The 142,910-nt window shown below is 41.9% G+C and overlaps 9 protein-coding genes, 1 non-coding gene and 1 pseudogene across 11 annotated transcripts in view; 6 read left to right on the plus strand and 5 right to left on the minus strand.

The window, feature by feature from the left end:
- The first annotated feature begins 1,241 nt into the window (after nt 1–1,241).
- On the plus strand, nt 1,242–52,294 carry disp1 (dispatched homolog 1 (Drosophila)). Of its 2 annotated transcripts, none has more exons than XM_070849565.1 (10): nt 1,242–1,322; nt 29,246–29,969; nt 44,328–44,357; nt 45,054–45,177; nt 45,513–45,640; nt 46,953–47,047; nt 47,455–47,552; nt 47,669–49,258; nt 49,497–49,760; nt 49,911–52,294. In XM_070849565.1, the coding sequence occupies exons 2-10, from the start codon at nt 29,287–29,289 to the stop codon at nt 51,753–51,755; spliced, it is 4,857 nt and encodes a 1,618-aa protein (XP_070705666.1). In that variant the 5' UTR covers nt 1,242–1,322; nt 29,246–29,286; the 3' UTR covers nt 51,756–52,294. The 2 variants fall into 2 exon arrangements, with proteins under 2 accessions (XP_070705666.1, XP_070705667.1); XM_070849566.1 differs by lacking the exon at nt 1,242–1,322 and adding an exon at nt 23,658–23,872.
- Nucleotides 52,295–57,644: 5,350 nt separating this feature from the next.
- On the minus strand, nt 57,645–60,885 carry LOC139218339 (toll-like receptor 5; annotated as a pseudogene).
- LOC139217870 (thrombomodulin-like) lies at nt 60,685–62,787 on the minus strand. Its single transcript, XM_070849353.1, has one exon. The coding sequence runs from the start codon at nt 62,673–62,675 to the stop codon at nt 61,041–61,043; it is 1,635 nt and encodes a 544-aa protein (XP_070705454.1). The 5' UTR covers nt 62,676–62,787; the 3' UTR covers nt 60,685–61,040.
- Nucleotides 62,788–65,235: 2,448 nt separating this feature from the next.
- Nucleotides 65,236–66,860, minus strand: LOC139218156 (thrombomodulin-like). The gene has a single exon (XM_070849713.1). The coding sequence runs from the start codon at nt 66,858–66,860 to the stop codon at nt 65,337–65,339; it is 1,524 nt and encodes a 507-aa protein (XP_070705814.1). The 3' UTR covers nt 65,236–65,336.
- A 34,510-nt stretch (nt 66,861–101,370) lies between these two features.
- LOC139217925 (alpha-1,6-mannosyl-glycoprotein 2-beta-N-acetylglucosaminyltransferase) lies at nt 101,371–103,422 on the plus strand. Its single transcript, XM_070849428.1, has 2 exons — nt 101,371–101,452; nt 101,582–103,422. The coding sequence occupies exon 2, from the start codon at nt 101,813–101,815 to the stop codon at nt 103,070–103,072; it is 1,260 nt and encodes a 419-aa protein (XP_070705529.1). The 5' UTR covers nt 101,371–101,452; nt 101,582–101,812; the 3' UTR covers nt 103,073–103,422.
- Nucleotides 103,423–105,594: 2,172 nt separating this feature from the next.
- On the plus strand, nt 105,595–114,267 carry brox (BRO1 domain and CAAX motif containing). Its single transcript, XM_070849697.1, has 13 exons — nt 105,595–105,667; nt 106,170–106,289; nt 107,140–107,246; nt 107,677–107,773; nt 108,245–108,340; nt 108,476–108,548; nt 109,866–109,971; nt 110,462–110,551; nt 111,183–111,268; nt 111,395–111,476; nt 112,019–112,169; nt 112,364–112,523; nt 112,675–114,267. The coding sequence occupies exons 2-13, from the start codon at nt 106,189–106,191 to the stop codon at nt 112,756–112,758; spliced, it is 1,233 nt and encodes a 410-aa protein (XP_070705798.1). The 5' UTR covers nt 105,595–105,667; nt 106,170–106,188; the 3' UTR covers nt 112,759–114,267.
- Nucleotides 114,268–115,770: 1,503 nt separating this feature from the next.
- LOC139218121 (protein FAM177B) lies at nt 115,771–117,691 on the plus strand. The gene is made up of 5 exons (XM_070849671.1): nt 115,771–115,971; nt 116,774–116,950; nt 117,038–117,092; nt 117,188–117,282; nt 117,366–117,691. Exons 1-5 carry the CDS (start codon nt 115,951–115,953, stop codon nt 117,552–117,554), a joined length of 537 nt encoding a protein of 178 aa, XP_070705772.1. The 5' UTR covers nt 115,771–115,950; the 3' UTR covers nt 117,555–117,691.
- Nucleotides 117,692–117,853: 162 nt separating this feature from the next.
- On the minus strand, nt 117,854–117,935 carry trnas-gcu (transfer RNA serine (anticodon GCU)). The gene has a single exon. It is a non-coding gene; the product is annotated as a tRNA-Ser (tRNA).
- A 1,083-nt stretch (nt 117,936–119,018) lies between these two features.
- On the plus strand, nt 119,019–123,813 carry mep1a.1 (meprin A, alpha (PABA peptide hydrolase), tandem duplicate 1). The gene is made up of 14 exons (XM_070849586.1): nt 119,019–119,111; nt 119,205–119,229; nt 119,319–119,363; nt 119,476–119,516; nt 119,672–119,747; nt 119,826–119,943; nt 120,450–120,625; nt 120,801–121,022; nt 121,211–121,357; nt 121,486–121,701; nt 122,089–122,553; nt 122,733–122,906; nt 122,987–123,070; nt 123,169–123,813. Exons 1-13 carry the CDS (start codon nt 119,058–119,060, stop codon nt 123,034–123,036), a joined length of 1,809 nt encoding a protein of 602 aa, XP_070705687.1. The 5' UTR covers nt 119,019–119,057; the 3' UTR covers nt 123,037–123,070; nt 123,169–123,813.
- Nucleotides 123,814–125,621: 1,808 nt separating this feature from the next.
- On the plus strand, nt 125,622–132,127 carry mep1a.2 (meprin A, alpha (PABA peptide hydrolase), tandem duplicate 2). Its single transcript, XM_070848857.1, has 14 exons — nt 125,622–125,733; nt 125,835–125,859; nt 125,948–126,001; nt 126,096–126,133; nt 126,218–126,293; nt 126,383–126,500; nt 126,694–126,869; nt 127,137–127,358; nt 127,483–127,629; nt 128,258–128,455; nt 128,663–129,109; nt 129,605–129,778; nt 129,896–130,103; nt 131,463–132,127. The coding sequence occupies exons 1-14, from the start codon at nt 125,671–125,673 to the stop codon at nt 131,611–131,613; spliced, it is 2,097 nt and encodes a 698-aa protein (XP_070704958.1). The 5' UTR covers nt 125,622–125,670; the 3' UTR covers nt 131,614–132,127.
- Nucleotides 132,128–132,133: 6 nt separating this feature from the next.
- Nucleotides 132,134–142,910, minus strand: part of adgrf3b (adhesion G protein-coupled receptor F3b) — an 11,597-nt gene continuing 820 nt past the window's right edge. The window contains exons 3-16 of the mRNA XM_070849903.1: nt 142,166–142,318; nt 141,903–141,964; nt 141,741–141,799; nt 140,537–140,661; nt 139,521–139,751; nt 138,750–138,992; nt 138,416–138,553; nt 138,062–138,261; nt 137,036–137,221; nt 134,757–136,052; nt 134,220–134,261; nt 133,941–133,970; nt 133,782–133,854; nt 132,134–132,566 (exon numbers count right to left, since the gene is read on the minus strand). Of these exons, the coding sequence (XP_070706004.1) occupies nt 133,786–133,854; nt 133,941–133,970; nt 134,220–134,261; nt 134,757–136,052; nt 137,036–137,221; nt 138,062–138,261; nt 138,416–138,553; nt 138,750–138,992; nt 139,521–139,751; nt 140,537–140,661; nt 141,741–141,799; nt 141,903–141,964; nt 142,166–142,318 (2,834 nt within the window). The 3' untranslated portion in view covers nt 132,134–132,566; nt 133,782–133,785. The remainder of the gene's footprint in view (nt 132,567–133,781; nt 133,855–133,940; nt 133,971–134,219; nt 134,262–134,756; nt 136,053–137,035; nt 137,222–138,061; nt 138,262–138,415; nt 138,554–138,749; nt 138,993–139,520; nt 139,752–140,536; nt 140,662–141,740; nt 141,800–141,902; nt 141,965–142,165; nt 142,319–142,910) is intronic.

Genomic DNA, 142,910 nt, shown 5'->3' on the forward strand with positions numbered 1-142,910 from the left:
GGACACTGGCTGACCCGAAGTCAGAGGCGCAGGAATGAAGCAGACTTCAGTGCTGTCTTGTCTGTCTGGAGATGGCTCTCATTCAGAGGAAATGAGTCTACGATACACAGGCATTACTCACATTCCTCCCCTTGTGTCATCGCCGCTAAAGCAAATAGCAGCTTAGGGGAAAGGATTCTGCCACTGAATCAACAGATTGTTTGTGTCTTCACAGGCTCAAAGGGAACATTTTCAGAATTGTGGAAAGGTAGGAATTTGGGGAGCAGTTCCTTTTTAAGCCCTAAGCCTATTACTGAGAAACCAGTGACTTGAGTTTTTGATCAGCCCCGTCCATGGAATAGTGCTATTTTCTAAGCTTTGTATCTCTGTCTTTACATTTAAAGTTGTATTCATGGGGAGAATTCTGGACTTGAATCCACATAATATGAGGGACTCTTTTGTAAATTAGAGAAGACTGTGACTTGAGCCATTGGATTAATTGGTGCACGCATGCTTGACCTGGGTCTACCAGTGACCTGGGGTAGATGGGAATTGTCTGCGAGGTGGTTGTGTGCAAATTAATTAGGGTCAATCTGGTTCTTCCTGGGACTAAATCAGCATGGGCCCGGGCCTTTCCACTCTAACACACTATTGTCACATGTTTGTAGTTGGCAACTCTGCAGAAGTTGGGGGCATAATGAAAAATGACCACTTCCTCTATTATTCTAAATCTGATAAGCAAGTTTCATTGTTCTGCTTTTGATTTTAGTTGTCCTCTGATATTTCTTTTTTATTTAGCTACATCCTATTTTACTGTAATGCACTTATTACCTCCCTTAACTTTTGAGTGCGAGTGTGACTTTTGAATGTGTACATTGCAGCCACAAGGACCTCCTTGTGAGCACATTCTCAGTCTTTCTCCTCTTCTCTGCCAATTAAAACAGTTTTGCTTCAATCCCTTGCTTTGCACACTAGTGTCTGCAGCTTGAACGCTTTTAATTGCTTGTTTCCAAAGGATTTGTAATGGAAAATTATCAATAAGTTTTTATTCATATTTAAGACACAGATGCGCCCATTGTAGAAGTCTGGGTTTCTACATTCTTACTACGGTACAGTTGATTTCTTCTTTTTTTTTTTTTTTGGCCAGCGGAATTAATTTTTTTCAAAGTTGCTCTATACCCCACTCTTAGTCCACAATGTGATTCTAATGTAATGTATGCTAAAAAGAATGACTAGTGACTAAATACCATCGTGTTTCTTCACAGGTTTACCTGCGTCTGTGAGGATTCTGAGAGTCTGAGCGCATGAATAGATGCAGAGCATGGTCTGTTGTCATCCCACAGGTAAGACATTATCAAATCAAATATCTAGTCATGGTTGGCATTTGCTTCTCGACTTTTTACTTGTTACATGATGGCCTGAAGAAGTCTCTCACAGGCTGACATTACAACGCAGTGTTAGTGATCAGGGAAATTACCGCCATGTCTGTGGAAATGTTTTTGATGCTCTTTTGAAGACCATTTCAAGGAGTAGGTTTGGAGGGAAATGGCTGTGGTGATCAATTTGAGCTGTGCTATGCTACTCTTTGTTGATTTGCAGTTAAATGACTATTAGATAGATTACGCCCCATCTACAATTTCAATAAGCTCGCTGGTTAATTGTTCACACAGAGAGCAAAAGTATTTCTGTTATTTTGACAGCTGGCGGTTTTGATTTATTCACTTGATGTATGCTGAATCATCTAGGAACTGTGTATGACTTGCCACTCTATACATGACACAGGCCATTATGCTGAATTTCGCTTTTTGTGGCACATCCTTGGAGATTTAACCCAAAGGCTAAAATATGCCTTCTAATTTGTTTTTTTTTTTATTTACCACAATTTTTTTCCCCCAAAACAGCAAACTCATTAGATCCTGATTTTGATGTTGCTGTCTGATGTTGTCATGTCAAAAACCTTAAGGGGCAGAAGGGAGCATCCATTTGTCAGTGTCTCCTTTATCACAAGCAGCCTAGTAAAGATAACATGCAAGAGAGTTAAGAACCAGAAGAAGCAGTTTCTCCTGGTCCTCTCACTTTACCCCCGTGCCTCTGTCTGGCAAGTCCAGACAAGCCACCGGTAAAAGGTGAGGATGTTTGTTCTTTACCTCGCTACAACTGGGTCAACGAGCAAGGTAAATGTGTTTACCTACAGTTCACAGCTCACAGCACCCTCACAGACCTTTTAGATAGATTGAGACTCCAGGAAGAAGTAGCTCGAGTCTGGAAAACATGCATGTCTCAACCGCTTCGTAATGATGGTATGTTTGACACAGTTTATTGAAATTCTGTCTGTTCAGATGTGTGAATTAAGGGTAATTTTACTCTCAGACATGGTTACCAGACGATTTGGGGTCACAGCAGTGTGTGATGGTGTATGTCTATTTTCAAATTATCCCCACCAAGAAATGTAGTATCAACAGCTCAGGTTCAACTGTGTCCCTTCCTTTACCTCATCCAACACATGACTTCATGTTGAAGTATAAATCTAAACTCAGGCAGCAGTGCAGCCTTGCATGCTCAGTTAATCACCAGCACACTCAAACACTTGCTCTTGGTTTCTCTGACACACACACACAAAGACACATTTCTCTCTCTCTCACTCACTCACTCAATCTGTCTCTCTGGTTCGCTCTGCCCTGACCTGCTGAAAGGCTTTCAAGGCCATGTCAGTCAGCTAACAACTCTCTCTGTTCAGAGGCTTAGCAGGTTCAAGTTGGACGCCAGTCTGTCCTCCCTCCTCATTCCTTCACATTGGCTGCCTTGTCATGTTAAGATGCAGGGAACGTGTGTGTATGTGTGTATGTGTGTACGTGTGTGTGTACGTGTGTGTGTTCATAGAATAAACCTATTCAGTGTATGTGAATATGTTTGTATATGTACAGATTCATGTATTCATGTATGTGTAAAGGCTTGCCTCAGTGATGCATGTGTGTCTGGATTCGTTTATTGTGCGGCCTTTGTGTGTGTGTGTGTGTGTGTGTGTGTGTGTGGATAATCACGGGTGAATTTCGAGAACAGCTAGAAAGGAGCAGCTGTAGCTGCTTTGTAACATAGACAGTGTCTGTTGTTGATTCTGCTTGACTAAAGGCTTCAGCGCTACTCCTGCGTGCAGCTGCTTAGACTCCCCCTAATCGACTTCATGGCCTTTGAACAGCTTTTTAGAGTCCTAGAGGATGTTACCACTGACCTTAGTCCAGGGCTGACTCCATTCAAGCCCGGTTATACAGTGGAAATCTGCAAATGATAATTGCAAATTATTACATTTTTTGGTGCTCAGCAGTTTTTACCTACATTTCAAATCAACTTGAATGATTTTCCTTTGCGTGTGTTCGCTCTTTGAGTGTCATCATTTCCTGTAGGAAGTTGTGGTATTAATCAAACAGACCAAAATTACAGTGGTTGCACGACAGAAGAGCTAAAAATAGGTATAATCAACACTGATATTAGTAGAATCTTTAACTTTACTCCATGTAATGTAATGTCCATGCTCCTCATCAGTCTCAATGATTTATTCAGTGAGCTGGACAGAACCTACAGTAAATGTGATTGTCTCAGGAAGGCCTTGAGGGATTTTCTTTAAATTTGGCACAGATGTGTTTTGGACTCAAGGCCTTTGGACTCAATTCAAGTGTTGCCTACAACATATTCAAGTAAAAAGTAAAGTGTTGGATTGAGTTTAATCTTAACTTCTGAAGTTTTTAGATCCCTTCCTTAAAAAGTCTTTTGACTTGGCTCAGAGGTAAAATGGGTCGTCCACCAATCAAAGGTAAAAGACTAGAAAAAGCGATTCACAAGTACCGTCAATTTACAATTTACAGTCTATTGGCACTCGCCTATTAACATTCTGAACATCATGCAAATCTACATCCACAAAAGTTCCACAATTGCAGTTGAGTTTACAGCAGCCGCTTTTCAAAAATCTTCCTGCAGAGTTGTGAACTTGCAGGTTACCTGATTTCTGGCAGTGTTGTCTCACAGCTCTGGCCTCAAACTTCTAAGATAAAAAAAAAAAAAAAAGCTGGGATCCTGAATGCAGGCGCATTTTGCTCTTACCCCGTTTGCTCCCTGCTGAAGTGCAGTCCAATCACACGTCGCATTTGCCAGGTGAGGTGGGATTGACGACGGCTCTTCACCCTAAAGTGTCTAAGCTTACAGACTCAAACAAGTCTGCCAGTAACCAGCACCTGATCCTCCCTCCCTGCTCTCAGCTAGCAGCTGTGTTGACAGTCTCGTGCATGGGAACCCTTGATTACTAGGTTGACTGTACATTTGGGCTGAGCCTGGCAGCCAGCTCATTGTGCCTCTCCATCTAACACTCGCACAAACACATGCACACACAAAACACAGCCTGCTTAACTTTGATCATGGAGAGTTGCAAATGACTGCTGCTCCACCCTCCAATGCCTCAGGTTATTCACCAACCATTATTAGCCTAATGAATAGTTTGGGGATGTTTATCTATACTACAGTACGTCTGTCTAAAGACGCCTCTGGCAGCCGTTTCATGCCCAATAACCTCATTTTGGCAGACAATTGCATGTTTTTTGCTTCATTAAAAGCTTCAGCTGCAATGGGTCGGGATGATGTCTTCATTAAAGTTTATGTTTTGTTGATTTTAATAATCTGTTGTGTTTCTTGATGTGATAGGAAGGCATTAGGAAAACACCACTCCTCAGTATAACAAGACACAGGTGTAGTGAAATGACATCAGTGCATAAGCTCAGTTGGAGGCCGGTCTGCTGCCAAAATATGATTTAACTAGAAATATGGCCACAGTATGATTTATGATTAACCTTGCATGGTGTAATGAAACCCCATATTAATATCAAGGGACGATGAATGTGATGAAAGTTTGCTAATGTTGAAACTTTTTCGAATATTTCAATAGAGTTTTGTTTAGTAATCAATAACAGATGGTTTTTAAAAATCTCAGACTTGGTTTTCCAAATGTTTTGAACTCGCGTTGTAAGCACATTACTACCATTAGTCAATTCTGCCAGTGAACCTATGGCCAATGCACTACATTTAGCTGATGTAAGTTACCAAAATGCATATCAGAGTGTTTCCTGCACATCATATGATAATGATTTTTTTAAAAGTTAGACATAATCCATCTGGGTTGCCCTAACCCTAAGGAGGAAAATATACATTATGCTCATTGAATGAAAGTTTAATGAAGGGGATGGAATTGTCAGTGTCTCCACTACGGACTCAGTGTCATTGTATTTAATAGCTCCCATATGAGCAATCTTTTCAGCCGCCATTCCTTAACCCCCAGCTTAAATGACGGCCATGTTGGTCGGTTTTTGGTTCAGACATTCACGGTGCCCAGAGGATGAATCTTAGTGATTCTGGTGATCTCCTGATTATGAATTGTAGCATTCTAACCCACTAAATGGTACTGTGTACCACGCTGATGGTCGGCATTTAGCTCAAAAACACCGAGCACAACCTCACATAGCTTCTAGCGTGACTGTAGAATCTTGTTTCAATACTTTCATCTAACAAAACATGGGGCCTGCTCAATACAACTGTGATCGAAAAAGAAGTTTGCATAAATAACATTTAGTCTTATATTAGATAAGATTTCTGATTTATATCTGGACATCTGATCAAAAAGATTAAACAAGCCTAACGTTTTGGTGGCACTCTTTAATGCCTTAACCCCTCAATGTGTGTATAAAAATGGTCCAAGTCAAAACCACCAGATTCATTGTGAAATAACGTTTTTGTGTTTTAAAAAAAAATCAAGAAGGTCCAGAGCTGAAATGCTTAATCACTCATGTTTCTCAAGCAAAATGCTTCATGTGCTTTTTTCCCTGAATAATAAAATTGATTATTAAAATAAAAACACGGTGTGCTTATTCAGATATGAGACAGACTGAAATTGCCAGATTAACGTAGAAGGGTGAATGTCCAAAAGGGGCTTTAAGTCCTTTGACTACAATATTACTGTGTTAATGAAAGAACTTTGATAGAGTAGCTCACAAACGTACTCCACCTGAGGGCACCCAAAAGTCTAAAGGTATCTCTGTATGGTGTCGCATCTGCTGCGCTGTCCTCGCTCATAGATTCACAGAATATAGTTTTGCCAGTCTCATGTATAATTCAAGTCCAGTCTGAGAAATGTTTGCTTTGAATTCACCGACTCCGTGTTAGTTTCCAAGCCTTTCCCAGACAGGACGCAGATCTTAGAACCAGGGAATGGGAGAGGAAATGATAAATGAAGGAAAGGCTTCAGATCAATGCAAATCGAGGCTCTATTTATTGTTGTAGGTGCTGAGGTTTTGTTAAAGGATGACTGACCTTGATCACACTTGTAGAAAGCCCAACCCATACATCTGTGTTTGACACATAGCTCACCTCCTCTATGTGTATGTGTGGGCTTGTACATGAAAGCTTATTATTTCAGTAACAGATATCCAAACGTGGATTTTCTTTTCTTTTTTTTTTTTTAAATGTCCTTTTTCTCCTCATTTGATTTTGATAGGGAACTTCATTCACTTCCATTGCTCTATTGGGGACAGTGAAGACGCTGATTTAGGTCTAGAAGCTTGACCCTAAAGCTCAGGCTAGTGAGGACCTCCATAAGTTCTTTCTCACTGGATTTCTCACACAACACTCCTGGCAACAATCCCTTTTTTCATTTCGTAAAGAAGTGTAACTAAACAAATATCGTTGCTGTGACATAGGCAATTTAAAATTGGCTGCCGTCGGAAAAGCAATGTTTTGTTATGCTTCGGAAAAATGACTATTGGGTTTCTTTTGTGGAGAAGTGGGTAAGTGGGAAGTTGAAGCCCGGAGGGACATGTGTATTCATAACACCAGAGCCTCTTTTCTTTCAGTCTCCATTGTCTGGTGTTGTGGATCCTCTTTGCTCTATTGTCTTGTGAGTTCCGCTGGTGGTCTGTCATGTAAACAGCTCTCAAAGGGGAGCCTTCTCCACTCTCCTTTTCAAAAGCTTTCTCTTTTTTCTGGGGCCTGTGTCTCTTTCTGTGGTTGTCTTCTTGTCCGTCTGCCTGTCTCTTTTACCCATCCCCTCTCTTTCTGTTTCTCTATCTCACACACACACCGACAGACATCATCCCACCTCGAACCACTGCTCGCAGTGGATCTGTCCCAGTGCAGGGCCAATAGTGTATTGGGGTTTTAGGTGGCAGTGGGGAAGGAAGGACCCTGCTGGCTTGTCAGCGTCTCTGACCCCTCTGTCACAATGGGTCCCTCTCCCCTCCCACTCATTTCCCTGCCAAGCTGGGAAGAGTAAATATTTATCAGCCCCCACAACAATGGCCAGCTTGGAGGAAAAAGAGACTTTGACCAGAGCTCATGCATGGCCTGCAGACAACACTGGTGTCAGTTGGGGCCTTAAGATGGGTTGCAGGAAGATTAAGATGGAGTCCCTGAACATTGTGGAGAAATACATTCACTAAGTTAGTTATTACATTAGATCACCAGAATAGGTCTGTGTCCTGACACTTTAAGTATCCAAGAGTGGTGCTGTGTTCACACTATGAGGAACAAAGTCATGTCATACCCATCATTTTCAAAGGAAGCCGGCAACATGAAGCCACAAACTGATGCCTAACACTTGTGCTGCGTGATAGATGCGAGGCACTACAGATTAAAGTTAAGCTGGCCTCAACTTTTTTCAGCACTCCAATTAAAGGGTCAACCAATCATATGTTTCACCTTTACGCTCCCCATCTCTCTCCACACAGCTCCTTTTCCGTTATGGAAGAAAAGCTGATCCTTGCCATGAGCCACTTCCTTGTGCCATTTAACCCTACCTTTTCCATTTCCCGAGACAAAAAAAAAAAAAAAATGCAGCTTGGTGGATGGTGGCAGCTATTGCGGGTACACCAGTTCAAGATCATTGTAAATTGATATGGTGCAAAAGCCCATGACAAGATCACCATGTCAACAAGCACTTGGCCAACAGAATCAGAATCAGAATCAGAATCAGAATCAGAATCAGAATTCTTTTATTGTCATTGTGCAAGAAGCACAACGAAATTGAAATGAGAAACAGCAGCTCTCATGGACAGTGCAAAATACAGAATAGTGCAAAATACAGAATAGTGCAAAATACAGAATAGTGCAAAAGAACAACAGAATAAACTTTAGTGCAAAAACTGTACTGGGGGGGTATTAACATTGGATTTTGAAGAAAAAAAGGTATGTACAAAGAATATATATAAGAAAATATATACAAAAATATAAATAGGTTCACATTTCTTTGGTTGGTTGTATTTTGGTGTTTTGTATTGTTCAGGTTGTGTTGTTGTTATTTAGGGCAATGACAGCTCTGGGGTAGAAGCTGTTCTTTAGTCTGTTGGTGCTAGACTTTATTGCCCTGAAACGTCTGCCTGAGGGAAGGAGTTGGAAGAGGTAGTGTCTGGGGTGTGAGGAGTCCCTGATGATGCTGCGGGCTCTCCTGAGGCAGTGGGTGCTGTAGATGTCCTCCAGAGATGGAAGAGGGCAGCCAGTCAGTCTCTGGGTAGTGTGTCAGTGTAGCAGGCCACACTTGGCTGTTTGAAGCTTTGTCACTCGGTGTGTGCAAAACAAGACACGTAAGACTGCAAATTTAGTTTTGGTTGAATGTCAATACAAACCAGAGTTAAAAAAAAAAAGTTTATGCTATTAAGAATTGCATTGTGATTTTAATTACGTCAAATTACATATTTGAACTCTTTTCTGGACTCTATATTTGAACCATAATGATGGTGTGGTTCTAGGAATGGCAGTGGTGGTTGGTTGGTCAGTCCACCCTGTGCTCAACTTCTATTGCATGCAAGGATAATAGAAAACTTTCCAAAGGTTTTTGTATTATGGACTATAATGGACTTTTCCCTGCCCTTTGGACACATTCAGTTTCTTTCTCTTCCCTTCTCTCCTCTATTCTGTAAGTAAAATGAGTGTCTATTAAACGCTGCCACTTTGTTGAGAGGACAGCTGTAAGGAAACTAGCAGTGCTGAGGAGGGTCCCTGCATCCCGTGCCACCACTCTCCAAGAGACATTAATGGTGAGCAGCTCTGAGGTGACCGTACATTGTTGTTAAGTACATATGTACAGAAAAAAGATTTAGGCAGGTTTGGAGAAAGACAAAAAGATGGCTGAATGATACTTCAAAATCTGGACATGTTTCTGACCTGTGTTTCATATGTAAAGACATTGCTTAGACTAACTTAATAACATAACATATGGTTAGCTCATCATAGCACAGGCAACAGGACCTGTCGTTCACTGCAAGATTTACCCCCCCCCCCCCCTCTCTCTCTCGACTGTGCTTCAGTTCTACCTCCAAAGCCCCTACCCACAGAGGAGGCTGTCATGCATGCGCAGGCTAACCACGGCAAATGAGGAGGCCAGGTACACAATGGCATCGACAACAGCACACACTGGTAAGAATGCAGTGGCACCAAACTGCAGTTAGCGGACATTCAGGAAATAGTGAGTTTCAGCAAATATGACATCAAGTTATATTTCTTAACGCCACCAACTGCTGCTATAAGCACTACTGGGATAGCTGTAGGGAGATGGAGCAGAAATATCTTTACTATATTTAGCACTGTTCAGTACGTCACGTAATGTACAGTCAAGGAAACACCTGCTTATATGACTAACGCAGAGTATATTACATGCAGGTGCTTGCACACATGTTCAGTTTGAGGGGTAATTAGGTAGTTAAAAATTCCTTATGGTCATGTACAGAAATGTTTGCCTCACATTTTGTGGCCTAGTCGCTGGCCTTTGTCTTGCCCTCTGATGTTCTAGTAGGAACAAAGGCCAGGGTCATGTTGCCATTTAACTTCAGGGGGCTAAATCCAATTCAAATTTCATCCAGAACTATCAAGAAGAAAGAGACACTGTGATCAGGCCGCTATGCATAATCCTTTTACCACAGTAAAAAATGCTCTCTTGCAAGTGAAGATTTGCAGCAGAATGATGAGAGGAAACTGATGGGAACTGACACTTGAAGTACAAGTCGATGTAACGCCACGCTTCTGAATTATTTAGAGATGTGGGCCCATTACCTTTGGTTTGTCTGCTCTTTGTTAACCCTTATCTTTGATGCTCCAATCTTAACAACGTATTCTTATTTTCTTAGCCAATGAGAAAAGGTTTTTTACAAAAGCAGCAAGCAAATTAAATCAAGGACATCAGCTTGTTGGCATGCTCTGCCTCTTCACAGGTCCATTAATTGGGCCAATAAGATTAGTTTTGGCTGAGTTCCATGCCAAGACGCTAATATGTCAGATATGGTGAGAAATGGCAGGGGGCGCAGGGTTGGCACAGATGAGGCTGGTGCCTGCCAGAAACCTGCATGTTTATGAGACACTTGACTTAAACTCTGTGGTTTTTCGGCCCGCTTTGTTGGAAACGTGACGTATGTGCATATTTCAGATATAGGTGGAATGATTCTGGTACATGCAAAGTTATACACGTATGTGAAGCCTGTAAGTGTAAACGCTGAGATGCACTGACACTAGTTTCACATTGCCAGGAGTCCTCTAGTCTTGGCAGTAACTCTGACAAAGGATGATAATGAAACAGAAAACTGGCTGCTTATGCTAGGGAATACATTCCTCATTCTTTTTTTTTTTTTGCTGCACTGATCAACCAGCTTATTTGGTGGATTTTTGAAAGGATCAAATTTAAAGGGCGCCCTTGAGAGACCCCTTTTCCATGATAAGTTAATAAAACACGTGTAACTAAAGCACTTACACAGAAAGAAAGTAAAAGGGCTCCACCATAATCAATTTGATAGTGATTCTGGTGTGTTTTCAAAGGCTGTCAAACACTCACTGTTTCGGGTATTTTATCCAGTGCAAACCGAAACAAAAACATAAGTGAGGGCTCATCAAAAATGTAAAACCTAATAAGTTAGCAGGAAGAAGAAATCAAAAGATGAACGGAGAGATTATGCTCTGCTAGCCACAGATGTGGAATATGAATGGTGAGCTGGTTTGATCTTCCACAACTAGCGACTCAATTCATTTAAAAATCTTCTTCCGTCAAACTATTTCTCTTTATGTGATCTAGGCCGCCTAAAAGATCCAACAGGTACTGACCAGGTGCTTTTAGAAGATTATCTATTTTAACTGCAGTTTAGCATGAATGGAAAAGTGCAATTACAGCATGCATTAGTATAAGGTTTTTGGCACATTGGGAACGAAGTTGAAGCTTTACAAAGTATGAAACAACAACAGTTTTCGGAGGATGCATTTCTTTTCAAGGCCTCTGGAATTTTTTTCATCTGGGTTTACCTAATGTAGAAATACATTTGAGAACAGGGAAAGCTGGAGACATGATCCTAAAGCCCTGATGTAAAAAAACAAAACCAAAAATGGTCACATGATGTGGAGGAAACGCTGCGATGAGTGTGTTGCTCTGACTGGAGACCTGTCCCCACTGTAGTGATTGCAGCCCAGTGCCACACTCATTTTTGGTGCCAAACGTGTCATATTGCCTGAGAAAACAGAGCCATTTCAACTTCAGTTGTGCTGTACAACCAACTTTAGACTTTGTGGTTCCAGATCGGCACCAAACCCAAAGCTGCAGACATCATTGGTGTTTCTCTGGTCCTCCCTTTATTATTCCTTTTGGGGAGCCCCATTGACCCAAAGCATGATGTAATTCCGTAAGCCTGTCACTAATAATTTCCCCCTCATTTTTAATGACTCCGAGATTAATGCCAGACTGAGCCTGGGCCAGCGTCATTTTTCAGGGTGTGGAGTGTTTTTCCCCCCCTTGTCTGTTTTTACAGCAATTTTACACTGTTTATAAATATTTATGGACATATACAGACAGCCTTGGCAAAAGGACAACTGGGCAACTTTCCACGTATTTTCATTTTTGGAGCATTACTGTTTCTCTCTGCCGCCCGTTTCCTGGTGCCAAAAAGCTGTACCCACCATTTAAGCCATGATAATAACTTGTTTTCCCACATAAGGAAGGAGCAGACCCTTGGTCCAATAAGTATGTACATGCATGCCCGGCGGAGACAAACATACCCTCATATGTCCACAGTTAATGTGCGCCGTGCAAGTGGCAGCGTGGATGGACGGGGGCTGAGGGATGTCATGCAGGCAGATAAGCACATCTGTGCGGGCCTGCATGCTTTCACACAGCCTCACCCATGATGCACGCCGCGTCACACACACACCTGTGCACACACAGACACCTGTAAACCCTCTCCTCCCTCGTGGTGCTGCATCGGTGTTCCGTTTGATGTGAAGTTTGTTTTTGGTCGTCGAGGCTCAGTGGCCGCAGAGGATTCAGATGTGGTGTGAAGTGGACAAGCTGTCAAGAGGAGAGATGGGCGCCGGTATTGTTTCAGAACAGTTTGTTTATCCTTGAAAATGGCATCCTTTGATAATCAAAAAGGTTTCGTACAGTTGGGTTCAGGAATGAGAAAACATCCACCACTCTCATTTTCCCACACATATTTACTACACTCCATCCACAGTGTTAGAGCCAACCGTGTGTGTATATTTGCACTGTGTGTGTGTGTGTGTGAGAGAGAGAGAGAGAGAGAAAGAGAGAGAGAGAAACAGGAGTACTTATATGGGATTATTTCTAGGGTCCATTTGTCAAAGAGCACATTTATCATTGAGCTCACTGGTGTCAGACCTGCTGCTTTCCCACCACATCTCTATTACGCTCTGTTGATACTGTCTTTGACACTCAACACCTGACCCGACACACACAGATGCACACTTTTGCGCAGATAAAGCAGGCACACACGCATGTGCACACAATAACTAGGTTTCCAGTATGTGAGACCCAGACACAAGAGATAAATCAGTTCAGAGAGTGAGAGACAGTTTACAGGTCTACCTTGAAAGCCAAGACGAATTCTCTCTACATTCTTTTTAAAGTCATTTTCAAACGGCCTCTGGACCCTAAATACACTACAGGCTTGTTTGTATTCAGTCCCTACAGTATATTTGAGTAATGGGACTAGATTCCCCAATGCTTATTTTTTTACCATTCACATTGTGCTTGAATGATCATAACCTTGAACCACGAACCTTCAGCTGCTTATCCAACCAGATGGACTGGGCTCAAGCCGTCTTGACAGAAAGCATCCGCTCTATTAAAGCGACCTTGAACAAGACATTGTCCCTGCAGTACTATAAACAGATCACGTCTCTCACCTGATTGTTGAAATATTCTGTTGTGTTGCTGGCTGTTAGGAGTTCGTCCTTCTTTTCAGCTTAAGGAGCAGTACTCATCTGCATTATTTGAAAACTCTCTTGTCTTTATTCCCAACAGTTTGTCGGCATGAATAATCTTAGCAAATGAGTGCAAAGTGGAGCTACTTGAACCTACAAGAGAATCTGTTTATTTAGACAAAGATGTTAAGCAAGTGTAGATGATGGTTTCTAATAGCCGTCAAAGGCAGAGTGGATCCCCATCTCCTCCAAGTCCATATGCTGAAGTTGCCCCTGTGTGAATGTGTGTGATTCTTCCTGTATGAATGATGTGTGAATAAGGGATCTGAACTACCCCCCTGCGCACAAACACGCACACACACGCCAGCGGATGCGGCGGGAGTAGCTCATTCAAAGTTCACTGCATTGCTGTTGTTACTTATCAGCAAATTTCTTCGCCTTTATTGCAGAAACAGGTCTTACTTGTGGTAGAATGACATGTTTGAATTAGTTCGATCACTGCCCACAACATCTCCTGTCCCTCCCGGACCGAGCGCTGCAGCAGGAGGGCTCATCGTCCTGGGCGGAGAGGAGAAAGAGCAGGAATCAGAGCACTTTGAAAAACGGTTGCAATTAGTCTTCTCTTGATCAACTAATTTGTTCCTTCGTTCATTCACGGTTGCAGTTTGTTGCTGCAGCTTGTCCGGCGCTTTCTTTTGTCTCAAAGTTGACCCGTAGCACTTCGCCTCTTTCCTTTGGTTTTTATCTCACCAGCTCGAGGCAGACGGTATGAGACGGAGGGAGGGATCGGGGCAATGAGAAAGATGTGAAATGAACATTGTGTTAGACTGTCAAGTCTGTGTGTGTGTGTCTGTAAGGGGGAGAGCAGCTGCAGAGGCCCTGGTTGCCATCTCACTGGCACACACCTCTCCGCAGGGAGCAGGAAGGGCTCCAAGTGCCTCCAACCCTCCCTCCCTCCCTCCCTCACACACTCACACACACACAACCTTAAAAGAGCCCTTTGAAGTTGTGAGGACTGGCCAAAATGTCCTCACTTCCGATAAATGTCCTCACTCTGCTAGTAAAATGTGTCCCGGTCCTCACTCTGTAGCAAACACAAGAACACACACACACTGCCTGACGTCCCTTCTACCTCAGTGTTTTGAATAGGCTCATAGCGTGCAGTCATTGTTGGTGCTGTAGAAGTTACATCTGTCTATCTAACATGCGCAAGGACCAGCTACCCCAAGCCAGAAAGCCTTTTTAGTGAGTCTCATTCATCTCCTTTACCCAACCCTGTAACCCTCCAACCCCGAGAGGGCCCTCCAAGAGCTCACTTGTCCTTCAGTGAGATGACCCAGGATGAAGTCACTCCATTTGCCTTGGCACCAGTATCTTTGTTTCAGGAACTGCGTTGATGTGCCAAGGGCGATGTTCTCTCAGCAGAGCGTTGTGCCCAGTCCTCTGTGAGGGACATAAAAAGTGAAGTATCCTCTGTGTAGCACAACAAATTGCAGTGTAGGACAGAGCGTGCCAAAGTCAAGCAGGGCAGGAAAACATTTTTTTTTTTGGTCTGTCGTCCACTGCGGCTAGTACATTGCACAATTCAACTATATTGCTACTTTACTAGCCAACTGCATTTGAACAGAATAGAGTATGACTTACAACTGACGGGTGATTACTTGAAAGGATAAAATCTCTGGCTTTAGGGTTTAATTCTGATGGCTTATTCCATTTGTTGATCCAGTTCCAAGTTGATAAAATAGTGGGATTCATTCTAACAAAGTTCTCAATTGAGGTTGTAGTTCAGATCTGATAAGCTAATGTATTACAGGATTTAGATTTGATAAAATGTTGTAAAACTGGAGCACTAGGCAGATGACTTGTTTAACTTAAGTACCATGAAATCTATGGTTGGATTGTGGCCAGTCCATGAGATATTGCTAAGGAATCCCTTAGCTAGCATCCAACCTATCTTGGTGGTGATTTACTAATATTTGTTTTGATAAAAGCTGGAAGCTAACAGCGCCCCCGACACTGTTAGACAAGCTCTTTTGGTACATTTTGTTAGCTCCATACTATTGTTTCTACTAAACAGTTTTTTGCACTGTTTGGGAATTGTGTGATCCTTCGCAGTGACACTTCTCAGAAGTGTAGTAGTGACTTCAGTCATTTGTGGCTGTTGCAGCTGGGGATTTGCGGGCATACCAATAGCTGCAAAGCAAATACTTTGTATCATAAATGTGTGTTGTGGTGACCTGTGTGATATTCTTGTGGCCACGCAAAAAAACACAATTTACTGCTAAAAAACACTGCAGTGGATAAGATCAGAATATTTAAAGTCTAACACAAAACAGCAGAGAATAGAGTGTGATGAATGCCTTGCAAAATAAAGTTTGGCTGATATATTAAGCTCATCTGTCAGCGATATGGTCAACAACATGGACATCCTCAAAGAGCACATGATTATTGAGATGTAGAAAGTGCTTTGAAGTGGCCAGGAAGTGAAAAAGACTTGCTCCACCGGCCTTGTCTGCATTCCAGCTGCTGACTGCGGTGACTCTTCAGCGACACTTCAGCTTCAATATTTCTAGTGTGTCTGGAGTTTGTAATTGGAGAAAAAAGGGCGAGTGTTTTACCTCTTCACCCCCATCTCCCTCTCCGTCCCTCTCACCCTCTCACCTTAGCGCCCTTTCAATCCCTCTCTCTCACAGCCTGCTGCCTTTAACTCTCCTTTCCAATATCTCACTATTTCTTACTGTCAAACGGTTTATGACAGCAGGATGTGATCTCACACCTCCTCCAACATTTTCAACCACGCAAAAAAGTTTTGTTCCCAAACTTTTCTCTCCTTGCAGCCATCCAGTCCCCCACCCACAGAGGCCCCTGGAGGACCCCAGAGAAATTTGACACACAGATGCAATCTTTCAAATGTTATCAGTTTTTCTCCAGAGCCATGCTAGCCCATCTCTGTCTGCCTCTCCCAATATTCACTGTACGACTCTCTACTGTGCACAATCGCCAAAAAGCAAAAATGCTGAAAAATGAATCCTTAAAAAGAATCTTAAAAAGTGTTTGCAGCCATTGCCTTTGATTGATACTTATTTTCAGTGTCTCTTTATCAGCAAAAATAAATACAACTTTCTGTAGTTTCTTGAGAGGTTCTTTTTGGGCTATGAATGGCTGTCACAAGCTCCACCAATTTAGGCTCAAGGTGGATTTCTAGGTTTGTGTGAAGGGGTTATGCTGTTTCCAAAGCACATAGCACATAGCTGCTGTAGCTACTAGGGCCGCAACTAACGATTGTTTTCATTATCGATTAATCTGCCGATTATTTTCTCATTTAATCACTTATCCTTTTTGGATGCCTCCAAAAGTCTTGTTTTGGTCAATCAACAATCCGATAGAAGATACTCAATTTACAGTGATACAGTCCAGAGAAAAGCTGAACAAAAACATGATGGCAAAGCAGTAGGCTACACTCAGTTGAAGTTTGGAAGTTTCCCCGCTGGTATGTAATGTGCATAATAAAAAAAAAACACCGTAAACACAGTTACTGCTGGGTAGTTCCATCAAGCAGTGAAATCTGATTTTGATCTAGAAGTCAAATTTTTTTTCTTTAGGTATTTATCAACCCCTTGCGTAATGTTTGAAACCAGCTTAGGGGCCACCCGCACATAGTCTGAAAGAGAAAACCCTGGGAAAAAAGTCCTTAAAATACTTGACACCGCTCACAATGTTCAAGAGGAAACAAAAGATTTTAGCACTCAAACTGCAACAAGAATGTGGTGGACATCCATGGAAGCGATGGAGGAAATTAACGCGTTAGCATCAACAAACGGACACAATTGTGCAAAAATAGTCCCGCTCTCTCCACGGAGGATTGGTGACACAAACAAAGTGTTTGTTGAGTAGGGGCTGGGGGATGCCGGGTGTAAAAAGACTTCTGGCTTTGTGTATGTTTGGGCAGTTCCTCAAAGGCTGTTCTCCTCCTTATGAGCAAACACTAACTTTGGTCCCCTCAAAGAGGAACTCTTCCATTAATTCACACACAAACATCTGTCCACCAAATTTCTTCTAAACAGCCCCGTGTGTTCGTCTGTCGCACTCTTCCGTGTACGTCTGTGCATCTGCCTCCCATCCCTCCCTCCTTCTGACTTTCCCCTCTTTCCATTCTGCATAACTCCCCCTGTCACCCTGTTTGTTTCCAAGATCAAACCAGGACTGTTCAAACAAACTAAGATCCCTCTTGTGCCTCTTTACTCTGTGGTTTGCAGACACTCCTCGTTTGCTGGACTCTTCTTCTACTTGATAAGAACCCTGTGTTTGTACACCACCAAACTCCCCTTCTTTACTCTGTCCTCTGTTGGTCTCCCTCCCTCCCTCCCTCCCTCTCCACCCCCCTCTCTCAGAAAGACAACAGAAGACTTTTGATTGAACTTTTCCCAGATTAGGAAGTTGCTCAGGCACTTTAGAAATGGGATAGGGAGAGGTGGAGTGCAGGGGAAAGATAGATGGGGGTGATCTGAGTTTAAGAAGAACAAAGGCTGCTCCAAAATCCCTGACACCATGTGAAATCCTTAGTAAAAACAGCCGTCATTAGATTTGATAAAGACATGTTAGTGAAACAACTGTTTCTAATTTTTGTTCCCCTGCCAAATAATTGGACCTTGCCAGTATTGATTCTGCATGCAATTTAAAAACTTGATGATACGGTTTGGTCTTTGGCTCGTGGCAACGAAATAATAAAACTCATCCTAAAAGCAAGCTGTACACAGAATCTGGTTTTATCCATCTATGATATGATGAATCTTTGTGACTCTGGTAATCCCCTGACTTTTTCTGCAGTGCCACAGAAGGTTGAGTTTATTTTTACGGGCGTCGCCATCTTGGTTTCACTGGCATTGCCATCTTTTTTTTTGGACCACAAATGGCGTTCACCACGAAGACCGCCTCACAGTGTACTCCCACCCTAAATCATATCCTGCTTTTTGGTCTGTTTTCCTCTAAATGGGACTATCATTTATGAAACATCATGCTGTATTGAAGAAGACTTGAAATTACTGATTGAGACCATAAACTCATTAGGAAAATGTTTACTAAGGTAGTAAATCAAGTCATTTTACCATAAGTCTTTTTGCAGCCAGCATAGTCGCACCCTGCTAGCTATTTGAAAGAATGCAGGTTTAACGCACTTCTGCATCAGCTTCACTTCAGCCAAATGTTCCCTCAGAATACATTTCACTAATCTTAGTAATGAATTTTCTGTAAACATCAGGTCAAAACTTTAATTTGTCTGATACTAAAACTTGAAAAGTAATGACATTCTCAGTTGCACTTTGTGTTTTGTACTATTAGCAAATATTAAGATGCTAGCACGCTAAACCAAGATGCCTCCTAAACATCAGAGCTGCTAGCTCTCTTATCCTTTTAATTGTCATATGATGCCTCAGTTTTACCTTGTGACCACTTGGGGACCTTCCCAACCCTCATGTTGGTTCACAAGAATATTTTTTTTCCTTTTTAATCATAATAATTTCAGCTCTTGTCAGCTCTGGGCTGTAAACTGGCTAAGGGGCAGCATTTTGGCTCCACTTTGGTTTCTTCTCGTAAACTGTTTCGAAATCACAGCACATTAAAATAATTTCATCATCGACAAATCAGCAAGTATCCTTGTCTTTTGGTTTTGCACCTGCCAACCGCTGGGAATCAAACATCTGCATGTGATGTCATTCACACCTTTGAGCTGCCAGTCAACACCTCAGGGAAGAATGTTGACTAGAAGTGCAGCTAAACCTCTCTGCCAGTCTCTGATAGTTTGAGCCAACCGTTTTCACTGCTTTCTTTTTTCCCTCTCACTCTTGAGTCTGTAATTTTTTTTTTTTTTATCTCTGTGTTGTGTATGAAAGGAAATGATAAGTCATCTGGATACAGCATGTCTCTGCGCAACCACAGCTGCGGCGGCTGCTTAACTCCTTCAAATCTGCAGAGAGGATAATATCAGGCATAATTCAGTACCTACGTTGTCCGTTTGTTGCAAAGTCAAATGTTAACTCGCAGAATGCACAGCATGGTAAATGGTCTGGATTTGTATAGCGCCTTTCACTCAAAGCACTTTTTTACATCACATCCTCATTCACCCGTTCACACATCACGCATACAGGAGGAATCTAAGTTCGCACAATGAAGTTGGGTTTCAGTGTCTTGCTTGGAGGCGACCCGCTCTACCTCTTAGCCACAGCCGCTCCCAGCATGGCCACTCCAGTGAGATGCAACTCTTTTTCCTTTTAATCATCACAAACCTTTAACAGGCTTTCCATGTCTCCTTAAAAATACTGAATGGTCTTAAGATATTTGCTGATGGTGCGGTTAAGGCTGATGGGGAAAAATTGTCCGTTTTATTTATGCCAAAAGACGTTCACATCAGGAACCATGGGAGTGAAAGTGCAGTGGCAACCAGTTGGGCTACACTAATGCTATGTGCATTGTTTGCACATGGCACACATGTAGCAGCCGGACGGCCATCAATAAATCAAGTGTGCTGTTGATGAACTGCAAACCGCCTTGACAGTGCTGACCTTTTGAGGGAATGGATAACCTCTGGGTCCAATTTTATATTTACTATAATTCTGCTTTGTCAGAATAAAACAGCTGCACACATGCATCATAGTTTACAGACAGTGGCGAAAGAGCAGAAGATGCAGAGGGTGCAAATACAGTCTCTTAAATGAACATCCTCTCTAGTTCTATAGTCACTATGTCACCATGCATCCAGCACCATCTAACTCATGAGGATGCGTGAATGAATTTCGTTGTGCCACCGGGCAAAAAGGATGGGATTTGTCCCATTTTCAGGAACATGTAAACTGTCATAATCTCTTCTAAAAGAACAGAAAAACACTTTGTTCAGGCCTGGACAGACGGGCCCAGTCACACCATAAAGTCACATAAAGAGGCCAACTAGCCAGGAACATGCTAATGCTCATCCATCATCATGGTTCTGCTACTTTCTCTCTCTATCTTGTCTGCACTAGGCCAAGTACTCCCCCTGCAAGTTTTGTTCTTAGGATTCTACATTACTTGATTCAATAAAGAGGTCTTGAAGAGGGGGGAAAAAAGCTCTCTGAGATTTCTTAGTTCAGCCACTAATGGGGGAATAAATGTATACAGGTCATTCAAAATATGCAGCCTATTCGTATCACCGACGCCTGTCCTCCTCATAATGGTCTAAAAATCATTCCTCTTATGGAACAACAGAGGAGGGTGAAATAAAAGTGGATGGTAGAACACAGCTAATGAGCTATGGCAGCTTCCTCCATTTTAGACTCTCAACTACATATTGTGACAATAGGTGCCAAACTAGACCAACCACAGATCCTCGTGGCATTAACGCACAGTGCAATAGTAACCCAACCACCTCCTTACAACAAACTAAGACATGTGCACATGTGTAAGACATATGGTTCCTCATGAGTGCGTTCCTCATCTATTTTACGTATAATAAACTGTTGTTTTATCAGATTTACAGTGTGTAGCACATGGGCAGAAATGAAAAGGAACCATGCACAAGGCCTCCTGCTCCTAAAAAGAGTGACATGGACATTAGCTCTCATTCAGGCTTCAGCCATTCCTCAGCCCCCTTGGGTCCCTGTGAGCAGACAACAGTGGGCTTAGTGCTAATCGGGTGGGAGATGTCTGTCTTCACTGCCAAGGTGCCGAAGAGATAGGGTTTCCCCGGTTTCCGCATCTCAGACCTACAGAAGCCAGGGACCACTGTGAGCAGCACTGCCACATAACTGACTCAATCAATAAGAGACATCCCTTTTTCAGTTATTCACATAGAGTCAAGGACTCTTCCAGTATTCCACCTTTTTTACCCATTCACTCAGTTCACACTTTTTATTTCATTCTCTCTCACTATCCTTCTCTTTCTCGTTAGCCACACATTCTCTCATGCAGGGGTAGCTGCAGTGCTATGAGGGCTTCTAGAATTACCTGCTGCCTTCCTGCATTTACGTCGAGGTGCATTATGATCTGAAGCATCTGAAGGCTCTGCTATTAGATCACTGTTAATGTGCTCTCCAATCATACAAGTTGGATCACGTTTAAATGTCTCACAGGACGAAGCCTTTTGTGGAGAGTTCCTTTTTTTTCCCTCCCCTGAGTTCTTCTTTTGTGTTTGTCACTGTGTTGGGCATTGAGAGAAAACAACAGTTTGCTGTTTGGGCTGCATATCTGTGCTGTTTACAACAATGGCTCCAGTTTTTAATTGGCAATGAAAGGGAATGACAGTAACTGTAACCTCTAACTTTGGAATTAGAAAAGTGTTTGAAGAAGTATTAAAAACTGTTTAAAGATTGTTGCCATGCCAGAGCCTTAGATGCTTTACAATCATCTTGGCCTGCAGTATTCTTCTCTCCCTCCTTCTTTTACTGCCCCCCCTCCTTTTTTTGTTGTCCGCTAAACCTGTCATTTTCATGAGTTGTGTGCAATCATCCCAGGGGCTGTTGGGCTTTCACCAGGGCCTCTGTCCTTCCTGGTACAGTGCAGCCTTTGATGTGGTTCCTTCATGAACCTTGGTTCAGACTAGCTAAACCCTAACTTGAGTGGAAAGCTGGACAGCGGCGGTATTGCTGACAGGCCTGTGTGCCGTTATTTCAGAGGCTGGCATTATTGTCCTGAGCTGACTAGCCGCATGGCCACCATCAGCGGGTCGTTGATGGGCTTCAATAATTCACTGGCAGCTCCCCGACTGTTGCACCCATGGGGAGCTGCCCCTGAGCCTCAGCAGCTTGTTCTGAAGCATGTTTGAGTCCTGAAAACAACAGCGCTGAGATGTTTTTTTTTTTTTTTTTTTTTTAGAGGCTGCGTTCTGAAGACAAGGCTACTTTGGTGTGTCGTTGATTCTTGCACAACAGCAGTGAAGTCCAGAGTCAGAAAATGTTTTTAGCACCAAATTGCAATAAATGCAAAAATACTTTACCCGATTAGAGTGGAAACGCATCACAGTTCACAATGTAAAGGACAAAATTAGAACTCAATGTCTGTCATGTCTAAAAGAAAAGCACACTACAATACAATGAGCTCTCCACAACTTATTAGTACCAGGTTATTATTATTAGAGACTACTACAAAGCACTAAATGGCTTAGGCCTTAACTGTCCTCGGGGCCAGCTGTGAAAGAGCGCCTCACTACTGCACATGATTACAGCTTGCAACATGAACTGTGTCCTAATCCTGGTGGACAGCTGAAATTAAAGCCAGGTATGGCCCTCTGCCTTCCCAGCATTCCCTGTGATATAAACTGTGTCCCCTGCTGAGAAGAATCAGTTGTTTGTGAAGCAACGCATTTTTCAGAGGAGTCTCTAAAGATAGGGCGTTTCTTTTAGCAAATCAGGAACCACTGACAAAACTGACAGTGACCGAAAAGCGACGTCTGCATTGTGCCCAGCATGGGCTTCCGATTTGTGCACGACAATCTTGGCAAAAAAAGCATAAAAGCACACAAGAAAACTCTGCTATTTATGACCTCATTATTTTTCAGCCGTATTTTAAATAATTATGCAGTTGCCTAATTGCTCATGAAAGGGCACGAGTTGGACACGAGCGGTTAAAAGAGGCAGTTGCATATTGTAAACTGGAAATAACGAAGGGCCTTTGTTGTCTTGCGTGGGGAGGTAGAGAGGAAGGAGAGCGTTTTTTAAAGTAGCTATTAAAACCTAGAAGAGATGCCACCACATCAGAACAGTAATCTATAATTTAAGGAAGTGATGAGTTAAGAACGGGTGCGGCCTTATCGGGGAATTATGTGGTAGAATTTCAGATGATTAAAGGCTGTTTACTATCTCTCTAAGAGGGGCTGTTGAAAGCCTACTTTGGTTTCTTAATGTAAAAACGTAATATAATGAATGTTGTGCCAAAGCTCTTAACCACTGTTTGATCTCTATATTGTAGTGTTTGATACCTAAACATAAAATAATGCTATTTTGAGATGAGCTAGATGAGAAGAGTATCCAAAACTGAGGGCATCAGCAAACGGGTTCAGCTGTTCTGTCCACTAGATCTTTGACCCTCAATGATTATTTAGTTTGTTAACCCCTCTTTCTAGTTTTTTTCCAGTGTAAGCTGGGCTGGTAGCACATCTGTAACTATTTCATAAAGTTTCTTTGGCAGCAGTGCGTATCAGATGACTCAGTGACTCAACATGTGGTACTAGAGTGTGTTCTGAAACAACACTGACCCATCATCACAGACTTTACTAACCTTTAGCTACCTTCACGCAGGGCTGCTTTTAATTGTTATTCGTCATGGTTGTGTCGGTTGAGCGGTGCCTCAGTGCCGCCGGTGTGGCAGTGAGCGGGTTAAAGCGGATGGAGTGACCGTCCTATCAGCGCTCTACGGAGCCTCCCAGCCCACCGCCCCCTGCCTGCCTGCCTGCCTGCCGCGTCCCTCCGGAGAGAGCAGGGAGCCGGGGTTTGTTTGTCATCCTGGCAGGACCCATTTCCAGGAGAAACAGCCTGCTCCCGTCGAGACTCGGCACTGCCTTTGTCGGGGTGACCCGTGTGGTTCACGGCGCTTGTGGATATTTCAAGTGAAACCGGAGGATTCTTTCTTTTTCTCGGCGGCAGCGAAGCGAAGCGCGGCGCGCAGCCGAGCGATAAGCAGCACAAAGCACCGGGAGCCACAAACCACGGTACGATACTTTGGAAACTGGCTGCTCCTCACACTGGGTTTGTCTCTAGACATTTTCTGCCGACCATCTCTAGACGAGAAAGTCGACGAGTTGCAATCGCCGTTTGTGTGATTTGAGTAAATTCAGCTTCTGTTATTGTGATCAGTTTGGGTTCACGCGTCTCCGTGTGTCTGTCCTGTGGCTGTGGCTGGGAGCGAGCACACGGATGTCAAAATCACTTTTTCCTGTCCGCTTAGAGCTGATGTTACACCGCTGTTAACTAGCATTCAGTATTAGTAGTAGTAGACTTGTTAAAAACTGATTTGTATCATATTGAGACAATCAGCCACCGATACACTTTTGAAAAACTTTTTAAAAAATGAACCTAACTGTCCTAACCTTTTCTTCCTGGCTAATCTTTGTAAAGTGGAAAAACCCAGCCCTTATATTAACTTACTATGATGTATAGCTTCACCATCATTAAGATTTATGCCAGCCATTAAAAAGCAGCCAGCCAAAGATCAGTGAAATAAATCTGCTTATAGTCGTACTTTCCCAATTCAGTGTATCATCTTAAACATTGTGTTGGACACTTGGGTTGACTCTCTGTGTTCTCCTAATTTACCTCGAGATTGAGCGTTGCAGCCACGAGCCAGCACCGTCAGCCTGGTATGTTTTACAGCTCAGCTGTGAAAAAGTCCCCTGAAGAAGTCAAATATGTCTGAAATCTCTCCAGACAACTGGAAACATGGCCAAAGAATCTATCCTAAAGCAACATCTGGCATGTGAGCACCTAGCCTGTAGATGTTATTATTAGAAGCATCGTGGTTATTAACCATCTTATGACTGATAGCTGGTAATTACTGCCTGTTAGCTTGAATTAAAGGGAAGCACGATGCTCTGCCCCGTGTTGTGTGGCTGCTTGTCGCCCAGCGTATCTCCATCTCTGTCAGGCTCCATAATCATGAAGTTCACATGAAAGATGGCAGAAGAGGCGCGTCATCACCAGCGTTCCACATCGTTTGCCTGGGGATTATTGCGCATGTTGGTTTTGTTGGTCGACCGTCTGTCATTTAAAAGTTAGAGGCACTAAATAATTCTTAACAACTTGATTTGAGAGGGGAGTGGTGTAGCTTCCCCTCAGGCACGAGTAATCCCTCAAAGCTGCAGATTTTATAGTGAAATCTTGAGGTGAGAATGACACTTCATCACATTTTGAGGTGTAGACGGAGTTTGACCCGTTGGTTTAGGGGGAGGGATTGTTTAGGATTCAAGGTCTTCTGATTTCATGCTTCCTGTTGTTAAAAGTTCAGGTTCAATCAGAGCAACTGTGCTTAAGTCAACCAAAGACTCCCAGTCTGCACCCATTATAATGTGAGGGTGAATTTTGGCATCAATCCAATCAAATGCTGATGACTAGGGATGTGCATTTCAAGCAAAAATACTATTTGATAGTCACAGTGAACTATTCGGAGGTTATTCAAATAGTTCATCCCACACACACACACACAACGCTTTCAAACTTTGTTTTTATTAACAGCCAATTTTTTGCGTTTTTATTGCTGAAACACCGGTTACTTGTGGCAGAGTTACACATTGGACATCAGTGTTTGGATTAAAGCAGATGTTTATTCGATGGCTGCCCACAGCATCCTCTGTCCACCCGGACCAAGCGGGGAGAGGAGAGAGCTGGGCTAAGAGCTAAGATAGCTAATACCTAATGCTACTTCTAGGTGATGTACCATTTGGTTGGATGAAATGGGACTGCGACTGTTCGAGCCCACATTTATAGAGAGCTGGCTTCATCTCGGCGCCGCAGATCAATCTACTGCTCCCGACGGGAGGACTACCAAGCACCAGTAAAAAGGAGGGAAAATATACTTCCTAAAACAAAACGATGTCGTCATGTTTGATTCTTTATATTTTAACGAATATTCAAAATCATGATCCATCCCTACGAATGACGCATGTTTTTCTGTAAGTTAATTTCTGCACAATCAAAGTGTGGTAATCCATATGTGATACATTATAGACAGATGAGAGAATGAGGTAAAGAAATCAGGAAGTTCCGCTCCTTCATACACAAGTCCTGTATCCCTACTTGGTCGCTAGCATTACTGCCCTCTATTACTGTCTTGTCTGTTCAGGTTAATTATTACCAGGTTACACTTGCTACAGTGTTAATGTACTTTAGTTATTCTGGTGTCTCTTCGATCAAGAACACCAGCTAAATTTCCCTCATAAATGGAGGTATGGCAGAAGCATTTCGGAGCCTTAGTTCTAGTTCATTCGTGGAACAGGTCGGTGCAGCTGTCAGCCTTTATTTTGAAGAGACACAGAAGGACCCTGCTTGTGTCCACACAGTCTGCCCTAGATGTCTCACTTGCCTGTCAGTGCTCTGCGTTGGGCAACACACACACACACACACTCACACACTCCTTTAGGCACAAACAGCAGAAAACACACTTGGTTGCACATGCTATAACATAGCATTAAACTACATTCTCTACTTGTTATGTTTCTCATGCCTGATCTCCATTAAACCTTCCATCTCGCCTCTTTAAGTCATTACAGGCTCTTGACAGCTGTGGGAGCCAGACTAATGACTTCATCTGGGTTTCCCTCCGTACTCTTGCTATTCTGAGCTCTTCAGGCTCCAGATTTATTCTGCCTTCTCCTCCTCTTTCCCCAACCTCGTCCTCCCAGCGATCCCTGACCCATGGGGGCAGCCATGCTCACGTTTCGCCACCCACTCATGCGCATTGGTCACATACGCAGAGAGTCTTTTGCTCAGTGTCTGAAAAACAGGCTAGTGTGATGCGATGTTTGGCACTCAAATGCGAGCACTTCAATTTTGTGGTTAAACATTTTTTATCATTGGGCAGCTGTGGCTCAGAGGTAGAGTGGGTCGTCCATGAATCGGAAGGTTGGCGGTTTGATCCCCCGCTCCTCTAAGTCCACATGTTGAAGTTTTCCTTTAGCAAGATACTGAACCCCGAATTTGCTCCTGAAACATAGCATCAGTGTGTGAATGTGTGTACCATTACAAATTATTTTTTCTGTAATGTAATTTTCTAGCAGTTTTAGAAATGATGTGACATCAGAGTTGATTTGAAGTGGCTTCAGTGACAAAGACTGTGAGTGGGCATTATAACAGTACAAAGGAATCATGTTTTAAGGTCAGTGGGTGCATCATTAAAGCACCACAGTAATCAGGTTAGGTCTGCAGCATCTGCAACATTTTCCATGTCGTCAGCCTCCTGTTTGGGGTTCATTTCTTGAGTCTTGGCTCTGTTTTCATGCACCAAGAAGGAGTTATTTTTGATGCTGATGCAAACTCGAAGATGATGTGACATTTAAAAGTTCTATGCAGTGGAACTAGAAATGCAGTAAAAGTTATTATTATTATAATTGTCTACACTGGCCTTAAACATATTGACATGTCTGCTTGAGTCTGCTTTGAGTTGCAGAAAACTGCTACTGCTCGGCTCTGTGTGCCCTAAAACTCTGAGACATGGTGCACCCAGAGGTCAAGGCACTTGCCTTTACACTTGCTTAAATAGGTGGTGGTGCGGTGGTCAGCACTGCGGCCTCACAGGAAGAAGGTTCAAATCCAGGTTTGAAGTTTGCATGTTCTCCACGTGCTTGTGTGGGTTCTCTCTGTGTACTCCGGCTTCCTCCCACAGTCCAAAGACATGCTGGTTAGATTAATTGGTGACTCTAAATTGCCTGTAGGTGTGAGTGTGAGCATGAATGGTTGTCTGTTTCTGACTTGCCTAAATATGTAGTTCTCATGTAATACCCAATTGTCCTGCTCAGAATAGACAAAAAGTAGAAGAATATTGTTTTTTGATATACTCCAGCTTCCTCCCACAGTCCAAAGACATGCTGGTTAGATTAACTGGAGATTCTCAATTACCTAAATTGGTTTGAGTGTGAATGCTTGTCTGTCTCTGTGTGTCGGCCCAGTGTACCCTGCTTCTCACCCAAAGTCAGCTGGGATTGGCTCCAGCCCCCCCACGACCCTGACAGATAAGCGGCATAGATAATGGATGGATGGATGATAGTGACGACAGAAACATGAAACATGGGGACTGAGATGGGGGAAGGACATTCAACAAAGGCCCCTGGCTGGAATCAAACCAGAAAATATTCACATTTGTAGAGCAAAGTTATTATTATATTATTACAAAATTATTACTAAATCATTTTCAAATGATAGTTTTAACCCACTAATAAATCATTTTAACAGCAGGCTGTATGTGGCAGTTACCACACTTGACAACCTTACAGCTGGCTGTCTTAAACACGCCTGTCATGACTTCAGTGAGAAGACAGAAAATTAGTTCAATTTGCCAAATATTTGAGTGGTGATTCAGTGGCTCATCAAAAAACTCCTCCCTATCTAACTTTATTGGGCAGGCGCCTGTATTTCTGTTTTGTGAGACAACCTTGTTTTTTTTGTCTGATTGCAGTATCTGCATTGATTTTGATATACACTTTAACCATTTAACCGACTTTATGTCTAAAGCTTTTAAATTCACAGTACTTGTTTAAAAATTACAACCAAAAGCTGATGAGAAAAGTGCTCAGATGGGTCTTATCCTCACCTAGCTTCTCCCAAAAGTCACTCTGTTCTTCACTTTGGGCAACTGCAAAGAAAAAATGCATATTTTTGACCCTTGAAAACAGAAGCTGCACACAAATATTAAACACTAATTGATGTGTGTAATGAATGTATTTGCATGTGTATCGTCATTAGTGTGTTTCTTCAGTCAGCAAAACAACTTAATTTTCTTTTTTTCACAGTTTTCAGTCCTTTTATTCTCTCGCTTGGCGCTGCTTGTTCTGCAAGGAAGCATCTCCCCTGCTCACTCTCTGAGCTCTTGTTGTTTGGGCTTTGTATGACACTGGCCAGTCTAAAGAAAACAGAGGCCCCTGTTGTATTAGATTGAATCTCTGCTGTTTATTTTACTGAGATACCAGATGAATATTACCAACATTTTACCTGGGTGTAGTCCAGTCGTGCTCTCTCAGAGAACCCAGCTGAACTGAACTGAGCTGAACTCCTCTCCGGTGGTGTAACCTACTAGCCATGTGACATACTGGGCGCTGCTAGTTCGGGTCACGCCGTTTACGGGATGTCTGTCACAGCCGCCGCTGAGGACGGACTGTCTTTTGGGGAGAACTGAACTGTTGTGCTGGCTCTCTGTACAAACACTTATCTTGTGCACACAAAGTGATCAGGAAGTGGCTGTGAATATGAGCTGGGAAGATGATGTTATGTTAGTGACAACACGCTGCCATTTTAAGTTGGGAACACCTAAACACTGCTGCTGCTCTTAAACAGAGCCTAAACTCCTTTCTCTGTCTGTCTGTTTTCTTCTTCCTCAGAGGAGTGACGGTGTCCTTGCCAGGCCCGCTGGGAGAGAATCATGGCCCTGACCGACGCAAGCGGTGACCCTCTGGCCCTGAGCAATGGAAGACACCACTCTCTCGGTGCCAATGGAAATGCCCCTTCAGACAACAGCATACAAGTCGGCAACGGCCAGGACCCCCTCGCAGCCGCCTCCAGTGGTGACTGTCTTACATCAGACGGAGATGAAGAGGTTATAGTGAAGGCTGAAGCATCCAAAGTTCAGCAGAAGCAGCAGAGATCGCATGTCGGCCAGAGAACAGTCAGGCCCAGCCAAAACGGCAGTGTGGTCAAACAGAATGGTTCCCTGAGGAACCTTCCCGCATCCTCCACCGCCTCTTCCTCCCCCGCTGTCATAGACTCCCAGAGGCTGGCCAAACACTACCTTCCCTCCACCCTCTCCCCGTCCTCTTCCTCCCCTCCTCTCCAGCCCATGCCACTCTGCTGCCAGCACTGTCACTTCCACTCCACCCTGTGCTGCCCCTGTGGGCAGCAGGAGTGCCCGTTGTTCCAGAGTCTAGGCACAGGCCCAGGGCCCCGCTCTGTCCCCCACCCCGGAGCCGCTTCATCCTGCCCATGCTGCCTCTCTGCCTGTACATACTCCCATCCCCATTCTCCTCACCCATCCTCCCCTCTCTGTCTCCATCACCACCATCACCAGCGCTGGCAGGAGCACCTCCAGAACCAGACACCTGGAATCCGGTATGGGGGAGGGAAGGGTTTTGTGTTAATCTTTTCTTCCTAATAGATTGTATCTCAGTTTCTCCAAAAGGATTCATTATCTACATTGAGTGCCTTGGTTTAGGATTCTGGCGTCTCCCTGATATTAGAAAGCTAATTTGGCAGAGTAATAGTCTGAGACATCATTAGTGTGTCTTGTAGGACAGGTATTTAACTTCTTGCATACTTCCAGAGTATATATTTAGCCGCACCAAGCATACAAATCAGTTGTATGACTGCGGGTTTGCTTATGTGCTTTCATAATTGTGCATTTGTTGATCCCTAACGTTACCTGGCTTTGTGCAACCAGAGGATCCATCATATTCCTGAAGGCCCCCATAACCTCCTTCCTGTGCCCACATGCTTGACAACATGTCACATCCATGTTTAGGGATCATGTTAGGCCTGGAATGCAGTAGGAGGTGGTCACGCCTGCAAGAGACCATCATATGGGCAGCCTTCTCCACATAGAGGCTCTAAACGTATCGTTTCATGTAGGTTTTCCTTGACAAAATAGAACCAGAAGCCATGAGATTTATGCTTAAAATAGCAACAATTGTTTTTCCTTTTTTATTATGTAATGGATATGGGTGGAATGGGGTAAACTGCATGAAAGAAATCCGAAGAGGCAAAAAATACATCAACAAAACCTCTATCTACAAAAGTACTAAGCACTTCAAACATTGTGTGACAGAGCCTTTTACAAAGTACACGTCTGAAGCAGATTCATGTCACACAGTAGCTCAGGTTTTGGCCTGAAGTTGACATCCTTGTTGTAAAGTCAGTTTGTGGTAACATTAAGAATAATGATGATGTCATTTTTTTACACTTCAAATGGCTCGTGTTTGTTCGACCCTTCTTGCTGCTGGGGTGCACACAGCCAAAGTAAAGTGTACTAGTTTCACAAGATGAGAGGGGAATGTGTGCTTAAAGGGGACATTTTATGCAAAATGCACTCTCTAATTTCTTGTCAACATAAACATGCATTCCAACATGGTGTCACCAGAGACCCTCAAACTATGAAAAAAGACCCTCCTCACTCTCTTCCGTGTTCCATCTTTCAGTAAATGTGTGTAAAAATGCTCATCCCTGATCCCTGAGCACATCACACTCAGGGATCTGTTCACCATGTGACCTCCTCCAAGCAAAATGCGTTGTTGGCCGCAAAATCCGATTTACCCGTCTTCATGTCCTCCCACAATCCGTCGAAGTGAAGGGCTGTTAATGACCAAGGGTCATTGGTGTTTTGCTGTTTATTTGGCAGGTTAGTTTGTTGAACTTGGTGTTAACTAATGTGGCTCCCCTTCAGAGCAGAGACTGAGCTTTGAGACGCCAGAGCTGATGCACCCACATCGACTTGTGGGAGCTGACCAATCAGAGCAGACTGGTCTTTTCAAGGAGCGGTGGCTTAAAGAGACAGGTGCTAAAATGGAGCATTCAGTAAAATAGCAGTATGCACAGTATAAGAAAAATAATGTTTTTTTACACATTACATTACATGTAAACATTATTATTATATATTATATAGTAGGACATTTACCATCTCCACAGAGAACGGTAGGCATGTCAGCTGCTTTTTATGGGAGCAGCGTATTGTGGGGAATCTGATTTGGCTGAGACTTTATTTCTTCTTACTTCTTAAAACGTGGGGTTTTTTTTCTCACTGGAACAAAGTTGGATCTCCCCTCATAATTTTCATTAGAAAGAGGGACGTTGCGGGTGGTACTGAAAGATGAGCAAGAACGTACACCAAACAAATCTACTGTGGGTGGGCACAGAGGGGCAAAACAGGATTGTGTTGCAGGCTTTTAGATGCACTCGCCAGCATCTGTGTTGTTTCTCCTCCTTACTCTCTTTTACTTTCATTTATTTTCATTTTCAGTTTTTCTCTCACTCAATTAACTCTCTCTCTCTGTCTCTCTCTCTCTCTCTCTCTCTCTCCCCCCACCTCCGTCTCTTGTTCCACATCAGAATGGAGAGCAGATGTGGCGTTGGACATAGGCGTCTCTAATGTTTAACCACTCTCTTATTTACCAAACAGGTCCCTCTTGTTCAGTGATGACAGGTTTGAATTACACGACTGGGGTTTGCTCCAAGACTGCATCCCCTGCCCCCCCCCCCTTTTCTTTACAGTGATGCTTTGTGTGCTTGTGTCTGTGTCCGATGGTGAGATTAGACGTAGGAAACGGTATACCTGTCTCAGCTGTGCAGTTTTACACTGAACCCAGACATTATCAAAAACCCTCAGACCTTGCCTCCTTTTTATTCCAGTCCTCCACCCTTGTATTTAAGGCGGCTGGAGTTTGGTTTTAGTTAAGTATATCTTACACATGTTCACACATGGACATAAACCACGATACTTTATATACCTAATGCCTTCGATAATTTGAGGGTATGAAGTCAGGCAAGATGGTATCAGATATCAGTTTGATCTGCCTCAGAGCTGTGATCTGTCAGATTAGCCGAGGGATTACATCTGTAATCACTGCACACTTAACGTCTCTCTCTCTCTTACACACACACACACACACACACACACTGATAAGTTATAACATTAGCTCTTTGGGGAGACCTTTTTATGTGCGTTTCACAACAGGAGATTTTTATGCCCCTGTTCTCAGCTTCACAAAAAATTAATCCATTTAAGATTAGCCCATACTTGGTTTCTTAACGTTTCTATTTTGAGAACGATCAAAAGCCTTTGGCTCTTTATCCATGTATGAAGTAAACCAATCTTTGGGAAAGGTGAAGCAACAACACAGTTTCTGTAAAGTGGCTAAAAAAAAAACCCAGATTCAGCCATCCCAGTTAATCTGTCTCCTTTTTCCTCTGTGGGTCTGTTAAAAGTATTAAGTCCACGTCTGCGTCTCCGTTGTAAGATTATCTCTCACAGCCATTTTATGTGTGTAATTTAAGATCAGACGGAAATGTAAAAGGGAAAAGTGTGTCCTTGGGATGTCGAGTGTTTGGCCCGGGCCGGCTCAGTGTGTGCCAGCAGGTTTAAAGGCTTCAGGTGAAAGCCTTTAAGCCACAGCACTTGGGTAAATGTTGGACCCCATTTCCCCTGTGCTGTGTCTGCATCTTTTGAGATGTCGATTTTAGATGTGATCATAGCTTGTATGTTCTTCTGTTTTACACTTGGGTTTGTGCGTTAAAGGCAGGATGGTTGGTAAAACAACAACTTTAGTTTTTTCTGTGCTCAAAGTTTTGACTTTTTAAAAGCCGACCAGTCTTTTGAGCTGTTGCTGTTGAGCAACGTACTCGGGGTGCCTTAAGTGCACACTTTTTGATAGGTGCAGTCCAGAGTGAGAAGAATAAGGACGACACAGAGCATGCGTAGCTTCAGGGCACCTGAGGGTACGCTAACCTGCTTCTACCCACACCAGTGACCCTCCAAACAGCTCACTGTCACTCAGCCCTCCGGGGTCACGTTGCGTATTTAACCTCCCCTGCTCCTACAGCTCTCCCGGAGCTAAATGTTCCTGCCCTCTTCACAGATGTCTCTTGCAACAGCTCTTGTTGTTTATGGCAACCGCGAGTTTGGTTTAGATTCATGCCTTGTCAGATAGCGAGAATTCCTGTCTCACTCCCTCCGACGCTCTCCCTCTCAGAAAGGTCAGCTTTTATTATCTTGAGCAAGTTTGAATTTTGTAGTAGTTGCATGCGCCAGGTGGTTTGGTTGCTATGACACATGGGAAAAACTTTATGCAAACACGACAACTCCAAAGTCCAACACTTTGTCATGTGTAATTCAGCAACCTTTTTATCAGTTGGATGTGTCTGAACATTTTTGGTGGACCATATGTCTGTGCAATGCATTGCCTTTACTGTCATTTCTTTTCACTTTGTGCCAAAATATCATATTCCACAGATTTTATTCTCTCTTTTTGTCTGAGCCCCTTTTTTTTGTGTTTCATTGCCTTTTGTCCCACCTGTCTGTCTGACAGCTGCAAGCCTCAACCAGCTAGGGCTTATATAAAAATGATGTGTTGGCTGTGTAGTTCAGGGTGTTAGCTTGATAAAGCTTTTTATTATCAAGGATAACAACTGTTTGCGAGGCCTTTGAGACAGGAACATTGGCTGGTTTCTCAATCATCTGACCCAAATAAGGTCTGCGGCTCCTTTTTGGAGATCTGTATTGCTTCAAGAGCTTCAAGCTATTTCACCTCTCCCCAGCATAAGCCAAGTTATTTCTTTTTTTTTTTTTTTATTCAATAGTTATCTGTTGAAAAAATCTGAATCTGTTTGAAGTAATAGAAAGTGCACATCGTACAGTCGCTTTCAGTGATGAAATGAAGACTAAATGAACTGATGATGAACCACACATACGTTCCTCTCCAGGAAGAAGGAGGGAAAACCTCACTCATCTTGTACAAAAGATCATAACCCTAACCCAGGGTCACACAAATTGGAGATGCTTATTATTTATTATTTGAGAAAGTCACGTGTCTATTTTGCAGCCACCTCATGCCCAACTTTACACAGGACCAAGAGAAGCAGGCCAAAACAGGCCTTTAGTCAAGCCATGAACAGCGTCTCTGTGAGAAGCCCTTCTTTTTTTCTTTTTCTTTTTTTAATACACGAAACATATTTGGTTAATAGCCCAACTTGCCCTTTGTTTAACTGAATTGAGAAGATTGCGTCTGAGAGTGTGTGCATATCTGTGTGTTTCTTTTGTGGCTCCTTGTGTGAAGCCTCTGTGATGGATTTACCGACACCCTGCTTGTCTAATCCACACGGAGCTGCAATGTTAGCCCAGGATAAATGTGTGATGTACGCTGACACAACATTTTCAACACAAAGCCATGATGCACATGCATGACTCTTACTGCTTTGTTTGCTCCTCTTCGGCCCTGCCTTTGCTGACACACTTACAACATCTCTTCACACATTACTTATGCCATTTTTTTAACATAAGATATTCCTTTATTTGTCCCTCGACAGGGAAATTTACTTTATTTAATACATGGAACAGAGAGAAACCATTGGCAAGCAGCAAACGGAACAAGTACCCACTCTTAAAAACATTACTCCATAGAACTGCTAGCGGTCTAAAAATCCTAAGTGTGCATTTAACCTTGAGGCTTTGAGTAAGTGGTAAATATCCAGAGACTGAGAACTGTCCTGTCACCACACAAACTGTCCCTCTTTACTGAACTTTTACAAACTGTAGCTCCTGTTCTTCCCTGTACCTTTCCCCAACAAAAAGAAACTCCACCCTCTGCTTTCCCCGTCTTTACTGTACTCCGCTAATCTGCTGTCTGTCTCTCTTGCAGCCATTTCCATTTCTCTCTTTACCCCTCCTGTATCACGTCCCCCCCCCCCCCGTCAGTGTAACGGTATAGTTCCTGAGTATGAGGCAAAGCCCATAAAGATAGCCATCCCAGATCAAAGGCCCATGCTTTCCCATAAAGCGGGATCAAAGCCTGATGTTTGAGTGCGACATTGGCATAACTTCTCATAAGCTGGCAGAGCATCTAACCAGACCTCAGCTGGACAAAGATGTTTTTACTCATCTTTTTACCCCACTTCACAATGTGCAATACTTTCTGATATCTCCCCCTTCTTTGTTTACATTCCCCCTATGCATATTATATTGTTTCTATCTTTACACTTCCTCTGTTTTAACTGTACATACTTTTTTATATCTCCTCCTGTCTGCTGCGTCGATGTACATTTCCCCGTCATGGGACTTTAAAAGGGAATATCTTATCTTATCTTATGGCTTGCTGCTGCTGGCTGGTTAAGATTATCATAGCACTTTGAAGGGGATGAGCCACTACATGTGTTGCGACTGTGGCAAAATATATTTGGAGGGCTTTATTTTCTTTGATCAGTTTGTGGTATACTTTATAGACTAGCTAAAAAATAATGATTCTGTTGATTTAGAGTGCAAACATGACTTTTTCACAAATTAAACCACTGGACATGTTGCAAGCAGCTACAAAACACGGAATCAATGGTTGCAAGGGAAAAAACAATTACAGAACCGAACTTTTTTGTAGTCGATGCCCAAAATAACATTCCAATTCTAGAAAATGGAGTATAGGTCTGCTCTGCATTTAAGAGAGGCGAGGCTCAGTGTGTTCTTCCAAACCAGGAGCTGTTTGTTGTTGCAGCTTGCAGATTTTACTCTTCTTCCAAATAAAATGAGTGAAAATGTCATCACCAGACTAGAATAACTTACCCAGCTCTACCACATGTAAATCAGTTAGTGAGTGCAACAGCACCGGTGTGGGAATCCCCAGACGTCCCCAGAGTCTCGTGAAGGGTGTTTCTGTATTTTTTACTAGGTAGTTCATCAAGAGAATTAACTTATTTCTTTGTTGATTTTGCAGTTTCTTTTGCTTTGGTATGACCGTGTATACACAGTAGAAACTGTGGCAGACAGTCTGCATGCTTAGGACAGCATCCACATGGCCTCATTTGGATTGCATGGGAATGCATCTGTAGCATATTCTCTAGATCAGTATTTTTCATAGCGTATTCACATTAGAAGGCAACAGCCTTGGCCACAGGGCAGCTGTGGCTCAGAGGCAGAGTGGCTCAGAGTGGTTGGTAGATCAGCGGTTCGATCCCCAGCTCCTCCAAGTCCGCATGGCGAAGTGTCCTCGGGCAAGAACCCCAACTGTGTGAACATGGAATGAATGTGTGTGAAGGAATATCTCCTCCAACATAGATTCCTCCTGTATAAATGACGTGCCAATGGGTGAATGAGCTTTGAGTGGTCAAAATGACCAGAAAGGCACTGTACAAATATGGACCATTTACCATTTTGTTGTTCTTCTGAACCACTTATTTTCTGTGCTTCTATTTCCTCTTTGTGCACTTTGTGAATCTCCACGTGGAATTTTCCAGACCCCTCCACCCCCAGCACTCTCCCTTTTTATCACACACACACACAGAGAAGGGAGGACAAGTTTTGACTCAGCCATCATCATGAAGGCTCCTAGCCTCAAGGCCTCAACTGGGGCCAGATTTCCCCAAATCATCTTGGCCAAAATGGCATTTAATATCATCTGTGTACCGTGTCTTCTGTATTAGACTCACTTCATCTCTCCTTACAGTTGATTTTCATTTCAGTTGATAAATGAGGCTGCAGCAACTGTTGGCTACTCTGAGTCTCTTTACGTCTCTCGACAGAGTGCCCGAGTAAGTGAAAGGGAACACATAGTGATCCCACAGCTACCGTGTCCTTGGACAGAGCTGACACAAAGCGTTGACAACAAAAGCAGCAAGGAAAACAGAAAGATGAGCTAATAATGGAGTTGGAGGAAAGTGTTGCAGAGTGAAAAGTGAATTCTTTCTCTACCTTTTCTACTGATGAATAAGATCAACAACAAAGATTTCTAATACATCTGTATCTGTTCCCCTACAGCATGATCAGTAGCTTCAGTGTCTCTCAAATGAGAAATGCTGCTTTAGCCTAGACATGCATCCTCTCTTTTAAAACACAGTGAAGCACATATTTACACAGACCTTTTTTGTTAAGCGGCAAAGTTACTCATCATGTTTCAATAATGTGTTTTTACTTTAAAAGGATAATTCAGTGTGGCGGAGCGACTTCCAAGTTTTTCCTCCCAGTCTAAAATAAATGTGCCTTGTATTTAGAGAGGAGGGGTTCTGTTTTGCCAAATGTCTCCGTGGACTGTAGCTTGTGTACTTTTTTAGTTTTGAATTCTTTCACAGTGACAATGTTTCATCATAATTCCTGCTCCATGGTCGCTGTCTTTGTGTCTGTTGGACTTCTTTAGTAAGCAGTATTACCAGATGTTGATGGGTTTTTTTGAGCAGCATCAGGTGACAACCATTAGGTCCACCTCTGTAGGTCCTCTAGGAAACTCTGCTGTTCTCACTGGCCACACATACCCACTTACAGTTGGCTTGCTTACATTTGCACTCAACCGTGCAGTGTAAGGTCGGCAGGTTAAGAAGGATTTCTGGATCCTTGCTGGCTCCCCCCACAAGTTACAATCTACATTTTGCCTCGTAGTTCAAAGTTGATCACATGAATGGCTATTGATAGCACAGGATCCTAAAGGAGTTTTTTCTTACCCTGGACCACTGAAAAAGGAAACATCTTGGTATGTGAAGATGTTTCAGGAGGTTCCTGTACAAGCTGCCCTGTAGACAGTTCTGGGTTAGGGTCTTAAAGATGAGCCGAAGAGTAGCCTATTGGCCAGAGTGCTGAAATCCTGCCTGTATGCCTGGAATTTGGGCATGCCAGTATTTTACCTCCAAGAATTCAGGAGACTGGTCAGTGTAGCCAGAGAAGGGCATGCTTTACCAGTGGATACACACATAATGACATGCTGACTTCGCTTTTCACTGAAAGAACTGATGAAGCACTCGGCAGAAAATAAGGATACATATTATATAGATGACAAAAAAAGTAGATAACACGAAAGGTGAAATGTTGTTACTGTAAGTAACAAGCAACAAGGTTTTCAGGTGCTGTTTGGGATCTCTGACCTATAAACCAGTTACATGTTTGAGAACATTTTGTTGTCTGATGTACAGCAGGCGGAGGAAATGCTAATCTCACCAAAATGTACACTCGCAAGTAATGAAAATGGACAGACACGGGAAAAGTAGAAAAATTCTTTACAAATTCATCACAATTAGGGATTTTTAAAAACTTTGTCAGCCAAACAAAACGCTGATAAATGTGGGGTGATGTTGCTATGACGTGCCATGCCTCTGGTTCTCTGGTTCCCCCATGTGATAATGAGAGAAGAGTGTCCCCAGTTGAACTTCATTTAAACTTTAAACAGCATGTGCCTGTTCCAGTGTTTAATGGAGGCCTGTTAGAAACATGATGCCATGTGAATTTCACTGTATTACTGCTGAAGCTAATATACTTTAGAACATGTAGCTCTCCTCAAATTTGGTATCAACACTGATCTCTACTTTTAATAAAACATTGGCCTTTAGATTTGGTTTCCTCTTAAATTGATCTTTTGTTACGTCTGGTCAGTCCTGTTTTTGAGGATAGACCTGTTAGAAGCGTGATGAAGAAAACATTTGCAGACACAAAGTTTCCACTGTATAGCACTTCTTTTCACATTCTTATTACATATTTCTCTCATGTATCGAATTACAGATAGAAAAGTGTTAACACTGTTACTTACTTACTAATTTCATCCCAATTCATTTTCTGGCCTTTTTTACTTGTCACTTGCTTCTTTTGTCTGCATATACTTAAACAGTTTACATTCAAACATTAGAATTGTTTATTAAACTGTTTCTACTTCACAAACCATTGACACTGATATAGTTTTATTACCTACCCTCTATAGGCCTATTTGATATTTATAGTCTTGTTAAGTCATCCTAGCATACACTTAGGCTCACTTTGGGGGATTGTTAATATCCCTCTCAGTATTCTGCTTTAGCCATGAGAGTCTTTGTATAAATATACTCACACAGGCCTACTTATCAGGCACAGTGCCGTGTTATTTTGCCTAACTAGGCTGTTGATGTCATTTGGGAGTGCTGCAAGGCAAGGACCTATTTCATGGCTAGGTCGAACCACTAATTATGTGCAGCGTTCCAGCAAGGCACTACTCAGAATGAGGCGGGCCCAGTACCCTGATGGTTGACACTAATTGCTCTTGTTCCAACTTGAAGGCCTTGCTCATGAAATATTTACCCGCCTGTCTGTTGACAGTTAGCCCCCCTGCCTCTGAACCCTCACCCTTAAGCCCCCCAGCACATATACACACTCCTCTAGAATAGCACACATATACAAACACTCATGCTCATTCATCTGTGAATATGGTCATCTTTACTCAAAAAAATATCCATCTCAATATCTTCCCTGGTGTAAGTATTCTATTCTATTTTAATGACTATTGCAGTCTCAAAATTATTCAACCCCTTCTCGACAAGTATCTTTAGTAGTTAGTGCAGCACCCTTTTGCTGTTATCACCTGTTGCAAACGTGATACATACCCAAACACCAGGTTCTGACAGCATTCCTGAGGAATCTTGGCACATTCCTCATGGGCAACAGCCTCCAGCTCTCTAATATTCTTGGGTATGCATACTGCAACCACCGTCTTCAAATCCCACCAGAGATCTTCTATAGGATTCAGGACTGAGGCGACTGTGACGGCCACTCTAGCATCTTCCACGACTTTATCTGAAGCCAAGCCTCGGTGGTCTTTGAGGTACGCTTGGGATCATTGTTCTGTTGGAAGGTCCAATGACATTCAAGCTTCAGCTTCCTCACGTCGTTTCCCCGATGCTTTCTCCTAGGCTTCCTGATATTTTATTGAATCCATCTTGCCCTCCGAACGCTGCAGGTTTCCAGTGCCAGAAGAAGCAAAGCAGCCCCAGAGCATCACCGAGCCACCGCCATGCTTCACTGTAGGCAGAGTGTTCTTTTCAGCATCTGCCTCATTCTTCCTCTTCCAGACACACCTCTGATCCATAGACCTGAAAAGTTCCAGTTTTGTTTCATCACTCCACAGAACAGAATCCCAAAACAACTGTGGCTTATTTATATGGTTTTGAGCACTGGAGCCGGCTTGTCTTGTGCTTTTGGGTCATTAGTGGTGTTTGTCTTGGATTTCAGAAATCTGTTAACAGCTTCCTCTTTCTGCCATGTTCAGGTAGTGTAGCCAGTGCTCCTTTAGCTTTGAACTTGCAAACTATGCTTCCAACAGTATCTCTAGGAACATTCAGTGCCTTTGCTATCTTTTTTTGTATCCTTTCCCTTGTTTGTGCAAGGCAATGATCTCCTCTCTTCAATTCTACAATTTCTCTTTTACAGTTCTTTTGACTTACCCAGATGTCTAACATGCAGCCAAATGTCACTGTGAACAAACCCCTAGCCAGTCTGGGTATTTGATGTGTTCTATCTCAAGCACACCTGATGCAACTAATGAGGCCCTTGTTTCATTGAATCAGATGTGCTTGTGTTGAATTTGGAGAAACAGCCTGTTATATTAGTTTTGTTGAGCTATTTCAATTGTTCTTGTTTGAGTTATTCATCGAATGAACCTCAAAGGTTGAATATTTTTGAGCGCAGTGTATCTTAGTTTCTGCAATGAAAGCCTGGTTAATCATAGCACTATGTAAATAGACAAAAAAAATGCAAGTAGCCCATACTTTGAAAATGTAAAAAATCGTATTTAGCCAAAATCCTATAGCACCAACATTGAATACCCAAAGTACCCAAAGTTAGCTTTTGTCCCTAAAACCATGTGTATGCTTCGAAGTAGGTGCTTGTCGTGTCACACACAGTACAGTGCCTGAAAGCCCTTCCACCCACACCATCCCAACACTGGACCTGGGAGACTGCTTCCAATTTGGAAACTGACAATGTGAAAATCATGCCCACTTTACACCCTGATCAGCCAGTGTACATACAAGTGCAACACTATGAGTGCCTTTGAGGAGACACTGTCCAAAAACGTCCATGTCTCCGTAGAATGAACATTTTGGATCACTTCCCACCAATTTCGTCACATTTCTCTTGTGAACATGAACTTTCATCCAGGATGTCCCAAAATTGCGCAGCGGGACCAGTAGGGCCTGCAAGGAAACACATACATATACACAGCTTGCCCTCACACACACTTGGTGTGCTTCACCGCTCTGTCAGCACAGTGCTGAGTGAGCGGCTGGCGGTCTGTGTTTACCTTATTAATTAGCCCAGTGATCCAGAAACACTCTCCCTCTGGTAAATAGAATAACACTGAAAGGTTACTCAGGGCCAGGGGAGAGGTAAGGAAAATAAGAGGGAAGACAGAGGCTTAGGGAAAGAGAGAGAGAGTGAGTGAGGAGATAGAAAGTTAGATGTAGGGAGCAAGAGAGTTTGCATTTTCGGTTTGTTTTAGAAGTGTCATGAGTAGAAGTTCACAGAGTCGGGGAATAAACCCAATGCGGTGGGTTTTTATCCTGCAGAATCTGGAGCTATGTAGCTAACCAACAACCACCCCTCTCTGGCATTTTCTTTGCCTTCATTTATTTTCATGTGCCATGGTCTGATGGTGTTGTATTCCTGGTTTCTTTTTTGTCTTTGTGGACAGTTTGAGCCCCAAATAAAAGGAACACAAGTTGTTCTCAGCTCGCCAAATATTTAATTCATAGCCATGAAATTGCCTTGAAAGGTCACCTGAGTTTTATGAGGACTGGATGAATTATTGCTATTGACATGATGCATTCTTGATCTTTATCGTTGGAAATTCTGGGGCCAAGTGGCTGGCTCAGGTATGCTGCGCATCCTTCCAATTGGCTGAAATGAGTTCAGATTGAAGCATTGCTGAGCAAAATTCAAAACAGACCTTCAGTAGACAAATAATTATGCCTGAAAGCGCTTTTATGAATCCATTCCAACTATTTTCAATAACATGTCTCCTCCATTCTGAGGTCTGCAGTTCAAGGCCATACATGGAAAATCAAGAGACAGAGCACAGTAGAAGAATTACATTAGCAATACAGAACTTTTCCTTAACTCCTAGTTCAAAGAAGAGCAGGGAAAATGTGGTTTTCATTAGGCGTTGCTGGTTTGAACCAGGCTAGTGGTCACTTTGCAAGTTGAAGCGCAAGTCCACCTTTTGGAAGTCAGTCATATTATTAAAATCAAAAATAATTTAAGTCTCCTAGAGCTAGAATACAAAACCAGGTTAGAATCTATAACTGTATCAAGTAACATCATCATATCACGCATGTATCTCTAGAAGAGCAAAAAATGATTCCCTGTTTGTGTCTTTATGTACTTGTGTTTGGAGACTGTGATCTAAGCCTTTGCCACTTGACATCTGGCTGTCATATTAATGTGTCCAGTGAAACTTTAAAAGGGATTCACAGCGTTCCTACAACTCACCCCTGTGGAGTAAAATTCCTCGGCAATAGCTCTAGTTCATTTGTGCTTCCCATTACCACTAATTATAACATTCCGCATATTTTACTGTGACGGCAAAACGGACAAAAGCATTGCAACATCTTCTTCTGCCCCTCTGGCCAAATTGCTTAAATCACAGCACTTATATCCCATGTACTAATAACATAATTGGCTGCAGCAGAGGCCGACCTCAGAACTCTGTACCATTTGAGGGTGTACATTGAGGCCACTTTTGTAAAGTTGGGAAGTGAATACAATCTGTGGAATATTGAGAAATGTATTGGCTTTTAGTCAGGGCTTTTACAGCAGACCATTCATCCATACAAATGTGTTGTTTGGCAGAGTTTGTCTAAAAATGTCTACAGATCTAATCCAGGGAGTAGCCATCTGCTCTCTCTGCCCTTCATCTGAGGGGGAGTTATCTGGGTGGATATTAATGCCATCACAATGAAGACTACTCTCTTCTGCTTTGTCGACTTTGCAACCTCTGCCACTGAATATAGCCGTACTGAGCATCAAGGTGCAAGTTCCCACCATGAAAATTGTTCAATGTCCAGCCCCCCAGATCATGGCGCACTAGATGACAAACTAAATAATGGCCATACTTGTTAAATAAATGGTCCCTTCCTTGGCAATAGAAAAAGAAGTAGTGCTCATACAGCAGCATTGACCTCGAATATGTTTGTTGACAAGTTGGTCAGCTCCACCAACTAATAACTAATTTGCATGTAGACATCTGATCACAATGTGGGCACAAGAGAGGAAGACAATGGTCAGCGAAATCTGTTGTTGCAAGGCCTGTGCACAATTCAGGACATCACAGTATCCGCCTCTATGTTCTTTCTACATACACTACTTCTCATATCCCCCTGACCTCTTTAGCCCACGTCGTTTATCTTCTTCAGCCCTGCTGTGATCAGGTGGCCGTATCTGATTCTCCCACTTCCTCTTCTTCCCTCCTGTCACCCTCCACCCGGGGCGTTAACTGCTCCCGGCATACCGGATGCTCCCCCACCGCTCCCAGGAGGAACTGACGAGAAGTCCAGATAGACCCTCTGTGTGTGTGTGTGTGTGTGTGTGTGTGTGTTGTTGGGTAACTGCGTCCATGCAGGAATTTTCAGCTTTGTGTCAATCTGCTGCATAAATGTTTATATCTTCTGAAAGTTATCTGTGTGTTGCACATGTATATTGGAAACACAGGTACTCAAAGCATGTCTGTCACATCTGAAAGGGATTTGAAAAAGGATCCATTAGAAGTTATGATAAGTTCACTGGAAAGTGGTTTTTACAGCCATGTCAGTCTTAATCGTATCAGTGGCCCAGTAACCAAGGTGTGTGTTACTTCTGCTTGAAAAATAAAACTTAGAAGATTCGGAAGGAAAGATGTCCACTCTTGCTCAGAAATCTCTGCAAATCTGTTTTTGATTGGCTGCAGCTCTGACTTCAAAATTTAAATCCGATTTATTTCTCTTTTTTTGGTTTTTCAGCCCAGTAAGGCCCTTTCGATTCCCCAAAAGGTAAGACCTGCCAAAAGAGGCTTCTCCTGTGTTGATGCTCTGGATTGCAAAGCTTTCTTATCCATCTTCTCCTCCTCCTCCTCCTCCTCCTCCTCCCCCTTTAATTTGTGTAATCCATCCATCACTGCTCCCGTGGAGCCATCATTCCTCAGCAGTGAGTCATGAGAGTTATCGATGGGAGTTGTGCATCTCTCTCTGTACCTGGCCTCTGTTAACCAGCAGCTTGGATCGCCTCATCTCTCCATTACACTGCAGGGAACTCTGCTGTCTCAAACCTAATCCACGAGACTGTTTAAAAGAGGATTAAGGCTTTTTCAGGGCTTTCAGAAAGGTTTAGAGGCCAAATCTCAATATACACAGGAAGACCTGAGATCGCTACTAACACAGTTTCTGATCAAGCAAATGCCTTAAGCAAAGCCAAGATGGAGTGGGCTACATCTAATATCTTCTATTTCTGTCCCATGTCCACTTTAGTCATTCAAGTATAGAACTTTGTACAAGTTCATCCTTTTCTCACTGATTTGAATTACTTTTGAGCCAAACGATGATCTATTCTTCCATCCATCTAATTGGAGGCATGTACTGCATGGAATTAACTACCCTATCAATCTCAAATCCCTTTGAGTAAGCTGTTGTCACAGGTTCTATATCGTCATCACTGTGTTCACTAACTTAAAGTCTCTTTCTTGTTTCTAGCTATGCTGAGCTGATAGCTGATTGGCCAGTGGTAGTGCTGGGGGTGTGCACAGTGCTCATCGTGGTGTGTGCCCTTGTGGGCATCCTGGTGCCTGACCTGCCTGATTTCTCTGACCCACTGATGGTGAGTACAGACACCCGATGCTCTTCTCTCTGGGTAAATATCATTAACCCTCCTACAACATGTAATTTCCATGTAACTGGCTTCATCCCAGACCTTAATGTGTGACGCCTGCAGACTTAACAAGGGTGCCAAAATGACTTCAATACAGAAGCTGTTTAAAAATATTAAATATATCTTATGCAAAGCGCTGCATTTATAAAGAGTAGCAGCACTTAAAGATACAAACTCTTTGTAAACTGAATGGATAGCTACTGTATGAAAACTAAAATGGTAACTTAAACTTGCTTACATTATCAAAACTTGTTGCTCATCGTCGCTTTCTTTCTTCCCAAAAGGGGTTTGAGCCACGGGGAACAGCCATCGGCCAACGACTGGTCACCTGGAACAACATGGTGAAGAACACAGGCTACAAAGCAACACTGGCTAACTACCCTTTCAAATACGCTGATGAGCAGGCCAAAAAGTAACTTCAGACACACCTCCTACACCATCCACACATGCTGGTTTCTTACATTGTTTTAACGGCATTGACTTTTTTCATCTCATTAATGGGTTAAGAGGGAGCCAGGGTTGGAGACTGAGGCAGTGATGGGTGAGGGTGGGGGCAGAGCTGAAGAAGGATACTGTTGACAGTAATGCTGAACATTTTGAATCCCCTCCTGAAAGAAAAGGGGAGCGAAGCAGAGATCTATCCATCCACAAGGTCATCTGGCGGGGGGAGGGGGGTCTGTTCAGTTGTCAAGAGCAGGTCTTTGCATGTTTATGTCTGTCTGGTGTCCGGCTCTATTTCTGACTGCTCACTCTTCAGGCATTTGTGCTCCATATCAAATCGCTGCCTTTATCTGATTAGGTTTTCTGGCTTCTGTCAATGCAAGAAGGCCAGTAGTGATGACAGCATTTTTGGCTATATTTGCTTTAGTTTAAACTGAATTTGGGCATCTCCCAAACTTGTTTGTTCTTCTTCTTCACCTTGTTTCTAGTTTCCCTTGTGCTCTGCTGCTGTTGTTACTTTAGCGCTCTTCTGGTGCTTGGAAAGTGCAAATTTCAGGCTACAAAATGATTATTCCAAGGACTAATCATGGAATAGTCCAGGAATGAATTTTACATTTGGCATAGAGTTGAATCCCTTTAATTGTTGGTTTGTCTACTTTGACACCAAAAGCATGACAGTTGTCTCTCCTGAATGACATCACTGTTGGGTCACATCCGTCTGAATCAGATTTTCTCTCCTATAACCATGTGGTTAAGAGTAGAATTTCAGAAAATTGCAGCTCCACTCTGCTGATTAGAAAATTGATTCTTTCAGCTCCAGCCTGTACCTTCCTCTCTGTCTCCAGTTCTTTGTCTCGTGCTGTGTCTGCCGTCGTCTTCCTTTCTGTCTTGGTCCATGCATCTCTGCAGATGTAATTGTGTAGTTATATGCGCACGGTGTCCCAAGAGGCCTCTTCCCTGCCTCATCCCCTCTGTCTGTCAACCCCTCAGTCTCTCTGTCTGCCATTCTTGTTTGCTCACTGACGTGGGAGACAGTGGGATCCTTGGATAGGTCTCATTATCAATGGTACCCTTTCTTTGTCCAGGGGTGCAGTATTATTACTGTGTTTATTACAGTACAGAATAAACACAGTCATGGTATTTTAAGTTCAAAATGAATTCCTTTCTTTTTTTAAAGTTGCCATTTGGGCTGAGTAATTAGACAGACATACATACTACACATACATGTAGGTCATGAAGACAGTGCTCAATTTATGCTAATTTTATTTTTTATTGTTTTGTAGTCATCAAGAGCCTCGATGGCCTGAGGACCACTTCGACAGAGACAAACGGCAAGCAGAGTGGGATTTCAGTAAAGAGTTCTTCTGTGACGTTCCAGGTAAGATTCTGAATACAGAAAGAGATGGAACAGAAATGAGACGAGTCCAGCATAGACCAGATGATGAATTAAAACAAAAAGCTCTCTGAAATGAACACTCACAAAGCCCCCAAAGGATCTTGGGTAAACTCCTCTCTTACTCCTGCTCTTAGACAATGTTACAATGAGAAAACACGTAGACAATAGTGTTTACCAATACGAGTGGATTTTGAGTGGAATTAAAATAAAAAGTCAAAAAGACATGTGTTGCTTACCCAAAAGAGCACAGGATATAGCACTGGTAAAACTTTCAGCCACATGGTCTTTGTCAGTCAGATGGTAAAATTATCTTTATCTCATACTTCCTAACTTTTATTAATTCTGGAAAAATGGTTTTCCCATTGGAAAAATAAAACTCTTTTTTTCAGGCGACAGTTACTCTAGACTGGTGTTCACATCAGCTGAGGGGAAAAACCTGTGGAGTATTCAGGCCATCAAATCCATGTGCAATCTGGACAACACAAGGGTATGTATATAGGCACAGTCCTCTGCCATTATAACTCATGATAACTCATGAGTGCTTCACATAACTTTGTGTCTTTTTTATGTGTATTTATTATTTATCACTGTTTTATCACCCAGGTGCGTTCCCATCGTGACTACTGGAGTCTTTGTCAGCGCACCAATGATGCCTCCTGTTGCCCCAGCTGGACACTTGGTAATTACATTGCTGTCCTCACCAATAGATCGTCCTGCCAGAAGATCACCGAGCGCGATGTTTCGCACACGCTCAAGATCCTGCGCTCGTGTGCCAAGTATTACCACAATGGCACACTGGGGCCAGACTGCTGGGACATGGCCCTGCGGCGGAAAGACCAGCTCAAGTGTGCCAGCGTGCCCCGGAAGTGCACCAAGTACAACGCTGTCTACCAAGTCCTTCACTTCCTGGTGGACAAAGACTTCCTTAGTCCCAAGAGCCTGGAATATCCTCCACCTGTGCTTAAATACAGCATGCTCTTCTCCCCCACGGAGAAAGGAGAGTCTATGATGAACATTTACTTGGACAATTTTGAGAACTGGAACTCCTCAGACGGCATCACAACAGTCACAGGGATCGAATTTGGCATCAAACACGACCTCTTTCAGGACTACCTCCTCACGGACACAGTGTATCCTGCCATAGCCATAGTGATTGTCCTGCTGGTCATGTGCGTTTACACACGCTCAGTTTTCATCACTCTAATGACAATAATAGCAATTATCAGCTCGCTTATTGTGTCTTACTTTCTCTACCGAATGGTCTTCAACTTTGAGTTCTTCCCCTTCATGAACCTCACGGCCCTCATCATCCTGGTAGGCATCGGTGCAGACGACGCCTTCGTTCTTTGTGATGTGTGGAACTACACCAAGTTTGACAAGCCCCATGCTGAGCTAGCAGAGACTGTCAGTGTGACACTACAACATGCTGCCCTGTCTATGTTTGTCACCAGCTTCACAACTGCTGCTGCTTTTTATGCCAATTATGTTAGCAACATCACCGCCATACGCTGTTTTGGTGTCTACGCAGGTACTGCCATTTTGGTGAACTATATTCTCATGGTGACATGGCTTCCAGCAGTGGTGGTACTACATGAACGCTACCTGCCAAATGTGTTCCCGTGTGCCAAGCCTCCACACCCGGAAAGAGTTTACTGCACCCGAATGTTCTGGGCAGGTCTTTGTCAGAAGGCCAACAAATGCCTGTTTACTGTTTCTGAGGCGTCTAGAATCTTCTTTGAGAAGGTGCTTCCCTGCATCGTCATCAAACTGCGCTACCTCTGGCTCTTCTGGTTCCTTGCCATCACTGTGGGTGGGGCCTATGTTGTGTGCATTAACCCAAAGATGAAGCTCCCATCTCTGGAGCTGGCGGAATTTCAAGTGTTCCGATCCTCGCACCCATTTGAGCGCTACGACGCAGAGTACAAGAAACTTTTCATGTTCGAGAGGGTTCACCATGGAGAGGACCTCCACATGCCCATCACCATCATCTGGGGCGTGACACCTCTGGATAATGGAGACCCCCTGAACCCCAAAAACAAGGGAAAGCTAATGCTAGATAGCAGCTTCAACATTGCCAGTCCAGCATCTCAGCTGTGGATCCTCAACTTCTGCCATAAGCTAAGAAATCAGAGCTTCATCTTTCAGTCAGAGGAGCAGGACTTCACCAGCTGCTTCATCGAGACATTCAAACAGGTTAGTGCTGCACATGTAATAAGAATACCAGTATACAAGTATTAAAGTAAAGATGTTTATGTTGGTAAACCTTGAAGGACATCTTTCTGACACTACCCAGTATAAAACCAGGTGAGAAATTGAACGTGTCCTAATGGAAATTCATTTTACATCCTAGTTAAACGTCTGAGGATGCGGAAAAGCATTTGAGAAGTATCACTGAATATAATCTAAGTCAACCTCAATCTTATTCCAACAGTGGATGGAGAACCGGGACTGTGAGGAGGCCTCTGTCTACCCCTGCTGTAGTCAGTCAACCTTCCCCTACAAGCAGGAGGTCTTTGAGTTGTGCATCAAGAGAGCCATCATGGAGCTGGATCGGAGTACTAACTACCATCTAGACAGCAAGACCCCCGGACCTCGATTTGACATCAATGACACCATCAGAGCCATAGTGTTTGAGTTCAAGAGTACCTACCTCTTCACATTGGCGTATGAGAAAATGTTCCAGTTCTACCGTGAGGTAGGGGTTGAAGTATTTCACGTTTCATATTAAATAGTACACACTGTTCCATTAGCACTTGAACGCAATCTCAAATGGTACTAACTTATTATTTTAGGTTCCGTTCCTGCTTCAACTCTCCTGACATCAAGTGTTGTGCTTCTGTTGTAGGTGGACGCCTGGATCACTGAGGAGTTACGTTACGCCCCAGCAGGCCTCAGCCACGGCTGGTTTGTTAGCAACCTTGAGTTCTACGACCTCCAAGACAGTCTGTCAGACGGCACCCTGGTTGCCATGGCGCTGTCAGTGGCTGTGGCTTTCAGTGTCATGCTCCTAACCACCTGGAATGTCATCATCAGTCTGTACGCCATCCTGTCGATTGCCGGGACCATATTTGTCACAGTTGGCTCCCTGGTGCTGTTAGGCTGGGAGCTGAATGTCTTGGAGTCTGTTACCATTTCTGTCGCCGTGGGCCTGTCTGTGGACTTCGCTGTCCACTACGGCGTGGCCTACCGGCTCGCCCCTGGGCCTGACCGCGAGGGGAAGGTGATTTTCTCCCTCAGCCGTATGGGCTCTGCTATCGCTATGGCAGCACTGACCACCTTTGTTGCTGGGGCCATGATGATGCCCTCAACTGTATTAGCCTACACGCAGCTGGGCACATTCATGATGCTGATCATGTGCATCAGCTGGGCCTTTGCCACCTTCTTCTTTCAGTGCATGTGTCGCTGCCTGGGACCCCAGGGGACCTGTGGCCAGATCCCACTGCCCAAAAAACTGCAGTGTCAGATGTTTTCTGAGGTCACATCCACAAGCTCCTCGCCTCAAGGGAAAGGCTCTGGCCTGGGGAAGTACCAGCTAGACAGCAGGGGTGGGGATGTGGAGCATTATGAGTTAGAGCCATTGGCATCCACTGATAAAACTGAAGATAAACCCAGAGAGGAGCAGGAGGTGAGTGCTCAGCTTTTTAATAGAATCCCTCCTCACCACCACACTGCCCCTTATTCACACATCCATTATAAGAGCAAAAGTGAGGCAGGCAGAAGTGGCCCTGAGAACGGGCTCGTTGCCACACTGAGGACACCGTCCAGGTGCCAGTACTCTCAAAACACCAACTGCACATGTGGGGACCCTCCTCCTGCTAACCTGACTCAGCAGTGGACCCCCCACTCCTGTGCTCAGCCTCTTCAGGACTCCCCCTCCTGCCCTTCCACCCCTCAGCTCTTCCCCCTCTCAGGAAACTCCCCAAGCAAACAAAATGCAGCCCTGTTACCTACAAACCTGGACCCAGTCTACACACACATGCAATGCCGTACGCATTATCCCCACTGTTCCCCTGCACATTTCCAGCACTGCTCCCAGGGAAGAGTAGCTGCCCCCAGACCAGGGCCTGCCTACAGCTGCCATCTCAGGAAGTACTGTGTCCACACTGCAAGCCTGCAGGCTGGTTCAGCCAGAGAGCAGAGGGCCTCGGCTACAGCTTTGAACCAGGAAACGGGCCCAGCTCCTGGTCCGTTCACCGGGTCAGAGCCTGCCAGACAAGAGGATGATGCTAAACATGAAACGACGCCCCCAAGCCCCGACAGTAGCCAAAATATCAGCACCCAAGCCGCAATACAACCTCAGACTCAATGCCCCTCCCCCTCACTGAGCTCACCACACACAACCAGTTATCAAAGACAGACAGCAAGGGACGGTGACCATTGTTGCAGTGATAACCATGTGTCCAGCACAACCACGGATGCAACAGTGCAAATGGATGCTTGTTGTAAAGTCCCCGGCAACCAGGAGAAGCTTGACAGTATTCCCATCACATGGAAGGAAAATGTGAAAAAGTGCAAGCGGAACTCCAAAAGACAGCGGGCGTCCTCCGCATCGCCAAAGAAACTCTACTGTTTTAACAGGACGTTGAAAGTGAAGTGCAATTCAGTTTCAGAGTTTAACGTGCCAAAAACTGAAACCAGCGTGCCTCCTATAGCAATAAACACTAATCCCTCTTCTGAAAGCTTATGCTGATGATAAATTCATATCTGGAACAAATATCAAACGCCCAAAAAGGTGTGACACATTTAATGACTGCAATCAAACAAGATTTGTGACGTGTTTGTTGAACAAGTGCCTCAATATGTTTCAAAAAAACCGCTTGGAACCACTTAATATATTCTGTTTACATGGTTTCTTTTGTACTCACCAAATCTTCACGTGTCAGTTGTTTGATTTTACAGTGAAACATGCACTAATGTCAAAGCTATATCATTGTGGGAAATGAATCTCTTGACAAAGACCCTTCCATGAAATTTCGCTAACTAAAGTGTCGAATATACTCTTAACAGCAGCCATTTGCACCGACATGAAATCGTACAGTATCTATTATTGTGACGGTGTGCAGTTATCAATACACACCGTCAGATATAATCACATCAATCGTAACAAAAATGTGCCACATTTTCTAAGATGATAAAAAGTTGTTGCCTGACTTTTTGTATGTGTGGGAGCTCGTGTGAAATTCTCTGTGTGCTCTTTCGTTCAAGTCGCCACACGCTTCAGATGTACTGTATGATTAAAATGTCTTTTTTTTTTTATCGCTATTGTCCCGCAGTCTCTGATTGCCTACTCTTCCCATCTTTAGTACACACACACAAGCTTAGGCCATAAAATGAGATGAGACTCTGTTCAAAGAAGACTATATATCTTGTCATCTGTTTCATTCATCATGTACACCTGTTTCATTGTCTCGTAACTGCTCCCTGCTACATCTAGCCCGGAGTCATTGGCTGGATTTAAACTGGGTTGGGCTGCCTGCTCTTCATGCACATGTAGACTTGGTTTACACAAGAATAATAATAATCAGATTGTTTTACCGGTTGTGGTACAGACGCGATCTTCTCAAGTCCATCTACTCAGAAACTGTTTGGGGAATTGCCCAAAGCAATAAAACTGTAACCATAAAATCATTTTAGGAACGGGTTAGCGATGGGTTTAAAAGCAAAAACCTTTGTGTTGTGTGCTTCGTTTCAAGCATTACCTCAACTGAAGGAAGCACTCAAACCCTGCTGACTATTCTGCCTCAGGTTTATGTATTTTATTGTAATGTATTAAAGAGGCACAGCATGAAAGCAGCAATTTACAGTTAAATCAAATGACCTCCACAAAAAGTACGTTTGTTTAAGTGTTAGTAACTTTTGTATGATTAATTGAGATATTGTCAGGAATCGGAGGCTCTTTTTAGAAGGACGCTGCTACTTTGTCTCCTTGTCTCTAAGAAAGCCTGTATGCCATTAACGTTTTTCACAAGTTCATATGTTATATCATAAATCATATTTAAAAAATCTAATCATAAAGGTACGTGTGTAATGTAATCAGGGTTCATTATAGTTATTTGTTGTAATCTGATTGCATAATCCTGATTTCATGTAATAATGTAGCACCCAGTCCTGATGGTGTGTGCCCAGTGCTGCATGACGGACCGGTAACGTTAGCTTCTAGTGGCTAGAGAAGCAGCTATCTCCAGCTCTGCTCACTATCTACTTGACAGGCTGCCAGTGGTCATTCCCTTTCCTGCTTTTCACACAAACACATGGCTAAAAGAAGTGCACGTTTCAAAGCTGGAAGTCAAAACTGTCTCAATAGAAAGATGTAGACAAAATATCTCTCCTTCCTTCTATGTCCCTCTTCAACCCAACTCTCTCCCTTTTTTTTTCTGCTACCAAAGTGCAGAAAACACCTATTTCCTCAGAGGTCTTCCCCTCTCAAAGTCTTTCTGGCCCCCCGTGTCTCCACCAGTGTGGGTCCTGGTTGTGTTTTGACATGCTGAAGCACCAAACTAAAGTCAGTCCGATATTTCTGGCTCGACAGGAGTCTCATTCACTCTGTGGATCAAAATCCAGTCGAGCGGTTGCATCGCGTGTTCCAGCGCATCTCTTTTGATGTGGTGTTAGAGAGCCGATCTTCTCGCTATGTTAAAGGGCTGCTTTGAAATGCACTGTTTCATCTCTGCGTCCAGGACCCTTCACCGTGTGGCGGCACATGGGTGCGCGGGGCGTTAGTTGCCATGCGAAATGCAGCTTTCCACCGCAAACTTGGCTCAGGACAGCAGCTGGAAAATGAATGGATGATGCACCAGTGCTCCTCTGGCTTGAAAACATTTCATTGAAGACCGGAGAGAAGGGAGGAAAAATCCCTTGCTTTTGCTGGCGCTCTCTCATCTCCGTCACGCCCCTTAACCCCAGAACAAACTTCCACAAACAAACAAGTCCCAATAAAACACATTACGTAAGTAAACCACCCACACAGGGCCCGCTTGATACTTCTGTGTTGAAGGAAAGATCTTAGTTTGGATCACACAGAGCAGTCTGTGTCCCCCCCCCTCGGCATCACACCCCACATGGCTGCCTTCGTTCTCTCCCTCCTCTCTATCACTGCACTGAAGATGGTCCACTTCCCTCAGAGGATCCCTACTCAAGCTTGCGTGAGCATCCCTGTAATTATATTTGTTTAAACGGGGGTCAAATATTAGCTGTGGCCACGGGGCAGGGTTTATTACATTTCCCTGCGAGGGAGAATCTCAGAAGCATGTGTGTCTGTTGTAAGTATATTATGCAGGCTTGAAATAACTGTGAGGAGGCCATGGAGCTGGAGAGCTTGTTTACAAGGTAAACATTTGCTTCCACTTTTTAAATTAGATTTTGGTGGAGCTGCTGGTCTGGTCCACATTTATGGAAGCGAAACAGGTTTTCCTTCTTTCTTGTTTGATCAGAGGAGGGGCAGATATTTATTTATTTATCTTTTAAATAAATGTAATTTAATCTCTCTTTTCTCATAATGTCAACTAAACTAAACTAAATAACCTAAACTAACGAAAGCACTAAATAGCATGCAGTACAATGTGTGTATAATAAAATATTTTATTTTTATGAGAGACACAGTACACTTCATTCAATTTGTAGCATTAAGTTTAATGATTTATCCAAGAGTATCATGTATTATTGTATTATCATTATGATTATTACATTATTATAGTATATGTCCAGTCATATTTCCTTTATCTATTTCCACCGGGTCAGACAGCTGCTGTCTAGCTATTCATGCCTGGTCTGGTCACACACTATAAAGAACAATAAGTCCCTCAAATGGTGCGGTAGCTGAGTAATTAATTACAGAGAAACTAGCGGCACGATAGGTTACTTTATTGTCAGACTTAGACGGGCCTGTCTCAGTTTTCAGTCATAGTTTGGTTAGATTTAGGCACTAAAGCTACTTGGTTGGGTCGGGAGAAGACCACGGTTTTGGTTGAAATGATGAGTCACTAACAAATATCAAAGGCATGAAACGCTCTTTCCTACATCCACCTTACAACTTTACACCCAGTTGATAATAGTATTGTTGGCCACTGACACCCAGTGTCAGAAATAAAGGCCTTAAACATTTGGAACTCTAACTTAGCCTCTTAAGACCTGAGCTCTTGTTTGATATGCATTTTTTATTGCTCCTCGCTATTTGGGCTTATTGGACCCTGATAAGTATAAAACCTAAGCATCATCTTTTTACATGGTGTAGTTTTAGAGAAACATTATCTCCACATATGTGGACAATCGGTCTTAATTTCCAGAAAACACAATAAAGTCACCTTTGTGCAAAACTCTTTATTTCCACCCTGAACATAGCAGGTTTTTTTCCTGACTGCTTTTGCATGTATTTATAACATATACAAAACATATTTTGACCATGTTTTGAAAATCACGGTGCAAAAAACAATCAACAATCAACAATTTTGCCCACATACATGTCCATACGGCCCCAGCTGAGCAGAATGAACTACTATGGTGATATAACCCAGAATGTGATGTCCACGCATGTGTACGCCAGGTCTTTAGAGGTTAAGAATTACTGTCCTGGCCTTCATATAGCAAGAGAACCTACATTCTAATGATATCCACCACATTTTTGGGGGTGAGAACAACATTTTCAAGTCCAACGATGGTAAAAATCCCACAAAACACAAACAACTGGACAATAAATGCAGGGCGGACAGATGTTAATGTTGCACTGTGTTCAGATTAATAGACTGTCCACAGTGTATAGACGGCAGGAGCCTGTAATGTTTGGAGCAGCTGGCTCATGAGGGCCGGGGGGGGGTGGATGCAGGCGGCCCGGGCCAACAGGACGGAAGCTTTCCTCTGCCCAGTAGCTTCCTGTTTTCAGACACACAGCTCAAGAGAAAGGAAACCAGTTGACCTCAGATTCTCTCTCATCTTACAGTCCAGCAGACCCCACTGCTCAGAGACCATTGTGTGCTGTTAAAATGAAACGGTGCCATTTAAAGCGGTCCCTGCTGAATGTGACGCACCCAGTGAATGAACACTGTTCACTGGTCACTTAAGGCTGACAGGAGGAGCCGGTAGAAGCAGCTAACATTTGTCCTCTAGTGGTGTCAGAAGTCCTTCAAAATGTCTCTCAATCACTCACTTCATACGTTAGGCGTTCACCAGCATCCACTGCCTTCTTCTCTGCAAGTGCAGACTGTTTCTGGAAAGTGTTTCTTTTTTTTTTTTTTTTATCATTTTGTGTGAGACTTTGCTTTAAATGTGCTAACGTGGATTTGCTGCTTGTCTGTTTCATAAATAGGACACCTTCGGGTTTTTAACTGTGAACAATCTGAAAAAAAAAAGATCAATACTTTGAGGTGTGAGTTTGGACAAATTGGACAAAAATGAAACAATTCTGCAAAACAGATGACTTCATGTGCCGTAAGAATCACACGATCAGCAGCAGCTCTTCACAGACTGACAAACCAAACCAGCCGGTCACTGTTTTAACATCTATCAGTGCGTCTTGTGTTCAGGTCTGCTTGCAGCTGCAGTCACTTAAACACCTTTGCTTCTCCCTTCCAGATTTCAAAGCTTTTGCTTGGGATTTGCTTCCTCCTGCTGGCTACTGGGCCAACGACCAACATGTGATATTACTGAGAACAAGCACCAAGCAAATTCTCACCAAACACTGCTGTTGCACTTCATTAATCGGACGCATTAGTTACACGTAGTTAGTGTTTATTAATCCTAATGAAATTATAACAATCAGTTTCTTTGTACTGTGCGTGTCATAGAGTGCTGTGAATAATGACGAAAGAGTGTTTTTCAAGGAGAACTTCTTCTTTGTCCTGCTGAAAATTGCGAGAACTCACTTTATTTGTTAAATTAAGTACAAACTGCACAGCAGCAGTTTTCTGCACCTTGCAAAGCGATGTTGAATCTTCACGTTAAACCTGTGTGAAGCCTGACATCTTCTGGTGAAAAGTGGCCACTGAACTGTCCATAATCACGGTGACGTGTGAGGCACTACTTGCTTTCTACGTAGAGTCACTCAACTGGCACCCAAGTCAAGGAAAAAACTAGGTTTGGGGTTTGATTTCACTTTTAAGTATCTATGATTAATGATCAAAGTGACTTCCTGGAGTCTCTGGAGGTTGCCTGCCACAAAGGCAAGGCGACACCATTTCATATTTTGCTCACATTAAATAAATGAGATATAAAGTGATAAGTGGGGAACCTCAGGGATCCTGGTAGGCAGATTTTTCTTTTAATTTTTGGACAGAGCAGTAAATTCCCATTTCCAGTCTTTACGCAAAGCGAAGCTAACCAGTGGCTGGCTGTGGTTTCATGTCTTAAGAGTCATTTAACACCAGACTATCAGTATCTCTGCTGCATTCTGCTTGAAAGCTTCCAGGCTGATGGTCTCTGTGTGCTTTGCTGCACCTTCAACCACACCCAAGTTTGATACGCCCTTACATCAGTACACCAGCAGCAAAGTTCAACCACTGGAGACTTTCAGAGGGTATAAGAGTTGTATGGATCTTCTAATCTAACTCATGGTATGAAAGGGAATGCGTATTTTTCCCACAATGTGAAACTATTCTGAAAGAAAGACGTCGAAGTATTTTAAGGCCAAAACTTTTGCAGACATTGTGTTAACTTCCACCTGTTACACTTCAGATGAGAAGTCCAAAAAACTGTACCTTTAAGAAACTCCTTGGAGACAATGCACAGCATCTCTGATGTCGGAAAAGTGATCCTCACCTGGTAGGAAGATGTTCTCTTCTGAAAACTCTCAAACTTCTCCAGCAAAGCGGGAGACGGGCGTGAAACAACCCCACTGAGTATGAAAGTGATGACGAGGAGAGCAGAGAAGATGAAGAGAGGAATCTTAAGGTCTTGGACTATCTTTTCATCGTCTTCCTCGCGTGGTTGTACGATTGTGGAGTAGTCCAGCAGAGGAAGGCTATAGAGGGAAGCTGGAAACATCACATGTGTGCTCCTAAACAGGGGTCAGGAGGGTTACATTCGTCACATTCATCCACTTCAGGAGGCTCTCCAGATTACAATCGCAGTGAAACCGATTTGCTGCTAGGCTTAGGAAGCTGAGGGACCGGAAAGTTAGAGAGATTATTGTAACATGTCGGGACACATACCCTGCATCTAAATGATCTGCAGGGAACTGGCACGAAGATCCAGCGCTTGCAAACTATCATTATGAGGTACTATAACATTTGGACTTTCTGGAGACTCACAATGAGTCACCTCCAAGTTTGTTGGTCTGTTGTCTGCAGCGTCCACGTGGATACTGTTCACACTCAAGTGACACCCAACGCTTAGCGATTCCAACTTATTCATTCAAAGATTCAAGATTCAAAGTTTATTGTCAAGTGTACAGTGCAGAAACAGGTTTCCCTGTACAATGAAAATCTTACTTTGCCATCCACACTGAATGCCAAAGAGTAAAAAAAGAAGAGGATAGAATAAAATATAAAAACATATAAATATAAACTGCTATTGCTTAACATATAAATATATTTACAAAATGTGCAACTTAACATAAAGTACAGTCAATGTGCAGATTAGAGGTAGTTGTGACTCCTATTGGCTGTTAAGGAGCCTGATGGCGGAGGGAAAGAAGGAGTTCCTGAGTCTGGACGTCCTGCATTTCAGACTCCTGTACCTCCGGCCTGAGGGGAGGAGAGTGAACAGTTTGTGTTGGGGGTGGGTGGGGTCCTTGATGATGGAGGCAGCCCTCCGGTGGACTCTGTGTCTGTAGATGCTCTGCAGAGAGGGCAGGGGAGTCCTGGTGATCTTGGACGCAGTACGGTAATGACACAGGGAAGCCCGGGTCGCGCAGTGAGTTTCCTGGAAGATATAACATTCGTAACTTGGGAGGACCACTGAATGCTTCGTATCCCAATGCACCAATGTGGTTGTGAGATAAATCCAGCACCCAAAAGTTCTGTCAGATCGGTGAATTGTGCAGGAATATATTTCTCCTGGGAGGATGACTGGCAAGTTGAGCAATTTTTGATGTCTTTTTTTTATTTTTCCCAGTCAAAATCTTCATTTTACTTTCTGTATAAGTAACTGGAGTTCAAATCCAGCAGTGTGAAGGCTTTCAGCTTCAAGTCCATACAAAGTGCATGATAGGTAACATGTGGATACATTATTTCTGTAAACTGAAATGTAAATGACTCTACAGTTAAACGAATCGCTCAAAACTTTGGGAAATACACTTGTTGCTGAGAGTTAGATCAGAAGATTGGTACCACTCTCATGTCTAGGGTTAGGCTTAGCTTATCATAAAGACTCAAAACAGCATTGTTTAGGCTTTTCTTAAATCCATTTAATATCCCAAGCCTACAAGATACAATGTGCTAATTAGGTGTATTTTCCAAAAAGGAGTTTTGATGTACCCAAAGAATAAAGAAAAAACTATTAAGAAACACTGTACATTGTTGTACAATTGGGCCACTTCTTGTATTTAACAGCTGGCCTTTAGGGGACGCATCCTAAGCTTCTCATGGCAACCAGCAGCAGCACCACTCTCAACACCGGTAACTAAAATTAAAATTACAAGAGCATGAATTAAAACTAGTTAAAGTTAACTGACACAAACAATGATTGTATGAGCTACAAGCAGAATGCACTGTAAATGAGAGGGATGTGTGCAACAAAAGCTCTGTGTCACCATTTACCTTTTAGCTTGTGTATGTACAACTTGAACATAATGTGTGTACGGTCCAGCTATAAAATATAACTGCTCTGGATGGCATCACTCTGGCCTCCAGCTCCACTGTGAGGAATCAGGGAGTTATGAGGATTTGTCCTTTAACTCCCTTTAACATAAAACAATTTGCCTTTTTCCATCTATGTAATATTGCTAATATCAGGACCATCCTGTCTATGAATGATGCAGAAAAATTAGTCTGCACATTTGTCACTTCCAGGTTGGACTATTGTAACTCCTTATTATCAGGCTGCCCCAATAAGTCCTTAAAGACTCTCCAGCTGGTCCAGAACGCTGCTGCTCGTGTTCTGACTACTATATGTGTACTATTACACCTGAGTGATACCAAACCATCAGATACACGTGTAAGATGTGTGTACAATAAATAGGGGGGGGGGGGGGTACTGCAACGTGTACAGGTTTTATTATTTCTCTGTATCATCATTAGTATTAACACTGTCATTATTATTATTATTATTATTAGAATAATTCATATCATCTCTCCTCAAATAGAATTTTGACAATGCAGAATGAAATGGGATGATTTAACCATTTTCAAAACTTTTCCTGATTAATATTTTCTGGTTTATTCCCCAGTTTTTTCTGGCGGGTGAGATGAGATGTTACTCTCCAGTACATCAGTGTAGATGTGCTGTAGATCCGCTCAACGTGTAAGCTTATGTGTGCTTGATGAGCCATGTCTGTGGAGGACATTAGTTTGATGGAGTTAATTACAGTAGGGAACTGTGCGCATATCACATTGTTTCTTCTCAGCCAGTTTGTGCAGCTCGGTCTGTGCGTGTGAGTGACCTGTAGTCCACTTCTTTCCCCACACGGTGGGGGAGTCAGCCTTGTGTGTGGGAGCTTGCAAGAGAAACAAACTGACACATCCTTCATTCTCACTTTTGTGTTTTAATGATGTTCCAGCACAAACTTTTAAAAAAGTTCTCTGTCGTGTTTTATTACATTGCATGTGTTTGTATGTGAGTTGAATGGCAGAAAAAAAAAAAGCAGTCTTCCAAGGTAGTCACTTCTCCTGGATTATTTGAGTAGTATTCTGTTGTCCCAGTGAGAGTATCTCTTCTGTTACCCCCACATTCATGTTGCCTTCATTGTGTCGCTGTGAAATGAACATCCTGACCCAAACTGTCTCTGCAGTTCTGTGTTGAACTTTCACACACACACACACACACACACACACGCACACACACACACACACACACACCGTGCTCCAGCTCTGAACCTCTTCTCTGTCTTTTAAGTCTCGTGCGTCACGTGCCGTAAACCGTGCGCTTCGCCCTCCGGAGCTTTGAGCTCATCTGCGCTCTCCATCTTCTCTCTGCTGCTGAGGAAGTGATGCGCCAGGAAAACCACCAACACAATAAAAAAGACAGTGCACAATATAATCCCCACGAGACCCCCCACTGTCACCCCTCTGGGTTGCCTTGTTGGATCTGGATGTGGCATAAGTGGTACTGTCGGGGTGTTTGGAGATGTGGCCGCTCCAGCGTCCGTGTCCGTCTCACCTTCGTCTTTTACGCACGTGTACTCACCAACAAGAGTGTATCCTGGAGAACACGAGCACATGTAGCTGCCAAATGTGTTTACACAACCTTGATCACAATAATTGAAAGAGCACTCGTCCATGTCAATGCAAACCGTGTGGTCGACTCTTTCCTCGGATACATAACCGTCAGGGCAGTAGCACTGGAACTTGTCATTCGGGTCGCACTCGGCGACGCATTCCTCCTCCCCGCAGTGGAGTTTACACTTATTCGGTGATTGTGGGTCCTCTTTGTAGCCATCAAAACACGAGCAATTGTAGCCACCAGGAGTGTTGGTGCACATGTGCTCACATGGAGCGGACATGCACTCGTTCACGTCGACGCACAGCCCGCTGGTCATCCTGTATCCCTCCTCGCAGACGCACTGATATCCGCCGACGGTGTTGACGCACAAGAAGTTCTCCCCGGGACATTGCCGCTCGTCCGTGCAGTCGTTGAAGTCCACGCACGATTTGCCGTCCCGCCCCAGCTTAAAGCCCTGGTCACACATGCACTTGTAGGTGTCTCCGTCCTTGTAGCAGGCGTGCGCACAGCGCAGGGACAGGCACGGGTCATCTTTGGCCACTTCGCAGGTGACTTTATTTGCAGGGTTTACCGCTTGTCCCAGCGGGCAGTAGCAAGAGGGGGCATCTTTGGGGTCCACTGTGCATTTATACTCACACCCACCTTCGTGTATCTCACAGCTCCAGGGCGCCTGCAGCCATTGTTCGGAAAAGCAGACGTATTTAGTCTCAGCCGGCATCTGGATAGCGGTGCTTCCAGGAGGCAAAGACGGCACATTCTTGGCTTCAAATCCCATGGGGGTGGTGTAGGTGACAGACTCACCCTCTGCCACCGCCAGACCTTTGCACGGCTCTTTGAAGCTGTACTCGCACAGAAACCCGGCCGCATGGTCATCGCACGGCTCCTGGACCCATTTGAAGTCATCGTCTTGGGAAACTGAGACGCAGCGATGAGAAGAGCAGCTGCTGTCAAAACTCGGCGCCCAGTTGAGGAAGTCACTCTCGCTGTCTTTGGTCACCCACTGGTAGCCTCGAAGCTCCGCAGCGGCGTCGGGACAGCCGGCCGTTAGATGTAAACCGATCCAGAACCGCCCCGTAAAGTTTCCCAACAGGATAAAAAGAACATCCTGGGACTCAAGCGACCGCACTGTCATTAAATGGCCACCTTGCTCTACGCATTGATCCTGCGCGGTTATGTAATCGAAGGAATCCTGGAACAGCGTGAAACACTGGGTCCCAACGCAGTATCCGCTATGCGGCTTCACGCTGGCTCTTCCTATCTGGAAAGTCAACACGACCACAAACAGTTTCGTAACATCCTTCATGTTCGAACCTCGGCGGTGTCCGTTCAAGTTCTTGCGCGTTCGAGGAGTCTGAAGGCCTGTTTGTTTGAGGAAATACTTTGCTCGTATTTATAACCCCCCAACACCATGTTAGCGTCCCTTCTGCTTTCCCTCCGACGCGGCGGACCACATCCCCAATTACGCACGGCTTTTACGCACATACGCACCGAAGCCGCGCACACGCAAGGGGGCATCTACCGAACGCCCCCTATTTGCAGTAACCCCTCATAACTCCACTCTACACACGTGTCAGCCTATCAGGTCGTTCAGGCTCATGTCAGGCTTTACATCCAGTTTTCCTTGAAGTGAGGAAATTCTGACAATCTGTCAATCAATCAATCAATCAATCATTATCTATATAGCACCAATTGATAACAAATGTTATCTCAAGATTAGACATTATAACTTGAAACAAATCAGAATAATGCAGAAGTTATGACAATGAAACGCTTAAAACATGTCGATTTTCTCCTGAGACATCAGGTCAGCAGTAAAAAAAAACGTTTTGAAAATGATGAAAATGATAAAATGAGTGTATCTCCCGTATTACGGAATTTCCCCTCTGGGATTAATAAAGTATATTGATTGATTGATTGATTGATTGATCTAATTATAAATATGAATGTTTTCTATTATAACCACTCCCTTATTATGTGGTGTACGGACTACAGCCAACTCTGTGAGAGTAATGGACAGTATGGATTGTATAAGGAGAGAGAAGGAAATAGAGACAATGCAAAGGAGAGATGTGTGTGTGTGTGTGTGTGTGTGTGTGTGTGTGTGTGTTCACTTTCTCGCTCAGTTTACTTACTTTATCTATATCCTCAATTTACCTATATGCATTTACAATTACTAACAATTGTTCTCTTATTGAAAAACAAGGCTCCGACACATCTTTATCGCATCTGCAATGTTGGTGTAGCACTTACAAAACCATGCTCTGAATAGAGTCAGCAAAAGTAGCAGAGACGTATAAATGCAAATCTAATCTTTTGTGGTCAAAAGCAAACAGGTGACAGCTGAGGAAGAGGAACAGAAAAATAATGTCGATATATATAAACGGTGGATATTCACAGCACGCAGCTTCAAATTTGTCTTTTAATAGATCGTTCAATGGTGACACATTCAATAAAAAAAATAGAATACTGCAACAAGTGAAAGCTTGCAATAAGTCCATTATACAGACAGGTAGTGGCTGGGCATATCACAGGGAGGTGCAAATGTGTTTTCATATACGTAGCCCATAGCAGCAGTTTTACATTCGTGATTAATTCACACATTCAACCTCACTTAAATATCAGTGGTAGCAGAAGTGCAGCCAGTAGCACGTCAGATGTATCAGTAAATATTACCTACTAATAGTATAATGCTCTGATGCACAAAAAAAAAACAGCTGGAATGTGGTTGTTTTTTGTTCGGTCGTAGGATTAATTGCTTTCACAAATCAAGCCCAGTTCAGTTCAGTGTTCAACACAACGTTTTCTCTTTTTGGGTATGCACCCAGAAATACAAACATATCTAAGTGAACCACACATTGGACATTTCGGAATCTGGATTTGTCGTTTTGTAATCCGTCTTTTACGATATATTCATGTGAAAAATGGTGCTGCCAAAGTATGCATAAGAAACAGTTCCTATAGCAACCAGTACATCCAACATACAGTGTGTCTATCTCAAGTGTCGTAAATCCAAATGCAGTGAGCTACCGTGTCACAGTGAGTCAAATAATGTGCATTCAACTAAAGAGTTGCTTTTGATTTCCTCGATAGTTGTACAGTTATTTTACCAAACTAGTAGAAGTAAGTACTTTAGTGAAAATACAGTATCTGTATATTGTAACCAATATAGAGTTTTAGAGCATCCAAAAGGAAAATGCTGAGAAAAGACCAAGGTACATTTTTGACATTAAGGAACATAACAACAGTGCAGTTGGTGTAAAAACAGTGTAATTAGACAGCAACAAAGTGAAATCAAACATATTCTTCTTTTCTGAGACAATCTTTCATCTGATTCTGACAAATAACATGTTTGAAATACTTTTGAAGAAAAATGACCATATTAACTTTTTACTACTTGTACTATTGAACTTTTTTTTTTTTTTTTTGAGCAACAGCCCTTTATTTTTGATATATAGCTCCAAAAATTGGTGTAATTGAGAAGGAAATCCCAATTATTCCACTCCTGCAGCAAAAAGGCTGACAACTATCAGTCCACTCAACAACAGTCCCACGTATAAATCTCTTCTACACTGTTGCCCATAAAGTTGGAATAATTGTTCAATACCCCAGATTCTGTTAACGCCTCAATACACAGTTTGCAAAGGTTTCACTGTGATATGTTTGGAAGAGTTTGATCAATAAAGTTGAGAAGATCTACACTTTATTTATCAAGAATAAGTCACATTGTCACAATCATTTCATGACAAGAGGTGAAAAACATTTTATTCCAACTTGATGGGCAGCAGTGCACATTCACAAAGCTTCAAACCATCTTCTTTTAAAGTCACACATCTGATCTATCACTACTAGGACGCACACTTGGACTCTACAGTGCGTGTGACTGTTTGCAGGAGGATGGCTATGAAAAAGTCCCACAGGCCTTTGACATCTCCGAAACCGTCAAAAAGCAGCAAATGTCCTCATACTATTGTATTTGAGAGTCGCTTTTAAACGGTTTATCAAAAGACAGCCTCTTGTACGTCTCCGTGGTCACCTGCTGCAAGTAGAAGATATCGATATCCGGGTGTTTGAACGACGAAAGCTCGAACTTGCCACAACGTTTGACCAAGTTTCGGACCAGTAGAAACAACAGCACCCCACACAGCGCCATGAACACCGTGATGCCCAGGATGCTGCCAGTCTTGACATAAGGGGGCACCGCGGCTGGGTGAGCCCCTGCTGGTGTGGGTGGCTGTGGAGGAATCCAACCTGACCCATCACCCTCCTCTTCGCTGGGCACGCACCTGTCCTTGCCGTGCAGCACGAACCCCTCATTGCACAAACATCTGTAATCGCCAAACACATTTTCACACTTGTGTTCGCACGACGTTGTCTCACATTCATTTATGTCGGTGCAAATTTGAACTGTGCTGTTGGGGTGGATGTCTATGATGTAACCGTCCGGGCAGAAGCACTGATTCATGTCCTTCTTGTCATTGTCGAGGTTGGGGATGCAGTAGGCCGGGCAGTCTCTCTCGGTGCAGTCCAGCTCACACTTGGTGGGGTCTTTGGTTGACACCCTGAACCCCTTCCTGCACAAACACTCATAAACCCCGCTGAATTTCTCACACCGCATGTGCTCACACTTGGCACAGATGGAAACGTCCACGCACACCCCGTCCTCCTTGCAGAAGCCATCTTTGCACTCCTCCTGGATGCACTCCTTGTCCTCACCTGTGCAGCTCCTCCCATCCCGCGCCAGCTTGTAGCCTTTCCTGCATTTACACACGTAGCCGTCGCCCTCCCGCTGGCACTCCTGTTGGCAGTGGGCGCACGGATCTTTGGTACAGGTGATGCTGTTGCTGTGGAGGATTTGCCCAGCGGGACACGTGCAGGTGTTTGACGTTTTACTGCAGCTGTGCTCGCAGCCCCCCTGCAGCACCTCACAGTTCCACGGAGCTCGCACCCAATCTTTGAAGACGCACACATGCTTTGAGTCTGGATATTTACCACCGGCCTTTCCCGCCACAGCGATGGTCCCTAGTGGAAACGTCTCGCTGTCGTTTACCTCGAAGCCCCATTGCGTTGTGTACTTCACCTGCGCGCCTGGTGCCTGCAAGCCCACGCAAGGCTCATCCGATGGATACTGGCACAAAAATCCCTCCAGGTCCTTGTTGCACGCCTCCCACGACGCCGTGATTTTCCGTCCCATGGACAGGGAGATGTAGGAGCAGTTGCCCGCCGCAGCTTCCTCTCCTGCGCCGCTCTCTCCCACCCAGTAACTCCCGGCGGGCCAGCTCAGTACCTTCGCTTCGTGAACGGGGCTGAACGTGAATAACTGTCCGCCCGTGTCTCCGCACCCTCTGTGCGCGCCTGGATAGTCCCCGAGCTGCTCGAAAAGCGCAAAACATTGATTCTCGGCGCAATATCCGCGTCGAGAGGAGACCACTTCCTCCAGCCCGCACAGGAAAAGTCCACAAATAAGCAGCGTACGCGATGTAGGAACCATGGTGTCGGTGTTAGTAAAGCTGTGAAGCTACACACTCCTGTGATCGGCTGTCAAGAGCTGACAGAGTGACTGAAAGCTGAACATAGTCCCAATTTATAAAAGCCTGCATTTCTTTTTTTTCGTCAGGGAGAGGAAGGAAGTCCCGTCCCGGGCTGTGGTGTAAGTCCCGGTTTGATTGCTCAACCCCCAAGCTGTTCAAAATCCTTATCACAAAGAGAGTGGCCCATCAAAACACACTCACACACTACACACGCACGTGTACTCACACTGAGCGCACACGCACGCACTCACGGTGCGTATGAGGAAATTCCATGATCCTCTCCAAAGAGTGCCCATTCCTGCTCCTGCCAGCAGTCTCCGGGAGGTAGAGGACTCTGACGCTATCTGACATCCCATTTAAAAAGGAAAGAAAGCATTAAAACAAGTTGCCATGTTGGGAACATGGAGGTATTTTTTCAGCATCTCATTGAAATGTCAGGGAAAAGATCATTAAGCCACATATTTCCCTTATGGGCTGGAGGAGAGCAGAGGCAGAGGACTGGCATTAGCCAGGTGGCCTGACTAAATGAATGCTCATGTTTCTCTGTGCCTGAGTTTGATTTTTACTTAAAAAATGTCATCGTCCTCAAAATGTCCAAGTAAAGTAACTGATTTATTTGAAGTTGCTAAAGCTGAAAAGATGTCACGGCAGTAAACTTTATACTTAACTCAAAATCATTATTCAGGTTGACCTAAGCTAAAAGGATATCCTTATTAAGTACCAATCATAATAAAGCTATCATCCTTCATTCCTACTCACTAATGCCTTCATGTAAAAGTTACTTAAGCTGAGTATAATTACTTTTAGTAACTTAGTTTACTTTAGTAGTAAGCAGACATCAGTTACGGTCACTTTTTTTTCAGGTAAGGTAATCAACAAAATGTTAGTGTTGTAAATAAGCTTGTTCTTTTACCTCTAAATGACCCAAAAGGACCAATTAATGCAGACTTTTTTGTCTTTTAAATTAAAATTAGTCAATGGAGTATTTGTTCTGTCTGCAAACGGCTTTACTTGCTGGAAGAAAAGAACGTGAATACTTGTAATCCCATGAACAAATCAGCCAGCTGTAGCAAAGCTTCAAATGTAGTTAATTATAGGAGCATTAACTGAAGATAGCTCACCCTCCAGGAAAAGCACTGGCTCAGGGGTGCAGAGGGTGAATGAACATCCACAAGGAACAATAGTAATTGTTGGTGTAGAGACACAATTGTCTGACTTATGGTCAATCTAAAGCAATCTTCATTCTTAAACTATTCGGTATCCTCTCTCAGGTTAGTCAGACCGGGTTGCTACTTCTCGAGGAGGGAAAGTGACTGGACTTTGAAGAGGAAGTAGGAACAAGAGGGCTGCGCACACTTCCTACAGCTACAGGGCGCAGAACCAAAACGTTCCAAGAACGACACTGTTGGATGGAGTTTTGGTGGAGTGGATCTTAAAGAACGCGATCATGTCCCCCAGGGTGGGCGGCAGAGGTAGAGTGGGTCGTCTATCGATCGGAATCAGCGATGTAAAAAAGCACTTTGACAAATACAGAGCATTTACAGGCCATTTCCATAGAATGATGTAATGGTAGACGAACCATATGTTTCATGGAATCCTAAGGAAATAGTATTAGTAAATCATAGTATTTAGGCTCCCTTTCAATGCCTCTTTCTTTCCATGAAAGAGGTGTGGTGGATGGAATGGGGTGGAGGGGATGTGAGGCATACAGGGAGGGGGATCCTTTGTTCACATTGTAGAAACAAAATAATCAGCTCAGTAGTGTACATTCAAGATACCCTTGCCAGGATATCAAGCAGCGGGCGTAGATTCAGACGAAAACCGTAACACCGTGGCGACAAAAACCAGGCCGGTCGGGCTCAGTAAACATTTTCTCTGATACCTATCGTCCATGCCCATACTGAGTTTACCCAGGAGTTCTCACGACGTGCCCAGATTCTGTTTTGATTCTCCTAAATCAAAGCCTGCTCTTTCCAGTCATCACTTTTACTGTGTTTTCACAGTAAACCCACGTGATGTGGTTAATCGGACGAGGTCCGCTGTCAGTGCCACAAACAATATCCTCTGTAAGTTTAGGTTATTTGAAGTGGGGTTGTGCGAGGTAGCCATCCATTACAGTAAATTGGAGTCAGCACGTCCCCAGTTTGGAGAAGCAGGCAGAAGTCGTGGCGCAGATGCTAAGCAATGCGCCGCTGTGGGCGGATTACTTTCACCACTCGCCGTCAGACAGACCTTTCCGGTGGGGAACTGAAGCCGCTGTCTTTTTCTCTTCGCTCACTTCAAAGCTGCCAAACCGCATCGACAAACACAAAAATATTATGTCACAGAACACGCTGAACTAACCCTTTCAAGCACCAAAGTCACACAGTAACACAAGCAAACTGAGTGATTGGGAGACTAGCTACTAGTAACTCTGAGAGGCATTTTTGTCAATGCAGTCTGGTGGTTTGGAAGCGAGCGGAGAGACAGTCCGAACAGCTTCAGTTCAGCACCAGAAAGTGCTCTCTGACGTGCATTTAAGCAGAAAAAAGATTTGAAATGTAGTGTGCACGTAAACTAAAGTCGATGACGATGGCTGACTATGAATAAGTAGTTTATACAATCCAAGTTGAAATAATTCCAGCTATCCCTCAGCTCCCTTATCTTGTCGTGACTGTGATTACTACAGAAAATCCCCCTCACGTTCAAAAGCCATCATCACATTCAGCAGTACTCAGGGACGCACGCTCTGTGCTCATACATAAGGAGGTACGTGATTCCAGTAACTGCAACTGCGCATGCTAAACTAAACAAAATACTAATTTCCAGCATTAAATCCCAATAACATTATAATTTGTGTGTAACTAGTGGTTTGTGTACAGAACCCCCTAGGCCTTATTACTTTAGCTGTAGTACCGTAAACAGACACAGAGTTCCTCTGCCAGCCCTCTCGCTAACCTCATGTACACGATAAAAGCAGCAAACACCACAGCTGGAAGCCAGTTCAATGTGTAATTGCCATAAAAGACTAAATATATATAAACATTATATATATATATACATATATATATATACACACACAGAGAAACCTGTAGAAATTAACTATCTTGTCACACGAATATATTTATGCAAGCATCCACACACACACACACACATGGGCGTGACACTATATTTAGAACTTGTCCTGTGCCACCCACACCCTGAGGAATTGATATGACTTTTCCTCCATGACACATCCCCTCCAGGAAGTTGTTGGTTTTCATGGGTTGGTTTCTGCAGTACTTTACATCAAACTACAAAAATCAAAGAATCAATCAATCAATCAATCAATCAATGAAGTTGATTTTGTTTTTTGTCTTTATTTGGATTTAACCTTTTCCATGTTACACTGTATGCTTGTTATAGGTTAGTAGTTAGTAGTTAGACATTTTGACGCCACGTGCTTCCTGCGTTTGTGACATTTGTGTAGAAGTTTTTTCATTCAAACTGAGGAAAACTCATTTTCCCTCTGCTGTCACAATCAGTGGGTCATGATTAGTACTACTATGACATGTGAGAGTTGACCGTGGAAAGAAACGTGCCAACGCTCGTGTTTCAGAAACGCTTGCTTGCTCCCTATAAACCATAAAACACACCTACCTGAAAATATGGGAGGACTGCTTTGAGACACATTGCTTTAAACTTTTTATATAAACAAAGTGAGTCTCAAAATCCCATAAATAATCTCCCTTCCAGGTAGTAACCTGCTAGGAAGGAAGAGCCCTGCTGAGATCTAAGCAACTCCCACAATGGGATGTTAACATAGTAACATGGTCAGTATCCTGTCAAAAACATTTGGCCATTCCTAAAACCAAGCGAGTCATGCTTTGGGAACTCTGGCAGGGACTTGCGAAGCCTTGCTTTCCCTCTCCGACCCCTGCTGACCTGCGAGGAACTCGCCGTGAGGATATTATGTTTCACCATGTGAGACGCAGAGATAAATATTGGCAGTGCAAATCATGTCCTGTGTTGAGGCATGGGAGGGGGAGGGGGAGGAGGGGGGGGCAAAGGTATATCCACCATCTCAATGGCAGGAAATGCCCCCTTGGGACTCCTGGGTGATATCACAAGCCTTCAGGTTAAACAAGCAAAATACAATAGAAGACTGACATCTTCTTCTCAGTCTTTACATGCGGTCTCTCTTTAGAACATGATCAACAATCAAAAGTCGAGTAAAACAATTGTAAAATCAAACTATTTCTGTTTGCAGTATTATACTAATACTCTAAATGTATTAATGAAATAAAACAAAGCAGCTCAACCCATGAGGATAAAATTCAGGACTGACAGGTGGGTTTTAATGGCTTTTGAACCGAAGTTCTACCGGAGGTTATGAGATGTTGTGAACTGAACACAGGAAATTATTGCACAAACATATCTGGCTCTGGCTTTCCTGTCTGAATCAAGATGAAGGTTCTGTAACCCACGGAGGGTTTCTCATATGTGATTGAGTGAACTATTAAACTTGTGTTTGTTGTCACCATGACTGCAGTATTTCCCAAACCTCAACTAATTATTCCTAGTTGCCTGAACTGAGAGCTGTATCACTGAATTAACAACGAGCTGTAAACACCATAGTGAGATTGTGGTCTTATCGAGTTGGTATGGCAAATTTGTGAACAAGTGACTTCTAGTTAAGTAAAGGCTCTGACTACTACGTCCTCCATCACTGTCTCCGGGTGTTTGTGCAGCTGCCAATGTATTTTTCTGCTTAGATTTAGATTTGTGAAAAAAAAAAAAAAAAAAGGCCCGTAATATTTGATGGAAATTAGGATAATAGCCCCTTTTCCACCAACATTTCCTGGAATTTATTTACCTGGGTAAAAGAATTCCTGGTAATCTGTGTGGTTTGCGTTTCCACCGCACCTCAAAGTTCCGGTACATTTATTCAGATCAGGCTGATGACGTGTGGGGGGCGTATAGCACAGCGGTCGGACCCACTGCGACTTCAGCTTCTTATGATCTTGCATAAGTTTCTTCAGCTTTTCACGAACGTGTCTGTTAGCTGACACTGTACTTTGTCTTGAATGTGGCTTAGAGCATTCTCTGTTGACCTCTGTTGCCTGGAATCTTGCAGTCACTCCTTCATGCCACAGTTAATTGCTGGAATCTACTGAGCTGAATGGGTCTCGTCTCGCATAAAGCCGGATTATTGTTATTCTCAATGTTATTGAGAGAGGAAGAGGACAAGCAGAGTGGAGGAATGTGTTCTTCCAAAGACTTTAAAGCTCCTAACCCTTTCCAGCCATTATCTCCTCCCAACAGGAAATCAGACCGAGACATTGCGTTTTATTGTCTTTTTTTTAAATTTAAGGCTTGAAAAACAGTGGAGGGGTGTGTTCAGACACCATGTAGATTTATTGGCACATGCTACTGTTCACTCCATTTCCCGCTATTGTGTTCCATGTCAAAAGAGAGCAAAGGAGCTGGTTTAACACACTGTCTAACACATTCTTTACAAGATAGAGAGCTTCTTGCTGCTCCGATGGTGGGGGTGACACGTGCACACCAGCGTGCAGCGAGGAGACGTCCTCTTTATGTTCTGCTTTCAAGCTGGTGACAGTGATTGGTCTATGTGTGTATCTATAGAGCAATGTGTCATTGTCAAGGCTGTCGGTAGGCTATAATGTCTGCAGCTCTTTCTGACAACACCTGCACCAGCATGCTAACAGGTAGCTGTCATGCTGAGGAGAAAGTCAGAGGGATAAACTTCTTCCTTTGTAAAGTACTCAGCAATGAAAATGCTGCATCCATGGCGTCCATGGTGTGCTGGAATAATTGTCCCCTATCCCGATAAAAACACCCATGGTGCATGCATAAGCATATATCTGTGCATGCGGACAAATGCGCGGTACGCTTGACCCTAGAACACTAACGTCGGGTGGTTTTCACCCACGCGATTGTGGTCACGTGATTTTCATTGTGTTTCATTGTGTGTAATTTTTTTGTTTTTATGGAATTTTTTGTGAATGATTCCCTAATTTTAATTTTAGATCCTTTTTATAGGATCCCCCCATGATTTTTTTTCGTTTTATGAGACGTTGTATAGGGGAAAATAATAGAGTACTTCAGTATTTTTTTATCGGGTATATTATATCAGGTGAAATATACCCGACATTAGTGATGGTGTTGCTAACTGTTAGGTTAGTGTTCTAGGGTTAAGGGCTCCGGTTCGGGGGATTGAAAATATACCCTATACCAATGTTTAGGATAAAGCTGTCTGCTCCACAGCTAACACCTTACCTTTCTTCTCCAGCTCACTGATATTTAAAGATGCAGTTTTAATTTACTCTCCATATAAGCACATTTATTAGCTCCACAAAGAGTGACAATGGCCCTTTTCTGCACAATAACTCAGACTTGCAGTCCTGCAAATAACAAGTTGAATTCATATGTAACAAAACACTCAAATCCCTCCTTTTACTACACTGAGGAGTTTCGCTGCAAAGGCCTTGCGGGGTGTGGTACCACCATGAGCTGATGATGGCTAATGTTCGCTACGCAGTCTGCTCGTTCACAGTCGGTTACACAGCAGACTATCAGTGTTTATGTTTTCACATTAACAATGAATGAAGTAACTTTGTGCAATGTAAACAGGGTCACCGCATTTACCTGCAGTATTTCATCACCTTTCACCTCATTGCTTTAAAACAAAACTGATTTATGATGATGAGTTTTGACCACTTCTAACCACTGCCACTTTTAAATGTTGTTTCTTTGCAGAAACATAAAACTATGAAATTCTCTTTTTGAAATAACTCAACAAAAGCATGACAGTAGCTCTGTTTCTCTTGTATTGATGCCCAAAAATGCTGATGTTGACGGATTGATCGCAAGGAAAATCCTGCTCATTGTGTTTGCTGTGCCACAAATTCAACCTCCCCTGTGCCTCTTTAGAAAATTCAGTAACACCAGCTTTTCCCGTCAGCTTTCCTCTTTGCTCTTCCCCATCCCACCTGGAACTCTGTTGCCTGGTGACAGATGTGGGCATGGAGGGATGGACAGGAACACCCCTCGTCTGCTCTCTCTCCTGTAGTAAAGACTGCGCCCTCCGAGGAGGCAATCTTGGCACGCTGACAGAAATATTCTGAACTTCCTGTGACCCCAGAAACAAGAACAAACACCCTGGATCCTTGTAAGGTAGGAGTTACACACACACACACACACACACACACACACACACACACACACACACACACACACACACACATTCATTGCTCAGTTTTCACTTGTCAGGCTTTTTTATTTTACAGTTTCCATGTTCTGCATGCACTGGTTCACATACACACTTATTTCTGGCTTTTTCCATACCCTTTGTTCTGCAAGGGAACACAAAAGTGAGCAGAACATGTGACTAGCAGATTGTTTTCATGCCAAGAAATTTTAATTTCTCCCCTTGGAGGCCTTCCAGGCGTGTTCAACTGGGAGCAGACCCCTGGGTAGACCCAGGACTCGCTGGACTGATTATATATGTCATTTGGCCTGGGAATGCCCTGGGATCTCCCAGGAAGAGCTGGAACACTGCTGCTACCATGAGCCAAGAAGAAGAGAAGAAAATGAATGGATGGATGGATGGATGGATAAATAGTCTTTATTTTTATCTCAGTTCACTGAAATGACTTTTTCACACCTAGTTCTAGTTTTTACTCAGGTTTTAGATAACTATAATAACCTTGGTGCTGTCTCACCCCTATTTCCTCTCCTCTCTGCAGTTTTCATATATCATTTCAGTGCTCCTGCTTATGAAGTTGCTGTGGCTACTTCGACAGACACTGTGTTTGTGGTCATGGTTACTGTCTGCTTGTGAAACACACGTTTGTGAAATTGTTGTCAATTGCTGTTAAAAACCACAAGAGCTTTTTCAAGTGAATGAAAAATGAATATGGCACAGCATTTAGTATGATGTTATATAGACACCCCCGGCTCTGGCTGACTTCCACTGTCCATGTGTGTAATGGAAACACACTTAGTGAGTGAATCATGATGTACTTGAAGCAGGCGACTTAAGTGTCCATTGAAGCTTTGGCTCCACTGGTGAGACTAAAAATTGGTGCGGATGAAAACATCAGATCTGTGTGGAGCAGTGTGGAGCCTTTAACCCTCCTGGATTTAATACATGAAACACTATCATAATGTCATCACCCAACTGGTGAAATAGCCCCGCCAGGCGTTCATGTCAACAAACCAACTCCTAATATTCACATAATAGCTGTGGATAGAAACATGCATTTTCTTTTGTCACCTTCATGTTAAGTGTCTGCTACACTTGGATGGAAACCTGGCCGACGCTAAGATATCTTCATACATTATCGGAATAATGACTGGAATGCTGATCACAACTAAAAAGTGTTGTGTCCATGTTGTAGGAAAACAAACCACCCTCCCCCCTTTTAGAATAAACTAACTCTTCCTTCACAGCACAGCTATTTTTGTAACCCTTGACCTTTTAGTGTTCAGCCCCATGCTTAGATATGTGCATACACATGGAACACAGGGGTCAATCTGCAGAATGGAGATTTATTGAGAGTTATTATTGAGCTTTCATGTTGTGGTACAACAGACTCTATTGGAAACAAGACGTTTGACTTCACATGTGTCAGCTGTTGGTGGTTTGGAGGTGTGTGTGTGTGTGTGTGTGTGTGTGTGTGTGTGTGTTGAGATGGTGGGTTTGAGGCTCACTTGTGTATATTCCCACATGTCTCACAAAGTGAGAGTCACAGCTAGAGAATAATAACCTAATAATTCCTGCTGGGAGTATGCAGTGGAAATGGGAGGGGGTCTACACCTTGCTTCCACAGAATACATTATGAGTCTGACATGGTTTTCCAGAGAAGCAAGGCCTCCCCATGAACCCCTTGTGTAAAACAACCATCTTCCTGATGAACACTTTTTTCTCAGTCTGGTTTTGTAATATACAGTGGTGTGAAAAAGTATTTGCCCCCTTACAGATTTCTTCTGTTTTTGCTTTTTTGTCACACTTACATGTTTCAGATCATCAAACAAATTTCAATATCAGACATAGATGACCTGAGTAAACACAAAAAGCAGTTTTTAAATGATGATTTCATTTATTAAGGGAAAAAAGCCATCCAAACCAACCTGTAAGGGGGCAAATACTTTTTCACAGCACTGTATTTTGTTCATGGCTTGAATTTCAAATTCCGAACTGCCAGCGTACAGACAGTACTTGCTTCGACACGGTTTCCTTCCAGCTAGACAGAACTGAGGCAAAGAGTGCTAATCTCAAAAGGCTATGAATCAAAGCAATGGCAGAGAAAAGTACTGTACAGTTGCCACCCTATATATCAAATAACACTTAAGGCTTGCAAGCATTGACTTTTTTGCTTCGAACTATGATTTGTGCATGAACAAAATAGCTACAGACAGTGAAAACTGTCTCTTGAGAGAGCGCCTATGAGGGGAGATTGATGATTCTGATAATGATTAACATTATAAGTAATTGTTTTTATTGTACAGTATTGAACAACTTAAAGATTGAATGCATTATCTAACTCATAACTTACAAACTCTACATGTCTATAATTGAGCTTAGCTGATCAGTGTGTAACGCAGACCATTTTGGGATATGAATAGTTTGCACAGTGTACAGTGTCTGAGACACTGAGGCTCTATAGAACTTAATGCAGTATTTAACAATTACTCATAAACTTTAGATTCCAGCATATTGACTGAATGCGTCGTTGAGAGCAAGAGCATTTTGAAATGTCAACGAGGTTGTGCTATACACAATAGTTATAGATATCTTGGTAGCATAAAAACTGTAAGAGGAGATATGCACCAAAAATCTTTAAATATTTTCATTCATTTTAGGGATAATAGGATGTGCACATATTATCATATGAATGCTGTATGGTTTGTGTTTGAGTAACCCTACGAAAAAAAAGCATAGATAAAATAGTATTCAAACCAAGACCAACATTTAGTGGGCACAATGAAATGGAAATCTTGTGTAACAGCTTTGGCTTTGTTGCAGCAAAGTGAAATAAAGCAGAAACACCCCTAATGGACTTATATGACCAGAGGAGAACGGTGAAGTCATTATGGAAGGGAGTGGAGCCTGAGATGCCCATTGTTTGAACAAGGAAGATCTGATAATTAAATGATGTTGCACAGCACTGGTTTAGGCTGAGAGCATGGAAATGGATTGTGGTTATAAATATATTTAGAAGTTTTTATAGATTTGGGATATTGTCACATTTGAATGCTCCGGTGTCCCTGAAGACATAGAGATGAATGGAATGTTTATGTAGAAATAATAGATGGACGACCTGATCTCACTGAAATATATATAACTTCTTAACATTCTGTGGCGGTGGAACACAATAGAAACACTACGCTTCATTTGTGTCATGTCAATATAGGCAACAACTGGGTCAGTCGTCAAATATTGGTAAAATATGGTTAAAATTATTTTTCTATTCAATCTAATTACACCAATGTGTATTACACCAAAAAGTCTTGTGGATTTATGTTCTACATATTCTACTGATTCAAATTAACTTAAGAAGCCAGATAAGGTTTGAAAGGGCACTGCACAACTAATTTACAGCCACAGAAAGAAACTAGTGGTGACATATTGACACTTTATGCCTGTTGTTGATGTTCTGATCTAGTTTCTTGAACCCACAGTAAATTATATTTTTGCCACTTAGATGCAGCTGAAATAAACCGTTTCTTATTTAGACATGCAGCAGATCAATGCGTGTACATTTCGTATATTTGCACTATATTTTATTCTTGTACAGTTTTCAATTTGGTATTTTCTGTACATTTGCATTATATTTTATATATTTGTATTTTTTCATTTTTTGACTTAATTTTTTTTTTTCTCTCTTTCACTAATCTTAATCTTAATTATTTGGAGTAATAATAATATTTTTGGCATCTTAATCATTGTAATTCCATTAACTACTCTCTTTTAGTGCTGTTTTTGGTGTCCACCAACTCTTGAGGGAAATGTCAGGCTCTGTAGCTGTGATTTGATCCTTTGTTACATTTTTAATTCTTAGTTACTTAAGTTAACTATACTAAGTTATGTTTCTTATTAAGCTGCACGGTATACCGATATAAGTTATATATACTTGAGTAGGAATAATTCTGCAGTATTATTATGGACTTTTGAAGTTTACTGCCGTAATTATTCCACTATTATTTCTAGCACATTAAGGAGTATTGAAATACTTGATGTCATAAGGGCCTACACTTGGTGGGAGCTAAATTTTGGCTGGATCCAACAGTGCTTGACTGAGAGGTGAAGTTACAGTAGCTTCATTAGAAAGTCAGCAAGTCATTGAGGCAGTGTAACCTAGTTTCACCCAGTGCAATTTGAAGAGACCTGTCTGCGTGTTTCTTCACTGTGCGTCTGTATGTCTTCACATGGGCTTTCTTGGATTAATGAGCGACTTTTTAAATGTTTTTTCTGGCACCCAACAATACCTTCAGTCCCATTGTTGCCTCCCAACAACTGAGCCTCTACATAAGCTAAATCTCTCACTCTCTAAATGCTCAGCCTTGGCTTGAATGCTTGCCCCTTGCCTCGGCCTGCTCTTCTCCATTGTAAACACACCGATTCCTCATTGTGTTACCTTCTATTTATGTTCTCGCGTCTACCTGAGGGCTGCAGATGACTGAGACGCCGTGGGCATCCAAGAGTTAGCTGGCTCAGACAGACATTTGCAAAGTCCTGCGGTTTGTCGTTGACTCAACCTAAGTTGACTTCAGTCTTCACACGTCATGTTTTAAAAATGAAATCTAATGTTATATGTTGTTTTTAGTCATTTCACTAGTAGTCATGCTGTAAGAGATGGTGGCTAAGAGATTTCCGAAGTCACTGCAAAACTCTATGACGCAAGGGCTTTCCTTGTGAGATGACTGTAGCACAACACCAGTGCATGATTCAGTTGCTGTCTGCAGCACCCACTGAGTTCGAGGACTCAGTTAACTGCAGACAGATCGAATTACAGTCAGTGATGCTGACGCTGCTCAGTAGTCAGAGTTTAAAAAGAAATTGAAGTACTCTCCAATTTAGCATTTACATTCAAGCAAGAAAGATCTGAATATTCTTAGATTAAACTGTCAGTTTCAATTGTTGCTCTTTTTCTAATGTAGTTTTATAGGATTACAGGGACCTTGGTTGCATGTCTATTCCCATTTCAAAAATAGATAACATACAGTGACGCAACACAACATAACTTGTACTAAACAGCTATTTAGTTGTTGGGGGGTTGCATGGATTTTGGAGTAGGTTCACTAATTTAAAAACTTAGAAATGAGGATTTTATCTTAGATCTATATCAACTATAGACGATCTATATTAACATACTGAGTTACTTGTACCAACTGATGGTGGTTGCAACATGACATGTTGCAACTGATTGCATAAAAACTAGTGGGCAAGTTAACAGAGAAATGTAAGAAATGAATGAACAGCTGAAATGGTCAGCTAAAGGTTATGGATAAATGGTTATAGCGGATGTGGAATAGCTAAAAGTTCTGTATGAATGGTTGAAACATCAGATTTCCATCGTAAGTCATATAAAATATGAATGTTGAGCAGTTTAATCACATAAACACATAGATGCATCGGCATCAAAACTTTGCTCAGAAACATAGCATCTTGTCAGTTATCAATTTTAGAAAGAGTTTGTTTTAATATTATAAGAAAAAAGTGAATTGAATAGACGTAAGTCTGATTTGATTTTGTAAGAACAGGAAACATCCATGTTGTCCTTGGTGACTCTTATGCTACAGTGTCCCAACTAATGTTGCAAAACCTAATTCTGACATTACAATAAACATTGTGTTTCCATGAGATTTTACAATTAACACCAGAGTGTGCTAACGTCATGATCTGCGAGTCATACAGTATATAGCCCATCGTAATTATGGAAAGACTTGTCATGATATCATTGTGGAAACTTTTTGCCCAGAATTTATCTGCACTATGACGCTATTGTGTGTCAGTAACCCCCTGATATACAGTATATTCTTCAACACCAACACTTGAGATCCCCTGGTTAAGAAAAAAGTGAGAATCATTTCAGAGCAGAGCAGCATTGCAGCTTTTAAATGCCAAAGGAGCGATGAAGATGTCCTGAAGTTACACAGCACAGCACACAGCAGGCTGAGCCCGAGAGCACAGTCGCGGCATCATGATTAGAGCCCACGCGGTGGGCTTAATGACTCTCTACAAATGATGTGGATATTCTGCTGTGCATTATATTCTTGCTCTGGGCTCTGTTGGCATGGTAGTATCGCTTTCAGACAGGCACAGTGACACCTAACCCCGTTTGGCACTGTGAGTGTTGCTCTTTATCAGGGTTGGGGAACTTATCAAGACCTTTATTTGCCAAACCAAGCACTAAATCCGCAGTCTTATAGGCCCCTCTCTTGTAAAACAGAAACACAAAACATTTCTGTTATAATCTTTTTTTTAAAGTCAGTGTGCAGCCACTTCCCTAAGCTTTTCAAAGGGAGGCATCCCAGACTATTGGACACAATCCGATACTGTGTTGGAGACCTGTACAGAGCCAGATGGGGGATCAAACCGGAGAGGTAACAGGCCAAAAGAGTGAACCTGCAGCCCAAACTCAAGTCTTTTGCAAGTAAAAATAGCAACTGTGACAGTATGGATGATCAGGAAATAGTCAATCTAATCTAAGCTTAACAAATGACTCAAAGTCCTATCACTTCATTCTGGAAATATCATGTTTTTTTTATCTCAATCAAAATATTATGCCTTTGTCTCATAAGATGATGCCTTTTCTTATAATGCTAGGAATCTATTCTCAGAAATCTCAGATTTTTTTTTTTTACTTTGTTGCGGCCTGTGATTTGAAGGGTTCCATGTAATATCCCGGGACAAAAGGCAGAACACTTTATCGCATTAAAAAGCGACAACAGTGCTTCTTTTCAGGATTTAACAGTTGGATCACTCGGAATCACTGAATTTCCAGTCGTCGGATCCAAAACTTTCTATGTGGAGTGTGTTCTTCTAACTATATCCTGGGAAAAAGTGGATACGAAGTGATCTGAGAGGGGAGAAAGTCCCTTGTGCGAAACATTACTGGCAGGCCTTGGCGTCATCTGTGACCCGCTGCTTCTGTCTGGCCTGCATCACCGCTCTCTGTGTGTTCTCTTTGGAAAAAGCGTCAGGACTAAGAGTAAGAGTGAGTAACCGTGTGTCAGTGAATGTGCAATTCCCGCTTCAGATACGCTGCATTAAAAAGATGGACTGATTTATTGGTGGTTTTGTCTGACAGATGATTCGACGTCAAGAACAGCATCATTTTTGTGGGACACACATCCTTTTTACTCTAAAAAGTCCCACAGGATATTTCCAAGTGCTGCATCTTATTTTGTCAGTTAATGATTAATATCCCACTCTAGATACAATGAAGACAAAAGTTCATTTTGCCACAGGGGATTCTACTGACCGTGGAATCAAGAAAATTAATCTAAACTATTTATGGAGCATCTTACTTTTTTGGGAGAAAAAAAACCTGGGAAACCGGTCCACTGGCAGCGAGCATGGGACAGTTCAATTTAGTGTCACCAAGTCAGATCAAGTTTAATCTTATATGTGTTGCTCCTCATCACAAAAACACTTTTGAAAGCCGAGATTTAAATATTAACAAATCAATCAATCAAACCACGGTTGAATGTGCACCAATAGGTCTTCATGAAAACAGTAGCTGGATAATAATGTGAACAGTTCTAAAAAAGATATTAACATTCACATGACCGAAGGTTATATATGGGAGAAAACCACCGTTTGATAGCTGTTGCTATCCGAGAGTACCAGTGACAGGTGTACTGGAGCTTATAATAAATACGTGCTTCATTTTCATGCGGTATTTTGGTTAAGTTTAGGCACCAAAACCATGTGGTTAGATTAAAGTAAGTATGCAAGAGATGCAACTCACTTCTGTAACTAACACCATCATCTTTTCCTAAACCTAACTATGCAATCTAAAAGACAAACTCAGAGTTGACTTTTGGTTGCACACAGAACACGAACAACAGTCTCCTGGGTGAAAGTCCTGAGTTTGGCCCAACCATGAGGAAATTACAAATATATAGTCTAAATCTCGCTTGTTTTCCCGTTGCCATACTATCAGAAAGCAGCTCACGAAGCTGCCTTTGGGTGCTTCCGTCATCTTGCAGGTTGTACTGGTTTCTCAGAAATCTCCATAAACAGTTTTGGTAATAATTTTACCATTCATCTTTGTTTTTGTCTTCCAAAAAAAGTCTGGCTAACTTTCAGCTTTGATTGTCTTTCAGTGTGAACTTGTATTGTCTGACCACTCACGTGTTTTCGCCCTGTCAGACCTCTTTTGATGATGTTGCCAGAAGTTAACTCGATGAGCGCTAGATCTAAGCTTTTTTGGGCAGCATGGTGGTGCGGTGGTTAGCACTGTTGCCTCAGACCAAGTCCCGGTTTGAACCCAGGGTCTTTCTGTGTGGAGTTTGCATGTTTTCCCCATGCTAGCGTGGGTTCTCTCCGGGTACTCCGGCTTCCTCCCACAATCCAAAAGACATGCAAGCTAGGTTAATTGGTGTCTCTAAATTGCCCGTAGGTGTGAGAGTGAGTGTTTGTCTGTCTCTGTATGTGGCCCTGTGATTGGCTGGCGACCAGTCCAGGGTGTACCCTGCCTCTCGCCCGAAGTCAGCTGGGATTGGCTCAAGCTCCCCCGCAACCCTGGCGGATAAGCGGTATAGATAATGGATGGATGAAAAAAGGTTGTAACACACAGGTATTGCTTTTTAATGACAACTCACTCTGCTGAATCATACAGACAGCAGACAGGCCTGAAACAAAATGCTTTCTAAACTAATATTAACTTTAAAACACGTGAGGGAATCTGAATCTGAAAAACTAGCTAATCCCAAAGGATATGGGTAACGGACAGCTACATGCTTGACGTTCGTGGGATTAGGTTTCGGGAACTATGATGCAGCATTATTGAAACGAAGTACTCTTAAGAGGAATTTTAGCTTACACCCTCATGTATTGTAGTCCTTATTACGGCTTAAACAATTGCTGCCCCTTGTTAGTTTCATTACACCATGAATTTCCATGAGTGGTGCAGTGGAAGGCACATCCGTCTTGCCCGTGCAATTACGTCACCACTCTCATGTGAAGCAAACCCAATGAAACATGAAGAGTGTGACCTCTTGAGTATTAAGCCATTAGGCCTTTATCTGAATGTGTGTGCCAGCTCTTGTTGGACAAAAAGTGATGATGATTTTTCAATGCTTGTCAGTCAACATACTCAAGGCCTTGAGAAATTGTGCCCATTTTGACAGTCTTACTGACACACAGTACCTGGATATGTTTTTAGAAGTTGATGATTTGAGAAGTGAATGTGTCTTTGTCCACACATCCCCTTTGGCACCGCTGTTGTTTGTGTCAGGACCAGGCCATTTAATAGCTGCAGCAATGATATCATAATAAAATACACTGCTCATGCCAAGTCATAAATCCAGTAAAACAGCCTGCTGCTGTGCCAGCTGTGTTCTATTCCATGTTTAGGTGTTCTCCTGTCATAGTTCTCCCTACAGCCAAGGACTGTTGTTACTGAAACCCCACAGACGTCAGCTTTCATTTTCTTTGACCAGTTGTTCTTGGAGACAGCAGGCACATAATATATTTACAACAAGGCAAACCACAAAAAGAGTCATCATTGCAAATAAAAACGTTTGTCTTAGTGGAATAATCAGCAGTCAGCGTGCCGCGGTGTTGATTCAAACTCAGAAACAGAAACTTCTCTCCAAAGTGCAGGATTTGGTTAATTGGCATGATGAACCTCCTTATAAAACTTCCTGGAACACCACAGCTTTGGAAAGGACTCTGCTTGGTCTCTGGACTGGTATTAATTTGAAGCTGAACAGATTCCCAGTGTAACCATCCAAAAGCAAACAGCCTAGTCAGAGGACCAATTTCAAAAGTTATTTAGAAATCTTCTTTAAGCTACATTACTTTAAGGATAAATCTTTCACGCCCTTATTCATTTGTTTGATTGGAATAAAATATCCTCACATCAGCAGACTTATAGTTTTCTTAGTTTAAGTCTAATATTGACATTTTTTTCATGCTCCAGCAGCCTTTAAAAACTTAATGGTTTGCTCAATTAAGGCTGCTACATGCGTAATATGATAATATGGCATATAGAGCATGTACAGCTAACCCATGCTAAAATCATTTTCACTGTAAAGCTGTGTCATTATCTACAGAGTTTGAATAGGAATAGCTTGAAGGACTACTTTATTCAGTGAAATTGATCTCATTAAGTAAATTTAGTAAATATTTTTATCATTTGTTCGAAGTGCTCAAAATGACCTGTGTTTAGCATCCCCTTAAACTCCCCAGTGAACTCACAATTCAGTATTTACAGCTTCCAATTGTAGGGGGAGAAAAGAAAACACAAATTCTTTAAAAACTACAATTACAAACAAAATATATACTTAATAGATCACTTATCTAGTACACCCGAACTAGTAATTACACCGCATCTAGATGATTTATGTTCAAAAAAAATTTAATATGATGGTTTATTTCAGATATTTTAGATAGTATTTTAGAAAATGACGTTTTCGATTGGCAGTTCTTACAGTTTGCAAAGTAGGGTTATAAAAAGTTGTATATATATAGAATATATCAAATATCTAGTACAGCCGAATTAGTAATAACACTACATCTAGATAATCTATGTTAGAAAAAATAAATATGTTGGTTTATGTCAGATATTCCAAGCTAGTATTCTAGAAAATGATGTTTTAGATTGGCAGTTCTTAATATTTACAAAGTAGTGTTGTAAAAAAGATATATCTATCAAATATATCAAATATCTAGTACAGCCGAATTAGTAATGGCGCAGCATGCAGATAATCTATGAATACGTTTATTTATGTAAACGATATAATAGTATCATAGTGATAATAAAAGTTTTGTAACCCAATGCAAAGCGATTTGTTTATCTCCATAGCAACAGTCGATGAGGCGCTGGACTATGACGCGCCTTTATGACGCCATTAAAAAAGAATTGCGGAGGAAAGATTCAGACTGATGACCTCCACCGTATTATTGAGCTGTCAAGGACACTTAAGTGTGTTTTTTATGTTGAGAAATTTGAGAAAATTAACAGGAAGTGGGGACAGTGAGGAAAAGTGGAGCGTCATCACCTCCTTGGAAACGGTCAAGTCGCTTCCGCTATTAAAAAGTGACATGATTTTGCAGGATGAAATTAAAATGGATGGTCATAGCATTAACGTGCTCCCAGGTCCCACGGAGGTCCCACTGACAGAAAACAGATGTCACGTAGACAGAAAGATAATCCCATAGAAAGTACACACACACAAAAAAGAAAACATGACTCTTTAACTTTATTTGGAATTATTGATGGGATTTCTCCACAACATTCAGTACTAGTCTGACATTAACAGCAGCTGTGGCCTGTGCTCTCAGTCTGACATGATGTCTGGAGAAGGGAGAAATGGAAAAAGAAAGGAAAAAGTCGAAGCAGTAGATTCATAAACACCCTTTTTTTATTGAAAAAAATTCCAGTTTTAGTTCTTCATACTCTCCTAATTTTTCAATTTTCCACACGCTGTTTCTTCACTCTGTTTTTCTTGGTGAACTGAAGATTCAACACACGCAGGGAATCAGTCTCACCATCTATTAGTTCAGCATTATTATCTGGGGTGTGCAAAGTATGAGAGGAGTTTCAGCAGCAGAACAACACTCGGCACAGTATTGGTAATGTGCCAAAGTTATGCAACAGGAAGAGTAAAACTCCAACCAGCAGACAGTTCTAAGTTTTGACCCTCAGCTGTCTTGTACATTTGAAATGTTCAAATTAAATCCTGGCCCTGTAAAATAACATCACCGCATAGTTTACATTACTAGACTCTGACCTTCAACAGGCCGCATAACTCAGGCAGAGAGGGAACATGCATACCTTGAACTCCAGCTTCAGGGTTCAGGAAGAGGCGGAACATTTTGCTGAACGTGTTCAATTTTGCTGTGTTCAGGTGCATTCACATGTTTAATGTCTGCAGCAGAAAAATGAAACAACAGACATGTCGGAATATAATGTTTGGATCTAAAACACTTGCTAATTGAATTGGCTAGTGAGGAAAATCAAACCCAATTAGAAAAATCATGTCTAATCTGTATTACCACCAGTCTCTATCCCTGGCCTGCTGTCTGCCTGCATTCACCAGAATTACTCGTGGAGGGATAATTAATCCTCAACTACAGTCTATAATCACTGTGAGCATTCCTTCATTTTGGCTCTGCCTCTGTGAACTGAAATGATTTCCAGGAGCTCGTCCAGCCCGCAGAATGTTATGATCCTGCTGCAGGTCGGTGACCTCCCTGTTTCACCAAAATATCTACAGCATAATCAGTCATATTATGCAAGGAGACAGGATTGAACATACATGGTTTCCAACACAAACTGCTCATAGTGTCTCCGCTTCTGTCTTTGGATGCTTCATTGTATTATAATACAAAAAATACACAGTGGATGCACAGAAATGTAACTTACAGAAATGGAAATGTAACCACAAGTAAATTATGCATGAAGACTAATGGCAGGGGTTAAACTCATTAAGTCATCTAGCTCTATCGTGCACATGTACCTACCAGTCATTTGAACCCAAAATATGTAAAAAATAGGGCCCAGGTTTAACCCTTTGAGGGTCTTCAGCACTTTCTAGTGTGTTATGATTTTTATTTTTAGCATATTTTATCAGTTTTTCATGCATATTGCTTATAATTTTGCAAGATGGTGAATTTTTCAGAGTTCTCAATTTTTTTGTATTTTTTGTGTATTTTAGACCATAAAATGATGCGCATCATGACAAAAACATGGCAATTTAAGGGTTAATTTTTTAAAAAACTAATTAAAATTTGATATGTATGATTAGGGCTGATGCTGGTCTAAAAAACTATTTTAAAAAAATTAAAAAAAAAGAAAGATTTTTAAAATTTTTATGGCTTGTTTTTATGCATACACATTTATGTGTGTAAGGATCTTTAACGTGATTATTTCTGAGGACCTTCAAGGGGTTAAACATGACAATTAACCTCTGACTGCCTGTGTGTCCACTGTGTAGTTATACTGTATAGTCCAGACATTGTCAGATGGAAGGTCATTCCTCCTGGAGAACACTAATGTAGGAGGCGCTGTCACAGAAGAAAAACAAAACTTTGATTCAATCTTATTGGTAAGTAAATGAGTTAAGTAAATGAGAAGATGTGTCCCGGTACGTACACATGTCATCACGAGCACATGTAGAATACAAACTTATTTCTAGACTAAATGAATTAAGCTATTCTGATCCTGTACAGTTCTGTGCAGCTTTGATTTTCATCATGAAGACAAGCTTGTAACGAAGGGAAATCAAATCAAAATAATCAAATCTCAAGGTCCTTGAGAGGAGTTTGCTCAGTTGCCATGGCAATAGCTCAGTTGTGTACAATACTGTCAAGTACTTTGAAGTTTGGGAGCAGACAAGTAAACTGCTATAAAGAAGGTCTGCCTTTAATTCTGTGGCTGAATATGATGTGCACTCACAAGTAAGGAATGAAACAACGAAAATCATGCATGAGTGCAAAGTAAATATGCACGCACACACACACACACACACACACACACACACACACACTGGCGAACCCCTGCTGTGTTCTGCAGGAGCTGCTATTTCCTTAGTAATTTTCCAGCTGTTTCTTTGGTGGGATCAGTCTGTCTCTGACTGTGGGACGATCCTCCCTGGGAAAAGTGCTATAGATGCTATAGATAGATCTCAGGGAGACGCTACCGGACAGTTAAAACACGCACCACCAGACTGTTACATAGTTTTTATCCTCAAGCCATCACCAAACTAAATAATGCACTTAAAACATAGGGCCTGTGCAATAATTTGAGTGGAATATAATTTATTCTTTGGCATTTGTTGCTTTTGTATCTTTGTGCTTTTATGGTTTTGTTTCACTTTTTTGTGCTTTGAATTTCGTTGTATTTATTTACAATGACAGTAAAAGGAATCTATTTATCTATCTATCTAGGACAGTAGCGCCGGTGCAACTACTTAAGCACGTTCTTGGATCCTTTTCGGATCGGGGGTTAAGATCACATATCATTAAAACGCTTGTAAACTGACCCATACGAACACATTCTTATTCGAATTAGAGTTCACAGTTTCACAGCCGCAGCCCTCAGGACAGCCTTGGCTCGAAGACACGTCTTTTACAGCTTTAAACTTTAAAACGAAAAAAAAGATGAACTGCGTGTGTGCTTAACACTTCTGGAAGCTTTTCAGACTCATATTTCATTGTCTAGAGGGAGGTGTCTGTTCGTACAAATGGAGGAGCCTTGATTTCTCTATTGTGCTTTTTATGCACAATGACAAGTCAAATCTGTGTTTTCATTATATTCTCATCCCCATCTGGAACTCACATTACTCAACCAAATGAAAGATAGTCCAGACTACCAAAGTGTAGGTGATTGAGGTTTTAATGCTGAATATGTAGTGATGCTGTGGGTTAATTGTATCATTATAACTCACGCTTTTGCATTTTCAGCAAAGTATGCTTCAAATATTGAAGTAAAAGAGTTAGCTCTGTAGTTTCACTGTTGTAGCTTCTAGAGGTGGAGCTATTGCCTACTTTATATAGAGCTACTGTAGATGGTTTAGTACAGGGGGTTCCCAGCTTAAGAGTCGGGCCCCTCCAAAGGGTCACAAGACAAGTCTGACGGGTCATAAGATGATTAATGGAAGAGGAAAGACTCAAAACAGAAAGTTCATTATTCAGACTTTTCTCTAATCTTTACCTTTGTTGTGAAATAATGGATTATTTGACCTCTTTAGACATCAAACAATTAAAATGAAACCGTGTGAGAGGCTTGGAGGGGAAATCTCTATTTGTCTCTCAAAAGCAGTGGAGCAGAAGTTAAGAACATAGTGAAATGAAAAATAAATCACTCATTAAGTAGCTATCAACAGGCCTTGAGACACCAAAGCTCTCTTGACTCTGTGCCCATATCCGCTCGACCGGACACCAGATGTGGAGCTTCCGTTAAACAGTGCTCTATCTCAACGTGCACCCCGAAACTTAAAGCACTGAAGCTTGACTTGCTGCTGATGACAAAATCGAGTGATAACAATAGAAAATAGAAAACGCTCCGTAACTCACAAACTCTGATGAAACCTCACTTTTTGCACGACATTCGCAAGCCATCAGCAGCCATGTGGCTCGACTGAGTATAAGAATAAGAATAAGAATAAGAACACTTTATTCATCCCGAAGGAAACTACTTTGCCAGTGGTCAACAATACAGAACAAACATTAAATATTAGATGGGTCAATATCACTATAAAGTGCCTTTGGTGTCATCAGAATCACCCATCATCATGAAAATGTAGCAGAATAATTCAACTCTGAGGTCTTATTATAAGTGACCAAAGATTTGCACACATATCAGTACAATAATATGTGTTTCCTTCATTTTAAAACATTTTTTTTCTTTGAATGTACGTGATTTTGGCATGTCCCACACATGAAATATATGTGTTAAACAGTACACAGTCCGTGTATATATATATATATATATATATATATATATATATTTGTAATTTTATATCCCCTGTGTTTTCAGCCAGGATGAACTTTTTTTGAAGCCTAAATGGCAGGTTGCAACTACAACACGCTTCTTAAAAGTGGATGGATGAAAGCTGTATTGTACTCAGTATAATTAATTCTGCTCACATGGTTTGGAGAATCACGAGTATGTTGCGAAGATGTTTTACCCCAAAACTTTGCAATAGCTGGGCTTTTCAGAATGCAAGTTATACATACGTACTATGTGTTTGCTGTCCCCCCGACAAAAAGAGAAACAGACCGAAAACACTCACACAAGAATGATCACCAGTGTAGCTTGACATAACCAGATAGCTACACTTGGGATAGATACAAGTCCATCTATCTTCATGGAAGGACAGAAGAATCTGGAAAGGAGGTTTTGGGAGGCTAAAATCATGAGCGATTTGAGGAAAAGCAAAAAAGGGTTTGCCTCCTAAGCTGACCCCCCCCCCCCCAGCCACCCACCCCTGCAAAGATTTAGGAATGATCTCTACAGAATATACTTGGCATGTGGAGAAACCCTCGGACCGAACAGTATCAATTGTTTTTGGTCGGTCAGGCTTGGAAACAAGCCTAAATCCACAGTGGTTTGGTTTCGCATCTCCTCAGCCGTGGATCAGAGGAATCTCTGGAGTATGGAGCATGTGTGAGATCTTGTGTGCATGCTTTCACAAAAAGTATGCAGAAGGTCTTTCCACGCACTAAAACAGAAAGAGATTGTTGGAATCAAAAGGAATTCATTCTGTGTTGTCAGACAACGTACTTACTACTCACATTTGTGCCTGATAAGGGAACACATCCCCCTCTGAACATGCCACCAACTCCCCAGTCGATCCCTGCATCCACACCCACACACACAGACACACGCATACACAAATATATACATACACACTCTCATTTTCCTGGTGTGACAAGCTGAGGAGTCCAACAGGGCCGTTCTTGCATGCCTGGAGCTCGCATCTGCTTTCACTTACTTCACTCACTCACCATAACAATGTCATGACCCGGGCGCACAGCACGGCTGGCTCACTCTGGATGTTTCCTTGTTGTGATCTCCTCGGTCTGCATTTGTCCAGTGTTTCCTTTTTCTCGCTCTCTATTTCTGATTTCTTCGGTTTTTCCACTTTCTGTCCGACGCACACCCTCTGCTACGTCTCCTTCTCTTTCATTCCTCTGACACATTCCAAAACATTGAAGGGTTATTGCACATTATTGAATTATTGCATATAGGGAACGCCTAGAACTGACCTCACAATGTTTATCTTACAGTTCGCAATACTGCGCATAAATCCATAGGTTCAGCAGGGCGGCTGCAGCGGGCTCCAACTACAGACCACTACTTATTATCCTCGCATTTAAGAGAATATGTTACAGGCAGTATTTAGCTTGAACCAAGGCAAAATAAACTTAGCGATGACCATATTAAATAACAGTTAAACAAAATCACAACTATCATAGAAGACGTTATGAGTGGCAACGGTGACTGACAGAGACTGACAGAGGTGTGACTGGATCATTAATGTCAGAACTAGGTTTTGTTTTTCCTTTAAATCATAGTTATCATTTGATCAATAAAAATGCAGGCTCCAAATCAGCTTAACTCCATTTCATTATCAGAAAAAGATTATAATATATTTATGTTGGGTTTTTTTTTTAGGCTGAATGAAGGCTAAATAACCATACAAATGGAACAATTATCTTCACGATGTTAACAGCGAGAGATGTAAAATGCTTTAAAAATGTAGCTTTGCAAATGTTTCATGAGGAAGAAGGTGCATCCAAGGTCTCACAGATACATGAAATGAACACTAACTCCCTTAACTCTGTTTATAGCAAGCTCAACTAAAACGAATGCTACTTATACTCTAAGCACTTAAACAATTGCTCTAACTTGAACAGACATTTAAGCGTTTTCTGCCTGTCTACACAGTCAAGTCTCATTTTTTTTCTCTGTGCTGATCCAGCTGCTCTTAACCCCAGCAGGGCTGAGCTTCTCTGTTATGGCTTTGTGCACAATGAGATCATTTGTTTCATCACCGGGCCAACACGCAAGGGATGTTTTCATAGAATGTACAATGGGGTGTTTAAACCACCAACGTTTGTCCAAAACATGTTCTAGTGGCGCTGCTGGTCATTTTTGTTTCCCTGTTTGTTATGCCAACTCGTGCTGTATCCAGGCTTTACCCCTGCAGTTATTACTTTGAAGAAATCCTCTTAAAAACTGTTGACAATGACAATAACCACAAAAGTTGTGATACTCCACCTAAAATCTAATTTATGTCATATTTTGGTGAAAATGTCACCTTTTGGAACACATGCAAATCATGAACAGAAGATTTTGCTGAGGAGGTTTCTGTTGAATTGATACTTAAAGCATTATTCCTAGTTTGGCCGCTTGAGGGCAGTGCAACAAGCCAGGAACTCGACGCAACAGAGGCTTTTATCATCTTCTGAAGTCGGTGCAGCAAGTGTACATATTCGCACGTTCAGCAGAGACAGGGCAAAGCATCAGCATTTGTTTGGAGTTAAGTTTCCGGCCACCTGATGAGTGGTAATGGTAAATGGACTTTACTTGTATCGTCCCTTTCTTGTCTTTTCAACCACTCAAAGCGCTTTAACACAACATTGACATTCACCCATTCACACATCTTTCATACAGGAGGGAGCTAATTGGAGTGGAGGAGACTGTTCATTCAGACTCCGAAGCTGTGCTTTGAGCGTAACTTGGCGTTCTGTGTCTTGCCCAAGGACACTTCGACATGTGCACTGGAGGAGCAGAGGATCGAATGACCCGTTGCCTTTGGTGGATGACCCCCTCTGCCTCTGAGCCACAGCTTCCAGTGCGGCTCTGGTTTGGTCTCCACCAACTCCTGAGAAACATATGTGGCTATTTAGATGCCGAATGCTCAACAAGGTCCACAGCTTGGCTTCTAACTTTGTTTGCAGTGTGGTGCTGTGCAGGTAGCGTGCTGGAAACAGCTGCCTGTTCCACCTGAAAACAACACAGTTAGCTACAAGAGACGGAAAGAGAGGTAGAGCAGAGCAGCCTTGCAAAGTTGGGTGATAATTTCGCATTACACACAGTCATCGGACACATTGTTAACACAAAAAAAGTTGATTAGCAAACTTCTTTCACTGCTTTCTACTGCAATGTTGACACTTGATACAGATATAACACTAACCGTGTGGAGCGCCTGGATTCATGACCATCACGTGAAAGTCCATCTTGGCAGGCTCCAAATGATGTGCTTGTGGCAGATCCTAAAGAGTATCTTTTATAGTGAATGTGCCTGCCCCTTTACAAACAGTTTCTATAGACGACTTCCCAGGTGGGCCATAACATAACATAACAAAAGCACTGTGCATACAGCATAATTTCCGCATAATGTTTTTACTGGCAGGGTTTCCTCAAGTCCTTCAGAGCGTGTTAATAATTTGCTGTTACAGAGAATATCTCTCTTAAGCAATCAGAGGGAGGCCAAAGTTAAAGTAGGGAATTGTCCAGAGTGTCTCTGGACAATCCTGGCAGATCCACTTTCAACTTTTAATATCTTTAAACAACTTGTGGAAAGAACTATAGACAAAGAAACAGCCAGAAATGATCATGTGAATTGAGTACAATAGTAAATCTTGACTAACGTAACAATTGCGGTAAAAGTCGAACTCAAGAACCAGCGTTGCTACTGAAAGGTTACTTGGTTGGATGCTGAAAATATATCAAAGCAGCTTGAAAAAATGAAATGGCTTAATAATTCATAATAATCTGTAAATCAGTAAGATTTAAAACTAGGGGTTTCACAGCACAGAGGTCAACGTTTTGATAATAACTTATGCGAGGCATGTTCTGACTGTCTTCAGGATTTGCCTGGGGTTCATTCTTTATACTCTGTAATCTGCTTTTTTTGTGCCCCGGCCATCTTGAGTTTTTGCCCAATATTGTTCAGTGAGGGAGTCTTATTTCCTGTTCCAGTTTGGGTGTTTCAGTAGGAAGCTGGAGATATAATAAAAAGGATAAAGGATTTGATTTCACATTTACTGTTTGACTACTGTTACAGTATATGCATCATGATAAGGCCTTACTGAAGACTTCAGTGGTTTAATCTTTATAGCTCTTCTGAATGTTGTGTAACAGAGTGCAATTTCCCTGTGCTTTCTATTGGCACGACTGGAGCAAGACACAGCTACCTGACTACTTTGCTGTTTCATTCAAATGAAAAATTCAGAAATAGCATATGTGGCTATCTATAGATATGTATATAGATAGATAGATCTTTTTATTAATTGATTAAGTTTTACTCTAAAAATGCCAGAAAATAGCAAAGTCTGTTGCCTGCTGTGTTCAGTCTCAAGTTTTTCTAACTAGGGAGTACAATTTCTTCTACAGTAGAAGGAAACATCAGTTCTCTTGGTGAAAGATATACAGCACTTTCAACATACGCCATTAATGCCGTGGGTTTGATGTTTAATAGCATTTGGGTTTGGCCTGTAAGAGAAGAGCTTCACTTTTGCTCATTCAGACATTCTACATTTTCACCTGCATTTTCATTACACCTCCCTGGACTGTTGAAGGAAAGATGCATATATGGGGGGTATTCGACAGCATGAGGATGGTGAACCACACACTAAAGGGGCTCTCCAAGAGCAGTCAGCTCGTCATGATAGTGCTCTGAAGGGAGCTTCGTTCAGTCTGAGAAAATAACCCAGGTGATGCTGTCTTGGCTGGGCTTGGAGACAACGTATCTTAACAAAAGCCTGTGTTATAAACTGGGGTTGTTGAGTTTGAAAGATTTACCTGGTAGGGAAGGATGGTCACTTATTGGAGCTTGACACATACTAGTAGGAACTAAAAGTCTGATTTTGTCACAGTCTGTCAGATTAAGAGACCATGGGCCTCTGGGCACAAACATGAAGAAGGTCCCCCACTCCTGCTACAGTACTTAGGAGCATTGTTTTTATTATTTAGAATTTCTAGTAGTTGAAGTTTGTCTTTTTGGTAGTTTTCTGTCTCTTTGTGGTTGTTTTGCGTCTTCTTGAGGTCCTTTTATGTTCTGTGTTTTTCCTCTTTCAGTGACATTTGCAGGTGCATCTATCTATCCGTCTATCTAACCCTTCATTTTAAAGAGGTACAATATTAAATTGCTGGAGTACCCATTTAATAATTTTCTGTATTTTCAGGCTGTAGAGAGGCTATTGTTCATTTTTAATCACTAGAACTGCTTCACAGTTCCCAACAGCTGGTGTGGCCACACTGCAGCCGAAAACTCTTTTACTTGAATATGACTTGATAACATCAATAAGTAATATTGGATATACTAGTGTGTACCTTGGATTTAACTCAATGTTCTGTCGATTTTGCTGCAACAAATCCACAACGGATCAACGTGTTAGGTCTCCTCGAGTTTAGGCCCAGGCTTAGTTCATGTGCTTCTCTGTTACTTTCTTTTTTTTATTGTGCCGTTCGACTTTTCCCTTTAGTTTCAGGCTCCTTGACTTCCTGCCCTTGTATGTTTCCCGCTCCTGTGAATATCTGCCCTACCCTGATTGTTTCCACGTGTGCTCCCTTCCCTGGTGTGCATGTATCGTCTGAGTTTTCCTCTGTCCTGTGCCAGGTCGTCTTGTGCTCGAGTGTTCCAGTGTCTTTAGTCAGCATTGGTATTTTGAGTTTAGTCAGGTCGGCATCTATTAGTAAGTATTTTGTTGCCTTGTCCTTGTTTTTGTACAAAATTGAAGCTGCACATTTTTACAATCTGTTTTGCCACGTGTCGAGCTTTTGAGTCCATCTCCTCGTGTGTGACACAAAGCAAAAAAGTGAATACATAAATTACACATAGAAGGATGAATCAGTATCCGAATCCGAATCAGAATTACTTTAATAATCCCCAGGGGGAAATTGCTTAATGAGCTCACAATTTAAAATATGTAATCACACGGGCCCACCCTGTGCCTGTATGGGTGTAGCATTTACATTTCAGGCATGACAAATGACAGCTTGTTCCCCAGCTTCATAAAGAGGAAGAGCTCTGATGCCATCTATTGATAAGTTCCACATTGTGTTTGTTTTAAAGGACAAGAACATAATGTACTTTTCACACATGCAGTATGCTGATGGTGGGGCTCCCTCTCAGCGAGAAATCTGTTGAAGATGTATAATCCTTGCTGTTATTTGTGCCTCTGCTTATTTACTCTGCAGTGTCTGATCTCGGCCTTATCCCACGCTTCCTTGAAATGCAAATAATGACAACTCACAAAGACTAATATTTGTTCAGAGCCTGTGGGCTGAAACTCTGATCCAGAATTCTAATTGGAAAAAGCTGTCGTATTGGAGATGTTACAGACCCACACGGATCTTCTGTTTATGGGACATGTCGTTGTCTGCAGCAGAAAAGCATTAAAGTATAAACATAAGAAGTCCTAACTCTTGTGACAATGGTCAAAGCTAGAAGAATGCTCTGTGTTTGACTGCTGCCATCTAGTGACTACAATAACAACATGCACTGTGGGTATGACTCACGTTTGGAGTGTCTGACTCAGGACTTAACATATTTCACCGATTTCCTGCTGTAAACAGCAAGAAATTTCACACTTCATCACCAAAAAGTTGTGATAATGCAGGCTGTTGAAGATGCAGACTTGACATACTTCTGTTAGACCCGCAGGAAGCACCTAGTCATCGAGAAAGTCAGCTCAACCAAAACTTCGTGAATGATCTGTAATATTTGCATGAGAACAATGCCCCAGCATTATCATGATCCAACTTTCTCATTTGAATTTTAACCAAGGAGATAAACTTGAGCATTTAGTTTCACAGTAAATATACAGTACACCATTGTGGTGATGGAGGAAGTTGCCAGATCCATTAAGAAAAAGTGGAAAATTCTGTGGTATTAGCAGTGAAAGGCCCCACGGGCGCCACAGGTCTCTGTAGGCTCGCACAAACTGAGTTATAATGAGCTCATCACACTGCAAAATGCTCATCTGCAAACCACCGACAACCATTTCTCATCCCATTTGTAATTAAGCGACATACTTAAATGCTGCTAACGTATTTTATTCTATTTCCCACATCTGCCTCTGTGCTTTAGTGGGCCTGTTGCACAGTTATGCTATTATCTGATTCAATGCATGCAGGGAGCAAATGGCCTCTGTTATTGACGAGATACAACTTAAATGCACTGGCTTTACAAGAGGCTGTGCACAAACATCTGCAGACTAAAACGGCCCATGGATTGAAGTCCCTCCCTGAGGAGGGAGGTACAAACGATAATCACACCAACACAGAAAGACAAATCCAAACTGTTTTTCTGTATTGCAATGACTTGCTAGAATAAAAAAAAAAAACAGCAGTACATACCGCTGAACGGTGTGGAAAGTAAAAACTTTTCAGTTTTGTGTGTCCAGTGAGCTAGTGGAAGGCGAAGCAGTGTGTAAAGTTTTCCTGGCTGACACTCAGAGGCCTGTTGATGCTACACAGGGGATTTGCTACAACACATGAGAAATCCCTGCTGCAATGGGACAGAGCTGCAGAAATAGTGACTTATATGTGCAAATGACATTTCTGGCTTCAGTAGGGAAGGTTTTCACAGGATATCACAAAGAGGAAAATTAAATGACAGTGTCATGTATTGCTCCATCTCCAAGAGAGTCACATGTCCAACCTTTAAAAAGGTGGAGCACCCGTGTTTTAAAGACAAAAGTCCTCACTAATGAGGCACGACTGCACCCTAACGCTCAGCAGAGCCCCTCAGTGGCCAAATCCTCATGTTATGATTTATGCCGTTTGTTGCAAATGTGGAGAGTTAAAGAAATCTTTCCTTTAACCCCTTTTACCCTAAAGTGGTATTCCTGATGGTATTCGTTCATCATTTTATGCCAGATGCTAAAATTAGCAAAGACTTAAACACGGGTTCATCTCTCCACAGTCTGATAATGAAGTGTATTTAAACCTCGAGGTGCTCTGTCATCTCTGTGATTTCATAAAACCTGCAAAAACCACAACATATTTTCCTTCTTTATAAACTTTTAGGTCTTTTTTTTTAATAAAGCATCAAATAATATATTAAATTTCCTTCAATATGACTTCTGTCTGTCAGCAGTCAAGTCTTTGATGTATAAACAATCAGAAACTTCTTAGTCTTATTATCATTTGTTGCAATTATTATGAGGACTGGTATGATATATAGACAGTGTATGTACAGTACTGTGCAAAAGTCTTAAGCAGGCGAGAAGAAGTGCTGTAAAGTAAGAATACTTTCAAAAATATAAAATTTAATTGTATATTTTTATCGATTTAGAAAAAGTAAAGTGAGCAAACAGAAGAAAAATCTAAATCAAGTCAACATTTGGTGTGACCACCCTCTGCCTTCGAAACAGCATCAATTCTTTGAGGTACATTTGCACAAAGTCAGGGATTTAGTCAGGATTTAGGGTCATAGTCAGGTATATGATTAGGAGGATTAAAACTGAGGGAGGAACAGCCAAACTCTGCTACCAAGGTGAGGCTGTGGACGGTTTCATGTCCCAGGTCATCATGTTCAGACTGAGCACAGCAGCAAGACACAAGGTGGTTATACTGCATCTGCAAGGTCTCTCCCAGGCAAAGATTTCAGAGCAGACTGGGGTTTCAGGATGTGCTGTTCAAGCTCTTTTGAAGAAACACAAAGACACGAGCAATGTTGAGGACTGTAGACACAGTGGTCGGCCAAGGAAACTTAGTGCAGCAGAGAATCGATATCAGAAGATGTCCAGCAGCCATCAGCTCAGAACCAGCAGAGACCAGTTTGACCCTGGTACACCCATCTACTATCTGGAGAGGTCTGGCCAGAAGTCTAATTAGTGAAAGAATTGCAGCCAAACAGCCAAACCTCTGACGGTGATCACACCAAATATTGACTTAGAGTCTTGTGTTCACTCACTTTGCATTTTATAAATTGAGTAAAAAACAATTTAACTTTTGAAAGCATTCTTAAATTACAGCATTTCTTCACACCTGCCTAAGACTTTTGCACGGTACTGTCACTGTTTCTGCCAACACTGTTTCCTGGAAGTAGAGACGCTCTCTGCGCTGTGATTCATGATTTAATTTCCAATTATTTCAGGCTGTGTCGTGCTTTATCTCACTGGGTCACATGCCTAGCCTGTTTGCGTTATCTGGAGGAAGCGGTCCAGCGGCCTAACTAACAGCAGATGTGGCCTTTTAATAACCATGAGTGGGGGTGTGACAGCCTGCGGGGGTTATACAGAGAAAATGTCATTGACAGTCAAAGATGACATCAAAATATCTTGCATAGGAATTAAACAGTTAAAAACAGGACCACAGTTTTATTGTCATTTAGCTGTCAGATGCTTTTTGCCATCCAGGTTTTAAGGCTTCATGAGAAGTTTCATTTCAGTAAATAGTCTGTATGCTGCCTCTCAAGTCATTTCAGCAACTTTAAGTGCTTTTGCATGACATTCTCATTCATGCATCATTCATACAGGAGGAACACACATTAACACAGTGAAGCTATGCTTCAGGAGCAAGTTGGGGTTCAGTGTCTTACCCAATCGGCCATGGTTAGGTAAAGCAGGCAGAGGAAGATGGCATCTTAACACAATTGATGTCTCATAACTTAGTGTCATAGGTCAAAAAAAAATATACAGGCAATGCTGCAAGTCAATGAACTGGGGTTTTACTGGGGTTTTTGATTTCCATGCTATTTTTGCATTAACATGATCAAGTGCTTTCATTTGTTATTTAGTTCACTGGATTTCTGTGTGGTTATTTTATTCATAAACAACTGAGATTCCACAAAATTCCCACCATCATGACGACATTAGCTCATATTACCTACCGCCTTTGGTTACGGAAAAGTAGAAAACAGACCATTTGACAGCTATTGTCTAACACTGCAGTGTCCTATATAGACCTAATACTGTCCCAGTATCTGACCTAGCATGTCAAGTTCCATCTCCTATTGTAAAGTCCTCTCCTATTGGGGATATCACATTTTCAGTCCTGTGGTTTCAGGTCCCTCTTGTTATGTGTATGAGGCAAGATTTACAAAAACATTGGATTCCGCTTCAACCAGTCAAACCTGACAAACCTGACAGGTAACCTATGGATCGGGGGGGGGGGGGGGGGGGGATTTTGATCCCGAGCGCTGAGCTTGAAACAAACAAGGCACATCTTCCTGCCACATTTATCATAAATCTTCAGTTCAGAGTTGTTAATTAACCCACCCTGAGGATTCAAGCCTGGAACCTTCTCGCTGTGGGGCAACAGTGGTAACCACCACACCGCCGTGCTGCCCTTAGATAGAGAAATATAGATAGGGAATAAAACCAGAATGAAATGAGTAATAATAAGATTAGAAATAAGAAAAAAATACTTGTGCTAAAATAAACTTAATCAACTTAAGAACTTCCAATTTCCCTTTCACAAAGAACAAAGTTATTCACAACATAATCAAATCAAATCAAATTGGTTGGTAACTCTGTTGGTACATACACATGCGCAGTGGTAGGGAGTAGCCTTGTAGAGTCAATCAAATACTTTAGGCTTACCTACTTAATTCTGAGATACTCGTACTCAAGTTGAGTATTTCCATTCTATGCTACTTGATACTTCTACGCCTGTAGTGGCGTAGTAGTTTGCTTCCGAGCAAAATATTGTACTTTTTGTTCACTACACTTATTTGACAGCTTTAGTCTCTTTCTTTGCAGATATGGATTATTACCACAACTATAAACCAAGTGATTAACTATAAATGTATTACAATAGGATCATTTACCCAGCAGTACTGTGTACACAGTCATTAAATACAATCGAAATGACGAACACATCAATGATCAATACTAAATGATCCGATATCATAACATATGATTCTGAAATGGGCCTTTCTGCACGAGTTCTTTTACTTTGTGCACTTCTAAGTATATTAACCCTTTCATGCATAGAGGTCACTACAGTGTGCAGCTATTCAAAAAGCAGTTTTCTTGTATATGCATGAGTTTTGATAGTTGCACATCAGCCACTACAGTGGAAGCTACTGCATCATCTCATACACTGCTACCCAGGGGGAAGCCATTGGAAGTGGAAAAAAAAAAAGAGTGAAACCAAGATGGTCGACAGACAGCCAGAAACACCAAGTTGCTCTTTTGTTTCTGTTCAAACCTTCTAGAAAAAGAGACCCTGCAGATTAGAAAAATATGGTGACATCAAGTAACATCTAAGGAGTCATGCAGTTGCTAAAATTTCCAAGTAATGATTTTATATTGGGAGGAAATTATGATTCATGACTAGCTATATTTCAACTACTGGACATGTAAATTTATCTTTATAAAATATAGGTTGAAAAAAAAAATAAAGTTCAAATCTTGTTTTTCATGAATAAAGATGAATAAAAACACTTGAGGTTATCATAATTATATATATATACACACATATATATATATAGGGTACTTCTTCCCCACTGAGTCACCAAAGTCAATTCCAGTTCCTGTAACAAAACACAAATGCTTTTCATACATTTTATTGTGCAGCCGTGGCCAAAACTACAAATCCACTCGCGCAGTCTTTAATCACTTCCACACCATGATGCTGCAGATGAATAAAAACAACTGTCATCGCAGTGAGGATGCACGAGTATGAGAGACGTCCTCGCCGATCTCACCATTCCCCCTGGTGCCTGCGTTTCTGCTCTCCCTGTCATGTTGCACAACTATAGGTAGGACAATGATCCCCTGAGCACGAGTTCAGTGAACGCCCCCTGCGCCTCACGGTGGCTGGATTGTACACGTCAGCAGTCAATGAGTTGCACTAAGATGTACCACAGTCCCATCAGCCTCTTCCTGGTGTGAGCGTGTTGACACATGACCTTGTTTGGGGTAAGAAAAATGAACTTTAACACCGGCCAGCTGTCTTTCCTTCACACTGAATTGACGCATACTTTTTTTTTTTCTTTTTTTAATATTACGCACACTAAGTCGTTCGCTTTTGTTCGGTTTCCTCTACAGGTGGCAAAAACAAGCGGCTGTCCGGCATATGTCACGGTTTTCGTGTGGAGAGAGGATCCAGCCAGAGGACGGCAGCAGGAGTAGTCACTCATGACATTTGGTTTGAGGACGAGCGACGCGACTCTTTCCCTTAAAAGAGTTTCGCCAAAGAGTTTACAATGAAGACGCGCGACTGTAGGCGAACGTAAGCCACCTCCGCCGTGTTCCGCTCCGCTTCTACTCTTGAGAAAAATGAGGCTCCGGCTGCTCAAGAAGAATCTGCTCACGGTTGTGGGTGTTTTCTTCGTGGTCGCGACTCTTCTGGTCTCGACGCGCGTGTTATTGGTTTCCGATGACGACGCGAGTGGAACTTCCAACGCGGCTAATGGAAACCAGGGCGCGCGTCCTGGCGACATGGTGAAGTTCGGCTTTGGTTCGCTGCCAGAGTTGACCGAGTCCGTTTACAATGCCAATTACAGACAGTGTGTTCACAATGCGGATAAGTTTCCCGGGGAGCCTCATCTGGTGCTGGTGGTGCAGGTCCACAACAGGCCCGAATACCTCAGGCTGCTGATCAAGTCGCTGGCCGAAGCTGCTGAGGTCCACAGCTTCCTCCTCATATTCAGCCATGACTATTTTTCAGAGGAAATAAATGCCATTGTGCAAGGGATAACATTCTGCAAAGTACTGCAGATTTATTTCCCTTTCAGCACTCAGCTGTATCCCAATGAGTTTCCTGGGCAGGATCCACGAGACTGCCCTCGAGACACATCCAAGGACAACGCTCTGAAAACAGGATGCATCAACGCAGAACACCCTGATTCCTACGGACACTACAGGGAGGCCTTCATCACTCAGACCAAACACCACTGGTGGTGGAAATTGCACTTTGTGTGGGAGCGAGTGCAGGTGATGCAGGGCTACAGTGGCTTTGTCATTTTTCTGGAAGAGGACAACTACATCTTACCTGACTTTTTCCACTACTATAAATTAATGGTCGCGTACAGAAAGACCAGCTGCCCGGATTGTGACATGCTAGCTTTGGGTAACCACAACGGCCTGACTGATTTTACCAGATTGTCCAGCAAAGTGTTGACCACTGGGTGGATGTCCACTAAACACAATATAGGCATGGCCATCTCCAGGGAGGTGTACTACAAACTGATGGGCTGTAACAATGAATTCTGCACCTATGACGACTACAACTGGGACTGGACTCTGCAGCATCTCTCGGGAGCCTGCATATCAAAGCCCCTCAAAGTGCTTGTGGCACAGGGCTCCAGGGTTCTCCACACGGGAGACTGTGGCCTCCACCAGAAGGAAAACTGCAGGCCAGAGTGGGCCTCGCAGAAGGTCGAGGAGGGCCTCCAAACGGTCAAGGACGGCTTTTTCCCTCCATCTCTTGTATTTAACGGTGCAGAAGCAGTGGAGCACAAGGCACACATGAAGAACGGTGGATGGGGAGATGTCCGAGATCATATGCTATGCAACTGCTACGCCAAACGTCTTTGAACTGTAACCTTTCTCTGAGTGGTGCGTTCATTGGTATTCTGCAGATGTGCCATTCATACACGACCTGTCAGGGATTTAGAGGGTGCAGCGCGTTGCTTTTTCACTTTTCAGCGCGTTGACGTCGTCTTCCAGCGAGGTCGTCTGAGAAATGCAACCAAATCAGTTCTTGCGCGTTGCGTCACACGGCTACACTTCAGCTCGTTTTCGAATCACTTATTTTTAATTAATTACCAAAGCTGCACAGTTGCCAAAGACTTTTTTTTTAATATTTGTGTTGTGTGTAATGCAGTTCGATAAGTTCGATTTCATGTCACCAGCTTTGTTCATCTCTGGGTGTCTCACATCAGATTAGATTTAGATTAGATTAGATGCTCAGCGGTGGGGAGTGATGGTGAACTATTTCAGATTGTGCATACAAACACATACTGATTTGCAGTTTTATTTACAAATGCATTCCACTGACTAAGAACACCTCACAGGATGTTTTCGTTGTAGCACTGCTCTTATAAACCATTCAGTTGCAGTGTTTTTTAACGTGCTTCTTATGGTACGATTTTGGGTGCAACGACAGAAGGGCACATGTAATGTACAGATGTGTAGGTTTAAACAAAATGTGTGGGACAATCGTAAATATCTGGGAAAAGCCTCTGCTTTACACAGAAAGTGTTTCTGTGAAGACGACTGTTGACTTTAACTACCAAAAATGACATCATGCACATAATGGGATTTGTGTTAGTGAATGTAACTTTCACTTTATGTCTGTTTATAACCAGGGTTTTCTCTTTGAGGTGAAGTCAACTGACACCACTTGCTTTATCAGTCTCCTGCTCGCCGCTGGATTGATCCCAGGTTGCAAAAACAAGAGCCAGCTTGATATAGATTTTTGTCCTTCGGTTGTGACTGTATATTTGCTCTCTGGTGGGGGGGAAAAAAGTGACTGTTGGAGTCTTGGTGTTTTTGTTCAGCACACCACGGGATCATCTATATCTATTCTGCATCTCCATCGCACCTGCTTTGTCAGGATTTTTGGATATAATAACAGGAGACAGATGTTCTTTTTCTGGCATTTATTCAATTGCTGTCACACGTAGTGAACCTTTAAAAAAAAAAAAAAAAAAAAAAAAAAATCCCTCTTTAGCTGAAGTTTTATACAGTGTAAAACTATGAGAAACTGAGCACAAGCCTATTGATGCTGTTATTGCCTTAAAACTGACCAAAAGTGCATTTGATTGTTCCCCTGTGCGTAAAACATGTTTTAAAAGATTTTAAATGTGCACTGATAACATTGTTATTGAGTAGTACTTCTATGCATTTGCCACTGCTGGGGACTTGTAGCTCTCCTGATAAATACTGTCTTTATTCAGAAGATGTTGAGGGGGACATTGCATGAGAATGTTGATTCACAAAAATCTTAATTTTAAGATGGTAAATGCCTTTCTAGTCATTACTACAACTGCTCAAAGCTCTTTTACAATCTAAGTCGGAGGAGACTATTCTTTCACACACTGAAGCGAGCAGGTAACCTGATTGCGTACCTGTGGCACCTTCCCTGTAACACGTGACAGCAGCTCCAGATAAGTGGTTTAACCTGACATTGGTGCACCTCGCTGTCTGTCACGGAGATTCCTGGTCAAGAAATATGAAATGAATGTGATAATGAAATCAATGATCTTCTATTTTATGTTGAAAAGCACAATCGATTCTTAACGAACGTGGCGAAGACGTTCTAATACACGAAGATGTACTTTGTAAAGACGACTTTCTCTGATGTGTGTGTATATGTGTGTGTGTGTGCGCGCGCACGTGTGTTGTTTGATGATTCCTTATTCGGTGACATGTACAGTAATTGAAAATACAACCCTTTTTTTTTTTTTTTTGCTTGGTATTCTGTTTCTTTCTGATAATCACTTGAAACAGCTGTTCATTGTTCACCTTATGTTTGCCAAAAAATAAAATGCAGAATTTTCATTGTTCATTGTTGTCTAATCGTGGATAAAAAAACAAGTGGCGGTGAACAGATATGTTACTGTACATTCTTAGTTTTCCTGGAAATAACTATAATTTGGTGTACAAAGAGCGTTCAGTGGGTACACAGGTTAATTCCAGTCCCAACCCTTAGGTTTTGGGCCACTACACAGCAGGTAACCCGAACATACACAATGTCAAGCCTGTTTACAAGCGAGTGTACGATTCTGTATGCCAGTTTTTCAGCTGTCTGTTTTCAGCAGTTCTTTTTAAGGAAATAATTAGTCAGCAGCTGCTTATGAACTGAGCCCAACAAACTTACCTGAAGTATGCTTGAAAGCATTGTTTTAGTGTTTTGCCTGAGGGATTAGCATTGTCAAGATAAGCAGCTACAGTAACTGATCTGACAGCAGCTGTAAAACATGCCATCATAGTACCTTGAAAGCCATTTGACCTATTAAACACCAAACAGAACAGGAGCCGATTGGAGACCTGAGGCATTTCCCGGATGCGTCAGGTGACTGAACCGCGTGCTTTCATTGGTCAGCTTCTACTCTGTTTATTTCCGGAAGTAAGTTTTTGCTAGTGTCAGACTTTCCATACCTCAAACCTACAACACCGATACGACAGGTAAACACTCAAACTTATACTGTATTTAAAAGGCTTAAATCCATTTCTTTGTGTATATGGTACGTCAGTTATCACGCCGCTTCTATTATCACGTTTACGTTTCTAGATGTAGCCAGTGTTAGCTGTCAGCTACTGCTCTCCGTAGCTTACGTAATGGACTTTTGTCAACAGCATACGTACAAATAATTATTAAAACCACCATTAATAGCAGCCCAAAGTCAAATGTCAGAGGCTTTACATCATTTTTCCAGCAGGGTAACGTGGAGAAGTGGCAAAGAGAGCCCCGTGAGAGGGCTAACGAGGCTAGCTGGTATCGATAAAATGACGCTAGCCAAGATGACACACTGGCTAACTAATGCAGCCTGCTGAACAAAGTCTTCACTAAAACATAATTGAGATTTGACAGGTCACCCATTCCGCCGTATCCAGAACGAGCTTGTGTCAGAGAAATAAGTCATTCATGAACTGCTTGTCATACTGTGTTGTTTTCCAGCCACTTTAGGTGTGTCCTCGTCCACAGCATGGCACACTGGTTTCACAGAAACCCACTGAAGGCAACAGCGACCGTGTCCTTCAATTTCTATGGAGTGGCAGGGAGCCCCGCTGCCAATAAGATATGCAAGTATGTCTGACCTCAACTTCATACTCCAAAACACTGTAATCACGCCGATGAATGGTCCACAGCTGATCATTCTCACACTAAGGAGCTGCAGACAGCTGTGGATCAGATTTGTATGTTTGTTCCTGAATAGCTACAAAGTCCCTTTTACACTGCTAGAAAATGTATTGGTCCATATTTGTATTTATCACAGATAATAAGATTAATTTCATTTTTATTTGGTCAAAAACTACCCCTGTTTTCTACGTCTCTTACATTGTGAGACAGAGCCAGACCTAAGTGCACTTTAAGTATGTTTAAATCTACTGTGATATTAGAAAAACATAAAATAAGAGCTCTGCAATGTGCAGCCTGTATGATGGACATAAACAAGAGCACTGAGGGGGAGAGGGTAAATAAATACGTCCACTTATTCTGCAGCGTTCCTCTCTTGCCTCATTTGCAACGGCAGTTTTCATATTCCTCATCTATCTCCGTAATAACGACCTGCAGCTGTTTACTGAAGAAGGCGGCGCGCCATCTACTGCTCCTGCTTTTTTCAAGCTTGATAGAGGAAGACGTTAATCGACTTTGTGGGGAAGAAGAGTCAAATGACATTTAAAAAACGCAGACAGCGATACCCATTATCTCTGACTGACAGTTTAGGGTCTGTCGAGCCAGCTTGTGCAAAGGAAGCCTGGCTCTGTTGAACTGGCTTTTATAGTACAGCCCTCTGTTCTTATGAAGAAGTAACGTCCTGTAGCACGCTACTGTTACTGTCATTTTACCACAGATACCTCTTTGCATTACAGGATGTCAATGATCAGCATATTTTCAGAGCCTCGATTGATTTGTTATTTCTGTGACACCTAAGCGACCTGAGGACCACCAGGACGAGACTGCTGGAGATGTTCACTGATGTCACCTGCAACCCCGAGATCTTGAAAAATGCCACAGATGCATACTTCTCCCTCCTACAAGGTATGTTTCCGGTGCAGCTGTAACCCTCAAGTGTATAAAGTAAGTCTTCAGTTTGGATATTTCACTCAGTGTTACATCAGAGTTGGATCAAACAGTTGGACAAGAGTGGATTAGGATCATTTCCTACCTTTTATGAGAACGAAGGGGGAAAAAACCAGATGTTAAAATTAAAGTTCAGGAGGTTATGCTTGTACTTCCCATTTGTATGGTTAATGAGCATGTTCTTGGCATGGCATTGCCCGTGAAAACACTGATTGAACTAATTCCCTACTTACGTTGTATTGTTAATTATTGTAAATAATGGTTCTCTTTGTTTGTCTTCTAACATTGCATGAACGTTTTTAATTTTGCCTCGCACCTAACTCGCAGCTTCCTCGTCTTTTTTTTTTGTTTTGTTTTGTTTTTTAAATATTGGCTCATGATACAATAGGCTTTATCTCATCCTTGGACGGAACTACACAAGAGAACAAGATGAGGTTCATCCAGAACTTCAAATGGACTGACACCATACAAGGAAACACACCAAGGTAAAAAAAAAAAATACAAACTGAATGCTTTCCGTCTCATTTTTAGTGGAAGCCTTTTGTCTAGTTTTCATGGTTGCATGGTGCTTTAAAGTGGATGGATTGCAGTTTTAAGGAGGGCTGAGGTAAGCTAAAGTGCTTTCCGGAAGTATTAAGGAATACTGAATGTGGAATTCTGGATAGAACTGATCTCTTAAAACTTGAAAAACATCGCAACACACAGATAAGCGTCTCATTGGGTCTAATCCTGTGTGAAGATCCTCATAGCAATGATGACTACACAAAACCGCATGTTACATTTTTACTAGAAAGACTTAAAGGACACACACAGGCTTTCTGATCATAGTCGTTGCAAAACCTACAGCTACAGTGAGTTGTGTGTTATATTTACTCATTTGTGGATCTTAGCATTGTTGCCTTGTGTGCTTATTACCAGTCTGTATTACCCACCGTCTCTCTATGCTCTCCTCCCAGTGCCCAGCAGGATGCAGTCTTTGAACTGGTCTCCATGGCCTTCAATGTAGCCCTCTGGTACACCAAGTTTGCCTCAAGATTAGCAGGGAAAGAAAAGTAAGAGTCTTTTTGTCTGTATTGATTTATGTAAAATCACCCACTATTAATGAATCCTTGATTTTAATTTTAAATTGTGCATAGCTTTTACACTGCACTAAATATTTGTTACTGTCATGTTTGTCTACTCAATAGCATAACAGAGGCTGAAGCGAAAGATGTTCACCGGAGCCTGAAAGTTGCCGCTGGTATATTCAAAAACCTCAAGGTGAGGTGCATTTAGAGAGAAGTCTTCTACCCAACTTATTCTAGAGCTGGAGGACATCAATGTGTTGGTACTGTGATTGTAGTTCACCCCCAGTTTTACTCGTCTTTTTACTAGTCTTTCTGATATTTTTTATTCCTGTGGTATGCACCTAAAATTATTCAACCCCCATTGCAAATTAGGTGTTTTGGGAAACGTCCTAAAATTTCAGCTTTGTTCAATGAACAACTCAAACAAGAACAATTGAAATAGCTCAACACAACAAAAATATCACAGGTGGTTCCTCCAATTCTAACACAAAGTACTACTTTTAATGAACTGCAGTCTCAAAATTATACAGGTTCTGACCTGCTGCAAATGTGATGCACAGCCAGACACCAGTTTCTGACAGCGTTCCTGAGGAATCTTAGCACATTCCTCATGGGCCACAGCCTCCAGCTCTCTAATAGTCTTGGGTTTGCCCGCTGCGACTGCCCTCTTCAAATCCCACCAGAGATTTTATATAGGATTCAAGTCAGACAACTGTGATGGCCTCAAGTATTTTCCAATGCTGAAGCCAAGCCTTCTTGGACTTTGAGGTGTGCTTGGGATCATTGTCCTGCTGGAAGCCACAGCTTCAGCTTCCTCACAGGCGGCATTTTCTCCCAGGATTTCCTGATATTTTATTGAATCCATCTTGCCCTCTAAACATGGCGCGGAGGGACAGGTGTGATGCAGAAGAAGAGATTCTGGGAAGTGAAAGGGACTGGTCCAAATCCTACCACACAGACATAATGCATATATTCTTACATTCAGTGTGCCTTACACTCCCAGAAGACATCATTGAAAAACCATGAAAAAACATCCGTAATTCACTATGAAATCATACAAAAAGACACGTCTTGTCACTTGTCTGACGATTGTTACACTTCTAAGTATCAAAGTAATCAAATGATAGTTGTCTGTACATCCATGGATATATTACAAACCGATAGTTCAGCATACTTTTGAAGGTATATAGATAATAAAGATAAAGATAATTTGCCAAAATGTCAACAAATATAGCCTACGGCTAATAAAGCGACCCCATGACAACATTGAGAGGAACGGTGTTACTTTGGGTGCTAGGGTGGTTGCTGCTGTCTGATGATGTCTGAGGGGGGGAGCCCACAGTGTCAGACCAGTGTAAAATGCACAATGCTGTGAAGAACTTCTTTTTCCTTTACCTCCCCCTGCTCCACACAAGCCTCAGTCAGATTTATTCGGTCTCTAAACACAAAGCAAAAGCAAAGAAATGCACAGATTAATAACAAAGTAATAAATCTGGCATGTTTGCTACAGGAGGTCCACATCCCTCGTCTCATCACCCCAGCCGAAAAGGGCCGAGATCTGGAGCCCAGAGTGATTGATGCATACATCATCCAGTGCCAAGCAGAGGCACAAGAAGGTGAAGTAGATGATGTTGGATGATGTTGTATAATATAGGAAGTATATCCTATTACCAGTGTCTCTCTCAAAGAGGCTTGTTTTGACATTTGACAATATTCAATTCAATTCAATTCAATTCAATTCAATTCAATTTTATTTGTATAGCCCAATATCACAACAGAGTGTCTCATAGTGCTTTACAAAGTTCACTGAAATAAACAAGTGTAAGCGAACAAACAATCTAATAAAGAGTCCAGCAGTCGATGAGGCCAGTGGATCAGTCCGATGGATCAGTCCGAGGCATCACCTGCCCTTTATGACCCTCCTTCTTCGGGAAGGAAAAACTCAAAAAACCCAGTATATATATATAAAATATAAAATATTACAGGTCAAGACTGATGCCTTTTAAAGAATATATAATCAATCAGTAATAAAACCTAATGATAACAGAATTGTATTCATTTGTATCCATATGTTAGTTCTTAACCACCTATTTCTCTTTTTTACAGTGACAATTGCCAGAGCGATTGAACTGAAGCACAATGCCACACTTATTGCAGCGCTGGCATTTGAGACGGCAAACTTCTATCAAAAAGCTGGTCAGTGTTTTGGCACTTGCGATTTTGAAAATGTCCTACAGTAAATGTCCTACAGTAAATGTCCTACAGTAAATGTCCTACAGTAGTCATTTTGGTAGCAGCAAAGTTCGACAGTTATTTTTCTTTGATTAGTTGATGTTAGTTTTGTGTAAAATACCTCAAAAATGGATCCAAACATGTTGTTTGGAACATTGGCACAGAGCGCAGGCTTTCTCTGGAGTGGGGACACACTCACCTGGGACCTTAACCCGGAATGAAATGGTCACATATATTTTGACCTTATTTGCACTTAACAGACAGGAAATTCACTTTTAGGCATTTTGGGGGCTTAAAAAAAAAAAAGAACCCTCCACAGGCTGAGTTTTTTTTGAAGTGGGGCTGTATGATGTACTTGCTCATAGTCAGTGTATTACCTACAGTAGATGGCAGTCAGCACACCCCAGCTAAGCAGGAGCTCAGCAGGAATGCTAGGAGTCCTGCCGTGGCTACAGAGCAATGCACTGCTGTGGATGAGGGACAGCAGAAGGTACTCCATACAACCCCACTTGAAAAAAAATCCAAACTATTGACAGGCAGGCTCAGGCCCCATGTAACATCCATGGTAATGATATGAAAGTATTTCTGTCTGCAGACCACACAATGAACACCTTGGAGCCAGAGTGCAGCAGCAAATGGAGGAAGTATCTTCAGCTGAAGCAGCATTTTTACATGGCTTATGTAAGTAAATGCACATCCCTCAGTCCTTTCAACTTATGTCACCAAGCATGTTTGGTCTGGATGCAACTCATTCTTCTTTACAAAGACGGAAGGAAAATGACGGATGTTCACTAATTGTGTTTGCAGGCGTACTGCTATCATGGACAGACACTGCTGGCGAGTGACAAGTGTGGTGAGGCTATAAGGTCTCTCCAGGAGGCAGAGAAGTGTATGTATAGATTTGATTTTGGTTGGTTTGTTTCAACTTTTGATGCACTTCCGGCTCCATTAGTGTATTAAACTATATATATATATATATATATATATTTTTTTTTTTTTCATCAAGTTACCTCCAACCTACACACACAAAATTCTAGTTTGTTTTTTTTGTACATTTATTTAGTTTTTTTGAGTTGACTTTAAAGTAGCGGTTTGCAGTCACCGCACCTGAATGAAAACAACCAATCCGAGAAGGAGGAGTCTCTAAGGCAGCGTCGGTCTGCTTGTGAGCTCCGAACTGAACTGCAGTTGAGAGGGATATACAGCATGCATCCGATTGCTGTTTAGAAAGGAGCAGAGAGTATAAAGGTTATAGTTGAAAGTGCGTACGTAGGCATAATGAATTGCTAGTATAGAAGTCACGACGCAGGTGTTTCCGGTGCTTTGCTGCAAGTCTTATTCGACGCATTTCATCATGAAATGAAGACTCACATTCTTCCTGCTTTACTGCCTGGACTTCCTTTGTATTAACACGAAGGCTTCTCTGTTTAGGTTACTCCCGTGCCGAGGCGCTGTGTAAAGAGTATCGTCAGACCAAAGGCCCGGGCACCACGGCCAAACCGTCAGAGCAGCTGTTCTTCCTCAAACTGGGCGGCCTCATTAAAAACACACTGGAGAAGTGCCAGAGGGAAAATGGCTTCATGTGAGTCACACGTGCACACATGGAGACTGTGTGAGGAAACATCAATGTCAAACCGTTACGTTTTAGTGAAGAACACACATGTATGTATGAATATACACATTGAACCAAGCGGCAGCGATCAAATAGATTCAACATCTACTCTTAAACGCAACGTTTTTCCTGAGTCGTCCCCTCTCACGTCACAACTTTCACAGATACTTCCACAAGGTCCCAGCTGAGGCACCCCAGCTGGAGCTGAAGGCGAGTTATGGCCTGGCTGAACCAATCCCCTTTGAGCTGCCGCCTCTCAGTGAGCAGTGCACCGCCGAAGTTTACGCCACCTTTGACCTGACCAAGGGAGCCAAAAATGACAAGGTGCTGCGACTCACCTCCAAAGTTAACGCCAAAATAGACTGGATGATCGGAACACCTGACGAAATCTTGTTTCTGAAGGAATCCTGATTAATAATTTACAGTTTTGAGTGTGTGCTGTTTCATGTTTGTGTTATTGTTCCTTTAACTGCAGGCCAAACCCAAGGAGGAGGAAGTGAAACCAGTGAAGGAGCCTGATTTGAAGCCTCAGAAGGACACGGGCTGCGTCGTCTCCTAAACCGATTCCACTTTTAGCCTCACACTTCAGCACCATCTATTGTAATGTTGGCCTCCATATTTATTTTCATGTAATCCTCCATAGGAAAAATGCTTTTTTATTTTTTTTTTGGTCATTTTAATCCATAGTGCGTTACAAATCTGCTGAAACATGCGCATTGTGTTTGGGTAAGGCTGCCATCACCGTTGCATCTAAGCCAGAGCCAGTCACACCCTCATAAGAGCACACAGATTCTTATAAGGTAAACCTAAAACATTCAAAAAGGTTTTTGCACATTTTTATTGTTAGTAAGTACCTGTCAAGTGAAGGGATTACTTTTAATTAGGTCTTTTCAAGTCGAATGATTAGAAACGCAGTGAGCCGTGAGGGTGAAATAGTGCTAATAATTGTGCCTTTGGCTGCAATGTAAACCTGTTCACTGCGGCCCCTCTGAGAAGTGTCTGGTGTTAAACCTTTTAGAGACTACAGCGCTCTGGCCTGATTTATAGATGACTCCAAAAATAGAGAAACAGAAAAAAGATGCAGTATTAGCACCCGAAGTGATAGAAGGACAGATTTTTATATTGAATATTATACTACATATAATCTGACGCAGAGTAGATTGTAGGCGATTGCATTCCCACAACCCACCGAAATACTTCAGATTCGAATGCATTCCATGCTTGGGTTTGTTCAAAGCACCCTCATAAAACACACTTAATAATTCATGGATTAATAATTAACAGAACTGAAACCGAGGGCAGACAAATAGAACAAGACTGCATGTGTTATTAGTGGTACATTCGGTTTATTTTAGCTGTAGCAGTTTACAATCAATATTTGATTTTCATCACATGATGCATGTACTGTAGTTCTTGACATAGCGTATGTGACATAGCGTAGCTTTTTGTTTAGTTTTTTGTACTATTCATTTAAGAAAACTTAATTACTGGATGGATGCTTAGGCATTATGTGATATATCCCCGATTAATTTATTTCTATTGTTAGTATTTTAGTTGAAAACGTAGACACTTATTACAATATACAGTTCTATGTAACTCAAATCTTTTGATCGTTTTTGGTGACGTTTGATTTTCATTATGTTTCAGTGAACGCCAGAATACCCACTAATACATGCGATGTATTAGTGGCTTGCTCTTGTACAAGTTCAGAGAGTGATGTTGTCAATAGTCGACACAATGTATGCACCGTACATCTATTGAGTGTTATCCTATTCCTCAAAGACGAAAGGTCGTGAGTGTGAACATCATCAGATACAGGGAGCGGGAATTCATGTGAATATCTGTGTCTAAAATGCTTCGATGTGCTGCTGAACAGTTGCTCCAGCTGCTTCGCAGAGGTTGCTAGTATTGTTAAAACTCTCCCACTTCGAAAATAAAGTCAGTTAAAGCATATCTATCAATTGCTGCAAAGTGTAATACGGTGCTCACATGTACTCATTTACGCCACTACATGTATATCGGCTTACCTGAGCTAGACTCTAACAGAAATAAAAAAGCAGATAAGCTATCTTGCTCACTAAGCTTCATTGTGGCACAATCTAAGTGGAACCTTCTTCTTGTTGCTGTGAGGCAACAGTGCTAACCACTCCTGCAGCCGTTCATTTAAAAGGTGTCTCACATCACCAGTCCAGCACAGTCCAGCACAGTCCAGCACAGTCCACCCCTCATTGCTCGTTTTTCCTCCTTAAATGGTATCCTTCATGTAACATGTATTACAAACTCTCAGCATTAAAATTCACTTTTCCACGTTTTGTTCATGCATGTCAACATGAGTAAGTTAAATATTGTTAACATACAGTATGCATCATCCTATCTGTGAATTTGTTAATGGGGTATTCCACAAATTCAGCACGTAAAGGTCAGTTTTACTGGTCATAGTTGGTACTAGTCAGCCCGTGGCTCTGGAGCTTTGTCGAGCCTAAGAAAACACACCAGACGATGCAGTCGGGTTTATCTCAGCTTGAGCCTGGAGATAGAAACAGACAAGTCCACATGTCGAAAACACAATGAACCCCAGTTTGCTCCTGGCTTCAGTGTGTGAAAGATACGTCTCCTCCAACTTAAGATTCCTCCTGAATGAATGATGTCTGAATGTGGATGTAATGTGAGTAGTCAAAATGATTAGAAAGGTGCTATACAGATGCTTATTTTGTAAATGATGCTCACATTTCCAGTAAAGCAGATGGTAAAGCAGCGCATGCTTTAAGGCTGACCACCTTGTGACCAACCAATCAGAGGCGGGTCACCCCTAACCCCACCAATTGCTGGCAGGGACCTGGAATGGTTCCGAAACCAGGATAATGACGGCCAAATGCCAAACTTTAGGCCTCGACACCAGATTGGGTGACACCATGATGGCTAAATCAACTTTATAGTCTACTTGTTGTACAGTGAGTGGAATCATGGGAAGTTGAGTCATACTAGGGAGTGAAGTAAAGTGATCCTGGCCTCTGCTGCTTATATTTTTACCACTCCTTTGTAAAAAATGTTGCCAATCTCTACAGAGGTGCTTTACCAAATAGCTGGAATACCACTTGTAATGCTTGTATGAACTAGTGCTCGAACGGTGGCGAAGCTTGAAAATTCAACTTTTAGTTTCAAATCATCATAATCACAGTCCAGTAATATACAATTTAACCTTTTAACATGTCAATTTTTCTTTATCCAGTTTATTTATTTTTTTGTTAAGTAGTAACCAGATACTCTTAGTAATGCTCTGAAGTGTAATATCTCTGAGTGTGAGGGAATGATCCAGAAAAAGTGACATGAATATTTTGCAGCAACAAGCAGACACACACAGCACGCAGATATCAAACAGAGCGTAACAAGTGTTTTGACCTGACTTTTCGGCCACCTGGTGAACAAACACAAGGGGGAATACTAGAAACATTTCAGTTGGCAAATCAACCGTAACATTGTACACTGTGCAACAAGTCCAGCCCCTCAAGCCTGAGACTGAAACCGAGTGCACAACACTACTGTGACAACTCCCAAACTACTGGCCCGTGGAAAGACTTCTGTTTTCTGGCGTCTCGGGTGTCGCAGCTCATCCTGTAACATCCTGCACTTGGTTTTTTTTTTTTTTTTTCCTCCACAAAGCAGAGACAGTGGACTGACACACAAAACAGCTGCAACAAGAGAAAGAAGTGACTGTTTTTTTTCTTGCGTCGGAGTGACAAAGATCTGAAGAATGAACAACAGTCACCAGGAAGTAAGTGTTGTAATAATGAAGCGAGGCAAACAGCAGTGTTGGCTTAGGCTTACTTACCTGGTAGGTTAACTTACAGCAGCTCTGGGTGACTAACCTTTTGTAAACCTTCAGTCTGGAGCCTGGTGCAGTCTGTATGTATATATATATATATATATACATACACACACACACACACACACACACTACTCACAAACAGTTAGGGATATTCGGCTTTCAGGTGAAATTTCAGGATGAGCCACCACCAATACATTTCCTGCTTCAGTTAGAATTGGTATTTAAACAGTCCTCCTCATCCTGCTGTTCACATTCTGACATCATGAGACCAAGACGACACCTAACAGTTAATCAGCAGCACCTCAACACTGGAGGCTTCAAACAGGAAGTCCTCAGACGGAGGTGTTCACTGAGCTTAGAGGGTCACAGAGTGTCATCAGGAGGTTGGAACAGTGATACAGAGACTGGAAGAGTCACAGAAAGGAGAGGAGTGGACGTCCTTTGGCCACGTCCCAATTTATTGAGACACTGAACATGTTTAGTTGTGGTTTACCTACCACTGTTGTTAGATTTTCTTTCAATAAATTGTTTAAGATGAATAAAACTACCATTGCATGCTTCTACTTAAATGTCCTACTTTCATGATATAATATCACTGTAGCATATTAATATGTATTTTCCATATATTTCACCTGAAAGTCGAATATCTCTAACTTTTTGTGAACCCTGTATATATAAAAAAAATACTTTTATGTAACGTGTCAGATAAATGAAAGAGAAAAACAAACCCACCTGTCCAATCTGTCAGACATCGCTCGACACCCAGGAAACGGAGCGTGGGGGTCGATCCACATCCATCCAGAGGATCATCTACTTCTCCAGCGGTGAAACTTTGGAGGAAGAAGACAGTGAAGAGGAAGAGGAAGAGGAAGAGGAAGAGGAAGAGTCATCAGACAGACCTCCTTTCAGAGAACCAGCAAAGACGGTGAGACACTAACTGTAATGTAAAAAGTCAGTAAGTAGCCGTCGTGTCATCTGTTTGTTTTTCTCTCCTCTGTCTCTTATTTCTCAGACTAGATTCTCATTTAAGAACGTGGCCATTCTAGTGGGGAGGGTCTCACTGCTGAGTACGTAACGTGACGGTTAGATACACTGAAAGTATTCAACAGGTGTGTTTTCACCATGAAGACAGTCTCACTGAGTCACTGTTCCTAAAATACAGCTTGTGACTTCCTCGGAGAGAGACTAGCTGGTGCATTAGGATTGAATGCAGCCAAATACCAGTATGCCATAGATCAGTATCATCAGGACCACAAGGTAACACCGAAACAAGCACGCTATCAAGACTATATCAGCTAAACTGTGTCATCTTAAAGACTTCTCCTTCACTTCACTTGCAGACGACACCAGGCCCAGGCAGCCTGTGGGAGGGACAGGCCGAGAGGACCCACCTCTCTCCGGGACCGGACGGGAGGCTGTACGGAGCCACGGGGGATGCAAGAGACCCTGCTGATGCACGGGGAAATAAAGGATGTCACAACAGAGGATATCAAGCAGATGAGGATCATTTCGACGAAAACAAAAACTGAAAGAATAAAAGGGCAAAGGAAGGAGGGCTGCCTTCATTTAAGGAGCGCGGTGCAGCTAATAATGTGGTGGTGTTTGCTTAATGTATGGTGATGTTCAAACGGAACTATTTAAAATAAAGTATTGTGCAGCATTGCAATTTTTTTTTCTATGTGATAAAAACAAAATGAACCCAGTAAACATGTTACCCTTTTATGAATGGATACAAATGTGAACTACCAAAGAGAAACGCTGTGGTGCTTTCTGATGCTGGCTTAATATCTAAAAACACAGTCTTAGCAGGACATGATCAAAAAGCTAACGACGAGGATGGGATTCGAACCCACGCGTGCAGAGCACAATGGATTAGCAGTCCATCGCCTTAACCACTCGGCCACCTCGTCTACGCTGTCTCATTACACGATGCTGATGTCAATAAATATCTCCCGGAAGTGAACATTTCGTCACTTTCACATCTTCGGCTACGCACAGAGCCGATACTTGGTTTGCTAACTTGGCTTTAGCGGCACCGTGGCTTGCTAATTGTGGCTAACGCGCTTGAAAGCCGTGCCCCGATGAGCCAGGCTGAGGTTAGCTGTGGCTAAAACTCTAAAAAGCTGTGGACACCAGCAGTGTCTCCTCGTTTAGACATTTAGCGTTACCACATGACACGTGGTTCCCGTTGTGAATAGCTAGTTAGCATTCTTCGCACAGGTTTAGCTTTAGCTTTAGCTAACCAGCTAAAAGTTGTAGCGCTTATTAACTCCCGAACAGCATGCTTCAAAATGAACTTATTCTGATTAAGTGTGTTGTAAAACTAGAACCCCTTCACAAGAGATGTGGTGTTAAGAGATTTGCATTGTGGAAACTTGATCAAAGCGACTGAAACTGCTAGGACAGGAGACATGCTAGGCTACTCCACATCCAAACTGAGCCACACTTCACTTGGAGTCAATCTCAGTGTGTGTGTAGCTCCTGATCCAGACCATACCAGGATCCAACCCCAGATCAGTGCTGGCCTGGCCTGGGTGGCCATCTAGTGGTTGAATTAGATCATTAGTGAACAACTGACATAACAGCACCACTGCTTTTACTGAAGTCCAGCAGTCATTTTCAGATCCTCAAGTCTGAAACCCATCTGCATAGCTTTGAGATGCTGGGGCAATCTGGACACATCTGGACACATCTGGAAAAAAAACAACTGTAAAATCTCAAGTGAAGCTTTAACCTTTTGCTGTTAGATCAGATAAATTATTTAACATAACGCACCATGAATAAGCTGGGAAGACATGAGATGAGTGCCATGAGATGCCATAATAAAATCAGACAATGAGCCTTATGGCACACACAGGTAGTGCAAAACAAAGTGCACGTCACTCCGGCTCATGCACAAGCACTTTGTAAATCAGCCAACTAATCAGTAACACTTTTGAGGCAAAGTCCGTCACTTTTTTACAGCTGGCATAAACTTAAGGGGCTTAAAAGTCATATCTTGTCGATCTGCATATCCAAACCAAAGCAGCAGCATGGAGAGAGTGCTGTTAGTGTTTGGACTCGTGGTTTTAGCCACTTCACACAGTGTAAGTATTGGTTAATTCATTAATTATCTAGTGAGCTTGGTGCGATATGGCCATTAACTGTATGATGGCTTATGTTGCTTTTGTTTTTTCCAGATACCCGTTTTCCCCGAGGTACACGGTATGTTAAAAAAAAAAATCTGTCTTTGAAAGAACAGTCGCTCACAGGCTGTGAAAAGACTCTGACACGTGTCTGTATTTTCGTTTCAGAGGTGTATGAGAATGGCGAGGATGAGAACCCTATCCTAAACCTGGGTGAGCTGCAACATTTCAGTCCTTCATTGCTGCACGATGGAATAATATGTCAAATATATCGAATATGTCGTGCAGATTCAGATATAATCTGTGTTTTGTGCCTTTGCTCCAGGTTCAGATGTCAGTCTGTTTGAAGGGGACATTTTGATTCCAGTAAGTTGTACTTTGATGGGGACTTACTTTTGAGAAAAATGTTTTTGCTTAATCCTCTCACATGTTGGGACTGCTGGTCCTCCAGCTCTTGAGTAATTACAGCATAATATCTATTTCAGATAACAAGATTTGATAAAGTGCTTTTTATTCTACAGGAAGGACGGAATGCATTGATTGACAAAAAATACAGATGGAAATTTCCAATCCCTTATATTCTGGGGGATGATTTGGGTGAGTTTTTCTTCAGAATGTCCTGTGGGTACGTCATACGAGTATGAGTCTGTTGTGACTGTGTCTTTCACTCCTCAGACCTGAATGCCAAGGGCTGCGTACATCAAGCGTTTGAAATGTTTCGCCTGAAGTCTTGCATTGACTTTAAGCCTTACGAGGGAGAAAAGACGTTCATCAAATTTGAAAAGAGAGGAGGGTATGACTCTGGCTGTCTTATTATTTGTCTGCTCAAACGGCATTGATTTCAGTTCTTCACAGTGCACGATTTTGCCGAACTGAAAACAGTGGCCACCTCAGGGACTTTTTCTGAACAGCGTCCACTGCAGCCTCAGCAGATAGTTACCGGACAATGTTCAGTGCTAAAGTGGTAAGCTATTATAGCAGTATTACAAACGAGGTACAGTCATGAAGCCAGAAAACTGGCTCAGTAATGGTGGTACAGAATATTTAAAGCATTAAAAAGTGTTATTGCAGTTAACGTTAGCCACAATAAGCTACTGGTCATACCAGGCCAAGTCAAACTAAACTAAACATCAGTGTGTTTATGGCTTTTTGAGTCATCTTATCACAGAGAGTGAATGAAGAGAGAGTGAATTAGTAAGTTTCTGATTGTTCCATCCTAAAGCACAAATAAGCACATTCATTCCTCAAACTTTACAGAAGTGCAAGTTGGAATTTAATGTACAACTTCTGCCGTTGTAGGTGTTTCTCCAGTGTTGGTGATCAGCAGAACGGCCAGATTCTGTCTCTGGGGTCAGGCTGTGACCACAAGGCAGTGATTGAGCATGAGCTTCTCCACGCTTTGGGGTTTTACCACGAACAGTCCCGCACGGACAGAGACGACTACGTCGACATCTGGTTGGATCAGGTTACACCAGGTATTAGTTATTCCTTAATGGTCTGTCATTTTCTTCCTTTTTGTCATTCATCTTCTATGACAACGTTTTATTATTGGGTAAGGCTACTGATATGAAATTGAATGTTATCTACTTAGATACTTGGACCCAGAAATGAGGATAGCAGCGACTAACTGAATGTGGAATCTTTCCGCAGGACTTGAACACAACTTCAATAAATACAACGATGACTACATCACTGATCAAAACACGGCATACGACTATGAGTCTGTGATGCATTACAGGCCCTTCTCCTTCAATGTGAACCCATCCTTCCCCACTGTCACCACCAAAATCCCGGAGTTCTACAACATCATTGGCCAGTACCTAGACTTCAGCGAGATGGACACCTTCAGGCTCAACCGGATGTACAACTGCTGTACGTAAAATTTCCAATCATGGTATTTTCATCTGCTTTTTTTTTTTTTTTTGTTTCTTTGACGTTGTCAGTGGTTAGAATGCAATCACTCTTTAGGAAGTAGGTTTCAGTGTGGATGAAAGTCTGCTAAGCACAAAATGGGCCAAAACATTTAAATGGCTCTCCAAACTCTCCCCGTCTCATCCCAGCCGGTCCTCTCACCCTGCTGGACCAGTGTGTCTTTGAGCACGCCAGCATCTGTGGGATGATACAGTCCCCCTCTGATGATGCTGACTGGGTCCATATTAAAAGCAGTGTGGGGGTAGAGGATCACACACTCCCGGGGACACACAGAGGTCAGAGTTCAATTATTTCTCCTATAAAATCCCAACTACTGTTTAATCTCTGTTCAGAGAGCATGAAGGAAGTGAGCAAAAATGAAGTCATAATCTAATATCTTGTCTTATAATGTCTGGCTTTGTAGATTCCGGGTACTTCATGCACTTCAGCACCATGACTGGGGAGCCTCGGGAGTCTGCTCTGTTGGAATCCCGGACCCTCTACCCCAAGAGGAAGCTTCAGTGTCTGCAGTTCTTCTACAAGATGAGTGGAAGCCCCAAGGACAGGCTGGTGATCTGGGTCAAGATGGATGATGGCACGGGCACCATTCGTAAAATGAGGAAGATGGACACCTTTTATGGTATTTATTAAGTGCAAATGTTTATTAGAGGACACATTTCCCGGCATCTACCTGGAGCTTTACAGTAAATAGTTTGCATCTAAGCAAATGCTCATGTGAACATTTGTTTGCCTGGGTACATCCAAAGGTGACCAGGCGATTCCAGGCAAGCTGGTCCCTCTGCTTCCAGTCTTGATGCTAGGCTAAGATAATTGCCTGTTGGCTCTGGATTCATACCAAGTGGATATTAGAGTGGTATGGATCATCGAACTCTTGGCATTTACTCTTAGCCATTAAGAGTATTTCCCAAAATGTTATGCACACTTCACGTCCTCACTATCCCACTGCTTAGCAAACAAACAACACTGCCACACATAGTAAGATCTGTCAACCTTCCCTCTCCCCCAGCGGATTCCGACCACACGTGGAGGATCGCCCATGTCCCATTGGAGGTAGGGGTTAAATTCCGCTACGCTTTCCAAGCCGAGCGCGGTGATCCCTCTACATCTGCTGGTGGCATCTACATCGACGACATTAGCCTGATCGAGACACGCTGCCCCAACGCTGCGTGGAGGATCCAGAACTTCTCCAAGATAATGGAAACAGCTGACAACGACACGGTTATTGACAGCCCTCGCTTCTACAGCCCCGAAGGCTACGCTTACGGTGTCCGTGTCTTTCCTTTGTCGAGTTATTATGATTACTCAGGGAACTACACCGGGCTGTACTTCTACCTAGCCAGCGGGGACAATGATGTGCTGATGCAGTGGCCAGCAGTAAACAGACAGGCCACCCTGGTGGTGATGGACCAAGATTCAGACATTAAGCTGAGGATGTCTACAGCTCGCAGTGTTACTACTGATCTGAAGAAGAGTAAGTGCTCCTTATCCATTTCTACCAAACAGACAAGGGCAGGGCACTACGATGACATCATACAAACTAGTTCAACAGGCTGCAAAATAAATATAACAGAGGTACAAGTTTGCTTGCAGGATGTAATATTGTAACCATGTTCAACATACATGGTGGCTCTGCCTTTTTGTGTCTTCTAGCATCAGATGGAAAATATTTTTGGGACGATCCCTCCAAGGTGGGCACGCGTGACCCCTCCTGTGATTGCTATAAAGGTCCATCACGGGGCTGGAGGAACTTCGTCAAGCACTTTGACCTCAGGCGGCGTAATTACCTCAAGAATGATGACCTCATCATCCTCATCGACTTTGATGGTTAGTGGTCTGCGTTCGATACTTTTGTGTTTTTGCCCACCAGGGTGCAGACATACAAGCAATTATCTCTCTGTCTGCAGATGTAGCATCGCTGATCAAAACAGAAGTTCCCATTAAGCCAAAGGAGTAAAGTCTTACAGGATTTCTATCATGGTTAAGTGGAGGTAAGGCATGAAATGCTTTTGTATTTTCAGAGTTTACATCACACATGTAGTGTACTTGCTCATGGTCGTATGGAATTACATTTTGTTTTTTATCATAGAATGATTAAATGCAACATATGCAGCTGGGATGAGGAGAACAACCCATGAAGATGAAGAAAGGATGGAAAATTACTGCTGTGACATTGATATCAGATTTATACACATGATTTACAAAACATACAATGATATATATATCAATATACAGTGCCTAACAAATTGATCAGACCAGCTGTCATAAAAACGAGAAAACACAAATATTTTAGAAATCTGTCAACAACTTGTTTCAAATTAAACATTGTATTATTATTTATTAGGCAAATAACAAACTGGAACAACTAAATAGTCCTTCTTCATATATTTTAACCAAAAATCTTAATATTTAGTTTGACCTCCTTTGGCCCTGATTGTTTTCATGTACTTTTCGACCGTCTCTTTTGTTATTGAGTTCCAAATAGTTCCCAGCTGTTCCCAGAGACTTGCTTTGGATTAAATTTGTGTGTGATCTATTTTTTCACCATTACAGAAATTAAAAAAAATAATTTGGTAATCAGCAATACTGTTAATTTAGGGCAGGGGAGGCAAACACCTTACACTGGGTGGTGCTCTAATAAATTTGTTAAGCACTGTATATGTCAAAATATTTGCATGACAATCATTTGGTATTTCTTTTTGAATTGTTGTCTTAATAAAAGCCAATACATTAAGCTACTATAGAAAAATGGTGTGTTTATTTAGTTTTGTCTTGGCTGCCAAGTGAGTGACCATTACAGCTTATGTATACTTAACTAGTGTTTACATTTGCAGTGAGTCAATATAATACAACGATACTCAACATGATATAGATAAGATGCTTCATGATTGATCTTTATTCTTAAATTCTCATTTAACACATTGAAATCAGTTTACTCTTCAAACAGCCTCTAACAGTTACATAATTCTGAGGCACTGCAGGTACTTTGTTACCTCTAAAGACAAAACACAAGACAACGGACATGAGCAACCAGATGGTAAAAAGGTGCAGTTTATTGTTGAATATGAACAGCAAAGACAAGGCATAATCCCAAAAATGCTGACTGAATCTAACACTCGCAACAAGACACAAACCGCTGACTAGGATGCTGGAACGTTCGACACAAGGACACAAGACGATCCGGCACAGGACAGGGGAAAACACAGACAATATATACACCAGGGAGGGGGGCACAGGTGGACACACTCAGGGTGGGGCAGACAATCACAGGAGCGGCAAACATACGAGGGCAGGAAGTCAAGGGGCCTGAAACGAGAAGCATAAGTTGAACGCCACAATATTACAGACACATGAACTAAACTTAACAAACGAGACCCAACATGATGATGTTCGGTTTGACTAAAAGAACCTACTGGATGCGTTATATTGACTCCAGCTGCTGCTGGAACTTGACCCGAGCCTGGTTGCAGGCCTCTGAACCATCCTGCATCTTTGACACATTCACATATTCAACCAAGTCTCCACTGATCCCCCCCCTTGTTAGAAAACAAGTGACCACTCTGAGCCGATTAGACAGGATTCCAGTAAGAAATGGTCATCTTCCTACATATTTATCTATCTAGCTACATTCATGTAAAATAATGAATTAAATAGAACTAACAACTCTTATTGGGACATATTCCTTTCATCAATGTGGAACACTTAGCTGTGCCTAGAAACCACTTCAGCAGCTCACATGTCAGTGAGTGTGTCTGGGCAAAACACAAGCCACCCTTCAACAAGAATTTGGAATGAATGAAGGGTAACAACATGGAAATTCAGTCTTACTGGCTTGACCCATACTGGGATTAAAAGTCAGGATGTTTGGCCTCTGCTGCTTCACTTTCAACCATCGATTTCTAAATCGGTTTCTTCAAAGTGCCTGAACTTTATGGAAGTGTAATAATAAAACCATTCAATATCAACTAAACCAGCTTGACACTTTGTACACATCAGTGCAGTAAATATAAGGTAAGGAAAAACAAAGCACCTTATCAGGTATTGCAGGTGTAATGGCACCACAGACTGAAGTGTCAGCACTTTCTTTCCTGTGCTGTTTACAACTTTACCCTCACTGCCAAGCATTTCAATACACGACCTGAAGGCATCGTTACTCTAATGAATCATTACAGGAGGGTTTAGTGAAAGCTGTTTCTTTACCAAGCACACAGAGGACATGGCTTTGACACAAATAGACAGTACCTCCCATTATCCTGCTCTGCAAGATTGGTTTCTGTAGAACTAACCTCAGTCACAGAGAGCTCAGAGATCAAACCCATAATCAGCACAGCTGGCTGTTTTATTGGACCTAAGGTCCATTCATATCAATCCATTATTGACTCTGCTGCCTGAGTATTGGGTCGACAGTTTACTGCTGCCATCACCTGAACACCGATGGCATGTTGGTCATATAAAAGGTGGAGAAGACGTGTGTAACATGTCTGTTACTCATTAAACACTATTATCCTGCTCAAAGTTCCCCTCCAGCTGTTGTTTTTATGGATACATTTACACTGGGGTGAGAGAAGCATGTTTCTATCTGGATTCCAACATGGTCTCTGGAGACAGTCTGAGGAGGATTGCTGCGCTGGTTGGAGTTTTTCTGGTTTTTAAGGTAGGAGATTTAGGAAGTATTTGAAATTGTATCGCACTAAGTAACAGAAATTGAAAAACATGTCGCTATAGAGGGTTTGAATACTCCTGTTTGTGTGCTAGGTGCCCGCTGTTCCAACACTTACCGGTTAGTTCCCATTGACTTATTGATCATATGCACATAAAAACAAGCTAGTTTGTTCCTTACTGGCTGTAACAATGAATGTATCTTCCAGTTGATGATGCAGATGCTGGTGAACTACGGGAAGACATTCTTGAGATCAACAGAGGTATACTTTTTAATCCCCCTCTGCTGTTAACACATGCACTGTGATCAGTTGACTGATCTTTACATTTGCTTAACAGTGTTTATCACATTTTTAGGTTTAAAAGACCTGTATGAGGGAGACATTGCTGGTGATGTAAGTATACAGAAGCTCTGTGTAGAGATTATGTTTGTCAAGAACTTAAAAGTATATGCTCAACACTTTGAATGTGTCTTGCAGCCCAGCAGAAATGCAATCGTTGATCAAACAAGAAGATGGACGTTTCCCATCCCCTATATCTTAACTGATTCTTTAGGTACGCTGTATACCATGCACCTCTACCAGTAAATAATTAGTTGAGTATGAGAAATGTACTGATTTGGAAATTCATTTCTTTTATTCTAGAGCTGAATGCTAAAGGTGTGATCCTCCAGGCTTTTGAGGAATACCGTCTGAGATCCTGTGTGGACTTCAAGCCCTATGAGGGAGAGACCAGCTACCTCTCCTTCACCAAGTTGTCTGGGTGAGCCGCAGTACGCCACACTGACTCTGGAATGAGCACGGCTGTTGCCCAACTTTATAGGCCGTGCTGTTGAGTCATCAAATTCGAGGCGTCGAGGACTACAGATTAGGAAACGCTGATGTGATAAATGCTTTTTCAAGCTCTAACTGCACCTTAATTGTTTTATTTTTTTATTTTCTACTCATTAATTCAGATGCTGGTCATTTGTCGGAGATGATAAAAAAGGCCAGAATGTGTCCATTGGTGACAGGTGTGACACGAAGGCCATTGTGCAGCACGAGCTTCTCCATGCTCTGGGCTTTTACCACGAACAGTCTCGCTCAGATAGAGATGACTATGTCAAAATCTGGTGGGACGAGATTGAAGAAGGTGGGTTTATTTTTTTAATTTAGGGCTGCAGCCACAATTTTAGCCCTGATAGCCTAATGCTTAAGACGCATAGCACATAACCACAAAGCTTGGTTTGTCTTCTGTCTGGGAGGGGGTGCATGTCACAAGCCTTTCTACCCCTGTCTCCTGCTTCTGTCTGTCCAACAAAGTTTTTTTTTTGTGTAAAAAAATGTGGTAGTACTGTTTAAAGGAGTTGCTATACTGTTGCTGGACTATCTACATGATGATGATATTCTCTCTTCACAGGGATGGAGCATAATTTCAACAAGTACGAGGATGACTTCATCACTGACATGAACACTCCATATGATTATGAGTCCATCATGCACTACAGACCACTGTCCTTCAACAAGAACGAAAGCATCCCCACAATCACCACCACCATACTTTATTTTAATGAGGTCATCGGGCAGCGCCTGGACTTCAGTGCCGTGGACATCACCAGACTCAACCGCATGTACGATTGTGGTGAGTGTCTCCTTTCGAGCCTGCCTAAAGGCTACATAGATCCTCCATATTTCCAACACACATTCAAGCATTCTGTAAAGCATTAAGCTTTGGAGCTTGACTCTTGGTAACTGTCCCGTTCCAGCCAACACACACACTCTCCTGGACCAGTGCTCCTTTGAGCTCATCAACATCTGTGGAATGATCCAGAATGAGCAGGACAATGCAGATTGGGTCCAGACACTGAGCAGTCCAGCTGATACAGACCACACCCTGGATGGGCGCTGCAGAGGTACTGAGCACATTTTCTAGATCGCATGCAAAGATTTATCAAACATTAATCTCAAATAATCTGGAAAAGGAAAAATGGTGTAATCAAATAGATTGTGATGAAAAAAATGTTTTTGCATTGCATTGGAAGGGGAGGATCCAAATGAAGTTATTAATAACCTTTGGGAAGATCCATCTTGCTTTTTAAAAATGTAGGGTTTTCTCCCTACATCCCTACATTCTCCGCAACAATAGCTGTTATACAGTCAACAAAAACATTTAGATTAAGACATTTTACTACACAAAAATACTAAGGTAGGTCACTTGAAGAACATAATATGCTAGAATTGTCAAACTAATATGTCTTTCCATAGGTCGATAACATTAGAAATTACATTAATATGAAATCAAAAACTCCAAAACTTATTTTTGAAAGTCTATGTTGAATCAATGAGGTGATTCTTCAACAAGATGCACATCAATTATTATTTTTTTCTCAGAATAACACACAGCCTCATCTAAAATCTCATTCAGTTGCTTTTCTTACGACACTATTAAAATGCCTCCTAGCTTTTTTTTTTTAGCCAAGCAGCTTTCTTTTTGATAACTAATTTAACAAAATATGTACCGGTGTCCGCTTCTCTCTGTAGATTCTGGCTACTTCATGAAGTTTGACACGTCCACCGGCGCAGCAGGTAACAGCGCCTCGCTGGAGTCACGTGTCCTCTACCCCAAGAGAGACGAGCAGTGCCTGCAGTTCTTCTACAAGATGACCGGAGCAGCTGGGGACAAATTGGTGATATGGATCAAGATTGCAGGCAGTGTCAGGAAGATCCACACCATTACAGGTATTTCATGTTATCATTCACATGGCACCATAGGCTGTTGAACAGTGCATATTAAAATGTTGACACTTAAATTGTTTTTTTTTTTTTATGAAAAACTTGAAAAATGAAAAATGTTCTATCCATTTAGCATTAGCTATTCTTTTGATGAATAAATGCTGCACAATAAATTCAAAATAGGCAGTAAATCACCTGCTTTCTGTCTTTCAGGTAATGGGGATGATGCCTGGAAAATAGCCAGCGTGGCTCTCAAGGTGACAGAGAAGTTCCGCTATTTCTTCCAAGGCATTAGAGGATCATCCACCTCCTCAGGCGCCATCTTAATTGATGACATCACTCTTACTGAGACTGTGTGCCCAAATGCTGTCTGGCAAATCCACAACTTTACTGGCATTCTTGCCACCACTCCTCCTGGCAGTCCGGTCAAAAGCAAGTGCTTCTACAACTCGGAGGGCTACTCATTCGGTATCAGTGTTTACCCAAATGGTAAAGACAGCGCCTACAAAGAGTACGTTGGAATGACCTTGCACCTCTGCAGTGGAGAAAATGACGCAGTGATGCAGTGGCCAGCCATAAACAGGCAGGCAACCATTGTCGCCATGGACCAGAACCATGATGTAAAACTGAGGATGTCCTCTACGAGGAGCTTCACCACAGGTAGGTCTGAGCCACTGAAGAAAGATAGTTCACTAGCCTAATGAAAGGGTTGCTTTAACCAGATTAAAGATGTTTAGAAGAGGTTTTGAGGTTTCTGCTTCCTTCTTGTACAGTGAAGGTGAATGGAAGCACAACATTTCTCTCCAGATACACTTGTGAGGCCATATCTTAAAACATACTTGCAATCACCGACAGTAACCACAGCTGACGGCAAATCAACCAGGACTCAAATCTTGCATTGTTATCTCGTAGTCCTCATTTCAAATGACCTTTGAGCGACAATCAAATTCTTAAAGCTGAACTAGTCAATGCTTTTATTTGAACAAAGACTGTGTAATATGAAAGGTGTTGGTGTCGCTATGGAATGTGTGCAGATGAACCCAAAGAGAATTATCTCCTGATTTTGCAGTGTAAAACTGTTTCTGAACGATCTACCTTTACATTCACAAATATGTTTAATTCAGAGCTGCATACTGTGTGTGTGTGTGTGTCCAGACACTGATCCCCGCTGGAACAGACCAACACCTACCTCAGGAGCAGTGTTTGATGACAGCTGCGGGTGCTACCGTGGTGAAGACTCTGGCTGGAGCACATTCATTTCTCACAAGCATCTGGACCAGAGGAGCTTCCTCAAGAACGATGACCTCATCATCACCGCTGACTTCAATGGTGACAATCAGACATATCAGACTACTTTAAATCCTGTTGAACTTTTCTCTAACATATTAAAATCTCGCCATTCATTTAACATCGCACAGTTGATTTGTCAACCTGCTGTTTCATTAGATTTGACCCACCTGATCAAGACCGAGGTGCCTGTCAAACCGCCGGTGGCACCGGGTAATGACATTATAGATCGGAAGCCAGTCAGTGAGGAGGAAATGAGACTGGACGCTCCAAAACACAGAGGACCACGGGCTACTAACCCCTGTCATCCCAACCCTTGTTTTAATGGAGGCGTGTGTGTGGAGAGTGAAGGAAAAGCCTCATGCAGGTATGTGCTTGTATTTGCATTAGTGAATGTGCAATTTACTAACTTTTTATAGATTTTGGGGATAATTTGGCCAGTCCTCTCTTGCAAATGATACAAATTTACATTCAATCTCAATTAAGCACTTACAGAGAGAGTATGAGAGAGAGCACCCCTAACTGTTTTAACTGTGAGCCAAAAGTCAGTTGGAGTTAGTTCAGCATGAAGACTGGAAGCAGAGGAAAACAGCAAGCCAAGTTCAAAAATACACTGTTGCCCATAAAGTTGGAATAATTGTTCAATACCCCCAATTTAGTTAAAGCCTGAATACATAGTTTGCAGTTTGGTTAATTGTGGTTTAAGTTTCACTGTGATATGTTTGGAAGAGTTTGATCAATAAAGTTGAGAAGATTTACACTTTATTTATCAAGAATAAATCACATTGTCATGAGAAGAGGTGAAAAACATTTTATTCCAACTTGATGGGCAACAGTGTATGTCTACCAGCACTTTTTAAGCTCAGTAAATGAGCTACTGTGGGCCTCTATTATTTTTTTTTAAGGTATTTCTCAACTCAAGACTAGAAATTGTAATTGTTGTTTCTTAAGTGTGCTCAGAAGAATTACTTGACATTTTAAGAAAAGTGCTTATTCACTTTCTTGCTGAGAGTAAGATGAGAAGATCTATGCCACTCTCACTTAGTCCGTGTGCTAAGTATGGAGTCGACACCATAGCACAGCTTAGCGAAGCAGCGAGACGGGCCTTCATTTCAAATCAATCAATCTTTATTTATAGAGCGCCAATTCATAGTATTGTCATCTCAAGACGCTTTACATAAAGAGCAGGTCTAGACCGAACTCTTTAATTAAGACGATTCAGGAATTCAACATTAAGGATTCAAGAATCCCCACATGAGCAGCATCAGATATTATATTAGGCAGCAGCGGCATATTGAAGAAACAGTTCTTCAATATGTACACAAACTGAAATGTTAGTATGCCAGTTTGTGGTTTTTATGTGGAGCTGTGTACTTTAACTATTTCTTGGTGAAAAATTTAAGCTAGAACCTGACTTTTTTGAAGTCTTGTCATCACCATGAGATTGCTGCCCCAAGGTTGACAGATACATTGTTGTGCGCCAAGATTAGCTACAGCAAAACCACAAATGTTGACTTTTACATTTGTGCTTTTATACCAAGTAAACAAACTAGATGCACTGTGTTTTGGTCAATCAATTTTTTAACTTCAGAGCATGGCTAGCTGTTTCCCTTCTTTGTCATGCTCACAAGGCAAGATTTAATACGAACCAACCCAACCTTTATTATAAGTCAGGCTTAAGGAAATCATTTTTCATATTACAAAAATGATGTGTGCTACTTTTCAGATGTGCATCAAGCCAGACGACTTACTACACTGGCAAAATGTGTGAAGAACTGAACTTGGAAGGAGGCATTCTAGGAGCTCTGATTGGTGGTGCAGCAGGGATCTTAGTTCTGACAATGGCCGTCTTCACCATCATCAGGAAAGCTCAGTGAAATGCATTTCATATGGATAATGTGTAAATCAGTAAATCAGTATCAGTATTAGGCTCATTTTTGGACAACAAAATCATCTTGGGCATATCTTTGATGTATCACTACATGAAAAATGTTGATTTGTACATTTTTTTAGACTGACAATAGAGCAAAGACTTCTCAAATCTGGATCTCCCCTCGAAAAGCACAAATGAATACAGGGTCCACTTTTAAAATAAATACTTACATAAACCTGCGCCAGACAGAAAATGCTAGGGCTTAAACCAAACTGAGCCCAACAACCACCGGGGGAAACTTAAACCAACACACTTTCGTCTCCTTAACTGACAACGTTTTGCTGTATAGCATCAGCTTTGTGTGTCCTTAAGTTTGGTGTATTTATTTGATAAGTCTGCCAAAGGAATTCTCTCATGAAAAAATCTATACAACTCTATACAACTAAAAAAAATGTACTGTTTGGATTGAAATTTCTCAATCGTGCACAGAGCAATGAACAATAAAAGACGTTATATTCCTTGTTTTTTTTATTACACTTCATCTTATTTCGTACACGTTATTTAGATACAGTGTTGTTAGACACACACAGTATTCTGATTATTTTTCATATCACTATTTGTCACACAATTTTGAACAAAATTCTCAAACCAAGCCAAACATAAAAAAAAAAAAGCTCTATATACAGTCATCAGTGATTACAGTCTAAGTGTATAGAATACACAACATCCAATGAAGCTGAGGGCAATGACTAGTCAGCGCTAGTACTACTACTGATATAAAGGTCAATCAAAACACCAATATTCTGTCTAGTAAGCTTTATTTAACTAGTAACTTGGTTTCAGGACACCCATCTACACCTTTATTAGCATTTAGGAACTCTAATCTAACACAAAGCAAAGTCCAATGAATGTTTTCTCACAGGTGACAAGCGGAGCTGCTGTCACCATCTCCACAATCTGAAATGTAGAGGTGAGATGTAGTATTTAGAAGGTTTATATACTGGATTCACAAACTCACAAAATAAATCTTCAGCTTTAATGTGGTGTAAAACTGACTTGTTGCTATTTAAACTCGCAGATTCATTTCATCTGTTGTATGATCTCAATAGCTATGGAATCAGATTTGTTTCAAAAGTTTCAGGCAAAACTTATTAAAAGTCAATCAAAATAAATGGATTTGAGAGAGAAAAAAATGAACTCAAGCAAAAAATTAGAACCTTCAAAATAAAAAATGCTTCTTGAAAACAAATAACTCTGTCTTTTATTTTGTTCAAGGATGTAGTTTTGCTCTCACCCTCTCTCTCTTTTGGTTACGCTTCTGGCTTTTTCGTTTGCGCTGCCAGATTCTTTGTTTGAGTTTTGACACAAACCTATCGGGTGGGCGGGCTCTTTCAAGGGCGCGTTCCTATTGGCTGTTGAGTTTTTGAGCGACACGGCTGTGACCCGGAGGTTGTTCCCCTGTTTGCTTGAATTGACTCCTGGGGATCTATAAAGTTTTTTAAAAAACTACATACAGTGGTTAGTACTTACTTTAATCTTGAAGCAGTTGCTTGTGTGCCCCCCTATGCTTCCTCTTCATGCATGGCGAATGAAAGATTCTTTCTCCCGCTTGGTGATTAGAAAAAGTTCAAAAAACTTTATAGATCCCCAGGAGTCAATTCAAGACATTCATTCATTCATTCATTTTTTGCTATGTTTGTCCTTTGGCTGAGGCTAAAATGATGTGATTTCTCAGAAACTAAGTTGTAACAGTTAAAGCAGGTGGCTATAAGATTCACTTATAAGATGGTAAAAGTACCTTCAGAGATACAATGAAAAGAGAAAGTGGGGGTACTGAGCGAGTAAAACCCTTCTACAGAGCAAAGCTTTTACTTTTTGTTATTGATTACAGGCAGTTATTTTATGACTGACTAATGACTTTTACTTTGATGATGCAAAGCAATAGAGGCTACCTGCTTTCTGTAGAGACTCCTGGTGGCGGTGTACAGTTAGGGTTATATTTCATTGGTTTAATTCTTTCCTCTAACAATCCAAAAGTGCTTTGATTGAAAAGCCGAGTAAATACTTTGGTTAATTTTTTTGCTTATTGAAATTTTGTATCATTGAAGATGCATCAAATTCATTGAAAGTAAAAAGGAGACTACTGACGACCTTACAGGCTATGAAACTGACCTCTTCATTTGTCTTTTGTGTATGCGGTTGAATTCAGTTTCGTCATACTCTCACTCTTCCCTTTTGATTTTGCCTGAGGGTTGAAACAAACAAGAATTATGATGCATGTTTCCAGCATTTAATGGTGTAATTTTGGATAGCCCTTATTGATGAACTTACCAATATGAGCTTTGACAGTTCCCCTCGAACCTGTTGATAATAACACAAACAAATTGCTTATCATATTGGGCTGGTAGTAAATACTAAACATTATTAATATGTATATATACATAAGTATCACTACTAGTACATTTTATTGTTGGGTCCACAATAGTATTCCAACACTAAAGCATTAACACATTGTTTTAGTCTTTCCTCTTGTCATTCTGCTTGATTCAGTGATTTGGTCCACTAATGACCATAGTGAATGTTTGCCCATTGATAAAATGAAAACCCTACCTTCTGCTCTGCAAGACATCCTGTTAACAAAATTGAAAGGCCCTGAAAGAGAAGAAGTGAAGTGTAACAGGTTTCAAACTATGTCTTTATGCAGATTAAATATATGTAATATACATATTTATAAATATCCCTTATCCATGCATGGCAACTATCTGTACATGGATAATGATGGGGCACCCATAACAAATTCTGTGCATCTTTTTTATTCTATGCATTCTCCTTCCTTGTCAAAATGTGGTGTTTACATTACTCATGATGCAACGCTGCCACAGACAGTTGGCTAATATAGCCTCAAGCCGCTTTCCTCAAGCGAGGATGAGGAGCGGGCTATAGAGGTCTGGGACAATGGATGCTGTCTCAAGCAACATCACTTGTTTTATCAAACTATGTGCATGGAGTTAAATATACCAATCAAATACAGCCCCAGTTTGGGAAAAGTGAGCACTGGTATGAAGCTATGAACCTGCAGCAGAAACATTGAGATGAGTTATTGACATTGGTATTCATTCTGTTTTGTTTGGGTTACTTTCAAATTACCTGGAAGGAGTTGAGGATGGTGAAACTGTAGTCAGCAACAGTATACATGGCATTTTTTTCATCCAATATGAACAGCATAAAGCCAATGCCCCATGTTACTCCAAAGACGGGTGTTAGAAAAACCACCACTTTAAGGATACTTTTAACAGTCTCTTTGTCATCTGCCTTGCTGCCGTCAGGGACAGAGGACTTCATTAGGGTAAAAACGACAACCACCATGGAGAACAAATTTGTCAAAATGACAGTTCCCACAGGAAGAAGGAAAGCATGCACAGAGCCCTCCAAGAGTTTTTCAAAAACTAGCCAGCATGTTTCTGGGTTATAGTAGGGCTTATTGGTGTATTTGCAATGCACATAGCTGGATCCCACTATCAGGATTGGGCAAACATAGCCTACAATGCTGGAGATGAACATGAAGACTCTTTTCCTCAGGGGGCTGAAGACAAAAATGAGCTGGTGGATGAGCATGACACTCATGCACAGCATCCAGCTGAACATGGCTAAGTAAAACAGGTGTTTGGAAACGGTCAAAACTAGGCACCAGGTGCTGCTGAGTTTCTTAGAAGCCAAGAAACTGCAGTCAGCAAGCAAGAGGAAAACGGCAATGTTCACCAGGGCCGTGTGACGGAAATGTGACAGGTTGCTCTTGACCACAGCCGACCACACTAGAGACTCAATGATGAGAAAGATTAGCAGGGAGCTGACGGACACACCCAGGCCCACATTTGTAATTATAGTCAGGACATCAGTAGATATATCGCTCTTGGACATGAGGACAGAGAATGAAGTCAAGTGGTAACACATGCAGAGTGTGCGGTTTTCATCAGTAATTTTGAAAGTGCATCCTTTCTTTGACCAGTCCCCCGCTGTGATGTTCCAGAAGACACAGATAGGTTGAGTGTGTTTCATCTGCACCCTGGGGAAGTCTAGTTCAATTTCTAAAGACGAATCGTTGCTTTCCTCCAATGTGGCCATTAGTAAGAGACCAGTCGGCTCAGTTTTCGAAAAGCTGTTTTTTAATCTATTGGTTAGATTTTTCACAGCAACAGTTTTCATCAGTCCGCTGGTCTTGTTCAAAGTGACGTTGATGTCAAGCACGGACACATTACAGTCACTACCTGAGCAGAATTTGAGGTCTAAGTTTTCACTGCTGAGTCCTCTGCTCTCAGTGACCTTGATATTCTTGACCAGACCCTCCACAGATTGAAGGTATGTTGATGACATGTACTCAACAGTCGATGTGTTGACCCCATTCCAGGTCTTGTTCAACATATTGCTTGCTGCATTAACAAAATCCTGAAACAGACAGTAGAAAAAATAAATAAATTCAGTAAGTGATAATGTACATTATTATATGTACATGTATTATTGTAAAACAAACCCAGACAGGGTGATGCAAGACTCTTGAATCATCCTGAAAGGGTTTGTTTGTCTTAATACATAGCTTCATACTACAGAAATCAACAATTTGACTCAAAATACTGGCTTAAAAATGATTTCATTGCTTCCGCTATCAGATTAGCGTCCATAGCAACAGCCTGTTATACACGACAGTGGTCTGCTATACATGAATAACAGACCATAGAACGTGGTGATTGTTCAATCAGATTTGAGAATTCAACAAAGCATACGCAAACGGAGTGAACGAAGCATAATAATGGGATTTGACTAACTAATCAAACAAACAAATAGAATGAAACTATTGGAATCTGACAAAATAAAGATGATGAAAAATGAAATACAACAGGACGAAATGAACACAACTCAGAAAACAGATGAACGGCCCAAAATAGTTAAACTCACTTTTGAGCCTAGCCTATGTATAGCGCTGAACTATATGAGCTGCACAGTGTGCGAACTCCATTTGTGTTGTAGTGTTTGTATGGGAGTACAGAAGCTTCGCTACAGAAGAGGCTTTGCTTTAACTCTGATGAGCTTTGTTGTAACTAACTTCTGTGTAGCAGAGATTGACAGTGTTGTGGACGGATGTGCGGCATGTTGGGCATGTCACAGTTTCTCTGTATTAGGCAGGTGGGCAGGTGATAATATCAAATCCTGTATACCATCCTCTTTCTGTTTACACGTGAACTTGAATGTACTGGATGAACCCAATATGGCCAACCTGTTATCACCAAAAACAAAGATAGAAAACAAACAAAGATCTCCACAACAACTTGAGCAACAGCAGCCTTCGTGGGACCTCGTGTTTAGAATTTTGCTTTTCAAACCGCTGCTTCCAAGGTCAAGTATTAGAGTGAGGGTAATGTTAACAGGCTTACAGGAAAGATGCCCTCCTGCAGGACAACATTTTCTGATGCACTGGACATCACATCAAGAACGTTGATAGACGCAGTAATGTCAGCCACAGCATCGCTAGGATCAGAATCATATGAAGAGCTGTTCCATAGTCCTCCAAATATATTCATGGCCGTCTCCTGAGTAGCTCCGAGTCCCTTCTGGAAGTTCTACAAACAAAAAACGAAACAAAATAAAACAAAAACAGTATTTTTACGTAATAGTGCGTAAAAGGACACACATTGCATCCCCACACAAACTGTCAATTCAATTCAATTCATTTTATTTTGTATAGCCCAATATCACAACAGAGTGTCTCACAGTGCTTTACAAAGTTCACTGAAATAAACAAGAAGTGTAAGCGAACAAACAATCTAATAAAGAGTCCAGCAGTCGATGAGGCCAATGGATCGGTCCGATGGATCAGTCCGAGGCATTACCTGCCCTTTATGACCCTCCTTCTTCGGGAAGGAAAAACTCAAAAAACCCAGTGGGAAAAGAGAAACCTCCGGGAGCACCACAGTGAAGGAGAGATCCAGCTCCCAAGGACGGACAGGCTGTAGCCTTGGACAGACGCACATCCATTGGCTGGTGGAGAACCACATCAGCAGGACCAGGACCAGGATCCATAGGAACCAGAGAACCACATCAGCAGGACCAGGACCAGGACCCACAGGAACCATCAGTGGGGTCTAAACAGTTGTAACCTTGACCATATATACCTAATATACAATAAAGTTCTGTTCTATTCATCAAAATTACTACTACTCTAAATGCACTCTCAATATATTTAAAGTCTTACCACATTTCAAATGGGCTTTTCAACATCAGGTGGACAAGACAATTAAATGATTTTGTTGCAAAACATAGTTTGAGCTTGCTTCTCTTTCAGTAACTATAACAATACTATTCAACTTAGAATAGTGCAATGTAAATAAGTCATTTTGGACAAAAAAAAGTCAGATTGAACCTTGTGATTCTAAGGTCATGAGCTGTGATTCCACACTTACATCTGCATCATTAAAAATCTTGGTCAAGTTTTGGCTGACGCAATAGGAGTACACCAGCTGCCACGAAGTGCCATCACAAGTGCGTGACTTATAGCCAACACGGCCCTCTCCACATGTTCGATTAATTACTGTGTCTTTAGCTGGGGTTTTCGGCCAGATTTCTCCATTTATCACTTCCTCACTGCAATATTTTTCACCCTCTTGGAGAAAAACATAGGGAATTATAAATATTATATATTGATGCAAGAGGCAATGCAAATAAATATCATTATAAACAAAGTAACACAGTATTCTCACAGTATATTCACATGAATAAGTTCAAAATAATGCAGGTTAATTAAATTAATCAGTTACCATAAATAACTGGGATGTCAACTCGTGCACTTTTTTCTTGGCCCATGCTGTTTTGAAAAGTGATATTAACATATTGTGCTTCGGTGGTTTTCTGGCAACTGATAGCAACTTCGTAGTCATAGATGAGATTATCTCCATCTGTAAAGAAAGATGTATATGCATCATATGTAAATCGACTGCAGGGTTAGGTTAGTGGATTTAACATGCATTTAACAGGAATATTGTGAATTTAAATTTGCCTTGATGTTATCAATTAAAGCAGTCTTTGCTTTAATTGCTGTAACAGCAGGAAGTAAAGAGGACAGGTAGCTTTGAGAGATGCTGTATGTCTTACATGTGTCATTACACGTGTGTGATACAGCATTTGTTTTTTCATCGTTGTAGGTCCACCGAACTTCAAAGCTCTCTGTGCTGCATAAGATGGAAGCAGTGACGTTAACACTGGCAGCGCCCAACGTGCAGTCTGCAGTCAGAGGGTTGATCTTCAGGTTGATCACATCAGGCAGGAGTGCCACCTTCAAGTATGCCATGGCTACGTGCCTGACTGACCCATCGGTGAATCCACACTCATATGTGCCTGCGTGGAAAATGTAGTTGGGGTCACACTTAAACACATTTTTAGTCAAACTGAAATTTCACGATTTTTCATCACGTTAATGCAATGTTAAGAGGATGTGGACATTTCACATATTTCTGTGAAATTAGGTTTATCACAACAAACAATAACTAGAGACTAAGCCACAGCTAGCAATTAAGTTATATTACAAACAATTTTTTGCGCCTGCCCACAGATATATTGCATCACACACGTCCCAGGACCGTAAATTACAGAACCAATAATCCACGCCCTCTGGAAAACACTAATGTATCATCGTCGAAATTTCAATTTTGGCCAAATAAGTACACAAGTCAAAACAAACAGAGGATATCGTAGCAAATATGAATTTTAATTCCAGTTTGGGGTGGTCAAACTGCTGCCTTAACAGTTAGGATTAGCTAGGATTGGCTCCAGCCCCCACGCGTCCCTGAAGGATAAGACAATGGATGGATGGAATTTCAGTTCAACTTTCATTTAAGCAAGAATCAAAGTAAACCATGTACTTGCCTTTCCAGATGCCTGTCACCTTATCAAGTGTAACTTCAGTACAAGACTCGTATTCCTCTGTGGAACAGCTGTGGTTCAATTTCACCACACTGCCTGTGTTGAGCCCAAAGCGCTCATGCTTCTTGCTTATGTTCCAGCCAGCGCTGCCTGTCGCCTCTTTAAATGTGCATTTCAGCTGTACAGTGGACATGTAGGACACTGTAGTGTTTGGAGACTTGATGGTGACCATTCCTGTATGAAGAAGGCAATATAAATACAGTAAATGTGATTAGGCTAAGAGTAGGCGGTAAAGTCTTGCATTGTCGTTCTAGTAATTTATGAGCCCCTAACGTAATTTGTCTATCCAAGACTTTGGTTGCCATGATGCTTACTCATTAAGCACTGCTTAAACATGCTTCTAAAATTAACAATAATTCTAGTGACTTCTTTGACCAGAGTCAATTTATCTTAAAAAATGGAAAATGGATGGAATTTTAAGAATCCTGGATATCAATGGTTGCCAGAGAATGAATACTCATGTTTTTGACAATCTGTCCTATCTCATAGCTCCACAAGCATGACAACAATCTCTTTACAGTTTTTTTTTTTTTTCAAATTTGCACACAACATATCTGTCAGTATACCATGCAGATATTTATGAATTATTTGAGTGCATTCATCCTCCTAAGTGGATAAACATCATGGCCTTATATTTTTATTACCACAACCTTAAGCCACAGACCAGAACTCCAATATATGTATTAGTGTTGCACGATGCTTTGGGTTGTGATGAACACCCCATCTTCTAAAGATCACTTTTGACTTTAGGTCTTGTTTAGGACAGAAACATATTCTTGAGTTTTGAAAAAAAAAAAAAAAATTGAGCACTGATTCTAATGCATCATGGCCACATTATGAACTCACTACAGAATAAACCATATAGCAGACAGTACTGTGTTGAGAGCATGCACTTCAACAGCAAGGAATAGCTACCATGATCTAAACGACTAACGATAAACCAAACAATTTCTACTCACCTAGAGTGTCGACCAAAAGCACAGCTCCAAGATTGGTTTCCAACTCAGTCACTATGCTTTGAAGTTTAGAAGTCTTGAATTTGACACTGACTGCTGCCTCAAAGTCAGCAATGTTGTTGCTTGGACTTTAGAATTTAGACAGGATCAATGACAGATCATCAGTCAGTGAGACAGAAAGTGTTAAGTAATATGAGCTTTGCAACTGAAATGCTTACAACCAAGATGTGACAGCTGCCAAACCATAAGCATAAATGGATATGTTTAAATGGTTCCACTTCACTTATTTGAGAAAAAAGTGTTTTTTAAATTGTGTTTTTGTCAAATTATTTTATTATTGTAGTATAGTGAAGATTATTGCAAGCACCGCTGTCAAAAGATGGCGCCGTGACTAAAATATTACATCACTACATTCCTAATTAGGGATGGGTATAAGTAACAGAATATGGGTTGTTTGTACTCTAATGCAGTGTTTGCCCTACAAGCGACTATCATATCAATTTATGAAAGCCACATTTCACTGCCCCACTTCATCCCTGTGTGCGCTGCAATAAACAGAAGCTGATGTTAGCAAGCATGACTATAATATAATAAATATAATAATAATAAACATAACTATAATGAATGATGAATTTGTGAGGAGAACAGAAGTAGTTCATCTTTGATTTGTTGCTAGGCTCGTGAGTGTCTTCAAGGTGATTTAAACCTGCAGGAGTTTCTAGAAGGCTTATGTAACTTCAAATATTGGGGCCAATACAGTAGATGTCTTCTCTCTGCAATTACTGACACGACTATTGGAGCTGTGACAACCATGAGAATCCCCATCCCCACTTGGTTAGAGTTTTTAGATTCATCAGAACTGAGTTTATTCACCCCAGACAACTAATGTATTGACTACAGAATTTAGCTGTCACACCTTTTTAGCAACTGTATGCACTGTAGAGTGTCCCTCTGCTTATTTGCATAATAATTCATAATTTGATATTTTCCTATAGACCCCTTTTTTTCCTCATGTCTCTGTATGTTGAAGAGTTGCGATCATAAAGCCCTGGCATACCCACACATTTTTCACTTTGCACCACGAGTTGTACTGCCCCCCCCCCCCCCTAAAAAATTCATAATTATATAAACTATATAACTTAGGTCACATATGGTCGAATGATTTAAGGTCTTTTATGATAAATGCATCAAGTCAATGAATCCTCACCTCTGAACGGTTACATTCAGGTACTCAAAGCCATTCAATCCTTTAAACGCAGTTACGAGCTTTGAAAAGAGAATGGAATTTGATCATTTATTTTTGATTTATGTCGTCAAAGAATCGTCAAAGAATATCTAAGTACAAATCTGTGTTGATAGTGAGATGTACCTGGGCTGTTTTGTCAAAATCCCAGGTTGTGGCACTCAGCGTAACTGATCCATTGATGTGAACTGTGTTGATTGCAAACATTATCATAAGTTTCAGTTCAGCATATGTATCCATATGAAAAAAAAATCTAACAACACAGTAGTATGCACTTCCAGATGTTATTCCATTATATCACATTAATTCACCAAATACAATAAATCATTGACAGAAAATAGCAGTACTACAAAAAAGGAGGGGAATCTGTCGTGCATTAGGACTGTTACCTTTGACTTTGGCAATGCAGAGTGGTGTGATGTCAGACACAGTTGCACTGCAAGAAGTCTCATTGCAGCACTTGTGAGTGTAGCACACTTCGTTGCTCCAAATGTATCCATTAGAGCAGTTGCAAGTGGACTCATCTCCAACAATTAGGCACTCTAGACAGAGAAGTACAATTATCAAATCCCTGAAAACTTGGCTTCAAATCAAAGTATTTCTCTCTAACTCTAACTGTCTCTTGTATAACTACAAAGTATTCAACAGTCAAAGTTAAATTTTGGGAAAAGACATCTTTAGTAATTATTTATCAATAGAAAGAACACAAGAGCACTGATCTGCTTCATCAGGAGTGGGTTTTGGTTGTAGGTTTGGTTTGTCCATCTTCTTACACCACAGTTTGATTCAAATGTTCCTAAACTCCAATTGGAGTATAGAAATATATTCTTTTTCTAACTGATCCTCGCTCACCTCAAGCCAGCATGGAAAAAAGACACACTGAAAAATCTCAAGGTCAGCGTCTATCATAGCGGGACTAATGTTTGGCTTGCTCACCCAACCCATAAATACTGGCTATCCTCCTTTGGCTCATAGGGCTGCAGATCCATAAAACTTCTATTTAAAATTGTGGGGTCTAGGAGCCCAGGAGAGAAGACTACAGTCTTTCCTCTCAACTGGATCTTGTTGGATTTTGAATGTGTGCACCTCCTGCAAACCTCTACATGTTACCTAACTTCCTGGATCTGAGTCCTT

This window comes from Pempheris klunzingeri, chromosome 18 (assembly GCF_042242105.1).
Source record: "Pempheris klunzingeri isolate RE-2024b chromosome 18, fPemKlu1.hap1, whole genome shotgun sequence".
Lineage (NCBI taxonomy): Eukaryota > Metazoa > Chordata > Actinopteri > Acropomatiformes > Pempheridae > Pempheris > Pempheris klunzingeri.

What these genes read in the sequence shown, in the direction of transcription:
- disp1 (XM_070849565.1), top strand. Translation starts at nt 29,287, where the DNA reads ATGGCCCTGACCGACGCAAGCGGTGACCCTCTGGCCCTGAGCAATGGA. An exon ending in CCCTTTCGATTCCCCAAAAG is followed by an intron (nt 44,358 to 45,053) that starts GTAAGACCTGCC and finishes TCTTGTTTCTAG; the next exon opens with CTATGCTGAGCTGATAGCTG. An exon ending in GCTGATGAGCAGGCCAAAAA is followed by an intron (nt 45,641 to 46,952) that starts GTAACTTCAGAC and finishes ATTGTTTTGTAG; the next exon opens with TCATCAAGAGCCTCGATGGC.
- LOC139217870 (XM_070849353.1), bottom strand. Translation starts at nt 62,675, where the DNA reads ATGAAGGATGTTACGAAACTGTTTGTGGTCGTGTTGACTTTCCAGATA.
- LOC139218156 (XM_070849713.1), bottom strand. Translation starts at nt 66,860, where the DNA reads ATGGTTCCTACATCGCGTACGCTGCTTATTTGTGGACTTTTCCTGTGC.
- LOC139217925 (XM_070849428.1), top strand. Translation starts at nt 101,813, where the DNA reads ATGAGGCTCCGGCTGCTCAAGAAGAATCTGCTCACGGTTGTGGGTGTT.
- brox (XM_070849697.1), top strand. Translation starts at nt 106,189, where the DNA reads ATGGCACACTGGTTTCACAGAAACCCACTGAAGGCAACAGCGACCGTG. An exon ending in GCTGCCAATAAGATATGCAA is followed by an intron (nt 106,290 to 107,139) that starts GTATGTCTGACC and finishes GTGACACCTAAG; the next exon opens with CGACCTGAGGACCACCAGGA. An exon ending in ATACAAGGAAACACACCAAG is followed by an intron (nt 107,774 to 108,244) that starts GTAAAAAAAAAA and finishes CTCTCCTCCCAG; the next exon opens with TGCCCAGCAGGATGCAGTCT.
- LOC139218121 (XM_070849671.1), top strand. Translation starts at nt 115,951, where the DNA reads ATGAACAACAGTCACCAGGAA. An exon ending in TGAACAACAGTCACCAGGAA is followed by an intron (nt 115,972 to 116,773) that starts GTAAGTGTTGTA and finishes CCAATCTGTCAG; the next exon opens with ACATCGCTCGACACCCAGGA. An exon ending in TCAGAGAACCAGCAAAGACG is followed by an intron (nt 116,951 to 117,037) that starts GTGAGACACTAA and finishes CTTATTTCTCAG; the next exon opens with ACTAGATTCTCATTTAAGAA.
- mep1a.1 (XM_070849586.1), top strand. Translation starts at nt 119,058, where the DNA reads ATGGAGAGAGTGCTGTTAGTGTTTGGACTCGTGGTTTTAGCCACTTCA. An exon ending in TTTTAGCCACTTCACACAGT is followed by an intron (nt 119,112 to 119,204) that starts GTAAGTATTGGT and finishes TGTTTTTTCCAG; the next exon opens with ATACCCGTTTTCCCCGAGGT. An exon ending in CGTTTTCCCCGAGGTACACG is followed by an intron (nt 119,230 to 119,318) that starts GTATGTTAAAAA and finishes TTTTCGTTTCAG; the next exon opens with AGGTGTATGAGAATGGCGAG.
- mep1a.2 (XM_070848857.1), top strand. Translation starts at nt 125,671, where the DNA reads ATGGTCTCTGGAGACAGTCTGAGGAGGATTGCTGCGCTGGTTGGAGTT. An exon ending in CGCTGTTCCAACACTTACCG is followed by an intron (nt 125,860 to 125,947) that starts GTTAGTTCCCAT and finishes TGTATCTTCCAG; the next exon opens with TTGATGATGCAGATGCTGGT. An exon ending in TCCTTCACCAAGTTGTCTGG is followed by an intron (nt 126,501 to 126,693) that starts GTGAGCCGCAGT and finishes TCATTAATTCAG; the next exon opens with ATGCTGGTCATTTGTCGGAG.